At 35.9% G+C, this 144,179-nt stretch overlaps 2 protein-coding genes and 1 pseudogene across 2 annotated transcripts; 2 read left to right on the plus strand and 1 right to left on the minus strand.

Annotated features, from left to right (window-relative positions):
* Positions 1-13,058: 13,058 nt before the first annotated feature.
* Positions 13,059-14,722, plus strand: LOC137921771 (uncharacterized). The gene has a single exon (XM_068764631.1). It carries the CDS (start codon positions 13,059-13,061, stop codon positions 14,580-14,582), a length of 1,524 nt encoding a protein of 507 aa, XP_068620732.1. The 3' UTR covers positions 14,583-14,722.
* A 39,867-nt stretch (positions 14,723-54,589) lies between these two features.
* Positions 54,590-99,575, plus strand: LOC137919919 (polyhomeotic-proximal chromatin protein-like). Its single transcript, XM_068763144.1, has 30 exons — positions 54,590-54,672; positions 76,145-76,318; positions 78,035-78,704; positions 78,795-79,016; positions 79,893-80,033; positions 80,363-80,497; positions 80,862-80,987; positions 83,178-83,287; positions 83,800-83,947; positions 84,024-84,114; positions 85,393-85,553; positions 86,109-86,261; positions 88,991-89,192; positions 89,529-89,692; positions 90,371-90,480; positions 90,974-91,097; positions 91,217-91,337; positions 91,553-91,662; positions 91,737-91,841; positions 91,951-92,040; positions 92,858-92,908; positions 94,124-94,294; positions 95,264-95,450; positions 95,562-95,713; positions 95,863-96,040; positions 97,914-98,005; positions 98,212-98,296; positions 98,578-98,750; positions 98,919-99,138; positions 99,227-99,575. Exons 1-29 carry the CDS (start codon positions 54,590-54,592, stop codon positions 99,135-99,137), a joined length of 4,548 nt encoding a protein of 1,515 aa, XP_068619245.1. The 3' UTR covers position 99,138; positions 99,227-99,575.
* Positions 99,576-124,121: 24,546 nt separating this feature from the next.
* LOC137921564 (serine/threonine-protein kinase VRK1-like) lies at positions 124,122-128,672 on the minus strand (annotated as a pseudogene).
* Positions 128,673-144,179: the final 15,507 nt, after the last annotated feature.

The following is a 144,179-nucleotide window of genomic DNA, read 5'->3' on the forward strand; positions in this document are numbered from 1 at the left end:
AAATAAAATTATTTTTTTTGAAATTATTCGATATATTCTTTGTAACAGAACTTATATATTATAAACTTATATATATTACACCCATTGCTCTAACGTAACATGCACTAAGCTGCAATATAATCATAAACTTAACAGGAAAAAAAACTCAACTCATAATTATTATTTTAAAGGTTATTAATGTAGACATACTAATGTGTAAATATGTTAATATTACGTTTATGCTAACAACATATGTACATATATATTAATAGACCACACAAGCATAATTAATCAAAAACACCCATTTCATAGGTTACAAAGTTTTAAAGTCAGTTGGTTTCAGATGTCAAATATGCATTCAAATAAACATAAGTGTTTTAGTTGTAAACAAATTGAAGTTATTAAGGAAATAATTGTAAATTAAAATGGTTAAAGATACCTGGCAGTGATGGCAGAGGATTTTTAGGTGATTAAAAAAATCAATAAATACAAAAAGGAGACAATACAATCACACACATTGGTTAAAATCATAAAACTACATGTGTTTATTTTATTATTGTCATATTCTTGTCTTAATATCTACTGCTGGACATAATCTTTCTAGTTGATATCCAATAAGTTGAAAAACAGCCCGCAACCAATATTATATCACCTTGTGTGTAGCATATCACACTGTGCTTAAAGGTCTATGAATTCCACACATTAAAAGTACTAGCAGGCATTTCTGCTGTGTGGCTTATCTACTGCTACTTGAACACAACTTTACAAATCTGATCGAGCTGGGCTAGATGTGAACCCATGGAGAAATCCTGTGCATAGCCTCTCTTAGACTCTTTAAGCGTGTATAAGCTTCCTAATAAGATATATCAGATGCAAAGCTTCATGGTTTCCCAAGCACACACTGCATAGTGCAAATAAGTAACTGTATGCTCTGATACTGAAAATGAGTTATTCTTTTCCAGTTTACTTTCATCTCTATAAAGAAAACATAGCCATTAAAATAGCAGTGTGAATGTAAGAGCCTAGTTTGAAGGATTTCATTCTATTAGGAGCAATGTTATGTTTTTTTTTTAAAAATTGGCAACAACTTTTGAGTTCATATGCATATATATATATGTTTCATTGATTCAAAAAAAACTAAGCAATGAAAATAACGAAAAACATGTAAATATTGACAGGGTTGTGTGAATAACATATCTGTTCATATATTTTTATAGGGTAATAAATATAAATAAAACACATCACACACATTTAAAAAATTAAGTTTTTAATTATATCTCAACAAGACATTAGCCTATTTGTTCATGTATTTTAATTTGTGTCAGTTTGTCAGGTTAAACACCTTTCACTATACATTGTTCATTTTAGTATCCAATACATAAGAGCAAATTAAGCATTGGAGCCTTTAACATGCCATGTATAATTAAATATGACACAACATGCATTTTATATACTCATAAGATAAACATTGAAGGATTGACCCAGTGATCAAGTTTCCAAACCAACAATTGCCATGCATCACCATCCATCACCATCTTTTATAACAGCATTGTGTGTTTATCTTTATCATAATCATTATGCCCTTTAACCACAACTTTAAAGTCATAATTTGGTGTGCACTTGAATAATTAATTTATTGTCCTGGTTTACACTCCCTCAAGTATCATTTGCTGATTCCTGGAGTTCACAGAATGGCCTTCTTGTTGTTGTGTTGATCTCTTCATGTTGATTAAAGTATTTCTTCAAAATGCCCATAAAGAATATCAGTAAAAATTTTGTGCAGTATATCTCAGAGGGGTCAATTGAGATGGTAATGATTTGTCCTTGTGTTTATACAATTAAAAGTCAATATTACTCACATAAAAAAAACTTTTTTATTAATGATTAGCAAACACAATACAAAGAATCACCATGAAATAAATTAATCAAAAGAACAATAGTTGAAATTTATCTGTTAATGTAATATTCTCAAATATAAAAATTAAAAACATATATTTTGTATCTGTACACACTGTTTACTGTTTATTTTTCATCTAGGGTAAACTGGAAGAGATTCTTGGTAAAAATGGGAATTTCACTAAGGATGAAGGTTTTAAAGAAAACTCTCTAGAGACGATAATACTCGCAATCATCGTCCGTTTGCTCAATACGAATGAAAGCATGCGAGCTGCATCATTGCTGCAATCGTATCGAAATGGCGCACATTTCAAATACTTGAAAAGTTTCTTTTTATACTCCGAAACTTTCTTATTGTTGATATATTTGCTCGACGATTTCGCATTACCTCCTCAACCACTTCTCACGCTGCTTTTGTCATTGAAAAGCCCGAAGTCGTTTCATATTAGCGGGACGTTCTACAGGTGTTGGTTTCTTAAACTGCTAGAGGTAACATTCGCGATGTAGTGAATGTAACCATCAATTAGATGTTTATGAGTTTCAAGAGAAAGATTTGATCTTCTTTGTCGCAGCATAATTAACAATAATATCGACACAATAATAATAAGACACGTAGAAAGTTGTAACACTAGCGCAAAATAAACAACTAAATTACAACTTTTTGTGTTATGTTCAAAACAAACTGTAGCCAACATTACGCGAGCTGTCAGCTGCGTTTCGTTATACCTAGGGCTTACAATACCGAGTTAAAATGTGAATACCGGTATTTGATATTCGAAATTTGAAATATCGGGATACCGATTAAAAAATATTAGTTACATTTTTACTTACTCCAGGTTTTATATTGACTTGTTAACAAATGATATATGAAATTCAATAAATATTCTCTATTAAAAACATAAACAATCAATCGTTTAATCGCGGAATCGTGTAGTCGCCTAAAAAGCTCTTTTTAATTCGACACTTGCCGGCACTATTGTCTTTAAGTAATCACACATTTTGTAAATACGTTCCTTTTTTTTCCTGTTTATATTTAATTTGTTTTTGTGTTACATACCTTATGTATCAGTATAAACGAGATCTATTCATTGGGCAGTAGACGTAAAACATAAACAATCGGTTTGTATTTCCGGCTCCGCCGCTTCTCAATGGTACCATACTCGGATCAACGGCTCGATATGTGTAATAAATGTATCTGATATACTTTTTAATACAATCAAATTTTTTGTATATCTTCAAAAAAAATTCTTCTGATTAATTACTATTATTTTAAATTAGATTTATATTGTGTGTATATTCAATTTTTTACATAAATACCGGTTTTTAATAACGGACAGAAGAATTCCGGGATTCCAGAATTCCGGTATAGTGAGCTCTGGTGATACCGTTTACAACAATTAAACAGTTAGTGATATTTTGGCTGAAGTTATAATTACAGTAATATTGTTTAATCCATGAATATCCTACTTGGATATTTTTTATTCTATTTCGAATGTCGAAAAATTCAAAAACACAAAAATTATTAAAATTATTCTAGCTGTTCTCCAAATTTATTTGGTGCAGCCCAATTTTTTTTAATTTTAATATAGATTCTAAGTTTGATTTAATAATAAACATTAAAAAAAAACAGTCAAAGGCTGGTGTTTTTTTTTTGTAAATAACCTTTATATTAGTTCATATAACGTGAGTACATTCTATTGTAGAGTTTATTATTTGTTTGATTAATTCACAACCCGACTGTTGCACGGAACGGAATGTTCCAATATCCGGCGAATTGTAAAGCACTTTTAACGACTTCATGAAATTGAATTGTTTTCATCCAAAACTTTATCCTACGTAGTATAAAATTTTATTAGGGAAGCATATTTAACATCTGAGTACACCGTTATGAACTTGAGTCCATTAGCTGCGGTAAAGTTATCTAGGTTTCTTAAACATCTGATAATCTGTATAAGTATCATTCACCTTACTAAGATAAATTTCTGTTATTCAAGCCTCACGCTTAGTTTTTTTATTATTTATTTCATATTACTATCCGTTTTTTATTGCTTAAAGAGATGTAGGTTCATATAATAATAAGTAGAAAAGAACTGGAATTAAATTGAACTCTTCCATAATTGCATCCGCGTTTACGCAGTCTTATCTGAGAAAAGCACACAATGAACAAAGTCGAAATTTTTTTATCAATTTCATACATGTATTGCAGTTATTAGAACAATTTATAACCAAGCTATATTATCTTTTATAATATCCTTTACACTGTAATGGAATTTAAAAGAATTTGTTATTTTTTTTAAATTTGGATTTTTTTTCAATTGAGATATTTATATAAATTTTATTATGTAAGATAATATGTACGTGCATCGGATTTCTGACCCCTACTGTCACTATATGACCACGCGTTTTAATTTTACTTCAATTCATTCCATGACCAGTCAAATATAGTCTTTAAAAAGTCGTAGTTTGCATTGGAACTGTCTCTAGTAGTAGTATTTTCCCTTTTGTAGGAAAAACATTACTTGTTGCAACCGATCGCTTCGCGAACTTATATGTCGCCTTCCTTCAACTTCCTATAAGTAAAGAGTCAGTACGTAGATAGAAATCTCTTATCTATATTTAGAAGATAGATGAGACTATTCTTTTATAATCTGTATGCCTTGTCGTTGTCAAATCTTCTTTATTAATGTCGATTCTACCGCGCGGTGCCTCTTTTATACGTTTACTGACAACTAGCGCCAGCTGTCGACGCCCGAGGAAACTACAGAGTTTCTAAACGGGTCTTCGTGTGAAAAGTCTGAAATAATAAAATGAAACAAAGAAGTTGTTTGTTTTATACTGCTCTCTGTTGCTATTGACCCTAAAAAAAATCACGTTTCACGGTCTGACCGAGATAGATCAGGTTTAACAACCATAGATCTGACCCAGAAAGATTGCCGTCATCACTTTTTGCAATGGCATCACATTATTGTGGCATCATTGCAGAGGCTTCACTGTCACACGCGTAGGGTAACTTTAAACCAGTGATTCTCAAAGTGGTCTATATCTACCCCTAGGGTTCTATGACAACCTGCAAGGGGTCTACGTCAGCGAAAAAAATTTTAGGGGTCCATAAAATGAAAATGGGGGTCCACGATAGTGGATCACATACACTGATAGTACCTATTTACTTACATCATACTATCTTATAGTATCAAAACATTTACATTATTTATAAAAGTACCTATGAAGAAAAAAAATTATTAAACATGTTTATTAAATTGTGTAAGTTGTAGGATGTTGGTATGTTGGTGGTTGGCTTTGTGGTCGCAATACATTTTGAACATACACTAAACTTCACTACAGTTAGAAATTTACAGGAAATCAATATCAGGTAAATAGGGGGTCTACCCAACACGGAAAAACATGGCAAGGGATCTACGACACAAAAAAGTTTTGGGGAACTCTGTTTTAAAGGAAATATTGCTCTTGAACGATTTTATCACATTAAGGGTTTTATAAATTGTACATCACATGACTATTAACAAACGATCTTGTACTTGCTTTTATTTTAACTAACACGAGAGATTCATGGTCTAAGTTTGTACATGAAACTCTAGAAACTATAAGCAACGTATTTCAAGTAACCGATGTGTCTTTGGCCATGTCCAGATATACAATAGTAGAAGCTATGAAGAAGAAAACCGATAGATCAGAGCTGTTTGACTTAAGTGCTCCTACAGTCTATCCATTCTTTTTCAATCAAACGAATAGGGCTAGGAAATTATGACAATCTTGGGCGTGGGTCATCTTTGTCATGTGCAACATTACGCTTCTTTTGGGCTTAGAAAGTAATGGTATAATGTCTTTCAAAGGTTAATGAGGCAACTTTAACAGTTAAGGCAACGTTCTAATGTGAATTGTAATTTTAAAAGAATAGCAGTGTTGTTAACTTTTAAATGCGAACCGATTACGAAGTGTTAAAGTCACCACAGATCCACACGTAGATTCCTTTGCACTGCTTATCCGTTGACTGGTCATGGTCATCTTCACGATCACGTTGACAGCACGAGGAAATGTCAACAAACAAGTTAAGCCTGATGTAATATTAGATCACAAAAATCTTCAGTCAGATTGCATTAAAATATGATGGAAATCTTTCCACATTGTGCATCTTTTAATCTTGCGTTGTTTCGAAAAAGAAATGATGTCTCAGTTGTGATTAAAATTTTGTTACACAAATAATAATTTGTTCAACGTAAATTTAATTTAAATATATATATATCCAGACGTTTTCTTAATTAGCTCTAAGAGCTTTTATCTGTTATTTACACAGAACAACAACAACAATACTAATTGATATTTTTAAATAAGCAAAGAGCACAGGCAAGGGGAAACGAGATACTTAATCATTAATTAAAGACTTATTTTTACTCTCTAATTATCTCGTATAATTATCAAGTCCGTAGAATCAATCATAATAAAACATCGAGAGATCTTTAATGCCTTGTTACATCGACATAGACTCTGTAAACAGATGCGCGCATCAAATTAAAATGCCTCTTTCTAACATTAGGGGGTTCGTAAAGTAAAGTAAGTTGTAATGTCGTTATCTTAAGTTAAATTCACACGTTTTTCATTTAACAAATTTTTATTGATGATCAACAATATATTCACATTCATTATCAACAACCTTTTGCCGTTTAGTATACAAATCAATGCCGGAGCGGTAACAAACCAATTGGTTTTTCTGAAAAATTTGTCTACAGAAACGACATTACTTTCCGATTCCCATAATATTTATTAATTAATAGAAACATTAGCAAATATAAAATTGAAATGTAAGAGAATAATTAATTATTTTACCGTTTGTTAAGCCACATTGCACGCAGAAAGACGCTCGTTGAGGCATTCATATATTGGAATGAAGACTGCGAAACAGCTAACGTAACGTAAGACATACACGTCGACAGTTCTTCGAATATTTTTTTGATCTTGTAGTCTATAGAAATCTTAGAGGATGGCCTATGTCAAACTTTTTTCAACACAGATACAGAACATAGAACTGGCCACTTGAAAAATATTGATTTTCACGATTGATACCACACGAATGCCCTTGATATTTATTTAAATACATTTGATGGTTTTTTTTTTACATAAGAACTCGTACGAAGTATAAGGAATGATATTAAAAAGGAGAAGAAATGATATTTGTATTTTGTGTGCGACTAAGAGAAATAATGTGTCCATTTAAGTGTAAAGGGGTGAATCAATAGTTTGTGGAATAATAAAATCGTATTACTATATATTAAAATTTATTATTGTTCAGTAATTATTAGCCTATTGTATTCCAATTAATTCAGCCTATCGATAACCATATTATGTGCATAATTAATGCAAAGTGCAAATTATATAAGATTGCATCCCAAGAATCGAACACGCGAACCCGGGATCGCCAATCTCAGCCCTGTACCGTTGGGCAACCACTGATCTTGTAATTAATGTAATTTATTTTAATACGCGATAATCCGAATGGCAAAAAGTTTTTTTTTCCTTTCATATTATAATTTAGACAGGATGTACTATATAGGAGTATGACTTTCTTAAGATTTGACTTTTATAACCAATCACCTGTATATTCATTGATTTTGTGTCAGTGTTCTTCAGTTTTAAATTTCGAATATTAAAAAATAAATTAATGTAACATATTTTAGAATAATCATTTTGTATTGCGATTGGAAATAAGTGTAAAAACTTTTAAAGTATTTTGTTGACAATAGAGCTATACATTCGCCATTTTATATCTTTTACATCTGTAATGAATCACTCTGTAAAAAATTACTAGCAGTGCCCCGCAACTGTGTCTCGTGGAAATAAATTAAAAAAAAATATTTTTTTCCGTTCTTATTTTAAATATTTGATCCGGAAATGAATTCCACAAATTACAAAAATTCTTACGTCAACCATAACTCGAAACGTCATCATTCGTTCTCTGTTTTCGTTTCAATTCTAATCAGCATTAACTGTTACGACGATATATGAAATTAATTGGAATAACTGTGGCGCCATCTGTCGATAATTGGTCATACCAAGTTAGAAACATTTGTGAGCTCACGCACAACTTTGCTAAAGATCGTCACATGATCAAATACATATTTTATGACTACAAAGGACATACAGACATTCATTTATATTTACATGAAAGTTACAGGAAGTAGAGTGCAAGTAAGATGTTTCATTTAAAAAAAGTTTATTGCGAGAGATTTTACAAAAGTAACTTGTGGTTCAACAAAGTTACTTTTATGAACAACGGATAGCAATGTTCGAATTATTTACGTTAGTTCTTACACATTCTTATAACTGGTAGATTGAAACTGAAGTATTGCTTCCCTGTAAGATAGCAGCCATAACAAACTTGAGCCTTTATTAACTTCAGTGACCTTCATTATTTAAATTTTATGAGCACACGAAGAATCCTTACTTTCAAATTCGAAATCTACATACAAAATTGAATTTTCTTCTTGTGTTTATCATGAAATTATTTTAAAATAGCCATGTCCGCGTCTTTACCTACTTGCATTTAAGAAAAAAAATAGTTTTTTCCGCTTAAGAATATAAAGAAAAAGTTAGTCCTTATAGTATCAGGTACCTGCCAGTTTAAGTCCTGTCAAAATCGGTTCAGCCATTACAGAAATTAGCTGGAACAAACGGACACATACTGTATATATATTCCTATATATGTTGTAAATAGCGGTTTTTCTTTTAATATCAGAAACAGGCACATTCTTATTTTTCTTATCATTATTATTATTATTTAACTTTGTATGAAATTCGAACTGCCACTCCCGTTGTTACATTTTTTTTCATTTTCACACGTAACTGTTTTGTATTGCATTAAAACAGACCAAAGAGATATGATATCATGCTAGCTACGAAACAGACAGAAATTTAAAATAGCATTTCAAAATTTGTATTTGAAAATTTTTGTTTTTATGTGAAATTATTCTAACGCGTTCTAATTTAAATCGGCGTTCGAATTCGAATTCGAACGCGCAAGAATAACCGTGAACGCACCTTAATATGTTTATGTCTGTTTACTTTGAAATTTATGATGATTTTTAAAGTTCATAATCAATTTCAGCTTACGTTTACACATTATACATATTGTTATTTTTTTTATAAATTATTTTAATTTTATATCATCTTTTACTAGGAATATTAAATTTTAATAATTTGTAAATAACACGATATACGGGTTCATATAAACTGTATATAGAAATATTTTACGACATGTTTTTCTATATCATGAAACTAATGTATTATACGGGTAATTGATATAACGCTTAATAAATTAATTTGATTATAGAATCAAAGAAATATAAATGAAGGCTATGCGAAATTATTTTTATGTGAATTTAAGTTTTTAATTAAGTGACATGTGCATCTTGCGATTTGAAATTAACCGATATGCTGTGCGTAACTATAGTAATATTGTTGTTATTATAGAAATGTTTTATTTAAAATGTCTATTCTATGTGCTTGCGTGTTACGTCTTTTTATTACTGATTTTTATTATTAATTATTAATAATAGGAAAATCACTCATGTTTGAAATGTTGTTACGGATCGACAAGCCTGTTAAAGACGCGGGGAGATGCTAGATGTAGGCAGCTTTTGACCGCTCTTATTGGAAATCTATGTCCAGCAGGTCTAAGTCCAGCTGTGGACATGCTACAACTAAAATATTTTTCTAAGAGATCAGTTTTTAAAAAGGCATAAGCACAATTTGCAAATTGATGGATGTCATCATTTCCGATAGCTTAGAAATGTTTTTTATGCCCTACTCTATTGAAGACATTTCGTTTTCTAATTATTTTAGACACGAGGCTATTATTATATATATACCTTTATTTTACGTTTTTATATTCATGCTGTCTCTCTCATCCTTCACAACATTTCTTAAAGATTTTTATTATTTACTATTGAAATTATTATTATTATTATTATTCATATTTTTATTTATTTTTAATGCCATAATAATATTAACAAGGCAGTAGCAACCGTAAAAATTAAGGTTCTACCCTCTTGGACCCTTGTGATATTTCATTTCACAGAGCTTTCTCGAGCGCCCCTCAATCCTGTAAAAAAGTTGCATATGGTACTAGCTTAGTCTCCTGAGGGAGTCATCGAGCATAAACAGTGATAAATGTGTCAATAAATTTATATTTTGGGATATTTCGAAGGACAGCCGTTTACTAATCTCCGATGGGATGGAACTCACAAAATTTTATTTCAGAAAGTGGTAACACTACGAATAATTTATTTCCTATTCTTAAGTTGCCATCTTGTATCGCTGGCGATCAATAAAGCGACTTATATCTTAGATACCGCGACCGTGGATAGACAACAGGTGTTTACTGAACCATTGACGTTTTACAAGGTAAGCGTTCAAAGACGATTCGTATTTCATTTTCAATGGATGTTGTTCTATATGACATAACAGTTTGAGTGAGGAGAAATAGGCGTTATAGGTAGGAGATCATTGATGTGGACGAGAAAATTTGTTTACACCCGTCTGTCATTTGCACGCTACGATTTTTTTTCGTATACTTCCCTTTCTATACGACTTGGAATATTATTGGAGTTATATCTATTTTATATAATACATAAATTAATATTTCCAATATAAGCATATTGATTGTTTTAAAATAATCCTTGAACCATTTCGATGTCTCTGCAAAACTGAAAGTATGATTATGATATGACTTCCATTGGCATACGCGTCCACTATTCGTATCCAATAGGACCGGTTAAATACACGTAGCATTCACCCGAAGACCTCAAGGTCGTCTGTCCAACCCTGCGGTTTCCGGTCTCTGGTCTCCTCTACCACCAGGCTCCAGGCGATTGTCCTGGGTGCTATGTATTGAGTCACATAGCACCTTACTCAGTTCAACTTGCTCAATTCTTACACGATCTTATAAAGAAATTTCTAGCATAGCCCTCTCACCAGTCCACGAGGATGACCATGATTGAAGATCAAACCAGAAACTTGTGAGTCACAGCCGTCACTTTAGCTGCAAAGTATAGGCCTTTCCTAAAGATATCTAATGCGGCATTTACCATAATCGACAAATTGAGAACGCTGCTGCCCATCGTATGGAAACTTCTTTATGACCTGTGGCAATCCTAAATAATAAAGGCACAAAGTGTGAATCGAAGCCACAACCTACTATCGCAAGTTTTAGTCCACTACCATTGTGCTACCACTCGGTATAGTATCACAAAACAATAGAATGTTTTAGTTTTATAACGAAACATTTACAAGGGTTGATATTATAATGTAAACATCAAAAATTGTTAAATTTTATTTGAAATCAGCGACTGTTGAGTGGCTGTGGAATGTCCTTCTTAACGGACCAGCAAAAGCCCGAGCTGGTGGTAGCTTTCTACTTATAACCTTAAATAATTGAAGAAGTGTACACGCGTAAATGTCTACTTGAATAAATAAAATTTTAATACATGTTTCTTACATTTACATGTAGTCTTTCTGGATTATTTCTTTTAATTTTTTTTCTCGTTATTCAATCCAATATCGAAGTTCCTCAACAAAGTTCGTCCACACGTGCACAAAAATGAACATTGCCGAAAATTCAAAAAATTGAACAAAAAGGAATATTAAAAACACACAGAATGATAGTTATAAGTGTACAAGCATGAAACGAGTGAATTTATATTATTTGTCATCTTAGAACTTTTAAACCTATTTTTAATAACTGTGTGTAAATATTTCAAAACATTTTTAAATATTTATTATTTTGATATATCTACAACTTGCCAGTACATAGTCTACAGAGACAGATTGTAAACAATAATTAATTTTAATTTTGCGTATTTAACAAAATCGATTTGTATTGTTATATTATTATTTATTATTACTGAAATCATTGATTGTCGGGTACGGTGTGCTATACCTTTTAACCAATAACCAACCATCCTGTGTACTAGATTCTACTTTTCTTCGAATTTAAGACAAAAATTTTCCCCTCATTTACATACATGATTTCATAAGAAACCTATATGAAGAGTTCCATATTTAAATAAACTATTATATAGCATATTTAGTAAAAAATTCGCTTATTACTTCACCCGATAAAAACATTTTTGTTAAGAAAGTTATTAAAAATATATTAAAAAAAGCAACGATTAATAGCTTTCTAGCTAGTTTCTATTTTTAAAAGATTTTCTAACGAACTTCTAGCTTTTACTGCTAATTTACGGTTTTTACTATAATCAGTAAAATAATTTCAAGAGCTACTTGTCTATGTTTTTTTGTTATGACATAAATGAATTTTCTTCATAATTAAAACGCGACTACTTAGTAAGGTATTTAATTTACTTAATTCAATATAGCTTATTTACGATTCCTAGAAAAAAAAATTAGAATATGCTTTTAAAGATAAAATTTATCAGGTGCATTTGATGCTTATATTATAAGACAGCTAAAGGACAAATAAAAAGTCAAAGGTTAAAGATGTAGGCGTTGGGTAAGCGCTAGTTGCGTTTTGTTATTGCTAAATTAACGTTATAGCTTTTTTTAGCTAAGCAGATATTTAATAGCTCTTTTCATTAAAAAATAATAAACACATGGCATAACATTTTCATTTAATCTTATTAATTAAGAAGCCTGCAACTTGTTTTAATGTTAAATATATTTTATTGGACTATTATCATCATCAGACGTGAGCTGAAAATGAGTTTATGAACTGTTAAAACTTTATACAAATGTTGATTATATTTCTCTAAAGTTTAAGTCATAAAATTTACACTATGTTTTCCTCTCCATGTCAGATCGATTTACTGTTACTTAGTCCTGACTGTTTTAAACCGGATAACTGAATAGCTAAAATATTTTATATTTAAAATATTATTATTTATTATGAATAAGGCTACGAAATTTAGTCGATAATGTAATCGCAACTATATTTCAGTAAACTTATATTTACGTATGCACGTAACGCGCTATTAATTATGACTTGGCCGTTATTTATTCGTTATTTATTCGTTATTCAGGCTGCGATGCGATAGCTTTACAGCGGCCGGCGCTAAAGCTTTTTAAAATAGTTATTTTATGTATTGATCCAGTAGTGGTACGGATTCCTGGAACCGGGGTTGCGTCGCAGCGGGTGGTAGGAGGGCATAAATGATATGCGACGACGCGACAACCGGCAGATCACTACCATCAGCCGAGCGCAGCGTCCCGGCGCACCGCTCTCGTTGCTGACACTGCTCATGCGCAGTTGTTATTTCCAAAGTGCTAGTGCTGTTGACCGCTCAGTGGGGACAACTTCGAAGATGTGCAGCGACTGTGTACACCGTACCAAATTAAACTTACTCATCAACAACGTATTCCAATACACGAAGAGGGAAGCGGAGGATGCCCACAATTATGATTTAAAGACAGTGTGGGAGAAGACTGCCGCCATCACCGCGATGAAGGTTTCCCGGGTGAAAAAGGCCATCCGGGAGACGAACGCAGTCAAAAGAAAGTACCGCTCCTTGTACAAGAAAAAAGCAGTGAACATCATCAATGACCTTAATAATTACAAGAAAGGTATATTAAAACGAATGGTGCACACCTATCACGTGACCGAAAATGAATTACCTACGATACATAAACTGCTAGTCAAGATCCAGAAGCAGATTTTCTTTAAAGGAAACTCCGACAACCTCCGACGGCTGCTGAACGAATTGGGCTTCCGTTGGGTGATCACGGACAGCGACAAGCAACAATATTGTCTAATGGAGAAGAGGAGCCTTCGCTTGAAACGCACCGAGTACCTCGAGAACATCAGCCTGTTCCGGGCGGAGAAGAGGACTGTCGTGTTCACAGCCGAGTTGTTCATTGCCTCCGATAGTTCGATGTTGTCGTCCAATAGCCCGCATAACACAAAGGCAAGTCAGATCTACATGCTGCTGGCCGGCTCCGTGGAAGGCTACGTCGACAACAGCTTAGTTTCTATAGACACCGACGCCGGCGGCGACTTCGACGAGGACACTCGGCTCGATTTCTATCAACGATGGATAAAAGAGCACGTGATACCAAACCTGCCAGAGAACTCGCTGGTGGTCATCCACAACGACATGTTTTACGAGACGATGCCCGATACGCCCAGGCCGTGCGCCACGAAGCTGGAGCTAGAGCACTGGCTACTCAAGAACAACGTGCCATTTAGCCCCGCGATGTCCAAGCCGCAGCTAAGCAAACTCTGCAAGGACCAGCTGAACCACGCCATCGTCCAGCAGATGTTTAAGGACGCCAACGTCCCCGTGCTGCTACTGCCCCCGCACCATCCCGACCTCAACCCAATGGACGAGGTTTGGGCGCTGGTAACGAACCACGTCGCCATGCAAAACGTTAGCTTCGAAAGGAACGTGGTTATTGAGATGTTCCGGTGCAAGCTCGAGGAGCTGCAGAACTCCTGCGAGTTATTCGAAATTTTTGAGAATACTCAGCAGATCGAGCAGGAGTACTTGAAAAGTGACTGGTACATCGATGAGCTGACGGATCGCATAGTGCTGCACGATCTGGAGTCTGCGGACAGTGAAACCGACACCGAGGGCTTTAGCTTTATCTTCTCCGACTCTGAGGATGAAGATGAAGGGCCCGAGGTTGCTGCCGCCGCCGCCGTGGCCGCTGTGGGCCCGCGAGCTGGCCCCTCCCACATGTAAATTACGAGTCTTCATAAGTTTTAAATTCTGAATGTCGTCAATTTTTTTTACGTTTCGATTCTAGTCAATAGCCAGTTAACATAGATACTAAGCTCTATTCTAGTCTATCTAGCATTTCAATTCACAGGGTCAACATTTCGAATTACAGGGTCAAAATTGAATCTATCCAAATGTACGAGCTTGTATTTTTATTCTGTCAATGTTTCTATATATTCCATCTTAAGAACGAATGTTTATTAAATGTTATCGATGTATATCAAAGCTAATGTAAAAAATGCGAAAAAAATAGAAATTATTAAAAAAACTATAAAAAATTATAAATTTAAGAAAACGAAAAACTTATTGTTATCTGTATGTTTAAAAAATATAAAAAATCACTCTCATAACTGCCTTTAAGTTAACTCTACACAATTAAATAGAATACTACTAATAACTCTTACATCAAAAAACACACACAATCACAATGCAACATAATAAATACATAAATATTTACACTTTAACACTTGCTACTAAAGTGTTTACAATTTTCAAAACAAAGTCAGTTTAAATCCAACATCTGACTTTGTTCTTTACCCATATCCTACCTCAAGCTTTAGACCATTGGGCTGCTCTTTATTTGTTGCAACTCTTACACCATTACCAACAAAATCTTGACAAAAAAAATTTGATTTCGTTTCCACCGTCCTCTACTCTTTATTTCGTGACCATTTATTATCCTATATTAAAATAATTTTCATTGCATATTTCCTATTCACAAAAAGTAATTACTGCAATCTAACATTATAGACCTTCCGCACAACACAATTGAATTCAAAATCGGCTGAACAGGCAATTGCTACACGTTTGCTACGTTGTAGACAGTTGTCAACGTTTGTGTAATAAACTTTGTTTGTCGTCATTTCAGCTGTACAGTACCCGGCGATAAATATTGCACATCGACCTTTGGAAAGAGACAATCGGCTAATTTCTGCTTCGTAGAGTGTTATCTCTGTCGCACGAAATACGATTGACAAAACGTCATATAGGTAGTGTGGGACAAAGATAGTAGTCGAATCTGAAATTAGCCGATTGTCTCTTTCCAAAGGTCGATTTGCAATATTTATCGCGGGCTATTGTACGTTTATTTCTGTACATGATAAGTGATAAAAAAATAAAGTAAAATTTTCATTCATAGCTCCCGGGCATTAGGAAGAAGGTAATTTTTTTCTTAGGTTGGTAGACTGTATATAACACTTTCGAAACGCTTAGCTACGAAACTAATGTGAAGGATGTTTTCTACCCAAAACGCATCCAATCCCAATCGGGGTAAAATCGCCAATTTTAAAAAAATGCGGTAAAAAGTCGACTTCGATTTCTATCTATTCAGTAACTTATAAAAACAACGCGGAGTTAGTTAGTTTGGGCTTAGTAGATAAACACCAAATCGTAGAAGGTCTTAAAGACTTTATCGGAACTATTCCGACTGTTTCGAAGTCAAAAAGCGTCAGCAAAAATGCATTTTGGAAGATTAAATAATGAATTTACACTTAACATATAAACAAATTCACCTTCATTTTTGAGCACAGTAATCATTTTTGCAATAAGACATCCAATGCCGGACGTAGGTTCAAGTCTAGATATCGCTCAAAGATACCTTGTAGTACCTCTGAACGATACTGCAATAACTTTAAAAGTTTACCGCTGCAATCTGAATGATTTTTGTAACTAGCTCAATAAGAATACTCTTGGAGGTGATCACACATGAGAACTAGTGAATTTATTGCGCACTCTTAGCAAATTGGCGCCTATTTCACGTATTTAAAGGTGAAGAATGCCGTTGGTACTATCGACTTTCCTGTCATTTTGCGCACGACGTATGCAAGTGGCCATTGTGAAAGGTTTAATATGAATAATAACACGGTGTAGATGAAATGAATGTTATAATCTATCTCACAATTAAAGCGATTATTATTATGACAGTCCACAAAAACGTATAAAATTATTTATAAAACAATGATATACACTATGTTAATAAAAGTAATAAAAATAATGTGTGTACTTCTAGCTTTCGTCTTCAAAAATTAAATCTATTTCACTTCTGCCACTGAAAAAATTAAAACCAATATTATGATAACATTATTGAAAAAAGTATATTATTCTATCCAACAATACTACACTAATTAGTGTGTGGAATTAAAAAAATGTTCTTTTATAAAATTATATTTGTAAAGAGCAACTGTTGAATTTTGCCGGCTTTTCTCAGCAGAACTGCCTTCCGAGCCGGTGTTAGCTTCCTGTTGGGACAACAGTGCCGACATTTTATTGTTGATTGACGATTCTAAAGTGTTTGTAAACAGCCTATTCAATAAAGAATATTTTGATTTTGAATAATAATGTTTCCAATCATAATTAAAATCCAGGTACTTCGTAAAGTCGAATCAGTTAGACATGGACCTCCGCCATTGATTGCCCATTGGAAGAGCAACCTTACCTGAAGAATTCTGTATCTATGTACAAAAATATCTTTTGCTTGAGTTTTTGGTTTGAAATATTGATTAGCTTATCCGTTATGGCATGTTTATATAACCCACCTGCTACATAATATCACTTTAAATTAAAATTAATCAATTTGAAATTGTACCATCATGATTATAATAATGATATTTTTCATTATATAAACATCATATTTCTCAGGATATTCAAAGGGATAAGCGTTGTGTCTCCAGACATTGATAATCAGTGGCAAAAATGAAGTTAAATATAATTTGAACATATAAAAATGGATGGATGGATGTAAATAACAAAACAACAACAGTAAATGGATATAAATAACAAAATTTCGCTTTATTCTTATAACATTTTTTAAAAGCTAATTTATTACACTAACAATTATGACTTTTGCAATAACATAACGCACACAAAAAAGTACAGATTATTAATTTAAAATATATACATAAAACGTTTACGCGATTAGTGGGTGGGGGTAAGTTACCGACCGAGAACGTATCCTGACGTTTGAATTTAAATCAGTGTTCGAATTCAATTTTGATTTGGAACGCGCAAGAATATTATATCATAAAATATGTTATGGGCATAGTGGCAAGCAATACGAAGCATGAATGCTACATACGTATTTAAATATCTAACAATTTTTTTTGCAAACACTACCCAGTATTTCATTATCTATCATAATCAACTTACAATCTGTCACGACGGACTTAAAGGCTTATATAGCAAAGATAACCGACCATTTCATGGACGTCAATTTGACAGCTGTCAACGTCAAAAAACGTACGTTTGTATGGGACAAGAGAAGTGTTGTTTTTCAAATAATTCAATTATTCTCTCCATAAAAATCAATCTCGTGGCTCTACGAAAATATACAATTTCAGCGAAACATTATATTTTTACTGATAACGATAAAATATATTTATTTATCGCTGTATCTTTAACATTCTTATTGATCGTCAACTCTTTTTTTAATCTGTTGTGGAGGTGTAACAGAAAGAAACTCTGCATACACAGATATAATAAAATTTTATATCACTGGCACAATGAGACGTAGTGTAATACGGTCCCTCTGTTATTAAGGTGCAGTATTGCATATCAAGATAGGGTTGTCGGTTGAAAAATAAACATACTGCGCGAGCTTCGAAATTCAAATTCAAAATATTTTTATCCGAGAAGCCATTTACACACATTTTTGAATGGTCAAATATTTTAACACTACACGAGTAAGTTACCACTGATTCCCATTCGAAACTCAAAAGATATTCTTTTTAAATATAATTTGATATTGTTTAACAAGCCAGGCTCCACACATTGCGATCAACGAAAAAGTCCTTAAATGCTATAACAAAATTAATTTAATAATATTGTTTTATAATACTTACATACTTTTGTGTATATCTCTATATCTTTTTGACTATATGTATATAAAAATAAAAAAGTAGACCTGGGAATATCTCATGGAACTTATTTATATATATGTACAACCATAAAGGTTTTGTAAACTTTTTTATGACGAAATTTAAAAGTTTTTATTTATTGTATATATCATGTTTGTGTCACTATTTTTTTAATAATATTTTAAATTTTGGCGCATAAATAGTGCGTTGTTAACCCTTGTTGGTTATTACTTTTAAAGCAAATTATTTATTATTGGATGATGGTTAGTCCTGTAACATGGGAAAAATAAAATAAAATATTTAATGAAAACACAATATTTTCTTTTAATAATGTTGGCGCAAATTTACATTGTTTAATTAGAAGTAATTAATCAGATACATACGGATTGATATGAATATGAAGCGACAATTAGGATATCTATTTTTATTTAATTTATTTACTTAGGTATATAAAATCTTTAGCTTTTACTTTACAAATATAATTTTAAATTAATCATAAATAAAACATTTAGTCTAAACACATGTTCTATAAAGAATATTGACATAATAATCGTAATTAGATCTGTCACCCTGAGGTCTGGGTGTATGTTGTCCAAATTCCATTAGGGACTCAACGTCCGTCTCAAGTTTCCTAACCACATCAGCCGCTCGTGCTCTGCACTTGACAACGAGATCGACACCAGCTGTAAATATAATAACTTTGTTAATCTATTATAATAATTAATACAAGGATCACCTTTATCTTTGATATGCCTGTGAACCTACTCCAAGATTAAAAACAATGCCAATGTGTTATAGGAATCTTCCTAGGGCTCTTTCGTCCGGTGTGTATAAACAAATATATTTCTGTGGGATTCCCCTTTTCAATTCGCCGCTGACGATGACGTAATGTTGCTCCTGTAACATGTTTATAAAACAAATTATATATATAAGTTAAATAATGACTACGTACATAGATATATAATGATATTTAGATGTTTAATATACATACCATACCCGGCGATAAATATTACACAAGTCTCGTCATTATCAACGTTTCAACCGTAAGACGTCCACAGGTGGACATATGCTTCCCACATAGTTTTCCAATAGGTCCGGTAGAAAGCGGCAATATCTTCTGACGACCTTATGCAAGTCGTCTATCCCCCTTTTCTTAAATGTGACCTTTAAACTAAAACCATTTTATTGTACGCTCACAGATACGTGAACTGTAGCATTGACAAATATACTTTCAAAATATGTTGCACAGCACATTGCGATACTGTAGAAATAAAAATATCATGAATAATATACAGAAGTAAATAGTAATATTGTGATCTAAAAGTAATGTGAAATACATTTAAAAATCTCGGGCATTAGGAAGACAGGTAATATTTTTCTAGGTTGGTAGAACTGTCGATAACATTTGCCAAGCGTCTGTCTGTCAAAAGTTGGAATATCATTTGGCTCAGCCAAAATCATTTTGAAGGATTTTTTATGTTCCAAACGCGTTATGTGTCCATTGGTGCGAGAATCACTTACTTTTGTAAAAAAAAAACGACAAAAAAATCGACTAATAACGTTCTGCAAACACCGTATTCGCTTGATTTGGCTCCGTGCGACTTATAGCTATTCAGCAAATTCAAAAAACCAATGCGGTGACGCCATATTGACATTACTATATAAACCGAATTGAAGTTCTTGAAGGCTGTATCGGAAAAGGATCTTCGGACTGATTCAAGTACCGGAAAATAACTTGGCACAACTGCGTTTTATCGAACGATGATTACTTTGCAGGTGATGAAATATATTTGAAAGAATAAGTAAATATTTTTCGTTTTATATACAAATTCACTCGATTATACTGCCAAGTCCGTCGATTACGGTAAAATATTACAACTAATCATATAAAACATACAATGTGATGTAAATTTATTTGGTATTAGCATAAAGGGTACCTAAATTGATTTCGGCGCCTGTAAAATTTCTTTTAGATAATTTACATTTCGAAGTAATTTTAAGGTTATGTTTTTTATATATGCGACTAAATGTAAATATATATATTATGTCTTTGGTGTAACTGGATGTACTGTTAAAAAATGCCAATATGACGTCAATAAACCATATTAATTTTGAAATTATTGTTTTTTATTATTACATCGTATTCTGTAACTTGATTTTCTTGTCACATCGTTACCATTATTAAGTATAATGTAGTATATATATATATATATATATATATATATATATATATATATATATATATATATATATATAAATAATAGATTTTTTACGACTAGCAGAGGCATTTAGAACCTCTTTATTTTTATTTCTTTTTTATTCTTTTCATATTGACAGTTTGATTCACGAGGCAGTTTTGCTCGTTCGTTTGTTCTGTCAGTCTATTGTTACGTATTATTTTACTGTTACCTAGTTTTGTAAAATTACAATTGAGTTACCGCCATCATTTCAATTTATTTAATTTTACATTCCACACGCTCGCACATGGTATTAAAAATAATATATTTATTGCACACAGAGTAATATAGGTTATTGTGAATACACACATTTAAACTTTTTTAGTTGTTCCGAACGGAATGGTATTCGTTTATATTATGTTTTGTTTTTATTTACGTGTACAAGCGAACCTTATCCCAGCAAGGAACTGCGTTCGCCTCGGCTGACTTATCAGGTTTGTTCGTCAACTTTTCCATCATTTTTTTTTTCACTTTCGTTGCTGCGGTCAGTTTAGTCAACGTAGAATTAAAATAGAAAAGTAATATCTTCGAGATATTTATACCCTGTAATGGAATGTTTTACATGTTTTTGTTCAATGAACCTATTAAATATCAATATCAAATGTACTACATCTCTTATATTACAATTGCTTTCTGATCTTTCTTATCATTCAAATCATCTGCCGTGCATCACCTTCCTTACCACATCTTTATTCTAGACCACAGTCTGCTGCATTTTCACAGCAAAATTTTGAATCAATTATTTCTATTTTTTTTAAACCATTATATGTACCTGTTTCTTTAGATTTTGTATGTTATACTAGTTTTTTGGAAAATCCCTAGGTATATATGGTGATATTTGTCGTCGCGCTTGAGGAAGACGATGCTGCCTTCTTGGATCCTCTTCCCCATCTCGACCTTGGAATCGAAGCTGATGTATACTCTTGTCAAAGAGGCCGTGGCCATGCGCCGGTCGGTTCTGGTGTCCGCGCTGCGCTCGCTATGCGTCGCCATGCAGATAGCTCAGTGTTTGGCAAAATGGGAGAACATTCATTTATTTAGTTTTGTTTGGCAGTATAATGAGATATGTCTATCTTGCCTTGCGATGCAAACGTTTCATTGAATCCTTCCGGGTGACATGTCGATAGAAGTTGAGGATACGCATCTGCACAGTCGACGATAACCTCTCACTAATGAGCTCTTTAAGGATCGAAACGTTGGCTCGGTGCGTCGTCCACGGGATTTTGAGTGTGTGTCTTTAGCACCACTTTCACAGTGCGTCGATTTTCTGACGGTCCAGTCCAAAGTTTCGAAGTGCACTTCAAGTTGACTTCCTTTTACGAGAGTTTGAGCGACATATTTTTAATATATATATTTATTTTATTTATTATTTATTTATGAATGTATGTCTGTATGTCCTTTATAGAATCGTAAACTATACATTTGATCATTAGCAAAGTTGTTGCGCATGAGCACATGGTTCCTTACTTGGTATTACCAAATTTTGACTGATGGCGCTACTGTCATTCCAAAGAATTTCGTACATTACCGTGACAGTTCATGCTGATTCGAATTGAAACTAAAACAGCGAACGACTGATGCGCGAATTTATGTAAATTGTAAAATTTGTGTCCGGCACACATAATTAAAATTACAACGAATGAAAAACAAAATGAACTAAATATTTTTTGTTTGAATATAATTTTTTCGCGGACGAAGTCGCGGGGCGCTGCTAGTAAAGAATAAAGCTTTGGTTATTGAATTATGATAAAGCTAAAGGATTAGACTCATTCTCTACCCAGTCATAATGTTAAAAGTATTGCAATCTACTTTTACTCCTCTCTCTCACTCCGTTCCCCTTCCTCACCTTTGTCGTCGCTCCGTCACACATACGAACACGCACACACTACTATACACAGAATCACTCTTTGACAAATGATATGATTGTTTTTTTTTTTTTATAAATTTGTTTCATATAAATAAATTATAAACTTAATTGTAAGCACCCTGATCTCTGCGATGCGAGCCCCTGGTGCAAAGATCGCATGAATGATACATTTTTAAAATATAAATTATTTCTATCAAAATGGATTATATATTCGACAATTACTTTATGAAGATATATAAATATATTTTCATATATATTTAGTTACGGTCGTTGGATGTCGCTGGATGAGGGCATCGTCATCATGAGGACCTTCGGTGGAGGCCTGGGCCTCGCAGTGCGCGTCCACCGGCTGAAGAGAAAAAGTTTTATGAATAATTTGAATTTAGAACGTTCATTCTTACTATATTACCATTACGTTACTTATTATTTCTGAAACTTCGTTTTTGAATTGTGCGAATCGTATATTTAATGACGGCCAATAACCTAAACATTCACCCGTAGACTTTTATACCCTTCACCAATAATTCTGTATATATATAATGAGTTTTATATTTATCAATGGAGTACATATGTTATACACGTGTGTATGTATGTCTATGTATGTTTATTTTCATTTGTTTGTAAATATTTATTTTTTGTACAAGTAAACTACCCTTTATTAGTACTTTTACCTTTTCCATACTATGGTTGTCTGTAAGAGATTGCCTTGTGTGATAAGACCGCCCATTGTACTCTTTTGTATATTATTGTAAAACTTATTAAATGTTTCTTAACGTGTACAATAAAGAATATTAAATAAATAAATGGACGATCACACTTTGTCTGAAAAATATATAATTGGCATAACAAAACAAAAACGTTTTGTAATATCTATACCGTATAAAGTTTTGTGTTGCAGTGTGTGAAAAAAAATATGTCGAATGTTCAAAAGCGCAGGTGCTTATCGCAGTGCAATATAATACGACGCACCGCGATGCTCTCTCAGTTAATTCTGCCGAGCAATGTTTGTGTGAGCCGTTACCTGTTGCAACGTGTCAAATGTACTGATGTAGCAATTGTTACTTACTACATATCTATCTACTACTCTACATATCTAAATGTATTTTTACATGCTAATTAGATGTTTTAGCTTTTTAAAATTCGGATGTGTTTGCTCATTTGTGGGCAAAAATGTTTAAAGTTCACCTTTACCCAATTAGCCTATATAATATTCTTTTTTCTATCGCAATGTAACTAATGGTTAATTATTTCCGGTAGAACAGTTCATATGGACAGATAAAAAACAATGATTAATTTTAATACGTAGTGATTTGAATTTTTGCTAAAAACATTGATTTAGGGATAGGGTGTCGACCGTAGTAGACTTTTCTATAGGGGATATACAATAATCGTCGAGGTAGGCACGCAGCTGCTTTCCATCTTCTAGAAACTTAGTTGTGACCAGCGGAAATTCTATATAACTAATACATAAAGTATGAATTACATAGAACTATATTCTGAGAACTGAACTCGCGACCTGCGATTGCATGAGACAGTCTTCTACCACTGAGCTACCACTGCTCATAACCACATGTATATGGGCATATGTACTCTAATCAAAAAGTAAGCTAAAATTGTCATTTAAAACTCCCGGTCATTGGGAAGTCAGGTGATTTTTTTCTTACGTTAGTAGGACTGTCTATAACATTTGCCGAGCGTCTGTTTGTGAAAAGGTTCAATTATCTCCAAGCTACATGTGTTTTAATCATATGTTTCATTTTTGTAAAACGCGTCAAGTATCTATTGGTACTAAAATCGCTCAATTTTTTAGAAAGAAAGCGTCAAAAACTCAACTTATATCGTTTCGTGCGACTTCTGATTGTTTAGCATATGCAAAAGTTCAATGCGGCGAAGTTATTTTGACACGTATCGATAAGGAAATAAAAACCGAATAAGTCTTGAAAACTATTCCGACTGTTTCTAAGAACCGAAAATGATTTGACTAAAGAATAAATAAATAATTTACATTTTACAATAGAACTCATCTTACTTTTGATCATATTTTTAAAATATCGATTATCTTTTGTCATAGTGGTAATCCTATATAATTAATAAACAATCGTGTGAACAATATAGGTTGGTTCGGGAATAGAACCCGTGTTAGGCCTCTGCCGCGGGGCTGCAACTAGACATGGCGCTGCTGACTAATTGACATCAAACGAATTACACATTCACCCCTCAAAAGCTTTTACATCTATAAACAATCAACTTGTATAGCATGCATGCATGCATGCGTGTATTGATTGAATTGCATACCCTAAGTGATTTGGTCCTAGGCGTGCAGCGGGGGATGGAACGCCGAAGGGGCTGTCCGGTGCAAACCATGTATCGATTATTTGTTAACATCGTAGAGCTGCACTGCGTTTACGAATGTGTGGAGACTCATTGCCAAGTTTATTCTTCCCAGGCAACCTTCGAGTCAAGACAATGACACGATGTACATTTAAACTTATGTATGTACACACACATGTTCTATACAGAGTATATAACTTATCTGAAACGCCAGTGGACAGGGTACAGGGGATGGTCGTTGGCGTCATTAGGTATACCGATGTACCGAAGACATATCGTCGTTTGAAGTCGTTGAATGCAAGTGATCTTTCCTGGAGGCTTTACCCTGCAGTTGGCGACCATCACTCGTAAACAAGAACCTCTCTCGATACCCAAATGTACGAAAGGTTAAGTCATTGATATAAAGTATAATAAACTATATTTATACATAAGAATAACCCGTCAAGAAACTTAATAGTTGCTCTCATATTTACTACATTAAAATCAGCGTTATACTAATCCAAGACATATTTATACATAATTCTTGAATGTAACATTTAAGTCAAGTTGCATTGTGCTATAAGAGAACATAGTTAAACGTTATTGTTTAACTTATTAAGAGTCGATTTGGTGACCCCGCGAGTCTAAGCTAGAGCTCTGGTTTAAGCAGCGGTTCCTCACAACCTGAACTAACTCTATCATCGGCTGATGTCGAGTTGTTTCTGTCGCACAGGACGTCGGATGCTTACACCATCTTCCAGACGGCTCACCCACAAAGACAAGTCCAAGAAATACTTCCTATCTCCCCCCTGCTTAGCTTGCGTATTTATCTATAACGAGATTAGTACACTTAAATTATTTACGAACACATTTTAAACGTATTAATTAAATTAATTTTGTTGCTGAATCTTATAATATTTATCATTTGATTCAAAATGAATACAAATCGTAAAAATAAATAAAAATTTGTCAATCCGGTCTCGTGTTAAAGATGGTGTAAATAACAACTATGTTTTATATATACAAAGATTCATTATCATTGCAGCCTTAAAATGTCCACCGCAGGACATCTGGTCTGCCCTCGGAGACATTCAATGCGTCCGGTTCGAACCGGCAGTCATCTTCTGTCTTCCGATGAAGATAAAATAAAAAAATATACAGAGATAATATTTACATAAAAGAGAAAACAATAATTATAAAAGGATTTTTGTGTGATAGAGACCGTATTGACATAATCGTGGACAAATGAAATAAATGATAGCCTTTCGCCTAAGTTCCCGTGGAAGAACTAACTTGAGTTTTGAACGTTCAAGCTACTTAAAAAAAATTACCAACTCCACTGACTTTGTTGCTAGTTCTCCTCAATAGATGGCGTGTTACTCAACTTATTTAAACTTAATTTTAAAATGACATTGCATATGATTTTAAATGATCTTATAAATTAAAGATATGTTTACTTTGAATTTGATAAGTAACAAATAGTGCACAAAGGTTACTGAAGCATACGTGAGTTGTACTGAGGTATTTTGTGCACGTACGAATGTAACTGCAACCACGACTCTAAGATATTTTGATCGATAGTTGTGTTTCCATAACTAATATCAAGGAGACAGGTGATATTTGTCTTTTACATAAATAAGTTCATTGGTTATTGACTGAAAACCTTGAAAAGGTTGCATATTGAGCTTATTTTTCAGCAGAAAGCTTGTCTGTTTCTTATTACCCCGTGCAAAGTGTTAGGGCCTTGGACCTGTTTCATATGCTAGTGACCTAGTTATATACAACTGAAATTTATTAACATGGAACGTTGCATTACACATACGATATTGTAGTCTTGTATCTTTTTATTGTTAGATTAAAGAATGTAATAGAAAGTTCCAGAATATTTTTTTATTGCTTTATCGTGTAATGCAGGAGAAAGTTCTAGAGTCCTGTGATGCATAAATATCTTCCTTAGCAGATAACGTTGCGTTACGTGCGAGCCCGTAACGGGTGTGGTGAACTGGATGCGAGAGGGAGAAGGGTGCATCGCGGCGGCAGGTGCCCACCCATCCGATCGATCCTGCGACCCGGCTGTCCTCGGGAAGGGTGGCAGGCCACCCTCCGGCATCCAGGTGGAGATGCCGTCTCAAAACTGTGTTTTATTTCTTCATATGTTTATTTCTTTATTATCCTTTTTAAATATACTAAATGATTAGTAAGAAAGAAATTAGGTGAAAATTGTTGCCGCAATTTTTTCGATTTTCAATTCGGTGCTTTCTTGAGTTTCCTTAGTGATCTCATGTTTATTTATAAATGAAACGGATTCTGTTTTAATATAATGGTGATGACGTATGCCTAAGTGAAGCTATAGTCGAATGAATATATAGTATAATTGAAAGAGTGAAGCTTGTTTTCTTCTAGCTTACCAAGCTCTTTTAACTTTATCGTTTAAGCAACAAGACGTCCGCTCCCGGACATGAGGCTACTTAACAAACTTCAGATAACTCTCCCACAAGACCAGTGACTTCCGGCGACAGTCGCGAGGCAGTCTGCCCACCTTGTGGGCGCCCACTGTGCGCACGCGAGCTATCCCCGGCAACTTCAACTTGCTAGTTGGCTGAGCTTTGTCGGATGTTCCTGTTCGTCAATGGACCTCCTCATTTCTGATTTAGTTCCATATTACCAAGTCAAGTAATACACAACGTTACGTTATTAATTTCACAGATAATAAATCTGTTTATTACTTCTATATATAGATAACTCACCAAAGAAATCCCGTCGATTATTTGCAATGTTCTGTAGGTAGAGTATTCTAGACTAACATCAAGCAAATTCTAAATATTCATAAGACGATCAATGTGTAAGTAAATGAAATAAAACAAAAAATAATTAAAGAAATGTGTTTATAAACTGTGATCATTTTAAAGGCCCACTAAAAATAAACTGTTATATATAATAAGGAAATAAATAAGGCAAATTAATGTAAAAAGCTAAAAGAATACAATAAAATTGATGCGGTATAAGAAAGGAAAGATAAGAAAAGGAATATAAGATATTATGAAAGGAAAACAGAGGAATGCAAAGACGATATGAAGAAGTATGATATATATATATATATATATATATATATATATATATATATATATATATATTACATTTAAAACATTGTTTCAACGTATCTAAATTATTAGATTAATGCATGAGTTATACAAGGTTATAGCTGTGTATTTTTATAAGCTACCTGGATTTAACTTTTACCTAGATTTAGCCAGAACTAGGTCACGGACAGGCGCTCCGCGAATGTTCCCCGGAGAACCTTCCCACTTGTCACAAGATCCGGGGAACATTCGCGTTCCCCGGATCTTGTGACAAGAACTCTTAGGAGAGCTAGTTCTGCAATGATGAGGTTATAAGTGATAAGTACATTTAATTTTTATATTGAGGATAATGGAGGGGATAATGTTGTTTCTCTACATATCTCTCTGCATTGTTAATTGTTGATACGGTGTCCTCTGTTGCTGGAAAGCCGTGTTCACATTGATAAGTTGAAGTAAGTTCACCTATCCCCCGGATACACGGATTTCATTAAAAATTTTAAGCAATTGTTAATAACCGATTTTATTACCATCTCTCATAATGTAAATATTTCTGCTTTAAACATCGAATCGGCACAAATAGCTTCGAGTGATGAAAGTGAATTCAAACCTTCGATTCCGAAAAAAAGAATGAGTAATTTCTGACAGTGATAAAGGATAATAAAACACGTTTGGTTTTATTTTTTGTTCTTCTGTTTAATGTATTGTAATTAAATAAAAAAACAGTGTAACTAATTAAAAATATTGAAAAAAATCATAACTGTTGAATAGCAAAATTATTCATTTTCTGCAAGCATTTCGATTTATACGGTTTTGACGTGAAAATTTTTAATTTTGCATTACACGTTTTTCTCAGGAACGTATCTGCCGTGTAAATCGAGGGATAGGTGTATATGTCAGGAACGCATCTTTAGTCAAGTTTAATAATTACCTGCGGGTACTTTTTATATTTTTTAATTTTTAACTGTTGGTAAACAAACTTAGTCCAAAAAGGGCGAGGTCACGTTGGTGAGCAATGATATCAAATTACCAACGCAGAGGGGAGCGCCGGCCCGGCATCGAACCCGCGACGATCGATCGTGAGTAGGAGCACCAATAACACGGTGCCATTAGAACGAACAACTGTAATGGCGATTGTTCTGTATAGGTTACTTCTTAAAATAGATATTATGTTTTGACTTAAGGACTAGAAAAATGGGAGTACAATACACTTGTAGTAGTTGTTTTAAGTTGGCAACTTGTCGACCCTCTCTGATCACCTAACGGGTGAAGAATATTACTAAAGTCGTTTAGATGTCGTCGGGCACCGACATGTTACAGGTGTATAAGCTTTTGACATGTGAGTGTATGGTTATGTTTGTCAAAAAAAGTTTGAAATTTTTACGCTTAATTTAAATCATCTACACAATGTGATCACTCTGAAATATGTTGCATAAATATATTTTTTATTTCACGTACGTTAACAGGCCAAAAACTTCTGCCAATATAAATTTACAAGGCATAGATAGTAAACAATATTTAATCTTAATAATCAAAATAAACTCTATTGCCATTATATTATTAATTGTGGAAGTAACCATTGATTTTTCAGACAGACAGACCTTGTAAGATTTTACACATAACAAATCACCCTGTATGTCCAAATGATAACCTGAGACCACTTCAAAGCACAAAATGACTCTAGACAGTGTTTTAATGGGGTACAAAGTTCAACACCCTATATCTTAATTTAGCGGTTAAAATATTCTAACCTCTTCGGTGTGACGTCATAAATTAACTGACCTCGTTCATATGTTGCCAAAAAGACCGTTTCGATGACATTAAAAATAGTTGTGGGTCTATTGCGATGCGATTGTGCCAGGCGGGGTCTCTGTTCCAGAAGTAACCCTGCCTATATATATGCCCTGTGCTATAAGCTATGTGGCCTGTCCAATGATATTTAAACTTGACCAGACCGACAAGCCCATCGTAGGACCTCAGAGATATATTGGATATCTATGGACGATCAGCAGGCGATATCAACAGCGGAAGTGGTGTCGATGATAATGTTCCTGATGAATCACATTTCATATTGGTTCAAGAAAGAGGCTTTAATAATAATGAGGCAGGCGTGCTACTTACTGTACGCCACGTGCTGCTGTTCCTCAGCTCGCTAAACCGATTAAGTGGGGGGTTAGGTGATAGCGCCTTTCAGTCAGCTGCCTCCCCCGTCTGCGTGGCCCCCCCCCCCCGCCCCTCGCGCCTCACCGCCGCCTCGCGTCAGACGCGGCCCGGCTCACGTGCCTGAACCCGTTACCTCCGATCACTTCGCCGTTACAGCGTGCGATCAAATATGAGATACTGACACACGCGCGGGTGAATCGCACTCGCGATCTGGTGAATAAACAAATTATGCTTCATAAATAATTAAAGAAGCAGCGCCAGCCTAGCGGCAAGGACTGTGACTGTGGTTCGGTTCCCGGGACACTGCTTTAGAAATAATTCCCACTTTGTGCACTAATAATATACGATTGGCTCTGCCTACAATCAACATTCCAGAGGACGGGCAGCGGCGTCCTTTGCGTACCACAATACAGTAATACCCCGCTTTACGCGACCCCGTTATACGCGGTTTCACTATAACGCGAATTGAAAATTTCGCGCTCAAATGCGTAAAGCGGGGTATTACTGTACCACACTACTATCGCCAGCTCGCTGGCCAAGCGTGATGATTATACTAAATCTCCTTCATAGATGTCTTTGGGGGAGAGTTATATATATATGTATATATATATATATATGTATATATATATATATGTATATATATATATATATAAAGAATAATTGGTAAAGATTTAAATCAGTAAATATATAACTCATTTGCTGTCAATTAATTTATGGTATTACATGTATGTACGAGTAAAGGAACGGAAAGGCTTTAATAACTTGAATGTTAGTGGATATATTTCACTTATTAAGTAGAGATCAGCTAAGAACTACTTGTATGTTTTCGGGGCATTCTCTCCAGAGTAAAGTCGTCTGTCGTTTACCCCGAAACAGAGAAATACCCTGCACGAAACTCACACCAAGCCGAAACAAGTTCCTATTAGACAAGCCTGTGGTACAAGAGCAGGTCTAAGGACCCAGAAAGGTCAGGGGCTAAAATGCGAGGAGGTCATAGTTGTTCGTAGAACAGCAGATACCCTCGCGCTGTATAACAGTGTTCATCGTGCGGCAGTAGCAATATCACGTCACACACGTGCGTGTATCACACGGACGAGACTCAAGATGCGATCGCAAGGTTCATCGATGTGAATATGGCAACCGCCGCACAGACACTGGCGCCAGACCAGACCTGAGAATGCCAAAGTGGAGTAGGGATGAGGAAATGGTGAATGAACCGCTTTTTTCAAAACTACATTGTCGTATATACAGGGAGTCGATAAAAACAACACACCAATGATTTAAAAAGAAAAATAATCATAATAATTGGTTGACTTTAACTTAGTTTTAAATAGTTTACTATTTAAGTTAATAAATATATTAAAAGACTTGGTAAAAACTTGTAACATAGAAAATTAAAATAAAAAAAAATGTACACACAAAGACACGGACGCTTATGTCAGTGGAATATTGATCTTAATTATAATAACAAAAAGACTGATTTTATGAAATTCCATTCACAAAATGGACTGAGAGAAGTTCGTCGGAATGGAGACCGCTATTTTTTCTGAATGCGTCATGATAAACTGATACATTAATCTGTCTGTCCTTAATATGGAACATAATTTGTTCATTTTGACAGCTAAACGTTTAGTGAAAGTCCCCCTTTAAGTCAATTAAATAATGAAAATAATACGCAATGGCCCGTGCAGAGGCTGCAATCTAGCTTTGCGGTCTGCCTCCTCGTGCCGCAATATGTATATGATAGTAAGGAAACAGGTAGATTTACTAACAAAAATCTTACTAACTAAATACGTACTTGAAAGCGATATTTCTAATTCAGAATGTCTTCCTTCCTAAGAACATATCGCAAGTCGGTGACGTGAAATCCCTATTTTTAAACTCTAATCTTCGTGGCTTGTTTTTTTCATACTCACTGTAAATGCCCAGAAATGCTTCTACTTTTTAGTGTCCATTTGAAAAGTGTGAATTTCTTAATTTAAAAAAATAATTAAAATATTAATTACTACAAAGCCATTACTTACTGAATACATTAGCATCGAACATACAGTGATGTTATTGTTCGCTTATGTAATAATAATATATATGGTAATTGTCCATGGGTAAAGCTTTGTAGGGGTACATCTCTCTCTTCTTTTTCTTCTTCCTTTCAGCAGATGGAAGTACACTTTAAGCTATAGCCCTGTCCCAAAGATCGCCGCGATGTCCGGTCTCCAGCTGTCCGCGTACTGCCACTCCCAACGTCGCCGGTCCACTTGAGAACCTTTCAATTCCTACAGCGATCAGTTGTACCAGCGGTATGCCCCGACCACGGCTACTTCAAGCGAGCAGTTCTTCAAGCCACAGAGGTTTTGGTTCATTTGCCGGACCTCATTGCTTCCGATTTAAACTCGCAGCGAAGCTCCGGGCATAGCCCTCTCCGTTGCTTCCCAGGCAACCGCGAGCCTCCCTACGTGGCCCCGCGAGTACCCAAGTCTCGGCTCCGTATGTCATCACCGGCCACACCCACTGGTCATAGACCTCCGTCTTCAGACGTTGTAATGATTGACATACAGACAATTTTTCAGCTGAAATATTTAAAGCATTTACATATATTATCGATTACTCTGTATCGCCGATTTTTATGAAATATGTTACATCAATTTATTTTGTTTGTAGGAATGAGATAGGATAATATTCCGGCAACCAAGCTGCGGGGTCGGGTAACAGAAAACGCTTTTACTTCATATATTAACATTACGTTATTTATTATTTCTGAAACCGTAGATTTTTTTATAGTGTGTATCATGCATTATTGAAATCAAATTAGCTATGCATGGGCGCATAGCTGTGTGGCGTTATTCCGTCGATACAGATAAGGTCGCGATGGCCTGGGCCTCACAGTGAACGTCCATCGGCTCGGGTGATGACGATCCTCCCTTTACCCTTAAATGTATAATGATGCAAATCTGCAACATACCACTTAAACGGTATAAGTAGCAGTAAATGCATAGTGTTGTATAGCTGCAACATAAGGTTTAAGTTTGTAAAAATATTTTCCTCTGCATTGTAGTGTACCTATCTGCAAGATATATATTTTTAAAAGTATAAATAAAAGTCTTGTATTTAAGGGTTAAGGCTTTTGCCCGTACAAGCAATCACCCTGCGTGACATGTGCGCTCTCGCGTGCGAGCCTTGTTGAGTAATCAGAAAGCAACGACGTAAATAATAACAAATGTAAACATAATTTCCCAATAAAAATATTTTTCAACGATCGATTGCCCCATGTCAAACAGGTGACCGTTTACGAATTTAATCCCTTTAATGTAAACATTTCCGTGGTTACTTGTATAAATTTCGCAAGAGTTTACACAAGCAGTACCCGTGACTCCGTGTTTACAGTTTTACACAGGCTTCGCTGCCATGTGAAATTTGTTTACAACTTGTATTGTTCCTAAAATATCGTCTACTAACGCAAAAGGTTTGCGAAACCCTTGTTAAAGTAAACAAAAATTTTAGTTCAAAACATGCGTGCAAAAGCTTTAAAGGTGGTGAATGCATTAGTCAGCAAAAAGCTTTATATTTTACATCAATTACCATCAATGAAGTGACAATCAAAATGTTACATTCATTTATTTTCTCTATTTGAATGCAACAGGACAATACCTCACTGTAAAGTATGAAGAGGTAGGTTGGGAACGTTGATTGATTTTAACATTTCTTCGTCATTTGAGCCGCTCGACAGCCGCTGCAAGGCATATGCCTCTCCGACGGTCGCCACTATGACCGGACGTCCAGAGACTTGACCACTTTGATTATGCCGTTGGACCACCAGGCGAGGGACGTAACCACGCCGTGTCTAACGGCTCGTGTCTTGTAATATTAAGTAAACATTATTTGAAAAAAAATATTCTTACTCAATTATCATTATTTTGTTCTTTCTAAAATCATGTGGGTACATACATTTCACTCGCCCCTTTAAAACTCTTACACCTGTAACCAATCACCCTGTATACTTATCATCAGCGACGTCGACGACGGCACAAGATTTTTATGCACTCGAGATTGCAGATAGATCTATTCATAAAGGGTTAACTTTCACTATAAATAAAAATGGACCAATATTTAGCCACTTCCGTACATGCAGTGGTAGTCGTGCAATAAAGTGCACCGCCCGCTAGTCCGCTGATAAATGCGCGTGCGGCAAACAATGCAAAACAACTACCACCGTTAAATCACTCAACACGTGTTTCACCCTTCCACGGGGCATCCTCAGGAGTAATGTTACACCGATTAGTGCCAAACACAGAGTCTCTGTGTATTTATCAGCGGGCTGGCGGGCAGTGAACTTTATTGCACGACTGCTATTGCATTGGCGGAAGTGGCTATGTATCTGTCCCTTTTTTTTACTTAAAATGGACTTCCGCAAAATAACGCCTGAATCCATTAGATCTTCACTAAAAACACACAACTAAATATTCAAGCTCGCGTGGGATATCTAGTTATCAATATTACATCGCAGAAAATTTGACAGTTTGCAATCCGAAACTATATTTAGAAGTTTGCCAGACGAAACTCGACTTTAAGTACTTGCGACAGTATTGTATATACGAAGCCTTTTGCCTGCGAAGCTTAAATGTAAAATACTAAATGTTTTTCATAGAATTTTGGTATATTCAAAACATGTAAATAAATACATAGAATAGTGTTATTTGTATTTATTATATTACATATGTATTCTCTGAATAGTAATTGATGACGTCACTGAGAAGTGATTCTTTAAGACGCCTGTTAATTAATTATGATGGGTGTTTGAATTTCAGGAGTTTTCTTTTATTCACATAGTACGTTGTTTCGAATATAAAATTATTAGAAATCACAAAGAATCCTGCATAGAGCCGCAAATGGCTTTGAGCCGCATGTTGGCCACCCCTGTCACGTACCATCGGTATCATGTTGCTTCAAGAATTGCTCGAGGCAACCTTTGGGAAAGAGCTATGCTTCGCAGTGATCATCTATCGGTTGGCCTGATGATTCCGAATGTGTTCACCTCAGGGCTTCCTTAGAGTCATTGCTTTCTTTCTGTTTCCATAAATAAAACATCTTGCAATTAGTTACCTAAAAAAGTAAGGTTTACAAAGGCTTCGTGTACTGTAAATTTTCAGTTGAATTTGTCTCTGACATCTAAAGATTTTCTGTTCGGGACCGTGTTAAGCTGCAAACCAGGACTAATTTCTAGCTGCCTTATAAACTGTGCCCGCGGTTAGTTAGAAAGTTGTGTTCACATTGACTTGTTAAAATAAGGCTTTTCAAATTATGTACAGGTACTTATACTGTAATAAATATGATTGAAGGCTTTCCAAATTATGTATAGGTACCTATACTGTAATTTTTGAGCGAGTTGATTGGCTGAAAAGATGTCAATAATGGGCGGAACGCCGCGTGTTTTTTGTTAATTAAAAGTAAATAATTTGAGTGCAATAGTAACTGGAGGAGCGCTGATAGAGCGCAGCGTGAAGGCGATTATAAGAATTGTCAAGGTGGGCGTTTCGAGTGGCGATAGGGTAATGCTGCAGTCGGTAACTCGACGCCTCGTTGCAGCGGCGCACCGGCGCGCGCGCATTGATCACGTGTGCAACTTGCGCTCGCGCTGTCATTTGAGCGGCTCCACTGGTCTATATCGCACTGTTTTGCGCGACTAGAACAGATAACATACATTTTAATTTAATTTCATATCCATTCATAAGATATATACATAACTTGAAAACATACAACCGATCGCAGAGTCCGAGGTTAGTAATTGTTTTTAATAAACTTTATGACATTTTTCTGAATAATTTACATAATTATTTTATATCATACGTTATAACGCATTGACTGACATTGAATTAATTAAATTTTTTATATTAATATGTAAAGCATATTACTTATTTTAAGATGCGCGTGTCAAGTACAGAAATTTTATATTATCAAACAAAGAATCTTTGTCAAACACGGTTCACTCGCACGCCTTTACGTCGGAATGTTAAACGTGTAATATGAACGAGTGACAACCCAAGGAAGTTTCTCCCCCGTGGAGGCTCTGGTAATGTCTGAAGCGATGTAAGAGCTCGGCAGCAGATACAATTTAGGCAGCAGTGATTGTCCGGTCAAAAATAAATTGGTTCCACATCTAAAAATTCCACTTACATATATATTTCCAACTGTATATATACTCATCACGATGTCTCTGGAACCATAGGATTCGAAGACATAAAATGTGGTAGAAATAATTTCATTTACCAAGTAGAGATCCGCTAAGAACGAATTCAAAATGTTCCAGCCTCTAAGAGGGATTAAGGAGGTAACTAGGCAAATGGACAACAAAATTTTGTATCCCTCTAGATTTTACACACCAGGTATCGAAGGCGGGTGTTAGTTAGAATATGTATTGGCATATACATATAAGATATTTGTACCAGAGAACACTATCTTCCACCACCTTAGTAAGACAAATAGAAGGAATATACTGCGCGTTTGCCCATTTTTTTCTCCTCTATTTTGTCTATGATCTCCTTAATAAATTCTAGCTCATTCCATTATAATGAGTTTGATACAAAACAAAATAGACACGTTGAAATGAAGTTTAAATAGAAAATTCTGCTGATGAACATGAAACCTCCGATGTATTATATCGCAAAGCTTCGCTGTATTGTTAACACGATGACGGCTGGTTATTGGATATGTTTTCGAACCGTTGAATTTTCCAGACCGCCTCGATCTGTTTGTACTTTGTACTATTGCATACGGAATAATTGATAATGTGCCTGAACATTGTAACTTTTAACAGAACTCTTTTTGATCGTCAACTTATTTTTTAATTTTTAACCTATTTCATTATTGATTCTACTTTACCTATGCAAGGTGTTACAGTTGTGGAGAAGAAGCAGAAAGAAACTCCACAACAGCACATCTTTTAAAAGTTTAACACAGATTTATACATTTATATAATAATCAGGCGACATCATTGCCTAGGAATCTTGTAATTTAAATATTCATTTATTAAATAATATATCTTTTATATACGTTTTGAATTTTGTAAATGCATTCAGTTTCTTACAAATGAATTAGATAAAAAAAATCTTTTAATTTAATTATACCGCCTGTTCAGACGACAAATGTAATATGTAGTTTCCAAAATAATCAAGATTTACATGTATGTATGCATTAAACATTGAAATAATTCGGAGGCAAACACAGGAGTCATTCCTAGCGTGTGATATATCAATACATTCAAGTGCAGTGAACATCGATACAAAAGATTCTCTGACAATTTTTGTTTACATTAAATTATTTTTACCTTTGTATGCGAATGTTTATGTTATTATAAATACTTATCTGAAATTAAAAATGGCGGCGCATTCTTTTTCGTTTATTATCAAATGTTTTTCCGCACAGCTCTTTTGATTATAGAATGATTTACCGCTGGCCATCAGACATGCTAACTCACTACCTATTTTCAAGAAAATATTTCAGAAATATTTACTACAACACGATCATATATCCTGTAATTCATTTTTTATTTTTCTATTACTTTATTCTTTCTGAGTCAAGTTTGATCTATGTCAGTTTGGTGTTTTTATTTATTATTATAGTTATAAATATGTAGTATATATGTTATTTACATATGTATGAGTGTTTGTATATATGTATGTTTCGTCTATATGTACACGTTTACTATCCGGCATTTATCCATTTACTGTTTCCATACTTTGGTTGAAATTGTCTCGTGTGATAAGACCGCCCATTGTACTTTATTCGTTACTACTATGCAACTATGTATTAATTTTCTAGCGTGTACAATAAAGAGTATTAACTGACTCATGTATATCATAAATTTACATTAGAGTTTTTAAAAATTGTCAAATCGAATCGGCGATGGACAGGTGATATGGCACGTAGATAATATGACATCTGGTTCACCGGACGGATCAGCCATCCGAATGGCGACGAATAATCATTTTTGTGTTAACTAACGCAAGTAATCTCTATATACAGAATGATCATATATTTAAAAAGCTTCGAAGGTGTATATATAGCTCATCATCATTCGCTGTCAATAAATCAACGGTACGCTCTGTACAAAATTCATCGGTTTGACAATTAATAATGTAATGGTAATGTAGTAAGAAAAAATGTTGTTAAATTTCGAATTATTACGAAAAAAAAAATTTAAGTTTTTATGAAAAAAGAACAATATATTCACCCATTTAAAGCCTTTACATTTATCTTTACATCTAAACGATCTATTTATTTAAAAACAAACCTGTTCCATTTTTAAAATCACAATGAAAAAATTGTCACGTTTTGATGCAGTATGTCGTTGACTCTGCGCGTTTGCTTTCCTTTTAGAAGTAATAATTGTATTCGAGTGATAATAACAAGAGATTTATTCACCGCGAAGTCATCCCGGAAAACTACAGGTGTCCCTGTTCCAGACCACCCCGCCTCGTGACCTCGTGTGTGACTAATTGTGACGGAAATTGTGCTCACATCCGAAATTATACCTTTGAACGCACGGCTCCTACGCATTACAAAGATATCCAAATTTCAACTCTAACACAATAAAATAGAGTCTAAATTTCAATGCACTATGCATTTTGATCTTAAACGAGAATTCTTTATTTTGCTACTTAAGCTACATGACAGTTGGTGTTGCGTATTACAGTTTCGATTACGAGTTTGACATGAACATTTTTGTGATTCGAAATTTAAACTCGACTGTACTGTATGGATTCCAAATTCAATTCAAAAAGTTTTTTTTGATTCCAACATATTTTACGTCTATATATAAATTCTTTTTTATTACAAATTCACCTGTAACTTATCACTCTACAGGTTGATTGTAAATAGGTATATAGGTTATTCGCTCACAGATGAGTAATGCCTTTTTACCTTTTATACCTATTTTCCATCATACTGTATAAAATGATCACTCTGAAATGTGTTACAATAATTTATTGATATTTACTGGAATGAGACAGTCGGATAACTTCTAGCTGTACAAAGTTTGCTGGGACAGATAGTAAATAATAATTAAATTTAGAATATACTCGTAATAATTCGAACGTTGAAAACGCTTTTTCTTACTTTGTTATATTTTCGTAACCTTTTATTTTGGGATAAAATGTACCGTACTTTAAGAGTTAATAGCGTTTGCACGTATTTCCAAAAACGCTGTATAAATAGGTGATACGTTCCACAGTTTTATTTGGCGATATTAACTTATTTAAATACAATCTCGTTCACAGGCATGTTCTTTTATTATTAAATTATAGTTATTCTTCGTTAGTTCTTATGCCGAATTTAAAATTTTAGATTCGATTCCTTCGGAACATTCTGGCCACACTTCGATCATTATCCAGAACATTTAAAAGATAATTTTGATTTCAGATGACATTTATGTTAAATTTTCAACTGTTACCTCCTGACAAACACTGATTCTTTTTCAACCAGGCTTGGGTCCGACTAAGATGGAGCCAGTTAAAGAAATTCCTTAAAAAAAACAATACATAACTACATGATGTTACAAATTAGATATATGTGTTGCGAGGTTAAAAAATACGAATTTAAAATTTATTTTAATTTCTATCATTTGCATATAATTCAAATATAATTCTTTTTACGAGGAAAGTATTCACGGTGTTGCAATTTCATTTTTATTTCTTTTACAGTGGGTGCGGTAACCGTTTCCCGACGTGGTCCACGGCTGAATGGTGTGGTTAAGGTAAATTAACTTATTATATTTGAATAATTAACCTAACTGCTTTGAGGCGCACGCAACATTGACATTTCAATTGACCAACTTTCCTCAAAACTCAGTGAAGTTGTAGACTCCAACGTGAAAACAGTATTTACCGATGGAAAAAAAATATCTTTTCACGCGGTACAGAGGTTCCGGCCAGACTATGATAATGTTACCTGGAGCTCATCGAAATTACTATTAAACACGCTTTCATATGTATAAATAGATACACACATACATATATATGTATGTATTTATATACATATATATGTATGTTATTCACGATTCTTTTTCATTTTTATGGCTCCTGTTTTGGGGACCGCTCGTTCTTCACCCATATTTTACTCTTTACCTACTTGTCTATCTGGTTTAATATACTTATTTTTTGATACAATAATTATTTTCTCATTTCTAATTTTACCTAATACAATTCTCATCTTTAATTACGGTCGCTTTTACGACCAATTTTAAAAATTAAATGACCGGGCCCTTTACTGGATACGTGTGCCGGTTTTTTTATGGCCCCTGCTATCGGGTCCAGTGGCGTAGCGTATGGTATTTGGGGCCTGGGGCAGATTGGGGCTTGGTGCCCCCTATCCCCCCCCCCCCCTCTTAAGAATCTAAATAATTTCAAAAGTCAGAACAGAATGTAGTTAATATATATTTTTTTTGGGTCAAAATAATAAAAATTTAAAAACGAACATTCCTCGCTTTTTGGCCTGCAAAGTCATTAATCACATTTTCAAAATCAATAGCGTCGACTAGTTCATGTTCTATTGACATTATTGCAAGATTATTTAATCTATTATGTGACATTGTTGATCTTAAGTAATTTTTAATTAATTTAAGTTTTAAGAAACTTCTATCGCATGTGGCTACACTTACTCCGAGAGTTAAAAAAATCCTTAGCAGTATTACAATATTAGGCACAAAATCTGACAGCTGATGTTTATGTATGAAATTCAAGAGTTCTAGTGGTCCTTCGGTTTTCAAAGTATCTTTACAAGGTGAAGCTTCCACGAAATTCTGAAGTCTCTTTCTTTCAATTAAAAATTCTGCTTTGTCTATGTCATCAGGTGCATTACAAAGATCAATATCAAATTGATTATTTAATAACTGAGAGGGCGAAAGAAATCCGAATTTGCCAGCTACTTCGTGCAACTGTTCGAATCTTGTTAATATTTCTTGTTTTATCTTTTCCACACATGTACTTATTTCACGCCTTAATTTGTTCTTGTAAATTATATTTTCATTACTAACTTCTCTTCCATGAAATTTTCTTATTTCTAGAAATTCGTCTGGGTTGTTCCGTTGAAATTTCTAATTCAGAACATACATTTTCAGCAAAAGTCAAACAATAATCAGTTATATTTTCTATTGAATCTGTGAGGAAACAATTTAAAGCTTTCAATTTCATAGCACACTCCCTAACACTTAACCCTTTCTTTTGCATATACGATTGTGCGTCATTAATTTCCCTTAAAATTGGTTCCCAAAATCCAAGATAAACCAAAAAAGTGATAGATTGAAGAGAAACCAATAAACCCCCTGCAGTAACCCTTGTATTGGTACTTTCATTTCTACCTGTCAAAATTTCGAGTGATTCTAATATCTTCATAAAGTTTTTACCAATCTAACAGCATCTCCTCTTGCGCTCCAGCGGGTTTCGATTAAACGTTTTAAGCTAGCGCCTGTAGTATTGGTTAATATATCCCACCGATGAGTAGAAGTAGAAAAGAATGCGTGCAAACGATGCAAAGTGCCAAAGAAAGTCACTGAGTTTACTTCTGCATTAGCAGCATGTATGTATATATCATGTATATGTTTGGCATTTTTTTTTAAACTAACCTTTAGTAAGTTTTCTTTTCTCTCCATTTTTTAAAGTAATTTCTTCAAAACTATGATCCATATATTGTATCATTGAAGAACCCGTCTCAATTAAATACATTCTAATGCTATCTATAAATATTGTTGGCCACATGCCGATGTCTATTAGCGTCAATACATCAGAAATTTATACTCCACCATTACCACAACTAGTTTTATCTTTTTTAATTTCAACTTGTTCAATATCAATCTTCCTATTTCATAGGTATTTTTTTTTATTTTGTTTACTTCATTTTTATTTTCAGATTCCTCAATATCATCTAGATTTAAATCTACAGCAGGAGATAGAAAATATAAAATATCCCCTTCTTGTTTTTTAGCAGCATCTTCTTTTGCCTTTTTTTTAGACCATTTTTCAGGTCCATTTATTTGACGGCGTTTCATTTTAGGGGTTATATCTTGTAGGTACTAAAACTTTAAATCAACGTTATTCAACAAATTTTAATTATTACTGTTACAGGTACAGGAAGCTTAGAATCTAATAATATGTCACTTATCAAATTCCCTTAATAAAGTTTGACGTTTGAAAGTAATGTTTCAGATTTTCTTTAAAGTTATTTGGAAAATTAAAATAAATATTTACCTTTTTAATATTCCAATAATCCTTACTTCGGTAATAAATACATTACGACAAACTATTCCAAGTTATCATAGACGTTAATAAGTTTGTACAAGAGCTTAACGTCTTTTTAGTATTCTTGTGTTAGATTTGCAGCTGTCACACATAGAAATGTCTTGTAGAAGTCGTAGTTACATTCGATCATATATCTTTTCATATCAAATATAAAATTATTTTTAGTTCAATTATGGTTCAAAGTTTTAACTTTTTGAAAAAAATGATGTAATTGAAAACCATCAAAATATTAACCTTTTCACATTTTGGTACAATTTTTATTTTTTGCCCATAAAATAGTAAAAAATCCAAAGCTCAATTTTGTTTTTTTCTTTAAAATATTAAAGAAATCAAAATTAATTTTTTTGTTAAAGGGACATGATCCTCACCCTTTTTGTATAAAACAAAAATGTGTTTCCAGAATTTTTTGAAAAAACTAGTAACGCCTATATTTCGTCTTCAAAAAGGTCCGGGTGTAAGCATATACAATAAAGTTCCACAACATATGTTAGACATTATTTTTCTTAGTTTTAAATCTGAAATTAATCATATATTATTTCATTATTCAAGAGTTTAATTGATATAAATGTGGAACATATTCAAATGAAAAATAATTAATTTTCATTTAAAAAACCAACTGTTATGTTTCTGACCGGCACATCCCAACAGATCTCCGTTCCGAAACGATGATAGCATGCTATGTTAAAATAATCGACGATTCAAAAGCGCATGCAAATTCTACTGGAATTAAAATAATTTGAAATTAGAACATTTTTTTTAATCTGCAATAAGTAGAGCTCTGAAGGATATGTGACTCTAGATCAATGTACCAGAGTTCAATTTTGACAGTTGTTTTTTATAAATTTAAAAAAAATCAAGTCGTGAAATTCAAACGTATTAACTTAGCGTGTTTAAGCGTCCAAGCAGAAAGTATAAATCTCATGTCCAAGAAGTCAGCACAGGTCTTCGGACTTTCCTGAATCATGCCAAGTCCAGAAAGTAGAAGATCTGTATTCGACGACATTAGCTGCCTCGGGGCTAAGCTTCGCTCCCATTCGGCCGTTAGTAAAGCTGACTGAACCCATGTAAAGTCAATAGAGTAGGAACTTCTGTCGCTCGTCGCAGACTCCGCTATTAAAACCCGACGGATCGCTGGTTCGTTCTGCCGAGTGGAGGCATTTATTTGCGAGAATCTTTGAAGAAAATTCGCGTCTAGCACGGCGCGTTAAAATCAGCCTTCAGTGCCTGCGATGCTACTATGGTTGACATCGGCTTCAATCAAATAAAGGTGCTGAAATCGCTCCGTGAGTTCCGTAAGAGCTCGAAGAACTGCTCGTAGTGGCAGAGGGGCAAACCGCTCGTCACACCGACGGCCGTTGGGGCCGAGCAAGTAGAAGCGGCATGGGCAGGTCCGGCACCAGGCGGAGCGACGCTGGATGCGGGCGACGCAGGACCAGTCGTCGTGGAGATCTTGAAGAGAAGGCTGGTGCCTTGTGATGGGCGTCCATCGGCTGAACAACAGAAGGAGAAGAAGAGTGGTGTTGACGTAATACCGGCGACAGTGCGGACAACTTGTCGGCCTTTACTTTCACACGGAGATTATTCCAAATACTGAGGAGTTTGCAAACGTTGAACCAGTTCCTAAAGAACACTCGTGGCGACCCCAGTAGCCATGATAGAGCATGTGCTAAATAACAAGTTCCTCTGACAATTTCAGATAAAACACACTATAAAAATCTTTCTATTGTTTTTTTTGTACTAGAAAAAGAGAGTCGCTTTAGTTCAATTGATAAATACATTTTTTATGAATGAACTCAACAATCCGAGGGTAGATAGGTGTAATCGTGTGACAGTCACACGATGTCCACCCGTTCGTTTCGGTTGGTTTCCGATTGCTATATCTCTTGATAACGTCACATCCGCCATTATTTATGGTTACCAATCACATCAGGCGTCTGGGCCGCGGGTTCGATTCTCGGGATACAATCCTCTCACATTGATCGCCGCTGCCCACAAAAAAGTTTCCAGAGGATGGGCGGCAGCGTCCTCTGCGTACCATAATACCACACTGCGATCAGTAATCCGTCTGCCGAGCGTGGTGATCATGGTATATCCCTCCATATATATCTTTGGGGGAGGACCTATGCCTTGCAATGGGCGTCTATCTGTCAATCGTTTGTTGTATAAATCACAATAAATAAAATGTTTTAAATACATCAATGTTCATAAAATGTATTTTCAAAGAGTATTACACAGACGGAATTTCCAAGAAATATACTGTCATCACTGTATTCATTATGCAGGTTGATTGTTTTTAGGTATAAATAGGGCTTACAATACCGGGATTCTAGAATCCCGAATACCGGAATCCCAGGCGATTTTTTCCAGGATTCAAAACCGGTATTTATTACATTAGTTGATGAAAATTAAATTTATGCACAATATAAATCCCATTTAAAATAATATTAATTAATTACAAGATTTTTTTTTATAAATGTATATCAGACACATTTATTATTATACACCATCGTGAAGCGGCGGTGTCGGCAATACAAAGCGATTGTTTATGTTTCACGTCTGCTGCCCAATGAATAGATCTCGTTTATACAAATACCTAGAGTATGTAACAAGAAAATTATTAAATTGTTTAGATTAGATTGTTTCATTTTGCAAATCAGCTGTAGTGCTAACAAGTAAAAACTTGATGATTGATTGTTTATGTTTTTCAAGAGCATACTTTAATAAACAAAACGTCATTAATTTCATAAATACTTTCAATTTAATTATATTTTTTGCTTCTTTAATTATATAATACCATATGAGACTATTATATGTAAAACGTAACATAGAATTTAATATTGGATTTCATATATAACTTGTTAACAAGTCAATATAGCAACTGAGGTAAGTAAAAATATAACTAGTATTTTTTTATTAATAATACCGGTTTTAATACCGATATTTCAAATATCAAATACCGGTATTCAGATTTTAGTCCGGTTATTGTAAGCCCTAGGTATAAAAGCTTTAAAGAGATACACCCTGTCATATTCAATAAGAAATATTTTTTTCAAAATTCGCATTACTGCGTATCGAAATGAATTATTATTTATTATCTGTCTCCGCGAACTATGCAATACCAGAAGTAATTGACAGATAGCATTCATATTAAAAAATAATGTGACATATTTCAAAATGATCTATTTATAGCGCGATTGGAAATAGGTGTAAATCGTTTAAATCTTTAACACCTGTGACTGAACATCCTGTATAAATAATAATTAGTAAAATTATTTAAATTTAACAATATTTCAAATACATATATGACACATGAATGTAATTAAAAAGAATATTATTTTCATTGTTAAACTCAGCATTGGTTCCAAATAATTAATTGCCAAATGCGTTGATTATTAGGTTTAGGTTTAGATTGCAGCTTATCGATTATTTAATAATAAACAAACGGGCAAGGACAACTGTGTAGTGAGCGAGTAGTGTATAGAGTCGGTGCGGTCCAACGCACCGCAACAAACGGAGCGCCGATGTCCGACGACCTGCGTCGCGCCCAAAAACTGGTTCATAATTAAAACGCTCTTTATAGTTATTCTTTTGAAAAACAGCTGTGAGGGTTCAATGACCGATGGACTCACACCCACGAGGATGTGCGTGCGAGACGGAAGCAATAACAACCGAAGGTGCGAGAGAGACAGACGCCGGACAATGAAATAAGGATGAAACGGAAAAAAATCTCTTCGGTGTGGAATAATAATCATTTGTATCACGGGCCCGTCATACTTTAATTATTATCTTTAGTGTAAAAACAAAAACTTTTCCATAATAATAATAATAATTGAAAAAGAAATTAAATTAGTAGATATCGCTTTTACGATTGGCAACACTGTTGATCAAAAAGGCGCGAATCTATCAGAGCAGTAAACAAAACACTGCGACAGCGTTGTTCTTTCGTCAGGACCATTTTATAATGCGATACCACGGCTATAAATCCGATTTGAAATATTATGCTATTTCATCCTTTATGTTGTGTAATATACGTCATATATAATATATAACTTGTTGTATATATAGTATGTTTACGTAAGTAAAAGTAATAAAAAAAATAATGCTTATTGGTAATAAATAATAATTTATTGACACTTAAATATATAACTATTATAAATATAAAGGAAATTCCTGAAGCAAAACTAAATTAATCCGCCAAAAATTTAATACGCGAATTAAAGAGAAATAGATCAATAAGGCACATTACTGTATTAAAAATTGTTTAAATCGAAAACGTGCTCTAAATTAGAATAAAGCTGATTTAACGTGACAAATATGTAACATTTGTAGCAGTAGAAAATGCCAGAATGTTCTAAAATCAAACTTCCGTAAACGACAGTAGTTTGTAATATTTATGTCTCTAATTTTGAAACGTGCTTGCTTAGCAAAACAAAAAATATGTATTGGTTCCATTATTTCAATAAATTTAAATTTATAGATATTTTCTCTTTATTGTGCATTAACAACAAAAAATTAGAAATTTGTAATGGACTAAAAAAATATAAATACAATGGGCGGTTTTATCGCAAAACGCGATATCATCGAGAAAATCATTGGATGGACTTGAGAAATAATGAAAAAAATAGCGGACAATCAACAAACGCTGAAAATTGATGTACATATCTATTAAATATACTTAAAATACATATTAAATGCTCTTTACGTGAATAATTTAAGCAAATGCAATTTTTATCTAGTATTTTCTGTATTTAACAAATAATATAAAAATGTGGGTTAGGAAAAAAACTCAATAATATAAATAAAAAATAACTTTTACAATTTAAATTATCTTAACTAATATTTGGATAACTTTTAAAAGTATTGTTGGCTTAATTGTAGTAGTTACTCCATTTACCACTAGATGGCGTTAATTCACATTACATGTCTTGCAGCGTCTTTTATGTTAAAATATATTTGCAGTCCTGCTCTCACGCTTTGTTTTGTTATATATTTGTTTCGCCTCTTCAAGCTTTAAGCTTTTTGTTTAAAAATTATTTATGAAATGTTTAATGAGCTCTTAGCTAAAGTTCTGTAGACTAAGCCGAACACTAATTATTTTAGACACTCACAGATTATATTAGATTATAAATTTTAAATGGCAGTTAGTTTAAAGCAAGCAGTTTATTGTTGTTTAAAAAATTTTCTGGTATTTTCTTTAAAAAATAAAAGTAAATAAAGAATAAAAATAAGAAAATTTTATAAAATCATTATTAAAATACTTTTTCTATTTTAATAATGATGTTATATGATTTACACATTCAGTAATCCAAATTCGAATTTTAAAAAAATCTTTGTTCACATAACATAGGTTACATTTCTTGTTGATGCCTAGATGAGACTACCACGTCTTCGGATGATCGATGTCTCGGATCTGTGGGGAACAGACAGATGGCCAAACCTCGTCTTGTTCAGCTGCTATTACCTGGTTAACATTACTACCGCTCAGGAAGGCTTTAGCGCTAAGATATGTTGCGGAAGAAACTCCTGCATCGCTATCTATTACGATCGGTGGTTGGCGACCTCTGTTATATAAGGACCAACTTCGATTCTGTCGAAGCTGGTTGGTTTTCTAACAGTTTTAATGACGTCTAAATCACACAGTGAGATTTATACGAAATATTACAGATTAATAATTATTTTCGTGATCTTGTGTCATTGATATTTCAATTTGAAATAATATATCTACATTGTAGATTCATAGTTTGCTGACGCTAAAACATAGGATTATTGGAATCTATAGTTTTCAAAATTTGAACTTCATTTCGTATATCAAATATAAAGACATTTAAACATGAACATGCCTTTATTCTAGTATTTATTTGTAACAAATAAATGTTATTAAATTATTGGTTAAGATTTAAACTAAGGTAGAACATGATACGCTTCAAGCAATGGATATAGGAAGGCGTATCGAAATAGGTTCTAATGAAAAAATTGGATAAAATTATTTAAAAAGAATTGTAATAATCGTAATGCGAACATTTTAACAGTTATTACAAATTAAAATTAATTATATGCCATTTAATTTTAAATGTCATTGCGTAAATGGCGGCCATTTAGTAAATTCAAATTCTAAATATCTTTACTGAAGTAGGTTGAAAATTATTAATTATTTTATGATTATTAGTGGTAAGTTACCATCGGCTCAAATGCAGATTTGCCGAATAGAGCCGACTAAAAACTCGACGGTTGCTCTTTTTAAATGTAATTTTATTATGTATACATTATAATATTAACCATGTAAAGGAGTAAACAAATAATCTCTACAAATAAATACCATTGCATTGTCTGTTTGTAATATTAAAATAAGAGTATTTTACTACGTGCATATAAATATATATTCGGCATTTATACGAAAACAATATTTTATTAAATATTTTGACTGTCTGTATGTTTCGGTTGATCTCTGAAATGTTTGGACCGATTCGGACGGGACTTGCACACTGTCAGTTAGCCGATGCAATTAAGACAAACTTAGGCTATTTTAAATTAAAAATAAATGAACTTGATTTTTTTTTAATTCCACGCGGACAAAGTCGCGGGCACAGCTAACCTTAAAAATATTAGACCATAGACAGTAAGGAGATCATCCCGAATGAAAATTGTAATTTCTCATCATCTTCAATCCAACCGAACCTTAATTCCACCGAGTTTTCTATAATTTTCGCAGAGTAAAATTAGATACGAGCATATATGGGACTTATGTAATGTAAACATAGAGATCTGAATCGCTTGAAACTTCGACCTGCAATATTTTCCCTCGCATTCTCGATTCCCGCGTCATTTCGAATGTCTTAGACGAATAAATCTATAGACAACTAATTTAAAAGCAATATTTTTAAAACCTCCTTTGTTTTAACAGACAAAAAAAGATTAAAAAATATTTGTTTTAGCGAAAATTATTTTTATTACAATAACGTGGGGAATTTTTTAATATCGCTCCTTTTTATTACGGTTCTGTTATAATATTTATTAACATATAATAACAAGTAATGTTATAATTAAATAATGTCCTGAATGATGAATACCTGTGCACATACATGTACACTTTTTTGCAACGCAATTAAAAAGTATTTCTGTTTATGCGGTGAATAGAGATTGCATAAGACACAGTTGGAATTTTTTGTCATTTGAAAATACTGCCTCGCACTTTAGAGTTAGGTTTTCTTTAGTTGCCGTGTATCCGGCGATTTTTTTTTTTGAAGACTTTTACACTTAACCCTTATATGTCGGTAGCCCGATATACAAGATTCATGATAATGAATGTCTACAATAGGCAAACATATTTAATTTTGTACTGTTATGTGAAACTAATGTAAACATATTGTGTATAGCTGTTATCGTACGTAAAAGATACATGTAAACTTTATGTGCAAACTTAAATGCAACCACTTGATTGTGATAAAATCACATGGCTGTTACGAACGTTTTAAATGAAATAAAATAAAAATTACAAACTAATAATTTCTAGTTGTGACGTGGGCCGCTAAACAAAACAATAAGTCACGTTTGTAAACAAAAGGAAACAGTTCTATTTTCGTATTTATTTCCCAAGTGAAGTCGTTTAAGGGTTTGAACGGTTTGGAAATCGAATGTCGGTCCGCGTTCAGTTCGCCGCGGTCGACCGACGGCGAAAGGTGGAAATCGTTCCAAATTATAATTTGATAAAAAGTTTACAATTAGCATCATGCCGGCGTATATTCTAGAATGCGGCGTGAACAGAACCAGAGCCAACAGGAGCCTTTTCGTTATCTCGTTTTACGGGTAAGTGGCGTATGTTGTATAAAGACGCGAAAACATTTTTTTACGCGGAATACCAACTTGACGCACCAGCGGGCAGGGTAAAGGGCTCGTGCAACCCATGGTCGTTAGAATCGAAAGGTTCTCGAACGGCGACCACGAGTCAGCAGACTGGGTAGCCGCCGCCACCTGGACCAACCCCAAAGGTAGCGCAGGACCGGTCATGGTGGCGATATTTGGGGGAAGCCTACCTCCACAGTGAGCGTCTGCCGCCTGACGTGACGAGGAACCAATGAAATTGATATGAATGCAATGCAATGTAATTTTATTGACTTTTTATTTCATTACAAATCACTAACACATAAAAAATAAATAAATTCATTATACACACATACAGTGCGATTGATTATGCGTGTACAAGTTTAAAGAAGACAAACACAACATGACTCCATTTGCTGTCAGTTAAAGTATCAAAGAATATAATTCAGAAACAATAAATAACGTAATTATAATACACCAAGATAAAGCTGATAAAAATGCACATTACACAATAATTATGTGTACTGTTAAAAAATAAGCTCGGTATTTGAGATCCTCAATTTTTGCATAATTTCAACAGAGTCGCGTTTTAAATAACAATAGTTTGTTTGGGTGCAAGTTTCAGCTTGCACTTTGCACACAGCGGTGGAATGATTGCGATGCGCTACTTGCTTTTTATAATAAAAAAATAGCTAATCCCGCAAACGTTGTTTTACAAACAAAAATTAAAGTTTTTAATTAACAAATAAAAAATAAGGGTTGATCGTACAGGAGTGAAAATTTAGGTTTGTATGTATTTTTGTATACTGTATCATAAAAAAATATAAACGAAAAATTTTGTCCAAAAAATTAAAAAAATTAGGGGTGGACCACCCTTGTCACTTAGGGGTATGTAAAATAGATAGTAGCCGGTTTTCAGACCTACTGAATACGCATATAAAATTTTCAAGCCGTTTCGGAGGAGTACGGTAATTAACATTGTGACAAAGAAATTTTATATATTAGACAACAGTCAATACAACAACTTTACTAATGCATATCGAGATATATGACCTAACTATAGATTAATAATATTATTTTTCGATAATTCTCGATAAATGTAGTGATATTTATTTATAATGTTAAATTATACTTGGTTAAATAATATAATTATTTTAAATGCATTTTTTAATAAGTCAACATAGTTATAAACTAAAAATAAATAAAAGTTATGATTATTTTCGTATAATATCTAACGCTATCAGTCCGTGCAGATTTAATATTATTAGTTCCAAAAAAATGAATGTAACATTTTATCTTATACAAGTAGATAGTCAAGTTGCATTGTGCTATGAGAGAACATAGTTAAAAGTTTATGTTTAACTTATTAAGGAGTCGATTGCGTGAGCCCGCGAGTCTAAGCTAGTGCTCTGGTGAGCAGCGGTTCCTCGCAACCTGAACTAACTCTATCATCGTCTGATGTCGAGTTGTTTCTGTCGCACAGGACGTCCAATGTTTACACCATCCTCCAGACGGCTCACTCACACAGACAAGTCCAAGACATACTTCTTATCTACCCTGTTTAGCTTTAGTATTAATCTGGCAACAAGCCGCCTGCGGTAGATAAGACTAAATTGGTATAAATGTTTAAAGCCTATATAAATGTTGAAACAGGTATAAAAATTGACCAATCGTAATAATGGTAGTAATATACTAGCGGTAGAGTAGATATCCCAATGGACCTGCGATCTTAGACCGCGGCTTCGATTTTCGAGATACAATCTTATATAATTCGTTATATACGATTCCAACCGCTCACTAACACGCTCACAGACGAAGACGTTAAAAACTATAATCCGGTACAATAGTTGTATGCAGCGGTCCGAGGTAAAACTCCCGCGCAAGGCCTCGAAAAAAGAAGGTTTGAAACGTACGAATGGAAAATTAAATAAATTTTGAAATAATTCTACCCTGGTTTTCTGTTTTTCACTATTTGCCGAATGGCACGTAACAATTATTAAAACAGAATTGGATGTTCTATTTTCAAAAAATTGAAATCAACAATGTTGTAAGGATATAGAAATAACTATATTTAAAATTGGAATTTTATTTCCAATTTGAGCTTATTATAACGTTCGCTTCGAAGAGGCAGCGGAGCGGTAATTGGCATCTTCGCGTTATCGTCTGGAGTTCATAGGAATATAAATTCGATATCCGTTTATTCGTATAAATCTGATTTGATGCGTAAATATTTTTCCTTTTTCAAAAATACAAACTCAAATCAATTACATCGGTTTTTGTTTACGATTCACTTGAATAATTGCACTCAAACGGAGAACAAGCGCACAGAAAATTGGAAAGAGACCTCTCGAATATGCATACAATGAATATCTTTCGCAAAACAAAACATAATTATATGGGACCGCATAAAAAAGTACATTCACAGTAACATGGAATTTTACGAAATAATTAGGAATTGCTAAAATCATACAACAATTAATAATCCTAACTGAGGTAAAATGGTTCAAAATCACTGTGTCGCCTGAAGATACTGCCTCGCACACGTTCAGAGTTGACTTTTTTTTCAATTATCATGAAATAATCGGACAAAAAAAAAACGACAATCTTTGTAAGTTGCCATTCTCAACTTCACTTATTTTAAAATTCGAACATCGAAGGCGTTTACTTTTCAATTTCGAACTCGTAGTTAGGGTAGTGCAACGTTACGCAATAAGCCGGTCGACGTGGACCGGTCATAAGCGCTACGCTATCTGAAGGTGTGTGTGGCACCGTTCGGGAAAATACGAAACGTGTCGTCCAATATCCCGCAGTGCTTACAAAAGAAAGTCTACGACATACGGCGTTAAACCAAGGTATAGCTCGATGTCGCTCAACAAACCAGAGGGGTATTCTCGGGACTTCCCTGAGATTGGCCCAGCGAATTGATATATTGAATTGGCAATGAACAGACCACGTATAACAGATGCTGGACTCTTAAGGTTATGGAATACAGACCACGGACCAGCAAGCGGAGGACGTATACTCACAAGGTAGAAGACTATGTTAAGGTCGTTGAAAGACATTGGGCACGGGCCGCTTCCATCCGGATCTATTGTAAATCTAGAGACAAAGGCTTATGATTTGTTGTGTGTGAAATGATAATCATTTTATATGGAACCTCCATGGATTTAAATGCGAGAGTTCCTGAAAAGTTCGAATTCCATTTTGATCAATAATTCCATGTTGTTTTTTTTTTTTTTTTTTCACCGGTCTCTCACTGCTACCCAAATGGCATTTACAGATTCCGTGAGTTTATAAAAGCACGAAGGCTCGCGGTGGAACAACTGTTCAAGCGGGTCATACTACTATTTTACCGAGTTGTAGTACGTGGAGTTATTTGATCGTTTCGATGAACGCTCCATAGAGTACCTACGATCATGAGCCTTACACATACAGGGGACCTCGACAATGACAATGACTTAGCATTCCGCACACGAGGCCTCTTCAGAGCGCCGAACACTGGCTTGGCCGGTTACTATTGCCTGGCTAATATCAATACTGCCATTTCGGAAAGCGTTACTACTGGGAGAAGTAGCGGAAGAAACACCACCAACGCTTCCATGATCGGTGGTCGGCGTCCCCTGTTCCCTCTAATCTTGTTGTAACAAGACTAAACGTCTCCTGCGGCCCGCCTTCATCAAATCTGTGGTATCTGTGAAATCAATACCTTACTGACAGTAAGGTATTGATGACATTTCGTAACAAAAACAAAATTTACTACTTTCTTATATGCAGAAAGCAACATGATACTTACTTAATGTACTTATTGTTTAACTAATGCGTTTGAACAATATGGCGCCTCCCCAGCTTGAACTAAACAATGTCGACGCAGACATCTATTGTCTATTATATTAACTTGATGTCAGGCCAATGGACGTCCGCTCTGTTTTGAGGCAAAACTTATTCAACCCCAACAGTGGGAAAGGTGATGGACGTTCTGTTGTTAAAGTCATATTAATTGCATCGTTGTCTTAAATTAAGTATATTATATACAATCTCTTTCGTGTATATATTCATTTAATATTATTCATTTTTTATGTATACAGGGTTTCGGTTGCCGTATTTAAACCCTTATCAATAATTTTAGAACATATAAATAAATTAATGATAAAATAGTAAAGAAATAGCTTTTATAATTATTTTTAGCAACATTAAAATTAATTATTGTTTAGTACGTGTTCTTATAAGGATGCGAGACGTAGAAGGTCACCAAAGATATCTCGCGTCGGCTCCAAGTCTTCGTTAACAACTGTCTTTGACGTATTCTCGGTGTATACTAGTCTGAGAAAATCTCTAACGTAAATCTCTGGAAACGCTGCGTCGAGATGCCGGTCGATCAACAAAACAAACGCCGCAAGTGGAACTGGATAGGCCACATGCTCCGAAAGGACCCTGATCACATACCCAGGCAAGCCCTAGAATGGAATCTTCAGGGAAAGAGAAGACGTGGCTGCCCAAAGCAAACCTGGTGGCGAACGATCATTGCAGAAGTGAAGACAGTTGCTGCCCCATCTTGGGGACGAAGCAATAAATGATGATAAATGATATGTTCCTACAGACTTTATACTACTAGAAGTAAATGGCCTATTGCATTGCTATAAAAAATAAGGTAACTTGTTTCAAAGAGATCACTAGGCGCGTGATTGGAAATAGGTGATGATGATTATCAAAAAAACCCGTTGGCATCAGGCGTCTTCCGGTGACCCTGACAAGGTCACCTAAGACGTTCGTAATCTTCACTCCAAAAGCTTAAGGTCCCGGCAGCCATCTGTTCTGCACAGTTTTGTTCTATGGTTACATTAATATACCGCTAACGAACGCATCAAAAACAAATTCTTTAAAACTCAGCCATTCAGAATAAACCACTACGTGTAAGGACTTAAGGTCCATTTTAGTTTAATAGCATATGTTGTGCTTTGTTCAATGAATCTACGGCGACGTAATCGTTGAAACAAATTTCAAATCTAAAATGGACCTTCCAGTTTTGAAAATAGGATCTAAAATTAATTATTACTTTTTAATTGAAATCACCTTTGTTACGGACAGTATAAATAATATTTAATTTTAATATGCGTGTAAAAACGTAAACCGATAATAAAATTTATAAAAATCGGTAGATCTAATTGAAAGAATGAAAATGGCGCGACATAATATATTATTAATCTGTGCATTATGCGCTTGTCAGCTTGACCGATCACAGCACCTACGCCCAGTTGATTGCAACCCTGTCATTTGTCGGCCATATTTACAGTTAAGTTTTAATATTGCCGATTATTTTTAGACCATTTACGATAAATACTCCATATTTTTAACTCTGAATTTCAATTGACACACATTGTCACATCTCTTAACATTGCCTCTATTTACTGGTACAATATCCTACCATGTTGAAGTAAAAATAAAGTACGTCGCTGAGTCAAAAATGTTATGCTTGGTGCTTACCAAGCATAATAATTTATATATTTTTAAAGGAATCCTATATTTCACTTATTTTCAAGTAATAATAAGTGAAATATAAGATTTCTTTAACATATTCTGGTCTGTCTGCACTCTAGCCAGGCTCCAGCTTATATGTCGCCTGCTCACTACTACTGCAACCTCTCTTCGCTAGACAATGTACATTCGTCTACGAATCTCCTTCCTCCTATTCAATCTCCTAGAGATATATAGCATAACTTCTCCATAACACGTTGAGTGACTGTCAGTTTACCAATGAAGCCCAGTGCTCAACTCCGTATGTCATCACTCATATTTATTTATTTAGACATTTACTTATGTACTTTACAACTCACAATTCAGGAACGTGACCCTTTTAAGAAAGTTTATTGGAATCTGTGCCGGTCTTCCACAGCGCGCATTACTTCGGCTGTTGCAGTATCGACATTTCGACGTTCTAAAGACATTAAATTTTGACGTAATAACATTTTAACATGCACCGTTCATAATTGAATATCATCGGAACTTAGGTTAAGTAAAGTCGGTTTACCCACGTCGGCAGGTAAATTCATTATCCCAGTTTGTTGGAACCTGCAGCGAAGACGAAGTACTGCAGATAAACGGTTTAATATTCCTCTCCAAGAGGTAAAGCATAAAGGCGAACAAGGCGGCGCTGCATAAAGGAACATGGCGGATTTAATTTAGAAAATTTCAAAGCCGCGTCTCTCCGCGCTTTGCGAAGATTTGAAGCTTAATGGAAACAGAAAAGACGGGATTAAAGAATCATATTAGTTTCACGTTCCGAACTCGCGACGGGGGGTTCCGAGGACGTATGGTTTTTTAACAAACTACACTTAATCTCCTAATAATGTTTGTGAACAGTGTAACTGGTAATTGTACCTACACATTACATGACGGACATTTTGCCGACAGACGACGTCAAAGTGACGTATTGACGACGTTTAAGACTTAGTCTTGTTAAAAATTTAAACAATAAATTAGCGAAAATTTCTCGACCTTCGACAACGCAACGATATTTGAAAATGGCCACTATACCTTTGAAGGTGTTATTTTTTTATTTTTTTGTAAGTTATTTAATCTTTGATCTGAAATCAATTTTAAATTATTGTTATAATTGCTGGATAACAATGGCTGCATATACTTTATTCAGGGACAATCCTTTTAGAAATTATATATATTTTTAAAATCAATATTGAAATTAATAATAATTAGTAAAAAACTAACCTAAAATACCCTAACCATATTTTCTTTAATACAGGCTAAGATCCGCTGTCTTAATATTTACCTAACATTTACCGTCAAAAAAAAGAAAAAAGAAACGGTCAACCGAATGAAATCTAACTTCAACACGTCGAGGACTCGAGAAAAATTTGTTATAAAAACCGTGCACTTGTTTTTGAATCAGTTTCAATTAGATATTAATCGATACATTTGCATACGTCATAAGCCATTCAACATTTGGTTATATATTGTGATTATTTAATTTTATATATTTGGCATATATTTTTGCATTTCATAAAATATTCTCACCCAGGCAAATTATACGAAAAGACATTTAAGATAAATCGTCGTTACGATGCTGACCCATGCCACGTCATAAATTATAGACTATTGACAAAATTGGACTACAGATAACAAATATTTGCAAGCTTTATTACTTATCGAATTGTACTGATTGAATGCATTTAACAATTTACATTTAATTAGTTAGTTTAGTTTCATACTATTTGAATGTAGATTCTAGATTAGAGTAAATTTATGGCGAAAAAACCACGTACAAAATTTTAGAGTCAGTTTTTATTTGTTATTTAAATTATTGAATAGTAAATTTAAATGGGCGTACACGTGTAGAATGCCCTGGCGTTACGACAACAGCCATCGCATACTCGTTATACTATTTAAACCTATTTATCACAGAATTGGGCGGGGATAAACAAAAAATGCGCCGCTGTCCGCTGTCGGCCATCTTGTTAAAAGTAATATGTTTATATTGCGCCTTATCTCCCATTCAGATTTATCATTTAGATTATTAATGCATTGATTAAATTTACTTCATTCATAACATATATAAGTATGTACAACTGTCATACAGTTAATGCTCTATAGTATTTACATTAAATAATAATAATTTTAATAAAAATAATTTTTGTGTTGATTTTTAATTACTCTTAAATAGTAATTTCTCGATTTATTTATTGCCATTTAATTTTGCATTATCTTTCGAATGAAATTATTGATTATGCATATCAATAATTAAAGAATTTATTCGTGAATAATAAAATTGCAATAATTTACAATAAAAGTAATATAATTCTTGTTATTTTTTTCACAAAGTTACATTAAAAAACCATTCACAGCAAGCGGACGTCGTTATCAATGAAGATGGCTGGATCGTCTACTATTGATTGATACTGATAAATATAGTAGATAATAAAAAGTGTGTATATACATATAAGTAAAGTCACACATTTATTCTCATTGTCACTCATTCAATTTTATAATTTAACTTACAATAATTATTCCCGTCTTCGTAACAAAACTTACAATTATGAAAATGTGTCACGCAAGGGTCGAACGCTCTAAAAAACGTACGTTCGTAAAATGAACGACTTTTAGGCACCAAATGTTTTTAAATATTATATTACCTGTGCGGTCATGCAATAATATTTAAAAAAAATAATCGTAAGAGTTTTGAATATAAAAATTTCATAAAAGAACATAAGTTTTTTGTAAGGCAAGTACGTTTCAACATATTATATTATTAATTTAAGAACATTGAAGGGCCTATCGATTTTTACATGAATTTATAATTCTAATCGTAAAAAAAGAAAAGGAATATTACAAAATTTTTAATGTTGGCTTAGCTTAAAAATAATAAATGCATTATATTATCTTTTGTATTTCCATGCGTTACATGCAATGGAACTAGACGCGACCACAAATTGTTTAGGTACTGTACAGGTGGGAGGGTTTAACCACCTTCCCTCATAGTGTGTGTGAGGGAGATGGGGAGGCGAAAATATCGATATTGAATCGTTACATCGCGGCCTAATAGTGTATTAAAGTATTTTACCCCTTTGAACATGTACAACAAGCTACAACCTATCAAACGGCACCTCTTTTTATTTATATAATTTTCTTCTTTAGATCATTCGTAGAGATAACGTTATAAAAAAGAATGACAGCAAATCCCAGTTTGATAGAATGTAGATCAAATAAACGCAACTTTAAATGCATCGTTTTACTTAAAATGTAGCTTTTTTAGCTAGGAACGTGCCTCCCCCATTGATTTCCAAAAGGAGAGTTTGTCAGCTAAATAGTTTACGTAATATTTCGACTTGCCAAAATCAAATACCGGATACTATATCAAGTTTTTTGGTTTGGTTGAAAGCAGTTTACGTCTTCCGACAACCTTAACAAGGTCGATTGTTTACACATTCACCCCCTTTAAAGCTCTTACACCTACAAACAATCACCCTATATAAGCAATATATAAGCAAACGGTTTTAATTTCTCGTTATTAACAATATAATTTGCATACACCAAAAACCTCCAGACATAAAAACGGCTTTCTAAATAATAAAAAAAACACCTACATAATATTTTAAATTAATTTTAAACATGATGTGATAATTTGAATAATATATTAATATTATAACTTTTATAATTAATATGGAGATTATAATAATATAATAGGTATCACGCATTAGCCGCGGCTGTACGATTAATAGATCTTTGCCTTTCTTATTAGGTAATTAAAAACAAACACGACAGAATGAATATAAAGTAAGAAAAACAAAGAAGAAATCAAATCGGAGATAGATTCTATTTATGGTTCGAGGACAATGTATTGATAGTCCAATAGTTACACAATCGCAAATGAGCCTTATTGTGATAGCCTTAAAGTTTAAATTCATTATTCGTCCTCGTTTAAAAATACTCATCAAAATGAAACTAGAAAGCCTTGTTTAATAGGTCATAAGATTTAAATATTTTAGAGGACAATATAAGTATTACCACATCGTCGAGAGTCTTTAAATCTGCTAAAATATAAATGTTAAAAAAATATTTGTCCTGTTGACTTTTTTAAAAAAAAACTAAGAGAGAATAAAAATCATTGTTTTTTTTTCTTTTCAACTTTGACAGGACAAAAACTTGAAAATACTGTCAGGAAAAGACAATACGCACTGACAAGTCTGTTGGGGTAGCCAGTAGTAAAATATAAATTGGTCATAACGTTTCCACTTACACGCACGCGCCTTTAGAATAAACATGGCGTAGGGCCGGATGTTCGTCGTGCAGACTAACTAAAATCTAATTATTACAAATTTATTGATCTTTAGCATCGCGGGTTGCTTTTGAATTAAATTCATAATTTTCGTTTTAGTTTGATAATTAAAAGAAGATAATTTGTCTATCTATGGACACACGTTATAAGAAAAGTTTCATATTTAATCTTATCATATTTTGTATAGTATATACTAAACAATTTAGATTGTTGCTACTGAAATCAAGTGCCACAAGTATAGAATTTAATTTGTTTACAAAATGTGTTCCGTTAATGGGACAAATATTTTCGGAATTTTTTTGTGCAATACTACTTTTTTGAGAAAATTTTTTTCCAAAAATGATTTGAATTTTTCTGAGATTTCAATAAGGAATCTCATTCAAACTAACTGATTTAAAAATATTAATAAATCATGACATTCCAACAATGACAATGTCACCGGTCCACCTGCCCACCCAAATTACAACTACCAGCTCGTGGTTGCCACTCGAAAAAGATGTTAGTAATTTAAAAATCCGTTATAATATTTTCTTCACAAAAGTTTTAAAAGTTATATTTTTCTGCAGAACTCACTGAATTCTGCATGTTAGTTCAATTCCTGTACAGGCTCTCTAAAATTAGTTTCGTAATGGAAAATTCTACAACTAAAAAAATCATCTGCCATCAAATAGGCGAAATGCTGAACCTAGTTACCATTGCATGCAAAGAGTTTCGAATATAAAATTTAAAATTATTCACCTATCCGTCGTGAATTCGTGTCGGCACAGTGATGCAATTCAAATGGACAGCCGTTTTGAATTGTCAATAGTTCCACCTCTCATTACCCGTCTGCCCGCTTATAAGCCGTATTCCAGAATATTTATTTTACTTTTCAAGATATACGTGCACCAAGTCTACGTTTCTAGGGATAATACTAAATCGAGGAAACTTTAAGCCAGTGCGCCTCTCAACCGTGCTTTCTGTATAGGTAAGTACTCCCAACGTCGATTTTGTTTATTTATTTGAATTTTTACAAAAAAAAAATGTATAAGATACAGTACAGGATCCAAGGGCGGCTCTAGCTCGTGTAGCGACCGTGTGCAATGAAACCGTGGCGCCCCCTACGCCTTGATTCCTCCCTGCCGCGGCTATAACCATTAACTTTGCCGTCGTAACAAGAAAGTTTTTTTTTTATATTCCAACAAGTTATTTTATAAGTAGGTTTAGCTTACAGTATGGTATTAGTTACGGCATTTTTTCTTATGACGGCAGAATAACACTATGTGTATGTTATATGCCTGTAGCACATCTCTGTTGCGAAACTAAGCGAGCATGATGGTCCAAGACGATGCTCTTAGCTATCTCTGGGTGCGCCGCGGCGTCATCTGAGACGGCGGCGCGCGTGTTCATTGCACACCCTGCACTATAGGTTAAGCCGCTCCTGGCAGAATCGAGTATAAAGAAGCAGTAGACAGAAGGCGGCAGACGTCCGCCGTTAAAGCCCAGGCGTGGCAGGTTGTTCTGGGTGAAAGCGCACGCGGGGATGGAGGGGAACGAGAGGGCGGACCAGCTGGCCAAGGAAGCGGCCCTGAAGAGTAAAAGACGACCAGAGTACGAGAGATGCCCTGTTTCATTCGTCAAGCGGCAACTGAGACTGGAGTCGCTCGACGAATGGAACAGGAGGTATGTGGAAGGAACGACGGCTTCGGTAACGAGGATGTTTTTCCCGGACGCCGTCTCAGCCTACCGCGTGCTCCGCAGCATCGAGGTGGACGCGGTCTCGGCCCAGCTCTTCACGGGGCACGGGGGGTTCTCTGAGTACCTTCATAGGTTCAAGCTCAAGGAGGACCCCTCGTGCTTCTGTGAACCGGGCGTGGACCAGACCGTGATCCACCTTGTGGCCCGGTGTCCCGCATTCGGGGGACTCCGGTTCGGCTTCGAGTGCCGGTCTGGGGTTCAAATCAGGGAGGAGTCAATAGCCTCCCTGATAGGCGGAGAATACCAGCAAGATTTCATAACCCTCTGCAAAGAAATAGTTAAAAGAACAATAGAAATAAATAAAAGACAAACATAAGTAAGTAACAAAGCGACAATAAAATGGGAAAAAATTAAGAAATAAGACTGTGATAAATAAAAAATAATTATAAAATAAGAAATCCAAATGTAAATAAAAAGATAAAAATGTAATTATTAATAAGAAAAGAGGGAAGAATGAAAGCTGAATAGGGCGAATGAGAAAGAAAGATGAATTGTGGAATGAAAGATAGAAAATAGAATGAAAGAAATGACATTATAAGGAAAGAAAGAAGAGAAAGAAAATAATAAGAAATGTGAAAAATTATATTGATACAAAAGACCCTGTCCCAAACTAGATAGGGGTACGAATAAAAAAAAAAAAAATAAAAAAAAAAAAAAAAATAAAAAAAAAGATCGTCATAATGGCTGGTTTATGACCGCTAGCTGCATCCAAAAAATTCTTAAAACCTTGATCATGTCGTCGATCTTCTTAATTCGACGACAGTTTTAGTTTAGTATCAGTTTTCTTTGAGAATAAAGCCGGCTGATCTCGGAGGTAATAACAACACGAAGTCCTAGGTAGAAGTGTGTATAATCATCAAGCATATCCCATATTTATAAAGATTTAAAACTATCAAAACAATGTTCAACAAAAAAAATGGTCCGCTAATCAGGCGTCGAGAAGTAATCCAGAGCGCTCTCTTTCACCCGATGTGTATAAAAAAAGATATTTCTGTGGATTTCCCCTTTTCTTTGCGCCGCTGACGATGACGTAATGTAACTGTTACAGTGTTCTCGAATTCTTCTCTCCTTTGAATACGGTTGCAGATAATAAAGCAATATTTCAGAACAATTCGTACAAAACAGCTAAATATGACGACAAATTATAAACGGTAAGCCTAAAGAACAACATTTGTAAAAATACAGAACCAGTTAAAATTGTTGCTTTCTTACGTTATCAACATGCTCGCGAAAATTTAACACTGATTAAAACATCGAAGTCATTAATTTTTTAAAGATAAAATTAAGAACTATAACTCGCACCATCTTGATAAAGAACCGCAAATTCCACGATGACACATCTGTGGTAACAGAACATAACCAAACACATCGAATGCACTTGAAAAATTTGTATACACAGCGTCACAGCTACCTCTTTGACGCCTCTTTTTTTCCTTTATAGCTTCAAAAGCGTCGTTAGTGTAATTTAAAAGTTAAAAGCAATAGTGGCTGATGACAATTGAAAAACGATTTCATAAGAAAGTAAATAAATCGATTTTACCCAGTCACGATAATGTTCAGGTAGGTCTATAGTTCATCATGTCACTTGAGTCCCCTTTTTTTATATAGATATTTCTCGAATTGGAAGCCTGACAAGTCTTATGCCTATGCTTAGCTTAAAATTTAAAAAAAAAAACTGCTATAGAAAAGGTTGGAGGCGGCTTTCTTAACACCGCGCTTGTTAGTTCGCAGTATCGGCTCCAGAATTTATGGCTCCAGCGGCAACCTGTTCTACGCTCCATTTGGTCAACCCTTCGTCATTTCATAGTAACTATTGAAACAAATGTATATTACGACTTGTGTGTGATGATGATCAACTTTGTGACATTTTGATTTGTTTATACATAATTGAAACACAATTTTTTTCGCATTTGATTACATAAAAAGTTTTTATATGAAAAAAGACTGTTTTTGAACAGGATGTAGCAGATCTAGTCACACTTATCATACGCTAGAATTTCAAATATTAAAAAATATTTTGGTAGTTTTTCGATTGTTATGGTCACTTTTCAATAACTCGAAATATCCTTTCGGAGAACTGCGTGCTTGTACATAAAAGCGCTAATTATTAGATAAGGGGACCCTTTGTGCAGCATTAATACAATGAAATTGACGTATCATTTGTTGTCATTTACAACATAACCTATAAAGTTTTGCGATCAATTCTTGAACTTCTCGAAAGTAAAACTGTGGTGAAGTTTTTTCGGCAAATTCTTCCGATATGTGGTACAAATATTTTGCAAATTATTGTTAAGAGGGAAATCGGTGTGGATGATAGGTTATCGAATAATATAGTTGTCATCGCGACGCATTTTCATTTTTACTCATAAATCTAGTTCATTTTTAATTTATTAACTAGACATTTAGATTAGACACTTTTCTAATAACTAGATTTGTGTAAATAGTTTATATTTCAGTCACTCATCATATTATTAGTTCATTGTATTGTTTCCGAATTACTCAACTTTTTTGTAGTTGAATGTACTTACTATTAGCGAAGTTGAGAGCCACAGGAGAGATGTTAATGCAGGGCAATTAAAATTAAGAATCAGAAAAATAAAAAAAAGACAATCCTTAAATATTTTAATGGTATATTCAATATGGATCCAGCATCTCTGTCCACTGTTGGATATAGGCCTTACATAGATTTCCAATATTACCAATGAGACCATTAGGAAAAGACTTGCATCTAGAATGTTTGGGCAACCTAACCAAAGTCTTCTGTCCACCTTTTTTTATTGTCCCTTCTGTGTCCCTTATTGTTTTTGGGGCCTCTCGATCAACACCTATCATACTCCATACCCCACCCGGGCAGGGTTTCTATTTACATAAAAAAAATTCACATAATTTTAATTAATTTCTATATTTGTCTTTTATCCTTCATAGTGTCTTAATTCCTTCCTCTAATTTAATTTATAACATCATTCCTTTCCAAACTTTCAACACATCATCTCACATCCTTTGCCTTCCCTCCATAGTTCCCCAATTTTTAATTTATTGTTAATACCCTTTTTTAATGATTTATTTCAGTCCACCTTATAGAAGTTGTATAGTTCTTTGCATAAAAGTTTCCAGCATGTGTAAAGCGAAAGCATATTGCTCCTTTATAGTTCAGAAATTCAAAAATAGCATCTCAGTTCTCTCAAGTGGCAGATCTGGTAAGAAAAGGACCAATATTTAGCCACTTCCACACAGTTATGTGATTCACATTGTTTGCCGCATACACATTTATCAGTGGGCCGGTGGGCGGTGTACTTTGTTGCATGACTACCACTGCATGTGCAGAAGTGGCTAAATATTGGTCCTTTTCTTACTTAGGATGGACTTCTGCAAAGTAACGCCTGATCCATTAAATATTTTGCAGATCTGGATTTAATTGGGGTCCACCATGGTCTTACACTGGCCAATCATTTTTTCTTCACCAAATAATTTTTAAGCAGGTTGTTGTTGAGTGTGTGTTCTGTAAAAAGATATTTATGATTTTTTAACAAAGCAATGCTAAGGAATTATTAGTTTTCTGGCTATTAAGGATGTTAACAAAGTATCTAAACAATCATATTACTTGGCTATCAAATTTCTTATAGAATACTCAATTCAGTGTTACCAAGTATTCAAAATGTTTTGATTTAATATAACTAACCCAACCCTAATTGCAGATGATTTATTAAAATTAAACTAAAATTATTTACACTAATAAGTGTTAATTTTGTGTCAAAAGTGTTCAGTCAGACATATTATATTCAAGCAATACATATAACCAGAATTATTTACAATATTTACAAAATGAATTATTTTTTAATCAATTTATTGAATAAAATATATTATTTTATTGACTATTTTAATTGTTTGGAATCATATACAAATATGCCAGAAATCAATGACAGATAAATTATATATTTGCAGTTGTTTATAATTTGTAACATTCATTCAAAGTAAATGTAAACAATACAATTTGATACATATTTACCTCACTATGTCTATTATACAACTATTATATATGTTAATAATTAAACAATTTGCTTTTTATCTAATTTATCATATTTCCAATTAAAATTATTTATTAGGAATTTGGGGACAATATTTTTTAAAATATGAATAAGAATCATTATGCTTTAGGCTGGGTTATCTAATTTTGTAGCAAGAAGTTTGCATTACAGTTTCACTACTAAATATTAAAAAATGTCTTACCAAAAGTTAGCATTTAATAACCTTACCTTTTAACTTTTAACATCCATATTCTGTAAATAGCTTAGTTACCTGCATGCAACATTAAAACTGCATGGTCTCACATACACTGACTTAATCCTAGTAAACAATTGTGCAGTTTGTTCAATTGATTTATTCATCAGGCAATTCAATGACAAAATATTTTTTACTCTTTCTTATTGTTACAATAATATATCTATTTGTAATAGTTTCTTTTATTGTCAATTTTTTCTTTTGGATTTTATTATATATATATATAATGACAGAAAATAAACAAACACACCCACTTTAAATACATTTTATTAATGTATGTATGAAATAAAACAGTTGTTCATAACGTAATGCAACAATTAGTAATCTCTTCTTCATACTAGCGAAACAATTATTTCTCGAAATAATAAACTCAGTGGAAACCGCGGTAAGGACGAGGTCGGATGCACAGTTCCTTAAATATACACTAAACTTTGTGTTATTTAACATTTTGAATGTTTACATTAGAGAATGAAATCTTAATATTAACAAATCAATTTGAGGATTTAATTTATGCCAAATAATAACAAGTGTAACGTGTTCGCGGTGTTACAAACACTACACTAATATTAAATACTTACGTTACTCCATATACAGATGTTGTATTTTACATTAAATACACCCAAAACTAAATAAGATTTTAACAATTTACAACCTTTGAATCAATCTGTCTCTTACGGTAGCAACATGTAAATCTGAATGTTTAACATGCTGGCCACTACACCCACAATAATGAGCTTGACCCCTATAGATGCATTTTTTTTTACTCAAACCTTGCGAAAAATAGCATTTATTCACAAACTACATTTAGAAGTTAAAATGGATTAATTACAAAAATTGTAATTTGACTATGAAACATTTCAAAATCACCTGTTAGATCCAGTGTAGCCATAAAGAATTTCCTTTACCCAAATATATTAACACAGTTACTCACAAACCTAACGTTGGATTCAGTAAACATTTTCTTATAAATTATGAATACATTCGTACAGTGCATACAATTTTTTTAAGTAGTAATAACCCTCCGTTCACCCTTTGAAGTCCCGACAAGTTACCTTATAGAGGTTAAAAATGTAAAGCAGTAATTTGCAATTCGCTATTACACCTGCCTGCTTCCAGCCTGACTTAGGACAACGGAATATAAAAATTTTATATATGAATATAAGACAATGTACAATAAATTTTTATCTATAAAACCTGCACTTAAATTATTAATCGCAATGCCAACTCGTATTTCTAAACTTTTGTGATGCGTAACAGTAACAATGTAAACAAATGAAAAACATATAAGGCCTGCGACTTGCTATTGTCAATATTACTTAACCCACTTTCATATACCGCAGAGGAAACCAAGGGAGGAATCCTGAATAACCTGGGATTTAGAAAATTTATGAAATACATATGTATGTGTTTGTCTTAGCAGTGAAAGTGCTTACAGAGACTAGAACTCAACCCGTTAGTCATAAATTTGAACCACTGGCCCGTGCCACTATTTGGTACATACGTACATCATAGATTACTGTGTAATAATTGCGTGAAAGGTTGCTATGCATCAGCATTTTAACTTGTCACTTATTTATGTTATCCATTACTTTATTTAATTGAAAGAAATGATATTATAATCTAGATTGTAGACAACTAATTCAAAATTTATCAAGTCTTCTTGACAAGTAACGATTAATGATTAAAAACAACAGCTACTATTAAAAGAAGTTTTTTTTCTCGAGCCAGACTAAAAATTAAATTATTAGTGGTAAATATAGGTTGTGACAAAAATGAAATGTTGAAAATAATTGAAAAAAAAATAGCTTTCGAATGAAGATTTATTGTATAAAAAATAAAATAAAGCCTTTTTAGTTTAGTTAAGGTCAAACGAAGGTTAGCAAGTTGAAACAGCGAATAAGATAATAAAAACAACGTTTTTTTCCCCCAAGAGTAAATTAAAGCTATCCCTAGCTGTCAAATATTCTATTTTGTCAATTAATTTATGGCACCCTATTAAAAATCAATGGTGTCAGAAATAATAAATAAAACAATGATAACGGAGTAAAAAAAACGTTTTCATTATTTGAATTACTAAATATTAGAATTAATTATTGTTTATTATCTGTATCAGATTTTGTACTGTCAAAAGATATTCAGCTGTCGCATTTCAATAGAAAAAAAATGTAACTTATTTCAGACTGATAATCTTGTACATGGTAACTTGATATAGGTATAAAAAACTTTTAGGTTTTTTGCTGACAAATGAGCTATACATTAACCCCTTTAAAGCTTTCAATCTAGAACCAATTAACCTGTATATTGTCTGTGGTCGTGTAATTCTCCTTTCTTTTTCGTCGATTTTAATACTCCTTTCTAATATAGCATATCGCTCGTGCAACCCATGGTTATTTAAGCGGGAAGGTGAGTTCTTAAGTTGGAGTCGCTGAAGATGGGCAACACTAGACCAAGCATCATGGCGATATTAGGGAAAGACCCATGCAGTAGCCATCTTCCTTCACACAAATACCGCGGTTTGCGACCATTTTGAGTTCAGTTTTAATTAAGTCGTGTGTCATAATTTAGTGTGTTGTGCTTTTTTAAAAAGACAATAAAAAAATTACTTTAAATTTTTACATGATATATATAATTACAAAAAAGGTAAATATTTTAAACTTTTTTAATTTTTACTTTGTTCAATTTTTTTTTAAAAAGTAGTATTTTCGTAACCCTGAAATCTATCTTCGATCTTTACATGGTTGGCTTTAGAAATTCTTAATTTACTTTGCGTCGTCTTTTTTGGTAAGTAACCACGGCGCAGTGCGATATAGGAAAGTGTTGAGATATTGGTGTATTTTGGGTTTCAGTTAATCCTACAAGTATACAGGCTTGTGTCGCGTTCGTAGTCAATTGTTTGATTTTCGAAATGTCGAATACTGTGGACAGAAAACCACAGCTCACGAACGATGATGAAATTCATATCTCCTTTGTTTTGTCGAATATCTTCTTGAATAAGCCGGTGGTATGTGACGGTTATGAGGCTAAGAAGATATGTGACGTCACCTATTCCTTCCCCGTTATGTACTATGTCCCAACAGTACAAAGTTCAATATACTAATTAATTGTAAAATCTAAATCTTTCACTTCGTTTTGAAAGCTTCAAGGCCAGGAGTACTCCTAAACGTACATTTGAACAACCTAAACGTACCTTTAGGTTGTTCAAATTGACCCGCTGATGCTCTCTTTAACCGTGAAGGATTTTTAAGTGATATTAGACCTTGGAATTGCTCTGACTTTATTAGGGATTTAGTAATAGTTACCATAAAAATAAACCAAGTTTGTTGTGGGCGCAGATCGCTATCAGGTTGAAAGTCACATTGGTTTAAATGACGCCTTATAGAGGGAAATTGAGCTCTTCTGTTATTCTATTAATAATAACTTTACATAAAAAGTGGTCACTTTATGATCCGGCTCTAATATACAATAGAAGATAATACATTATATATCGTGTTATTTGTATCGCAGGCTCATTAAAGCGTGTGGAAATGTTGTTGCAAGGGATCGTTACATGGAGTAACATTACGTAACGATCTATAAATTAACTTAGGCGAACATTCCTCTGAATTATAAGACGATTGACGTTTACAGTAATTACTTATCATGATTTGACGCGCTTAAGTATTCCATCTGCGTCTGTGCAAGTAGAGGTATTGTTTATGTGGATGTTAAAGCTGTTGTTAGCCCAGGGGCTTTTACAGCTTCATTGGTACGAAAGGGTCCGTGAACTAGCAAAATATTTTACTGGGCAATCGTACTCTAGCCGCAAGATGACGTTCGCACGAAGGTGGCAGGTCGTGTGCGGTGAATGGTTCTGTCGTGTCGAACGCAGTGTGCGATGCGCCGTAGGCGCAGTGGCTCTGTCTGCGCAAGCGAATGAACAGCTCGGCGTTCTCCAGCGGAAATAGTAGTGGTGTGTGTAGCGACCCGAATCGATTTTTTCTTGAGTTTCATTACCTTAAAAAATTTTAGGGTCAGCCCTCTGCACTTTGTCACCTCGATAGGAGTGAAATTTAAGACATAAATAAAAATATAACTTTCAAAGCGTAAATAATTATTATTTACACTTTATAGTACAACAAAACTATATAAAAAGTACGAAAAGAAAATGTACAAAAATGACAAAAAACAAAAAAAAAGAAACCATTTGCATACAGGTTCAAAATTCGGTCTTATCGCTCAAGGCGACTTCTATCAGACAATCTTAGGATGGAGATGAGAGACATGAAGGAAAGGGCAGGTAAGGGTGTAAATAATAAAAAAATACACATCGATACAAAGTAATATTTGTCAAGTGTTATCGGATTTGTTGTGTGATATCTGGTCATTTTATATATTTTTTTTAAATTATATCATATTCATACTTTCTTAAATTTGAATGTTATTTATTTACCGATAAACAATTTTATATAAAATTAAAATATTATTTGTCGCTCATATAAAATTTTGAGTAATATAAAATAAAAACAAAGATGGCGTCCAGGCGCGAGAAAGTTCTAGAACAACTGACAGTGACGTGACGCTTGGGCGAGTTACCCTTTTCCAGAATCGAGCTGCCCCTCGACCGAGCCTTTTTTATTCCCTAATTCGTGCCCTTTACGATTGTCTGGCTGCGTTATTGAGTTTAGACAGAGGCCGTTAAAAATTTCTTCAATCGATTGACGTGTAACTTCCATACAATTTTTGCTTTTGTTATTTTGTAAAGGAAAATGTTGCTCTTTTAGATATCTTACGTTGTTATAATTCCATCAAAGTTTTTTTACAATTAAATATACCCGTACGCTAGATACCGACGCCATAGTAGACTAGCATCAGGAGCCGGGGCACCGCGAGAAACTCGACAGCTAAAAGTGGTTTTTGGTAAAGTTCCCGCCCTTTGCGTCCTGCCTCTTCACACCCGCAATTTTTTTTTTTTGCAAATGTTACTTGGGCAGCTGTCTAAGCCAAATAAAAAAATCTCTTATACGTAATTACACATTTTTAATCATGTACTAATTGGAATTAAATGAGAGACATCTGATTATTGATTTTTATACAAAAAATGACAATCAATACAATAATTTTACTAATGTATGCTTTTTTATTTTTTTTATTTAATGCTTTATAACGATAAATTAAAACATTTATTTGAGTTTAAGCACAATCGGACCTAATTAACCTGTACGCGGAACAATAATTATTTTCACAAGGAACACACAGCTTGAAAATAAAGCTAACTTCTTGTGGTTATACTTCGTGTTACTGCTATTTTAACTTTTCAACATACGTACCTATAAACAAGTTTCCACCGAGCGAGCAGAGAAAATATTTTTTATGCATTTTACTGCTAGTTTATAATCATACGGGAAGCAAGAGTGAGCTAGTAAGCGTCATTATTATTTCAAAGAAATGAATGTTTTAATAAGCTACAGAGCGAGATAAAGGTAACGTGATGTATTCCTTTCTCCATATATTTTTTTCTCTAGTTTTTGTCGTGTACCGCCTCTCAGGAATCGTCATAATGTATTTAAGTAAATGAACTATCGTCCTCTCCATTTTACAGCTTAGTGAAATATAAACAAAAAACCTGGGTTATTTCTTGGGATTCCAACTTTCGACAATAACAAATGTTTTACGGACGTTCCAGGTAGAAGAGAGTACTCATAAAAAAACTTAGCCGCTCATTTGCTCAAGTTAATGTCTTCAACCTTTGTAATTATTCTTTATAAATGTAATCTTAAAGTTTCTAGACTTTCAAATGTAATATAGACTTATAAAATTTGTACGGAAATGTAATAAATAAAATCTATTCACAGATTTATTATTTTCGTATTTTTCTTGCAGTAATTAACCGCTGTTAATTTTATATACATTAATAAATTATGAATATAATTATCGTACATTGTATTATTAAATCAATGTATGATGATAATAATAGGGACTTGTGTAATAGACGACATTCCTTCTGCACGCAGATGAATGCAACGATTTTTTTCAAAATATCCTAGATGTCGCTAAAAAGTGTGACGAAAACATCTGTACGACCTGTTACGAGACGAGTCAATAACAGATGGCGCTTTCGCAGTATAACATTTTTTTAAAGTGGAACCCTATTAATTAATTAATAAAGAAAGACGTATTTAATTTTTGTCACAAAGCAAATGAATTGGCTTTTTATTTGTCAACAAAATGACCATACATATTGTTACAATTTTTAAAAATCTGCGTTAATTTTAGCTCGTTATATGAAAAGTTGTAGTGTTTACTCATTTTCGCGCCAATCGATGGCTAATGTTTTTGCGATATTAAATATAGTGTGATTAAAAGAACTAATTTTTTGTGATAGTATGACGCACGGACCCTCCTGATCCGTGAACTCATGTTCAATGTAGCTGTAAAAGCCTTAGGGCTAACAGCATCAACATCTTTATGAAACAATACAATTGTATAGCACAAAGCAGTAAATGTATTTTTTGAAACTCCCTATCTGCCTTGAATTAAAGGAAACCTAAATGACAGAAAAAATATTTGGTTTTTGTTAAAGAATTCGAACAAAAAAGGCATTGGAACAGTAAAGGTAAAATTAAAAAACAATTGTCCGGAAGCGAAATATTTTATTTTAAAATCTTTTATTTGCTACAGCGGAAATAATTATAGTACCTAGCACTATGACGCGTATTTTCATAGATTAGAAAGCCGCAGCATATAAGAGACGCTTTTATTGACAACTTGGTAAATGGTGAAATAAATATTTACAAATCAGAATTTTTTTTATTTGAGACTAGTTTTAATAAGCATAATGACCACGTTTATGTTTCAATCTCTTGACAAGCTTCCCAAGAAGGCATCGTAATACAATGTGGTGGATTTTATTTGGCTTCAGTAATGTTTAGTAAGGAGTTATCCAAGTTGTGACCGAGCCATATTTTTGTGAGAAGGATATCAAAACATCTGCACATTTAAATCAAGATATGGCCAGGACTGCAAGTCTACAATAAACAATCACATTTAAATTTGTATTATGTTATATGAAACTAATGTTAACATACATTGTTTTGCACATGATGTTCCTGTTTAAAATAAATAACTACTTATTTAAGAATAATATAATTAACTCTCAAATCAGCACTATATTCCATAACCATGTAGTACTTTCAGCAGGACTCTTTACCAGATATCTTGTCTCATCCAAGCGTAATTGTAAAGCACACACTTTGGCCACAGAGCTGAAAACTGGATGTAATTTCTTCTCAATCTTTTCTGTTGGATTATGATTTCTAGTCAGTTTTAGAGAGTTTGTCATTCTCTAATTTGTCCCCGAAACCATCCATAACATTGGTATTTATTAACTTTCCAATAAAGATAGTGTGGCCATGTAAATGTTACGACCAGTACTTTTGAAGGATTGTATTAAACCTAATGGAGATCATTTTGGATGAGCTTTATATATTTCTAATGTTAGTAAATAAATGTTTAAACTAAAATACATTACAGTAGTTTTCCTTGGAACGTCTATGGCTTGACTAAGTGTATTGATTTGTAAGAACATTTAAATACACAACAACAATGTTTCACATCTAAAAAACAACAAATTTCTTTGAAATAGAGTCTTATGAATTTCTTGTACAGTAGGGAATATCTGTGACAGTTGTCAATTAATGTTTAACAAATTAAAAAAAAAAATGTAAGAAATTATTTACTGACCTATACATAGTGATTAGTTGTGTAAAAGCTTTAAATGTATGAATGTCTAGATCATTAACTGTCAATGTAATGTAGACCCTATCCAAAAATCAATGGTTTCAGAAATAATATTATGATAATATAGTAAGAAAAGGCATTTTTGAAATTTAAATTTCTTTAAATTATAATTAATTATTGTTTACTGTCTGCAGAATTTAACGTTATTGTCCTTGGTATTACAGTAGAGAAAATAATGTAACATATTCTAGAATGGAAATTTTATACATGCTTATTGGAATTAGGTGTAAAAGCTTCAAAGATTTTTGCTGTTTTGTATACATTCACCTTTTTAAATGTTTTATATGTATAAATAATTACTTAATATATTTTATAGAGACTAATATATATTTGCATGATGTAGTCTTAATTTGTGTCAACTTCTAGTTTTATAAATCTAAGTAGGGTGAAGTTTTAAAGGTTAAAATGCACCCTTATGCTGATGGTGTTGGATAATATGGGTATGTATATAGAAGCCAATGAGATTGACTCTAAAACCGTTTAATTGTGCAGAGATGAAAATAAAAATTACCCCCTTCTACATTCTTTTTTAAGATTTATGAATATCATTAGGGGCACTTTTAATTAAATGTAAAACAGTATTTGTATATACTAATACATTTATTTATGAATCATTTTAAACTCTAGCTAGAACTTTTTTTTAATCTCTCTTGTAGAGTATGAATACTGTTTTAAATGTTTGCCACTGTTTCATAATGTACATATATATATATATACACACACACACATATACACATATACTGGCTTTTTCATAAAGTGCTAAACAAGGTCAGGTAATGGTTTGACGGTTTAATTATAATCTTTGTAGGGTGTAAAATGGCCGAGCTTACGACATATAAGCATGACCAGATAGTAGTCCTCACGGTTTTCTTTTCTTTGTGTTGCTGTAATGAAGCTATTTTTATTACCTGTTATGGTCGATGTTATGGACGATCGAGAAGCCTTTATTTTTTGCCGCGACCAATTGTTTGTTGATATAATAGTATGGAAACTAAGTCACTTGTTTTCATATCATTCCTGTCGTATGCAATCGCTGACAAATAGCCTGGAAGGTTACGAGCCTGGAACGAGCTGTACCCTTAACGGATCCTCGTTGCCTGCAAATGTAGTTTCTTCGAATGTTTTTGACCTTCATTCACTTAATTAGTCATCGAAATACCATTATTAAGGATACGAAACCATTTACGATGTTTTACATAGCGGAAGTTCTATAAACTTTACAAAAGACTAAAACTTATTTGCGCACGTAATATCATTGAAGCTCAACATGGACTTAGTGTCAAAGCTTTTACTAAGCGTTTCGTCTCCGCTGCCGTATAGATAATGTTTTTATTTTTATGAACGTATCTATTAATGCAATAGTCTTTTGCAATAGTTTTACAATTAAAGGCGTTAACCCTTTTTAGGTATTAATGTAAATCTTTAAGGAATGCCGGTACAATAGAGTTACGCAAGTTTAAAGAAAATTTGTCGATACTGCAAGAACGCTGTCATTCTCGGAGAAAGAAAAAAGAGTATATTTAAAATTAAGGTTATTAAAATAGGATCTGTTGATTTATTGATAGATAAATATACAAATAACACAATAAATTAAAAGCCTTAAAATCACTGGAAATATCAATTAAAAAATGAACACGATAACATTGATATGTCGCATTCAAGCTCTATTTAAAAAATCGGTTATTATGTTAACCAACCCTAAGCTCGATAGTGAAGGGCTTTATGAATAAAAAACCTATAATGACCGTAAAACGCACGTGCTACTTGTAATTTGGCCATAGTTTTAAAGTATTACTGTAAAATTTTATAAGATTTCAAATTTGATTTAAATATAAACATAGTTACGATGTTGTAGTGTAGCATATATTATGGTTTTAATTAAGAAGTTATAAGAAATGAGCGAATGAAGATTATTTTAAGGCGCAGAGAATTATGGGGAAGGTAATATAATTTCAATATGGGATTACATTAGGCATGTATATATATACACATATATATACACTTTATTATATGTATATATATACACAAATATATATATGCCTATGCTTTTATTAGGTATGTATTTAGTAAAAAGTTTCCATAATATTAGAAATGGTTACGGTAACAACGAGGCGAAAGGCAGGTAATTTATGATCTTACACAAGACGAAAAAAGTTGTGGCATACGATGGTGGGACCGGCTAATATTTTGGAAACTGTCTGTTACCGTAATGTAAGAGAGAGATGGAGAGAAAGTAATAATAATAATGCAGAAACACTAATTTCGTCCCTCGCGCCCTTTGGCGTCGGTTCTTGGCAACCGGTTGCGTTTGTGGAACGGTCGTAAAACGAACCGGCCAATGAAGTTGGCTGGTCGCACGCGGGCGTACCATTGGCGCATGTCGGGGAGCCCTGCGCGGGCGGAGCGCCCCTCGGGCTCCACGACGCGAGTGCGATCGCGCGCACACTGTACAGTCGTGTTCCGCCACTCGAAAAGAAGGTTATCGTTACAATGAGACTGGCAACGGACAGTCGATAAAGTGTGTTTGTATGCCGTTTTCGTCGATAATAAGTGTTGTGTTTACTTTCACCTGTGCGAATGTCTCGTTCTTTACCTTTTTTGTTTGTTTTTTCTTTTAATAATTGCCGCATGGGTCGGCGCTTACGTTTCAGTTAACCCTTTATTTTGAAACGATGGAACGTTGTTCTTATGGTTTTTACACCAAAAGGTATTTTAAGTTATTTTTTTACTTTACGGTTGCGAATTGGTGCGGCTGAGTGCGTCGCGTGTGGCTATAGAAGGTGGGCAGAGCTCTGTCATTCTCGTCGTTGCAATTGATCGCGACTATGTATTTGCGCCTACATTGGCAAATCAAGTTTTGGTTCCACTGTTGTTAGAATTAAAAGATACCAAACTTTGTCATATTTTGAATTTGTATTATTTTTCTCTCTCTATCTCTCTCTCTCTCTGCGAATCTTTTACACACCTTGTACCTTGTACAATTGATAGTTCGAATGGAACGTACCTAGGGGCTTTGTTGCCAGTTTAATAAGGGGAGTTCGTTAGTATTATTATTGCAACGCTTCGGGGAAAAGCTGACAATGTGAGGCCCTCGGAGCCGAGGGTCGACAGGCGTGGGGAGGGAGGGCGCCGACTGTCTGCACACATGCAGAACCGGTTTGCTCTCCAACTCCCCTAGTGCGGTTTAATATTCTCTTTCTATGCCACACGTGTTCGCATAACGCCCTCTTGCTCGCACGTTTTCATTATTTTTTTGCTTCCCCCTTCTGAAATAATGCCAGACAGGCCGTTTTTATTTAGGTATCTGTTCCTAAATAGGAGTATAACCTTATATTAGTAGAGGAAATGGTAAGTATTAATAGAGACAAAGAGTCAGGCATGGGATAATGTAACTAACGTTTTTTTTACATGTTCAATAATAACTATAGCAACCCTAACCACGTGATGCATGTTTGTTTATACGCACTTTTCATATTAAATAATCCTTTAACACTCGTTATACATGGGGATACATAAATACACCTGCACGTAATGATAAAATACCTTATGACGTATGTTGAACCTAAAATTTTGGGATCTGATTTAACCATCGAAAAATAATAATTTAAATATGTTAATAATTTACATGAGAAATCATTGATTATAAGCTGGTTAATTAAGTTGCATGCTTAAATTAAAAAAAAAACTCGCATTTAATCCTACAAATTTAGTAGAGCACTGTTTGTATTAAAGTGAAACGAAATTCAAAAATTTCGTTCTCTAAATCCCGAGGGAAACAATTGATTTGTTTTATTATAATAGTAATTCAAGTAAAACGAGATGTACATTTACCATTTCCATAACGTCTCTGAAGTCCGCGTCTATAAGTCTGTGACGACGCTGCTTGTCATTGTTTCCACGTCTTGTGCTGAAGCCAGCAATAATGGAGGAAATTAAGATTGATTTGATTTTGTATCCCAAAGTTATTTCTTCCAGACTCCTACAGTTTACGTTTTATTTTTTTTTACTAAATGGCTTTATATTCATCCTGCTACACGGTGTAACGATTATTTTAAATACGTACGCACAAAAATTGACTCCAGTAATTCATTCTTTTTACGCGTTCATCGAAAACATGGCGTGGTGGGTTTCTGAAAAAAGCCAGATCGTAATTTGGTTTGAAAATATTTTCTTTTTTATCAGTAATACTTGTTTAATTATTTTTTATTAATATATGGTCTTTCATCTTTCACAGGTCGGAAATCCTTGACAACATAAAGAAGAAAGAACAGGAAAAAGATCAGCCACAAAGCTCTAACTTTCAACAGCAGCAATTATCTAAGAGTGGAGAGAAACAATTGCACAATCCAGATGTACAGAACGCGAGCGCGTCGGTAACCCAGCATGTTCCCGCTCAGATCCTTTCTCCTCCACGTGCTTCGGGCTCCGGTGTCCAACAAAAAGATGATTCCAAAGATAAAACAATAAAGGTTGCAAATTCTACAACAATCACCTTGATTGAAAACGGTAATCTTAACAGTGAGAAAGAGAAAGACAACAATTTCCCAAAAAACTACTTCACATTAGAACCTAAAAACGACAAGAAGGATGATTGCAACAAAAATAGTATTACAATAACAAGAACCCTTCCTAAGCAATTGCAGGGTACTGGGCCGGCAGAGAAGGGAAAAGGGCAATCAAAGGCTACAAAGCGGCCTTTACAGTGCCTGGAGACACTTGCTGAGAAGGCTGGTATAACATTTGAAGACAAATACGAGGCGGCTAACACACTCTTAGCATTAGACAAACAAAACAATGCCTACAGGAGACAGGACATAAAACAGTCAAAAGCTGACACAGACAATCATTCACAGGCCGATGAATATAGGTACCGAAACCAAAAGGAGGAAGATGACAAGTTGCAGGTACAATGCACACCAGAGACCCGAATTCTATTAAATGAGATTTGTAAATGATTCCATTCATAAATAAAATGAATATTATTTGTTTTGTAGATTCAGCAACAAATAATACAACATCAGCAGCAGCAGCAGCAACAACAACAACAGCAACAGCAGCAACAACAACAACAACAACAGCAGCAGCAGCAGCAGTTGCAACAGTTGCAGCAGCAGCAACAATTGCAACAGTTACAACAGCAACAGCTACAGCAACTGCAACTACAGAGGCACCACGCCATTCAACAACACATTAAGAATCAACAGGATCAAGAACTAGTAATTATCACTGCACATATTACATACAACATTACATCTTTACATAAAAGCAATTCATACAGCAACATATATGTGTATACATGAATGTTTATTGTCACCGCTGTTCATCATCTACATATGTAAATTAAGATTTGTGGACACAACACAACATAGAATACCACATGTTGGTCATTGGCTGATGATAGCATGACACCCCTGTGGTTTCCCTGGAGAATCAAGGTTCATCATTTCATATAGGTGTATTATTTTTAACATCCCCAATAAATGTATAAAGTATTTTTGCTGTAAATCCATACCATGCTCTATATGTATCCTGTGAAAAATAAAATGCATCTTAACCAATGGTATTATTCATAGTACTTTAGGTATCCCATGACATAAGTTAATGTGTACCACTTGGAGAGTAATATCAGTGTCGCTTTTACAGTGCATAAGTGTTTTTTAAGACCCCTGCTATTGGGGGTCTCTAGTTCTCTCCTATCTTGTTTAGGGACAGGGAACTTACAATTCAACTCACATCACATCAGTCAGTGTATGCAGTGAGGTGTAAGTTAATACATAATTAATGTTATTTGAAACTTACACATATTATTTGGTAGACACTGCATGGATAGGCCCTACACTAGTGTGGTGGTGAGTGGATCAACAATGGTCAAGATGGAAAGTCCTTGAATATGAGAAGCGTTAGACCTGTCATTATAGAGATATTTGAAAGAGGCCTATGACCCACAGCGGACTCCCAACTGGTTGACAGGATAATGATGATTTGGACATTTATAATTAATGTCATATATTATGTCTCAAATAATGAAATACTACAATTGTTTCCTATTAAATGAAAGGGCTTAGAAAGTTTTTTCTTTCATCTAAATTAAGATGCAGAAACATATCCAACAACAACAGCAGCAGCAACAACAACAACAGCAGCAACAACAGCAGCAGCAGCAACAACAGTCTAAAACAGATCTGCAACAAGTCTCTCAACAACAAGATATAGCACCACAAAAGTTCTTGCAGGTAATGGTTTTGTAAGATTAGCCTTACCGTTATAAGGATATTTAAAAACATCTCAAGTCCAGAATCTCGTCTGCATCTACAGAATGCATCGTCATGATTTCAGTCCTAAGACATCTGCTGTACACAAGCCTCCTCCAGAGATGTTCATTACAATTTGTTTGAATCAACCTGCATCCAGTGTATTGAGCGGTTAGTTTAGATGCAAATTCAATGGACTGTAAGAAACGACTTTTGCGTATTGTCACGCAAGGTATATTAATAAGTCATTGAATAGTGTAAAAAGTTTTATTTAAGACGACAACTGATGTTATAAACGATGTACTGTGTAGCCTGTGCACACTCAACAATTCAACGTACCTGGCATCGGAGAAATCAACCTCAGCTTCCTGCCGACACCGCAAACCAATTTGCTGTTTGACAAAAACCAGAAGACTGGAATGAGCACAGATATAAAGTCTCAACAGGTTAGTGTGTTCTCCGTCATGTATTACCTATGTTTGCAGGAATAAACATTTTATCTAGCTGTACAAATTGTTTATCTTATTATATTAATAACCTTAGTTTAATGATTTCTGTATTATTTTTATTGTAAAGGAGTGATTGCACAAAAGGTAAGGAAAATGTGCTTAATTTTGTTCCTCTTCCTTGAAAAGTGCATCCTAACAAAATTTTAACAATAACAGTATGATACACATACAAAAGTGAAATTGAGAAATTTGCAGAAATATCTGAAATAATCAATCAACACAACTTCTTTTTATTAATTATTACAGGATTAATAATGTATTTTTGGAACATTTGGCCTAAGATGTTAAATGTCTATTGCAGATAGTCGACGGTCAACCGCAAGTGGTACAGCAACAAATCAGCATGGCGCAACATGAGCCCACACAGCAGCACCATCAGACAGTCACCGTTGTGTCATCCATGCCCAGCAGTATGGCACAGCATCAGGTATTTAAACTGTATATATATATATTGTTTATTATTCTAAGATATATGTTCCTGTTTATATGTTCACTACATATTTAATATAATAACATATACAATTTAATATTTCTTTTGTTTACCCTTATTTGGTTCATTAATTAAAACTGAGAAGGAACTAAAAGACTTGAATTGTCGACCTCTAAAGAGTATTGTTGGCTGTACTGCCCTGTAGTATGGATCATTCCCAAAGAAACACTCAGAGGCTTTAAGTCAAGCCTCTAGAATTTTGTTCAATATTTTCGAACCGATAGCTTAGTTGCTTCATCTCCAGTAAAAATTATTGTAATAAAAAAAATCGACTTTAAAATTATCATTTAAATGCAGTTCTCAGTCGACAATTATTTTAACATTGTAAATAGTATGATACCACCGGCTCAGAAAGCTGATCTGCTGCGATAAGCCGGCCAGAAACTCTACAATTGCTATTTTAAAAATGAAATGTTTGTTATATACATTAAAATACGTAAGTTTTATAAAACCTAATAAACATTAATCTAGTGCATTGCAATGGATTATATAAAGTTAAATGACTATAAACGAAACAAAACCCTCTTTGGAAAAGTCGACGAGAGCTGCCGCCATGTTTTTGTCTTTTATGTTTAATTACTGATTGACACTCCCAGCGCGTCAGATCTGTCGCAAAAAAGAAGGGTATAATTTCGGCGCCAAATTTAAAATGTTATGTTTGAAAATCGAAACGAAAAAAATAAATTTTAATTCATTTTAAAATTTGATATTTTTCGTGCCAGCGACAATGTTTAAAGATCGAATATTTTATTAGTTAGTGTATTCGCGGCGTGAGGGAATACTTGTTTTTGTGTTATATGCGATAGGTTTCATCGGCATTTTGTTTTTTTCGATATTTTATTGTGACATTTCGTGGGCGTGTCCCGTTCGCTAGATTTTTTTCAGCGAATGAAATTGTCGTGTACTAATTGTTGGAGTTTGGAAGTTTACTAGAAAGAAGCAAAAAGTTTGCAAAATGGATGGTTAAAATACCTATATTTTTACGCATTAGGAAGTCAAAAAAACGGCGCGCAGAGGTAGCTTTTGTTGATTCCTACTTATTTCACATTTGTGTTCCAAGTGGAACTTTGCTTTTTTATAAAATACTTTTTAAACATGTTTTCAAACATTTTTCTAGGTACTCTTGCGGGCGATCTTTTTAAAAGTTTTCATGTACGCGGTCCCTGTCCGATGCATTGAAACAGGTTCGAGTGCATATACGTGCACGTGCAGTATACTCAACTCAAACCCAACCGAACAGTTACGGTCGAGCGTTGCATTCTTTTTTCATTAAAAGGTTTCCTTGAAAAAATCGAGGCGCATATTGTTCAGCTGTAATTCACAAATATTTGTCTATTTCTTAGTACTTGCCAACGTAAAAGCACCCCGGTCAAGAGACACAATAATATCGAACAATGTCCAAAAACTTAAAACTTTGAACAATTATTTGTGTCTTCAATTATCAGCTTTACATGCATTTAAAAATCAAAATCATTTGCAGTAGAACGAACCTTATTCTAACTATGCTTAGAGTCCATTTCCAGCCCTCTCATTAAACTAAGCTCCTTGTGGAAAAATTCCTTTGTATTTATGCCGGCGCGAATTCAATAGAAATGATTATTATATAAGCCGCCGATATGTTCCAATAATTTCTCGGCGCACATCGCACATCGTTAGTGTGAAGCTCTGTACGCTTGAGAGAGCTTTGCGATGTTAAAGAAATGCTTGGAAATTTTTCTTTCCATGAAAACATCATGTAATAAATGTCCTTTTTTTTATTTGTTATTGATTTTATACGTCCAACTTGTTCATTATCTCGAGAAAAGCCCACGCCGATGGGGGGGAGACGTTATGCTGCTGACACTCTGAAGGTTGATCAGTTGCGACGCATCTTTGTCGTAGAACGGTCGGCTCTGCGACCTAACGGGAGTCTATCAATTGATCAAACATTTGAATATCGAATTTGGTGATCGTTCCTTTCGTATCACTGAATAATTGTTTAAAACATGGCAACGCTAAAACCTCGGACGGTGAAGAAAAAAAAACTTACAATTCTTGTTTATGAACTTGAGGTGCATATTATTTCTTCACATTCTTCATACGAAACTCATACTCAAATAAAGGCCTATAAAGTTACGAATGTTTCAGGTACAACAGCAACCCACGAGCGGCATTCAGCAGCAAGCTGGAGCAGGGATCTCTACCATGCCGCCTCTACAAAGTCTGCCGCAGAACACCCAACATCCTCAGCAGCTTAGGTAAATATGACACAGGGGAGAAATTGTTCAATAAAACACAACAATAGTTCTTGTATGTAAGGCAAGACTAGGTGATGAGAACAAATCACCTGAGACTTGCAACAAAGACTTTGAGCCAATATGTGGTTCAATCTTCACAATCATTTCAGCTGTAAGACATTCATTGCTTGATGTACGCCACTGACTGATTTCTAACTGGACTGGTTGGAAGCTGCTTGCCAGCATCTTTCAAGGATCTTACTAAAGTTGCCCCGATGCTTCCACGATGACCTAAAAGTCCCAGCGGCCAACTGTTGTACGCGCCATGCAGCTCGCTCACTGCCACTTCGGCTTAGTGAAGTCTAAAAAGAGTTCAACACGGATACTCATTACAAATATCAAACAGTTGTAATAATTTAATGGAAGCCGTTCAGGTAGATTTATTTAAATATGAGACTGATCCATAATGAAACTAATGAAAAATTTTATACACAAATTGCATTTGTTTTAGTTTTTAAAATCCTCATTTCCAGTGCTGAATGGGGCCACAGCCGTGTCCAGGTGATCCAGCAACCGCTGCAGAACAGTACCTACCTGCAGCAGCTTTACAACACTCAGGGTCCATTGATAATGCCGGGTAACATTGCTCTGCATCCCGGCATCAACTCTCAACAAATACAAGTTAGTATTTATACACACCCTAAAATATTATATATAACATAAATCACAAAATGGTTATCGCGTTATTTTTTAACAGGTTATAGCAGCTGGCAAGCCGTTCCAGAGTAACCAGCTGGGACCTCATATGCTGACTACGCAGGGGAAACCTGTCCTGCAAGGCCAAACTGGTGAGTTTTTACATCCTCACTGTTTATCTAGATCTACAAATTTTATTACATAAAAAAAAACACAATGCACATAAAATTATCTAATTTTGAAAGAAATTTTTAATAGTATATGTAAAATAATATTATTATAGAATTCTTTAATTTTATTAAAAAAAAGTATATATATATATATATTGTTTGTATTATTATAATATAGATGCAATAACATTATGACGAAAATTAAAAGTAAAAAATAAATAATTAGTTGTTAATGTTTGATTCAGTTTCAAAATAATTGGAACAGTCTGTGTGTTTGAGCCGATTCTATGTGAAGCGCCCCACCCGCTGCGCCGAGGTGGACTTGACTAATGAGTTAAATGATGGATATGAACTTCTGCACTATTCAGTTTTGTAGCAAATTTTGCAGGTCTAACCGCATTTCAGGACACAGGTTTCTAACAAAATTCGTTGTGAATGTTTCGAGTCTCGTGATTGGTTCAATATGTGAATGCCTGTGCCTACAGTTTTATAAGGGACGAATTGTTTTTCAATTTAATTGGCCGCCTTTAAGTTAAAGTGTTAAATTTCTCTTTTTATTTGATCGCTTCTTCAATACAATTGTTTGGAGTTTCACGCTAGCCGCTCACCGCGCGAGAGCTTCCTCTCACATATGAATACCGCTTTTTAATTTTGCTTTCACGCATTCCCGTGCCTCTCTGGACACTTATTTTTTATTTTTGGATACAAAAATAGAGTAGAGATGGTTTCCGCGTGTACAACCAGTGTTGCCGGTTTATTATGGCTATGCAATGTTGCCATTTAAAAAATGACGTTTCTTGTTTTAGATGGAAATAAAAACAAGATCAAATCAACTAAGTTGATATTTAACTGAATAGTATAGCGCAGTAGATATTTAAAGCATGTATATGTTTATAATTTTTCTGGGTATTAAATAATGTAATTAACAAATTGGCTTTATTTCAAAGTTAGACCCACGTGATTTTATTTCATTTTCAAATGTACTGGAGGTCACATTTTTTTAATTTTTTTAACATCTCATTCTAAATGTGTATTACATTTGCATACATATTCAGTTATTTATTTTGTTAATATTTTGAATATAGAAACCATGACTTTAGAAATGTTAAGATTCAAACTTCTGAGCAAATTTGTTGTATCGAAGTTAGTTGTTCAGACATTTAAAATTAAATAAATATTAAAAAGATTTAGCACCGTGGGTCTAGTTTTGTTTGGGATTAGAGTGTCTACACAGTATTAATGACAAGTTGTTTCGTGCAGCCCCATTTCCTGGATACACCACCATCCCGACTACACAGAACCAAACATTTGTGTTCAGTCCACTTGGAGTGATAAACTCACAAGCGAGTATCATTCCAACTCACTCGCAGCCAACCGTCTCCGGGATTGGCCAGCAACAGAAACCCAATGAAATACACAAGGTAATTTAAAACAAAATGAATGTCAAATAAATTACGAATCTGTCAATTGTACTTGTCTATAGGGCGTACAATCTCATTGGTTAGCAAAAATTAACACCAATTTCCAATCATCCCTGTATAAAGTGATCACCCTGAAATATTTCATATTCATTATTCATTAAATTTAGAATTCTTCTTACCGATGCTACTGTCCAGAAAATTGAATGTATAAATATGCTTATGATTTAAAGGGTATTTGTTTCTTTTGTTATATAGGGACATGGACTCCGCAATGTCCATAACTATTAAAAAACTTTTTTTTACATACTATTGTTGAACTAAATTCAGTATTCATAAAGTAAAAGCCATCTTAATTATCTGAAGCATATTGCATATACATGCTTCAGATTAAATTATTGGTTTGTATTAATTGGTTTGTTTGCTCAATACAGAATCTATTAAATCTATGTACACGCACTTTATTGATAGACAGTTTGTGCACATTTTGTGTCGTCTTATTTAAATCTATTTATATTGCGATCCGAATGCGTTAATGACACGGTCATCGCTCCGCAGGTGATTAGCGGCGCTAAGGTGTCTGGAGGCAAGGCGGGATCAGCTGGGGCAGCGGCTCAGACTGTTCCAGTTCAGGCGCAGTGCGTCCAGGTCTCGCAGCCGGTGCTCGGGACGCAGCAGCCTGCACAGGCACAAATAATAAGCCCACTACAGGTAACACTTGTCACGTCGCTTATCATTGCCATAAACATTATGCAGATGAACTGAAGATAAAAAAAAATACAAACTTTGATGTAAGCAACCTTTGTGGCCATTATAGTGGACTTCATACATAAGTGGTCAATTTAAATTGTCACATGTCTTTTTTACATACTCTAATTAACCATTTTGGCTCTAAATTCACTAAAATTTAAAGTATTATTAAGTTAATAAATACTAACAATTCTTTAATGGATTTTTTTGTATGTTCACATATTTTATAAAGTTCCAGAAAATATCTTATAGCTTCTTTTTTCACTTTTAAATATATTAAATTCATATAATATTGTATTCAAGTGATCAAAATGTGTGATGTAATAACATATTGTAATGTAAAGGCTCTCCCATGGAGTTCAGAGTTCCGAGCATGCAACGCATGTAAATGCCTACTTGAGTAAAGATGTTTTGAATAGGGTGCGGGGTTAATATTGAAGATCAATAAATACTTGTGTGCCATTTGAGAAAGTTAAAATCGAAATTGACCCGATAGCGGACAGCGCTGCACCGGTCACTGGAGGGAAGACAATGCCTTGCACTGGAAGTGTCTATCAGCCGTAGGAGAAGCTGAAAGTGCATGCGACTAGTTTCTAATATAATTAGTTGAACAGAATAATACATAATTACACCATAACGGAAATTTCTGTTAATTTTACGAGTAACAACTTAGTAAATACATCAATTCAGTCTTCTTTATTCTCTCATGTACAATCCAAGTGAATTTAAAGTTTTTATTTATTATTGTATTATGTTTGTATATATGTATGTATGTTTGTATGTACACCTAACTACCAGATACTTGTCTATTTCCATACTATGATTGTTTGCAAGAAATTGCCCCATTTGATAAAGACTGCCAATGTACATAATTTCTAACATGTACAATAAAGAGTTATTAAGTAAATCAATAGTGCTCGACTGCTACATGGGGAAGTATTATTACTAATGAATGGCCAGTATTATTTTGATAAATAATTAAGTGTATTTATGTACACATATAGTCCACCAATGACATATACAATGCCCAGCACGCGGCGGATATGCGTCCGTAGAGCCCAAATGGTTAATTATATAATACGAAACCTAGCTAGCAGTCTTATTTAAAATATTGAATCATTAAATTTCCTCAAAACTCTCATAAATTCAAAATATCCCAGTACAACTGCACATGTTTATGGAACTAATTGGTATATCTTGTTGTCTTTAGAGATGTTTGTTATGTTCAGCCCAAGTTATAATAAGCAGTTCCGCTTGTGAATTGAGACCCCTATTCACCCAGTCTAATTAACAAATTATTTGAAAACGGAATGCTTTCGCGAAACCCAAGTTCGCAAAAAAACTTTGTCACTTTTAGTTAGTAAATAACATGAGTTTGCTTTTTATTATTTTTGTAAATATGTCGCAACTGCGCATCGTCAATATTTAAAAAGAAAACTTCAATTAAGGCATTACAGCACAATACAACGGCAGTACGAGCGTCATGTCACAGCGCGGTGACGAAACATTGAAATTTTGTTTGACTGCACTTGCGAACACCTGTGCATATATTTGCGAAGTTATTTATTTATTTATTTGAATGCAATTGCGAATATCATTATTTTGTTGCATGTTATGTGGAACGTGATTGAGTTTTAAATTGGAAGCCGGTGTTTTTCATTAGTTGATCTGAAAAGCGAGTGCGCGAGTAGTATAAATAAGTACAAAACATGAGTCAATAATGACTGGAAAAGACAACTCGCACGGGGCATGATGTCCCTATCACTTGTCCATTTTATTTGTTGTTACCTGTTTTTATCTTACAATTAACTTTTGAAGTTCTCATCTTATTGTTTTCTAATTTTTTTTTTACTTTTATACTTCGCGCATTGTACAAGTCGCGTTGAATTTCCTGCGTTTGACAGTTTTGTTTGTTTAACATGTAATTATTTTTGAACTTGAGTCAGACGATTCGCCTTAAAATTCTCGGGATGGATATTTTTTTTTTAACTTCCAGGTACAGTTTTGAACTTCGTTTGACGCTATTTATAAAGTGACCTCTCTGAAATATGTCGTATCATTTTTTTTTAATTTGGAAACGTCGGATCAATAATTTTTACTAGCCCTTACATTACATAGTGTAATAAATATTTCGTTCATTATGTTGTATGAAGCGCTATATATGAATAAATGAATAACAAAATGGACAAATCAAATTACAATTACAAGTAAACAAGATAGTTGCTATTCTTTTTTATCTTATTGAGGCCTTCTAAAGTTTACACAATGTAACTATCTGACAGCTAAAGTATCCAATGACATTTTTCGATTCGACCCCCCACAACACTGCGTGTTTCTAAGGCTCCGAATCGGTTTCCTTTATTATCATATAGTCCTGATGGGCTATCAGAGATTTTATTATCCTCTGGTGAACTGGTCCTATGTTTTCTTTTAATATTTTTTTTACATTTCTATTCAGTGAAGTGATGGTCGCTGCTTTTGACCCATTGACATTTAAAAGCTGCAAGCCTTATTTATTAGTATACCTGCAATTTATTTGTATCATTTTCATTTATGTATTCATTCCTTATTATGATAAAGTAAATTAGTGGAATGGTTTCTGCTTTGTTTCGCTCCGGTGGTAGGGCGCGGTCCTAGACGGGTGCGTTTGGCTTCTTATGATTTAACTTTAGTGTTCGGTGATTCCTCAGACTGGCGGTCAGACTATGCAGTTCGCTCCGTGGCAGATATCCGGCGCGCTGCCGCAAGTGTGGACCGGTGGCCTGCAAGCGGGCACACTTCCCGCTGGCGGCTTGCTCGCACCGAACCCGATATTCATAAGGGGCACACAGCCCGACGCGCCGCCGTCCATGTTCATTCAGCATTCACCACAGAACAACGTCCAGCACAACAGTTAGTATCTCATTCTGGTGAAACTTTAGTGTCTAGTGAATATTATACTTTTTTTATCTGGATTTACCTACTACCAAAGTGGCATTTGGAGATTCTACGTTCTTAAATGCTAATTGGGCACCAGTGTAATCCAGGTAAAAAACAGTAGTTTTATTTTGTATGATATATATACATATGTACAAAATCTGTTCAATGCTGTGCTTTGCATATTAATATATCTTTTCACTCTTATTGCGAATGTACCATGTAAGCCTAGCAATTGAAACTAGCTCATGCGCTATACATAACATAACATATATATGTTGTATTGAAATTGTAAATTGTTAATTGGTTTAGATGTGAGTGCGGCCAACGCAACGACCGCGACGTCCAAGCCCCGAGCTTCGTCTGAAGGGATAACGAAGACGTCGCGTCCACTTTCGAACATACTGCCCTCGGGCGGGATAAGACCGGCCTCTTCAGTTTCTACCCAGACCAACACCAATCAGTCACAAAATCATGTAAGTGTAAACTTGCCTTTACACTTGTCTCATACGTCTAAAATCTGACATGTTATCAATTTAGATCGGAATACCTGTGACAGATCAAGTAAAGTAGCTTAAGTCACTTGTGCTGTCGAACATGTTATAAGAATGAAAATCCATGTGGAACAATGACATAAAAATAAAGATAAAAGGTAAAGGTTTTTCAATGTTGGAATTTTTATCAGATCCTTTATCGATGATCAATTATTTTATATAATTTTTTTATATTTGGCTCTACTCTGATTTGCAAGGTGTCATTGTGGAGATGAACAGGAAACTCACCTTAAAAAATAATAGAGACTTATGTATATATATGTATACTCTGTCAAATATAGCCTAAATATTCAAGCAAACTCATGGCCAAGGATTCTTGTGATTTAAATATTCATTTAGTTAATAAATGAGGGCAAAGATGTAACACATCACAAGCTGACCTAGCTAAGGCTTTTTAGGAAACCCTCAAGCTTCTCCAACTTAAAGGAGGTCTTAGACAAAATGCCCTTCGCGCCCCGCCACTTCAAATCCGCAGAATCTGCAAATATCTCTTGGATAGCAGTGCTAGCAATATAAAAGATATTAAAAAAGGTTTTATTACTGTGGTATATTTATTTTGAAAATAATGAACAATGCTGTATTATATTTTTCGAATTCCAGGGCAAGCATCGTGGGAAGCAAGGTGTCAGGTCTCCAGCACCTGGATCCAAACAAGACGCTGCCAATCAGACCAATAAGATGCAGCATCAAATCCAACAACACAAACAACCGTCAGTATTATATATATATATTAATATTTCACACAATTGCAAAGCATATCCCCACAGATTCAACAGACATGCTTAAGATTAACAGCTTCCACTTGAACCAGGAATTATTCCAGTATGTGCTTTCTTCGGAACGAAAAGAATATCAACTGGAATTGTATAAGCAACTAAAAAAAAAGATATTCTGAGTTTGAACAGTGCGGGTTTGAAATCCTCATTTCTTTAAATTTGAGGATGCCATTATATGGGAGCTCAATCTGATTCTATTACAGTTCGTTGGTTCAGGCAAATACTGTTAAGTGTTTTATATTATGTAGAATGTTTTTTTTAATAAAATTATGGTTAAATGGGTGTTTAGCCAGCTGTCTGATACCTAACGGTGCCAAGTTGCTGGACAACATATTGATATTAAACAAAATTCTTGTCATTCTTTTCGAGGGCGGCGCTATTCTAGGCACTTGCTATTATTTTAAATAAATACTTATTAATTTTGCAGACTTCTGGTTATGAACTCTAGCGGTCAGATGACACAAATCAACAGTGTCCAAGACAAACAGCCCATCAGCAAGAACCTCCAACAACAAGCGCTATTACAGCAGCAGGCCATGCAGGTTACCATTGTAATACCATTTCTTTTATTTATTTGTAATGATATAAGTTATCCTATATTTTTAGTTTGAAATATAAAATGTTTTTTTTTTCTCTTGTATTAATCATTTTTTAATATTTTAAATTCCAGCAACAACAACAGCAACAGCAGCAGCAACAACAACAGCAACAGCAGCAGCAGCAACAACAGCAGCTTCTTCAACAACAACAGCAACAAACCCAGCAGATGGTTCAGCACTATCAGCAACAAGGTATTATACTGTAATGTGATAAGATCGCTCATTGTCTTCTTTTGTTTATTATTATGAAACTACTAAAATGTATCCCAACATGTACAATAAAGAATATTAAATAAAAATAAATTAATAATGGTAAATTCTGGCTTATTAACTACTATAATATTCAATTTGGTTACAGTGAATGTATTTCTGTAAGAAGAATCATGGTATATTTCATTTTTTTTCAGGCTTGACCCTTGGAATGCAACAGGGTACTTTGCCTGTTGGCTCTGTTGCACAAACGCTACCCATGGCTGGACTTCCACAAACTATATCCATGGTACAGCAAATTCATCCGGTAAGTGTTTTTATAAATCGATCTTAAGTATGTGATATAAACAATCCCTATAATGTCATAATGAATTGTTTCAGCTCGGGGGTATGGCGCAAGCGGGAACACTTGTGGGACAACTCAATACGAATCAAACACCACAGAGCTCCATTGCCCAGGTACAGACATTACAACAGCAGCCACAGGTGATTCTCTATTTCTTCTAAAAAAAATTGATCTCCACCACATCTAAATATTTCAGTAGAATTATTTTTCATAAATATGAATCCAAACGCAATGTTTATGGTTTTATAGAGTCTAGTGGGGAATGGGCTAGTCCAGACGTCAGTGGGGATGGCGGTTCAACAGCAACCGACCCTCAACCACACCGCCCCGTTGCAAACGGTGAGTGCTCTCGTGCAGTCGCGCAGTCCTCCGCTCTGTGCCACATTAACAATGAACATGGCTTTTAATATCGCCGTCCCGTTTTATACCGTGTGAACCTAACACTTAGTTTAGCGTAATGGGAATGCCTGTAATATAAATTAATAGCGTCGCTGGATATGGAATTTTAATTTAATTTTCCATCCAAACTTTTACACATAATGCACTGTTTTTATATTATATTTATTAACAATATATTAATGCTTAATTACAGTGATATGTTTTATAAAAAAGGCCCATCGAATTTGCCATAAATACTTTATTTACACTGAAACTTCATGGTTGCCTGATCATTTAAAATTGAAAGCAATTACTTTGACTGAATAGTGTTCGTAGTTAAAAATGCAAATATATCTTTTTGACCTGATTTAATAATTAAACTTAAAAAAAATATGAGCAAACAGTTTGCTATTATGTGACCCTGGACACGCTTTCGCTTTATGGTTGTGTGGATTAATGCAAGTGTGAGGTGTCTTTTTTTTACTTATAACAACATAAAGAACAACCTATGGCTTGGCTCTTAACAAGTGACCTTTGTAGTTAGGTCTTTGGTATGGGAGCGGTTGAATTCATTATTCTCTTTTTGCTGTGAAACATGGATCTGTTTAATAATATAATAAGCTGGTCTGAATAGAAAGCAAGATGAAAGTCCACATTTGTGCAAAACTAAACTTCAATTTTACCAAAACACTAAAACGGTAATTTGAACACGATCCAATCAATTCTGTTATTGGTTAGTGTGTAGACATAAAACAATATTTTGGTCGTGCGTTGGCAGTCTGCAATCACGTTGGACGGGACGCCGCTGATCACCACGCCTCTCATGCAGGTCTATCCGGCAATTTTACAGCACGAGGTAGTCCCATCTTCGAACTTGGCATGATGAACCTCTATTGCTTTCTATGTATCGGAACACCAGCTTTCTGTATTCTGTGTCCATATATTAGTAAATGTTTCTATCAGATTGCGATTTCTCTAATGTAGAGAGAGACACAAAATTCTCCGGGGGCTGGATATATCTGTACAATAAGGAATCTAGCAGAATAGTTGAAAAACATAAAAATCAATATTCACTCATGTCGGCCGATAGACGCTTAGGCATAGCCCTGCCCAAAGATATATACAACGGCCAACAGCATCCGGCGACTTGTTGTGACCCCGATCACGTTGCCGGTCCGCCTAGCGGGCGGCTCGTGGTCGCCACTTGATTACATTACGGCCCAGACGTCCTCCGGCTGCGCCCCGCCCTCTGCCACTTCAGACGCGAGACATTCGAGCTGCATCCCCTCACATCCGTTACGGTCCCGCAGTAAAGCTCCGAGCGCAGCTGACCCATTGCTCTTTGAGCTACGTGGAGCCTCGTCTTAATCATTGCACTGTATCCAATATAAACATTCCAATGCCCAATGATTCTGTTCACAACATCTTCGATATAAATGGACAATGCTAACTCGTAAATGAATGCTAATTTGTTTTCAAGTTTTGTTAAGTATATAATTATATTACAAGTAGTGCCTTGTGGTAACATGAACTGTAATAATAAGTTGGCACATCGGTAGGAACTTAACCAATAACGCTTAAATAGTGTAGTGTAACAAAATGATATCTTTGTCTCTAATTATTCTGATCTGTATACCCCTTTCTTTTATTTTTATTTTTGTGAAACATGTTCTGATTGGTTATAGTTACTAGTAACGCCCCGTCACCGATCTATGGCTTGTTGTTGTTAATTGTTTGATTACGTTCCGAAACATCGGCCGCGGTCGCCCCGCCGTCGTGTTGATGTTGAATGTTCTAACGTTTGTGCTATGTCTGAGATGTGCATGATTACTCTAGTGAAATCCGCATGATTCAATCTCCCCGCATACTTGTTACTGAGATACCAAACGTGAATTGAAAGCCTTCCATGCATGCGATGCCAGATCGTTATCCTGTTCTGATAGAATCAATGTTTACTAAACAGTGGTCCTGCTGAGCCGCGTCGAACTGAATACGAACAAGAAACCTTAACGTAGATAGAACTGCTTAGTTGTCTTATCTATAGGTGTCGGCGAACACTCTCGCTTCGCCGCAACTAACGCTGCAGGCCACGCAGGGCACCGTGGGCCTCATCGCTGCTCCGGTGCAAGGCTCCGTGTTGCCGTTGCAGCCTCAAGCAACTATTGTGGCCCACGTCAAGAATGAGGAGGATAAAGGTCCTCAGTTGACCGCACAGGTTAGTGTTGCTTTTTATTTCTCTGTCGTACAATAAAGCTGTTTCAATTGTGCTCTAAACAATATGCTATTTTTTATTCCCTGGACAGAATTATTATGATGCTATACCAACCATGCCATATAAGCAAGTGTAAGAGACACATTACAATGGACATAAACAATTGTAAACAAATAAGAGGTGAACACATGCGGCTTCTTATATTTCTTAAAAAAAAAAAAATTGTGTATGTAAGCTTATATCAAGCAGGTGCTTGTTGAAGTATAATAAATACCAACGCGTCAGGGACCGTTATGTGTTGCGTCACCTGAATTGTCACACCACGTGACACTTGCTGCGACTCTTCATGGAAACATTACGTCACAAAACTTTACCTCCACCCCTGAAAATTCACAATCATTCCATTTTTTTTTAATCTGTCCAGCGCACTCTGCCTGCCGTGTACGACGCACCGGGTCTAGAGTAGGAGCGTCACCTATTGTCTCGTTCCGTTTAATGACTACAAAGTTAAATAATTTAATTATAATATAAATCATTAAGCCTTGTTTTACCAAAATCTACATACTTTACATTTCAAATATTAAATTGTTGTTTTGTTGTTGACAAATTAAACAGAAACATTAATTATCTGAACTTGTAAACAAATAAATCATTTCTCTATTGTTCAGATGTCCAAGAGTTAAATACTCGGATGCATCTAATTGGTTTTATGTGACATATTCTCACCTCCAACTCTCGTCTTACTTGTTAGACTAAGCGCTAATTACTTAATAAATAAATGTTTGACTAAATTTATGATTGTTGAATTACAATTACTTTGCTCTTGCGGATGTGAATGTGCTCATAGGTGGCGATGATCACTGAACACCGCGTGAGCCGCTCCCCGCTGCCCGAGTGGAACTCGATGTAAACGTAAAATATGAGAAATGTCTTGTCAACAACTGTCCACTGATAGCTGTTCCTTGTCCGCAGGTGCCGTTGGCTCAGCAACTTTCGCAGCCCGTAGTCCAATCTGAAAGCACCGATGCAGCAGTTTCAGTCACGTCAGTTTTAACTACCACCAGCACCACTACCGTCACAGTGGTGTCGTCGACTTCTACCACTACCACCACCACCGCCGCCAATGACGCCGCCATATCCACTAGCACAAATTCAATTGGTTAGATGAATGAAAAGATGTTTAAAGCATTATTTCTGAGATGATTGCACTGTGATGAAGGACGGTGTAACAAGAAATGTGACTAACCGATTTATTTTATATTTTACACAGGCTCGGTCGCGCCGGCCGAAGCCAAGTCCAGTCCGCGCAAGTCGGACTCGCCGTGCGCCACCGAGGCGAGCTCGACTTGCGCCACCTCCGCAGCGAGCCCCGCCGCGTCAGCGCCCAGCGGCGCCCACCAGACCACCGCCGCGACTGCTCAGGTGATAACACTTCATCATCACATAACATCACATAGCAGCCTATCTTTGTTACGATATGTTTTGGGTATAAATTCATTACGGTCCGCGCTACAAATTACTTAAAAAAAACTGGTTAAATAATTATAAAGTAATGTCAACCTTAAAGCAAGGCTTTTGTCCCGCGACAGGTGGTCACAACTGTGGCGTCTTCTTCGTCTGTGCCCACTCCCAGCACCACTGTGCCCACGCCGATGACGGTCGTGCCCACGCCTGTGTCGTCGGCGGGCCCGGCGCCGCTGTTCAAGAGCTCGCAGCCCGCGCGCCACATCAGCCAGCCGACCGCACACGGTAAACGAACACGCCACCTACATTAGATACATGTACATGTGTATAATGATTTTAAAATTAGATAATAGATACCTGTTGTTGTATTTCTGTAGGTTAGGTGAGCAGTTGAATTAATACGTTGGGAAAGAAGTTTGTTCGCAATTTACATGAAAATTCGTGAATAAATTTTCAATACTTGTTAGCACTTAACTATGGCAAAAGGTGGCATTTTGTTCCAATTTGTTGTTCCCACGTTCTTGTGGCACGCGATCCACAATATCTTCAATAACAGTTGGGTTTCATTAAGTTAGCGAAACTGAATGAAATGAATGACTTTATCCTTATCAAGTTTTTAAAAATAGCGTCACGTTTCACACGTAGCCGAGCGCATCTTTGATGTTAAAACAACCGGCCCTAAAACGCTCGAACCAATTTGTGATACTGACGCAGCATCAACTCCTAAAAGTCACAATTAATTTTTCGCGGCTAGCGCTACTTTTTTTTCCTTTTTTTAAGTAAAATCTAAACCATGCTCATCCACTCCTGATGTAAAGAAGAGCAAATGCAAAGTATTTGGAAACAAAATTCTAAATCAATTAGTATGCACATTATATTACCCTTGGAGACTTTTTCTCTGACCTGATTTCGCAGTACTGTTTGCTGCGATTAAATTTGACAATTGAAGAGATTTACCATTGGGTGTATTGGGTAAAGGTTTTGTCTCTCTCAGTCTCTGCTCCCTGGTGTTGCAGGGGGTGGGTGGGATATGGATGCATGGGTTGTGGAGAGTGTTTGTTGAAGGCTGCATTTCCGGTGCACATTTCGTGATAAAACTGTTGTGGCGTCACGCGCGCGCTTGATTGTCACCGCCGCCGTCTTGCATAATGCCTCCACTGTCGCACGTGCACCTGCGGCCGACTGACGGCCTCACCGTGCACTGCTGCACGGGAGACTTTGTTCCACTGTGTGTTAATCAACGATTGCGATGTGATGTGATGCGATGTGATGTAGCGCAGGAGAGTTTGCTGTTTGTGTGTCTGTGTCGCGGACGTGTGCGCGACGGCTAATGCGAAAGCGTTGTTTCCCGTAGTCACCAAGTCCAAGGCGAAAAAACGGAAAGCTGAACGCTCGCGGTCTCGCACCAATGCGCTCCCTAAAGCGGTAACTTTTTCTATGCCAACGTTTTGTGCGTGGTCGAGCGACGCCGCGCCGCCCCACGACTCACTAGGTAAACGTAACGAGTCTAACAAATACTTCATATCAATGTGTCACGGCCCTGCATCACCAGCGCCACCACCGCCACCACCGCCCCCCACCGCTCCACCGCCCCCGCAGCCACACTCGCGCGCCTTCCTTCCCTCCTTCCGACCATACCACCACCACGCGGCTCTCCGCCATCCACACATGTGTCATGTCTGTGCGCGCGCAGCTATTTCAGTTTTGTTGATCGTTGGCGATGTTCTTATTATTTGACGCTTCTCATGTTGGCCTGTTTGTTTTCGTTTTGGTTCACGCATCACCCGCTGAGGGTCAATTCATGTAGTCATTATTTCACATTCGTTCAAACCTTTCAAATGTATTATTAGCTCATACGCTTTCATTGTAGTATTGATTTATTTAATGTATAAATATTGTCGACCCGAACCAGCCACTAGATAAAACTTGAAACAAATTCACATGTTCTTCTCAATTTAATCTCTAAAAAGATTTCATGATTTTAATAAGTAAAATCAAATTTTAGAAAATTATATTTATTTACAACGAAATATATACATGCGAAATAAAATTCTTGTGCTGTTAAAATGACATATAAGACCATCTAAGTTTGGCATTACCATATAATCAAAATAAATGTAACTACACTAGTAATTAACTAAGCGAATGTTGTTTTTAGATAAAGCGCTGCCGAAGGCTCTGGTCAAACCAAACATACTGACCCACGTCATTGAAGGGTACGTCATCCAGGAAGCCGGGGAGCCGTTCGCAGTGAGTTGATGGTTTTTTTTTACTCGTACGCGACATAATGTCGTCTGTGCGCGATAAACAAATACGGGTCGACCTAGCCTGGGCAACATGTCCCTTAGGTATAACTACCGATACACAAGTACAAGCGTAGTGCGCGCCCTCAGAAGAACTTTCGATGTAATCGTCGGTTGAGAAAAACCGTGTTTGTAAGTATTTGATGTCCGCAGGTGAATAGACCTCTGCGCGAGTGGGCCGCGTCTGACAAAGAGCACGACAAGGAGAACAAACTGCCCTCCCCGGACGAACCGCCGCGTGAGTTTACATTTATATACACCTACCTCTGCGATGTGCGCACGCGCTGCACTCGCAACGGCAGCCTCCTGTAGTTTAATACTGCCCCCCACTGTCAAAGGCAGGTTATAAAGTGTACGGCCAAAGAAATATAAAATTGTTCTTATTAGTAATAACTTTTTTTTAATCACATTATATATAAATTAACTCGTACCATTTTGTCACCGAACCTGTTGTGTCGATAAAAAAGACAGGAGACACTGCGTCAGATTCATAAGCTTTGTTGATTGTCCTCGGTGTAGGCAAGAAGCAGATGCTGGACAGCAGCGGCGCCGGCCTCTCGCGGATCAGCTCGAGCGTCATGGACACGTCGGAGCCGGCGCCGGGGCCGCCCGCGAAGCCGGAGACGAGCTCCGCCGAGTGCGCGCCGGACGAGGCCGCACAGCCCAAGATGCCCAACGCGAACAAATGGACGGTGAGACACTGTCGATACCTTACCTCTTTGTGCATTCCATGCGTGTGTGTGTGTAACAGTTCAATTATCCAGCAGGTCCTGCTCTCTTGTTCAAGTCTAAATTAGTTAAGCTGAAACATGTATCTTATGTATAATAATATTGACCCGGGGCACTGTATATGTATATAGGTGACGGAGGTGTGCGACTTCATACGGAACATACCGGGGTGCGCCGGGTACGCGGACGAGTTCCTCATGCAGGAGGTGGACGGAGAGGCGTTGCTGCTCATCAGACCCGAGCACTTGGTCATGGCGCTGTCCATGAAGCTCGGGCCGGCGCTCAAGATCGTCGCCTGCATCGACTCGCTGCGCCCGGAAAATGATCAGCCCTCCGCTGACCACGACTGAGGTAAGTTGCGGCCCCGTCCTCCGCCGGGACCTGCCTCTGCGGCAGACCGCTCTCCTCCGGTTTGCGAATACATGTTCGTTGGTTGCAGAATGGAGCGGCGGCGAGGCGGGCGCGGCGCGGCGCGGGTGAAGACCGTTCAGTGTTCAATTGTTGTACTTGTGTATAGATAGCTTAATGTTAATGCGCGGCCGGCGGCTTCGGATCGACGGTCAGTTGGCGAGGAGCACCGGCCGCGCCGAGGGTTGGTCACTTCACGTCGGACTCTCGTTATCTCATTCGGTACTTTAACGTTAGAATTTAATGGTCCTTCAAGCTTTACATAATAATTTATTTAAACTGTGTCCGCACACGTGACCTGAAACCAGGTTTCAGTTGTACGAGTGCTCAGTGAATCGTTGTTAATGACTTGTGACGTGGTGCGGGGTGCGTGCGGGGGGGGGGGGGGTCTCGCTCCCTCCGATAGTCGTACAATGGAACTGTCATTAGTCGTAAGCTCGTCAAGTGTTGTAGTTGTCTATGTTATGTAATTGCCAATATAAGAAATATCTGTAAGCGTGCGCGCGCGCAGTGAGCCGCTCTGAACTGCGGCACGGCGGTCCCTTGTGCGCCGGCGCGGTGAGCCGTTGGAAATAGACGCAGTCGCCCTTTGTGATCGCGCAACCAGCCGGCGGCAGCGACTGTGCGCCGAGAGACACACGCGACGCGCGCGCTCGGGACGCGGCCGAAGTGAACCTCTCAGAGCGGACAGCGTGCTGTTGAATATAGACAATGAACTGTTCCTGATGGCTACAGTTGGCCATTCTAGACACGACGACGGGGCGCGCCGTGTCACATGGCCAAAGTGAACCGTACATACTTCTGACACGATGTTATGTTATATATTGATCCGAAAATACGTAACAATGTATGTAAGTTGCCCCCGGGCACTATACGCACCTTTAGATTAGCGAGTAGCTTACTGTAGGAATAATATTTGTGCTATTCCCTGTGGACGGCTACAAAGTAAGTTAGGCATTAAGGACTTTTTGTATTAAAATACAACCTGTAAGCTTATATTTAATAGGAAACTGTACGAACTTAACTGTGGGGCTCTCATTTCTCCGACGTGTACAGAGAGAGGTGCGTGTCGGCCGTGCGAGTTATTAAATTGAAAAAAAATTACTTTGTCTTATGTTGGTTACTGTAGCAGTAAGACGCGGCACGTGCGTGCGGCGCCCCACACCCTCGTTTTTAGTAGTACCACTCCGCCCACTCATCTCAGCTCATCATTGTCTGTTTATTTAAGCTGTCTGTGTTTGCGTCACTTCACTTGTGCCGGATATGTTTTTTTATAATTATTGACACAATATGAAAATGAATCAGTTCTACTGTTAGTGTGTTAGGGGGTACAACGCCCAAGTTAAGTGGAATAAGCAGTCTCGCGGACCGACTGCTCAGGCGCAGCGGGCCGGCCGCGTGGGCAGCGCGTGCGCAGCGCGCACAGTCAATTAGTGCGTAGTTAATTAGGTTAGGGTGGCGCGCCAGGGGCGGGGCGGGGGCGAGGGTCGGGGTGCCGCTCTCGTCGGTACATGAAGTAAGTTAACTGTTAAGCGGGGCGCCCGCGTGTCCGCGCCGCCACTTCGTATGGGGGTTTTGCATTATAAAGTTTATTTTTTATGTTTTTTCTATAAGAGTTTACGTTTAAACGCAGGTGGCCGCTGACTCGCGGGCGCCCAACTTCTAGCACCTAAGTTCTAATGTGGTTAAGTGCGAGCTTGGGCGGAGGGGGCGAGGGGGGGGGGGGCGGTCAGTTCACACGTGTTGCGTTTTTTTACTCGTTGTCATGGAGGCCGCGGGGCGCGCGGTTGTTAGCGGGCGGTTTGTTTCGCTCGCGCGTCATCATCTAAATTGTCTACGGTGCTATATTATTTTTGTGGACACTTTCTGCTGAGATTTAGTCTGTCTTAATGAGTTTCTTTCGTATTTGCTTCGAAACGCAAACGCGACGCCCCGCGCGTGCGCGGTCGCGGCCTGCTCGCCGGCGACGCGGTGTACATAGATAACATAACGTGCGTTAAATACCAAAAACAGGTCAGTACAATATCATACTCTAAGCTCCAGGGTTAAACTATTGAAGCGGCCGGTGAATGTTTTGTATGTAGTTGAAGTCTGCCGGCGTACACTCACTAGTTAGAGTGAAGCTCTCGTTGGCGAAACAATCGCGGACAATTCGTTTTGTATATTGTATTGTATTCACTTTGCGCCGCTCCTGCGCCTGTTGTTCACGAACCTCGGCGCGTCCCGGCACGGAGGTGGAGCAGCCGGTCGGCGCCGGCCTCGCGGTCAAACATTTCCCATCGGCTCGTTCACTTTACAATTGAGGCAGCCGCGGACAGCTGCGGGCAGCTCGCGCAGGAGCGGCTCCCCGTCTCTCTCACACTAATGTTACAACTTCAACACTATTTCATTTCTTATTAATAAATTGAATGAGACTGACTGATTTAATTTTTTATTTTCCCTTCACTTCACTTCACACTCAACATACAGTGACCCCAATCAAAACGGTAAGTTAATTGTTATTACGATATTATCAGTTTATTTCAATTTTTTTTTCAATATTATTTCAATTTAGTCGTTTTATGTGCAGGTCGCTAAAACAATCGCAACAAGCGCCTGGCTGGTGGTTGCGACTGTGTTTGTGCTGCCGGAGTCATCGCTTTGGCTGCATCTGTCTTCAGAACCACCAATGCCAACTTTATGGTGTCGTCGCTGTTCACTACAAGCAACCATCACAGCCGCCGTCGCAGCCTCTAGCAATATCCACTGGCATGTGCCATCGGTGAGACGACTCATAGATAGCTTTTTAGACCATAAGCTCTCGCAAATAATCGGCGACCGCCTCCAAGTGTGACTAATCGATTTGATCCCTTGAAGTCAAGATTAGCCGCGCGTCGTGGCGCCTCAGACCGCAGCCCCTGCTGCTGCCCGGCCAGTGAAATGAATAAACTAATTGTTTAGGCGCGTCCAAAATCACACTTCTTATCTGTGTCTAGTGTTCATTTTTTATATTGAAATCACTGTGCGTGTGCATGAATTATGTATAGTTGCAATTTTAAAACAGCGCCTTTGTGTCGGCACAGGTGGTGTCGACTGCAGGCTCGACGGCGCCCAATCTCAGCGCCGCACTACCCTCGCAGTGAAAGAGTTGTTCACGGTCGCGATGGCGTTGCCTCTTCGTGGGACGTTCGCGCACACCCGCGACCGTTGTTAGTCTTCACCAACGAGGGGATCAGTGAGGCCGGATCCGCAGGGGAGGGGGGGAGTACTGTACTGAGAACTGCGACGCTTACCACCGTCATTGTGATGCCGGCGCCCACCAGCGACGTGCCCACAGTGACAATTGCCTGCCGGAGATGTTCGCGACCCCGATAGTTGTGATGATTGTGATGCCAACATCCGCGAAAGAGTCGTTCACACCTATGGACTATAACTAAGGCGTAGACACCTACTAAATTAATGCGCTTACAAGGCATCAAAAACGTGGTGCCCAACCCCAACGTCAGCGGTGCCCATAATTTTGACGAGACGCACCAATGACGGTGATGCTCTCGATCGAAGCGGACCCCTGCGATAGATCAGCAGACGTGCCCGCGCCGACAGTGTTGCCGGGACCCTCGGCGACGCCGCCTGCGACGACAGTGGTGTCCATTTGTCCGCGCTCAAGTTTCTGAAACTGACACGTGAGAGTTGCGCCCAAACTGAAAATGACGGTGCCCATACCCGACGGTAGTGGTGTCTATACGAATGACGACAGTGCCCTCGTCAACGGTTGCGCAGTGTGACGCTGTGACAGTATAACCTGTGCCCGCATCGCTCGTGTCAACATCGAGCGATGCTCATGCTGGGTAGCGCGGTAGTGCGTCTCTGTGCGAAGCTCTCTCGCTCTGCGCCCGCGCGCAGCCGCGTGTCTTGTTATTAGAAACCCACGGTCATCGAGGTTGGATTTACTCGCACCTCGCGCCGGCACCAACACCTCCTGCTTATCACCGGTGCTGCCCGCCCCGGGGAATCGTGCGGCCGGTTACTCTTTTAAAAGAAATATATTTTTTTTGTTGCTCAGTTTGCTGTTTCTTTTACCTTACCACAAACAGTTGGAACTGGTACAACTCACCTGCCAGAAACGTATCTGTCAGGGTTGATCAATACATAAGAAAACAATCCAACGACGTACAAAGTCGTGCGGGAAATCCTCCCTCCTCGTCTAACATTTATTATCTTATATGTAATCCAATGGGTCACATTTAGAATACATCCGAGATGTTTTCAACATATAGCCATAGGAAAAAAACATTGCACACCTCCGCGTCCTGACCTCGACACCAAGTCGCAAATCTCGGCGGCTGTTTGTGTACAGACGCTAACTGTACCCAAGATCCATCACCCACGACCAAAAACAAAGATCCGAGTTATATATCATAATAGTGCTGTTGGTTTTTAAACACTATGACGTCATATTTATTTACCACAGACAACCGTATTAATCAAATGTATCGGTACACTATTAAGTGCGAAACAAAATAATTAATTTGTTATTGTTTTGTTTTGCTTTTAATAGACTTTATTAAGTATTCTTAACCATTTGCGACTATGCATGCGTCCCGGCGCGAGCGCTGTTTAAGCTAATTGCACTAAAAAACTTGTAATTCTTTATTTAATTTTTACTCTGCTGTTACGTAGCCGCCCCGTTATTGAGCAAGCTTTATTCATCGCATGACAAAACTGTCCAACTATTCAGTATTTGCATACTTTTCACAGCAACGTATTAAAATAAATTAATCATTTCGCTGTTAATTATAAAACGCCATCTTTATTTAGGATACGGATACCGTTATTCAAAAGGAAAGTTTTATTTAATAGTTTGATGGCCTCATTGTACTAACAAATTTTGTTGACAATTAGTATCATACGTACAATTGTTAACGAATAAATCTGGTTTTATTGATTTTAATAAGCAACACTCGACATTGTTTTAAAGCAAACAATATCATTTTTGGTCCGTCGCGTTCTCTAGTTGCGCCTCCAACACGCGCCCGCGGGCGTCGCCGTGGTGACGCCTGATTATTACATCAAGTTAACGGTTTTGCAACATTTGAAAAAATCTCATTATTATAAGACACAAAGCTGTTTTCGTTCGATATTTAAATATGTTTAATTTTTGAAGCGATTTTAGGTTTATGATGATTTGAGTTCGCTGATAATACGATTAGAACATCGTCAAGTATGTTCAGCCAAATGCAATTTTAAATAAAAAGTTAATTGAATTAAAGTTCCCTGTTTTATTTGTCATACATTCCACACTTTACCTGATCTCCATCTCGCATTCTATCAATTTCATAGACATTCTATACATTGGCCAAGCTACGAATGACAGAAACCATATATACCTAGACGACCTAGGTATTCTATAGAGAACTTGGAATTTTAAGACTGCCGGTAACATGTAGAATAGTTCCTCTGTGATATAACTAAAGTTTGATGGTTAGTCATTTGTTGACAAATTTTCAGTGGTTTGTGTATGTTTATACAGGGTGCAACAGAAAGGTGTACTCATATTTCAGAAAAAGTAATTACTCGTAAAAGTAAACAACTTTTCTAAAGAAACAAAAGTGGAAATCCAATCAAAAGCTTTTGGTATCCCTTACAAAAGTGCTTATCAGTTGACTAATTTAGTATGGGATTTCTACAATTTTTACTTCGGATATCGACATATGTTCCTTAACCCTTAAATGCATAATAACGATGCAAATCTGCAACATAACACTTAAACGGTATAAGTAGCAGTAAATGCATAGTGATGCATAGCTGCAACATAAGGCTTTAAAAAAATTTAAATAAGTGTAAGAATATTATACATAAAAATATTTTCCTCTGCATTGTAGTGTACCTATTTGCAAGATATATATTTTTTAAAACTATAAATAAAAGTCGTGCATTTAAGGGTTTAAGAAAGTTGTTCAGTTTAAAGGATAGATACATCCCCTAAAGTATATTATGCTTTGCGCCTGACACCTCATGGTATGTTTTAGGTTGCGAGGAAGAGAAAAGCGCCTGCAGGTCGAAAGAAAACTAATTTATCACAAATATTTGATAATAAAGTTAATTTGCGAAAAATATTAACAGCTTAGCATACGTTATGCGGTGAAAAACATTGTAAGAAATATGTACAACAAATTGATTTTGTTTAAGGGGCGTTAATATACATGCGGAAGGTGACCACTTTTTAAAAAAAAATATTCTATCTTACCATGTATCATGTAGCTATTGGACGAGAGGACAGGGAGCCTGCAGGAAGGTCCTGGTTCAAAATGTGCTGATAATGAATAGAAGCTGATACATATTGCAAGCTTGTTTCATTTCACGATGCATAGCAAACACATTCTGAACAGGTAACCAACTAGCTTGGCTACTACTTGGTTACAATTGTATATTATCTTTACGGCACCTGAGCTACGTGGCGATGGTTACCGATGGATTATAATCGGGAAGCTGAGCGCTCACCTGACCGCGCGCACTGATGCGGTCCTCGAACCGCCGGCATCAAATACACGCGCGAATATTTATCCAAGGTCTATAGTCTATAGCTGTCTCTGTCTACAGTTTTACAAAACTTACAGTACGCCGTACGTTTCCTTACCTTACCTTAACATACCAAAAATATTAAACGTTCATAATAAACAAAATAATTGTTGGTTGAATTAATTGTTTTTAAAGAGCATACCTATTCATTCGCGCAGTTCCATTATTCCATACTTTTATAACTCACTAGCTTACAGCCCGCTGCATCGCCCGCGCTGAACCTTATAAATTACAGTATTTCTGTACTATATTTCTTTGTTTAAAAATAATTCCTTGTTGTATCTATTTTGAATAAATAAATATTGGATTTTTTTTATATAATGGATGTTATTATACCTTATTATTATTATATTATATATACCTTGCTTTTAAATCATTCTATTTATTAAAAAAACCGCATCAATATCCGTTGCGCAGTCTTAAAGATCTAAGCGTACATAGGAACAGACGGCGGAAAGCGACTTTGATTTTTATACTATGTGGTGATAGTGATGAGATTTAAAAAATTTTTTGATAAAGTTTATTTGATTTGATTTAAAAAATAAACAATTCAACCTATACTATTTATATAACACGAACGTAACCTATTTATATCACAAATAACAATAAATACTGGCGTAAAAAAACAAACAATCCTCTATTACGTTAGTATAGTTACTCTGGAATGTTACTGTGCGTGTCTAAAGCGTTCATTTGATTTGCTCTAAAAGCTTGCGGTTGGGGGTGTGATAAGGAGGCTGTACTCATGGTTATGTTATATATACTATACTCATGTTACTCATAAGCGTTGTTGGTTAGGAATTGCTATTGCGGCAACAAGTGCAGGTGCTGCCAAGCAGATGGGGGCATTAAGCATAAAAAATATAAGAGAAAAACTATCCCTTAAAGATAAAGTAACAAAATTGGATACAAAATAAGAAACTAGAAAAAATATGGGACAAATAACCTGATTATAAAAAAAATGTAGATAGGAAGAGAAAATTTGTTGACCTCATAAAATAAATTTAACAGATAGAAAAACTGGACCTGTCGCAGACGCTTTGCTTACTTAACTTTGACTTGCAATTGAAAAGCAGAAGGATAGTCAGCGCGGAAAGAGAAAGAGAGGTAAGACTGTAGCCCGCAACTCGCACGCGAACAAAGTCGACAAAGCGATCGAACAGAACAAACGTTAGCCAAGGACTTGCTGCCCAGAATGCGACGGCGCAGATAAAAACTGAAACCGAGCACATTGTCACTCTCGCGCGGAGCAACGATGTCGCTTGGAGTCGAGAAACTGAACAACACACGGGAAGACGACAACTGGACCGGCCGCAGAGGCCGGGTACGTAGTTTTCTTAACCGAAAATACGATATAGCAGAACGTATCCAATTATTAAATTTTTTTACTCTTTGCGTCCGTTGCTTATTCTGTGCAATAGTTTGTGACGTACGACTGCGTGCTCAAGTGAAGTGGTAAGACAATTGTTGCGAGTGCTCGCTTATGTTTACAACTGCACGTTCGAGACGCGTTCGTTCAAATGAATAAGCGAACAGCTCGGGGCATTCCCTGTTGCGCGCGGCGCGCTCTGGAACGTTCCGCGGCGGATCTTCAAGGATTCACTTCCATAGTCGAGTTGAGAGCAATGGAACTTTGCAAATCATACATACACGAGGTGTATTGCCTATAAAGTAAGTCAGTATTTATTTTCGCATGTTATTCATTTTCAATTAATTGGACCTTTCATAGGTGTCGAAGTGGCAGGTGTCGATTGCGCGGGCTCGGAGTGTCGGCGCCGGGGGCACCATGAGACCTCTCTCAGTGTACCAAGGTCTCGGCTCGGGCCGCTGCTTGTTGCTATTTCACCAGAGCGGTCATTATTATTTATTATTATTTCATTCAAACTTGCCCAAATAAAGGTTTTAAATATATTTATAATAAATTACTTTGTAGTATTGTTTGTAACTTTTAAAATACTAGTTGTTTTAGAGAATTGACTTGCAATGATTTATTTATTTATTTGTACTCAGTGGCCGTTGACAAGTGAGCGCTGGCGCTGAATATTAAGTTGCATTTATCTTCGTACCCGCACACAAGTGTTGCCGGAGCACAGCACGTCACATAATGTGGTGCGACTGCGCCGGCGCATGCTCGCTCAGTCGCACGCCAAATAAGTAATACCAGTTCGATGACTTAACTTCGACAAAATATTATGAATTTTGAATCTCTGTGTTTTCGATTGCCGCGTACAATATTATTTCGATGTGAATAGTCACCAGCGAATAAATAATTGGTGCATGAATTTAGAATCTAAAAGTGAAAAAAAAATTTTTTTGCGATTTGATTTGGAACTGATTTTATCTCCCTTTGTTACTGGCAGTTAATTTTTGTTAGCAAATTATTTATAAATATAACTATTACAAAAGGATCGCATAAATAATAAATAAACATATAACTGCGGCCATTTAATATGGTGTCCGTTTACTAAATAGATCGTTACTCCATCAATATAGACTGGTATACTCGTCGGCGTCAGGCATTGTCGTTGTTGTTGTTGTTGTTGTTGTTGTGCAAGGTCCGGCCGGCTTGCTGCCGCGTGCTACAGCGGTGCCGTGTGACGTTGTGTGACGTCGCTTGTTGCCTGTGCGCCCAAAGTGTGCTTTGGAGCAACTCGACCTCTTGACTTGCCTTTTAACGTAACTTCATTTGTCTTATATAATAGTGGTCAAATTATGATTGAAATCTTATAGAATTAAATAAATGAAATAAAACATAACACATAGCCGTTCATACTATAAGGAAAAATCAAAAATGATGTTGCATTAATCGAAGAGAGAAAATAATGAGTTGGAGATATTAACTGTTAAGTTGTAACGACTAACCGAGGCAGGAAATGTCTGTCTGCGTGCACACTGTTCATGCACTGACTCGGCCGAAGATCGGAGTTTGATGATTGCAAAACAATGGCGCGGTGATGAAGTTGGCTGACTCACGGCTCCGTCGACGAGTGATGAGCGAACGAGCTGACGGTGATGAATATTTGTTCACCTAATATACACTTAAGTCGTTAAATTAAATAGGATCAACCGTAACATTTGCAGGAAATAAGGTTACAAGTAATATGAAGACGATGAATCACTAGTTATAATTAAATAAATAAATTAAATGCACAAAACTCTCTGTACAAATAATTATCACAATAAAAGTGTTTTGCGCTGCAAGATATACTCTGCTCGACATAGGCCTCCTCCGTGGATTCGTATTAATGCATACAGACATGTACCCGGGCCTCGCAATGAAGTGACAAGCTCACTATATGACATGAACAATTTTTGTCAATGTCGCTGCCCTTATATATATTTTTGGGATAACATATCCCTCACCAGTCTAACTGGTAAAGATATACAAAATCTTTTCACAGCACCAAATAACAGACAGTGTCGGACCGGTGGGGCATTAGGCATCATAGAGTTCATCGAAGCTTTTGATATTCATTTATTATCTCTAACATAGCATTGAACCATGGAAGTAGTAGAAATCCATGACAAGGTATTTTATTTAAATAATAAAGCAGATTGGCAGTTCCTTCACCGGATCAAATTCTATTCGTGCAGGCTTGCTCGTTTCGTTGAATAAACAGTTGAAGTTTTAAGAAGGGGAAGACACAGCGAGCTTGCCTGTTGTCTTATCAGTCGAATTAGCGTCTGCACAATTGTGGTGATTCAACAATTGTTGCAACTATTTATACAGGCCCCTCGTCCCCGAGTGTGTTGTTGATTGTGTGAGGAGACATTGATATCAATAGTTTAGAACAAGCATCCATTAGAGTTATAGTTTTAAATAAATCGCTTCTTAGTGTGCGAGCAACGACAGAGCTACATAGAGTATAATAAGGAAGGGCATTACATGACCTATACTCGTATGTCGAGCGGTACACACAGCCGTTGGAGCCAAGTGTAAAGACTTTAAATTTTTTTTTCTGATAAATGAGCTAAGCATTCAGCACTTTATATCTTTTACAGTGTTCACTCTGTTATATAATTTGTACATTTTTTTTCTATTGGAATGTAGCAGACCAATAACTCCTGTCAGTACAGTCGCGGAGACAGGCAGTAAACAATAAATTATATACGTAGTTACCTGAACTTTGAACACACTTTTGATTACTACATTGTAATTACAATATTTATCATTTATGTCGGCATTGACTTTGGGATGTAACGTACACTTGTCCACACGTTAGTTGACAGCGAATGAGTTATACGCTCACCCCGTAACATGGTTACACCTGTAACCAACAACCCTATCTATGTGAAGCACTGGTTATATCATAAGATGCCATCTGTACCGCACAGGCTGTAAAGTGCCTTGTTTACTTACTGAATTAGCTAAAATATCAAAGCCCGAAGCCCCGGCATTGTTCTAAATAGTTCGTTGCGCTACTTAGTTACAGAAACAGGAGGCGTCTGCGTTGTATATGTGTATAGATAGATATACAACATTATTGTTGTGCTCCGATATATGTAACAGCTGTGACTGCGCAACGCCGGCGGTGCACTTGCCGGTAGCTTTAAGCTTTCGTCTCGCAGGTCAGTTGGTGACAACGTGAATGCGTACACTTGACTCTGAACAAGCAAGTTGCAACCGCGCTCCAACTGATGTCACAAAGTTTCATTTGTGAAGATGTGCAGCGTGCAGTTTTATAATTAATATTTGTGGCTCAGAGAGACAACGCAATAGTTCGCGGTGCAGCGTCTGCAACTCGACATCGAGCCGCGCAGGTCGCGCGGCGCGGGCGCAGGAACAATGCTTACGTGTTGCTCCACGAACCTACCCCGCCTCTCAATGTACGCTCGATCTTTCAGATTAATTTAATTAATTGTGTACCACCGCTCGTCCGCGCGTCTGGTTTACAGTTTTCGTTAATTTGAAACATCCTTGTGTAGGAAAGGTACACTTGTTATTCTGTTCATATCCTGTGACGTTCAGTATAGTTAACCTTTACGACGGGCCTCATGGGGAAGCGCGAGGTCAGCCAGAGAGCAATCGAGAGGGCCATGCTCGGAGTTTCGCCGCGACGTCGAATCAGAAACGAAGAGTCCGCAGAAGAACCAAGGTCACCGACGCAGCCCAAACAATTGCCTGTCTGAAGTGGCAGCGCGCGCGGCGCGGGGGAGCCCCTGTTCACTGACTAAAATATGTGTGCGCAGGTGTTGTACCAAAAGAATTGAAGTGTTTCCTCAAGAAAACTTTGCTGAAGTACAAGAATGCTCTGAATGCTCATCCAGCGCTCTTGTCGTGTGCGACCCAGAGCTCGGCGCCGCAATCAGCAAAGCTTTGCAGATGCGACGGCCGCGCGCCGGCGCCGCGCCGCCCGGCGTCAACGGTGTACTTCCTCACACTAAGTCATCGCGGCAACAAACTGCATTTCCACGTTTTCATGTTCTAAGAATGTCTTGTATACATTAGTGTATCGAGCCCTAGAAGAAAATTGTCAACAAGTAAAAAACATTGAATTGTTTAGAAGTGGGAAAATTAAACTGCAACACACACATTTCCTCGGGCAAAGAACACGACGTAAGAACTCATCTATTTCAGGTGAATTTGAACTGGTGACATTTAACTAAGCTTTTTCATATTCATTTCATTTCAAGTAAAGGAGCGCGTGACGTGCTGTTAACAAACAAACAAAGGGCGCGCGCCGTGCGCTGTGTTTGTGTCGACGCAACTTGTACAGTGTCGCAATTGTGATCGCTTATAGAAGCATAACTTTTTGAACAGATCTTTAGCTCGGACAGGGCGGAGTATCGACACGCGATTGCTTTGAAACAAAACACGTAGGAACGTCCGCTGCCATTGCTCACGCGTCGCTCTGATCCGCGGAGTCGGTTATCGATCGGCGCGCGCGCCGCGTGCCGCGTGACCATTTCGCTCACTGCGTTTCTCGTAGATCACTTCAGGCTGACCACGTTTTGTGTGAGCTCTTACTCACGCCACAGCCTCCAAAGGCTGCCGGATTGTGAATTTTAAAACATTATTTCGACTGTCCCTGGACAGGGACTGTAGCAGGGTCAATCGTCATGTCCGATGTCGTCAACATTTCAACATTCACATCCAGCCTATCTAGTCTTAGCTTCGTGTGCAAGTGTGGAACCCTGCCGAATGTCCCGTGGCCGCCCCTCGGGAGAATAAACTCTGGCCACTGGTTGTATCCCTTTCATCACAGAAGTGTACCTCACGGGGCTACTCCGTAACACAAGCCCCGTAACCAAACCCGACCAAACCGTCGCCGATAATGGGGAGTGACTAAATCTATCGCCGGGAGAGCGGGCTTCTTCCCGTAAGCCTGCAGTCCTAGAACTTCATTACACTGTCCTTTCCAAGCTTTGCTGCGTTGGAATTTCAAGAAAAACGTGCAAAGTTTGTGCGCTCAGATATCAGTCAACATTGGCACGCGCTGACGGCGGGGCCGGTGGCGGACGCGCCGGCCGCTGCTCCCGCGCCAAGCTCAACCACGTCAAGCACGAGGTGAATAAATTGATCAAACACACCAAAAGTGCGCTCGACCGGCTGGACAGCGAGATAAACACTTTATCCACGAGGATCATGTAATTACCACATTTTTAAAATATTTCTATGAGAAAATTCTATTTGTGAGAAATCCAGTTGCATTTTCCGTTCAGGCCATTTGCAGTTCTCATTGGAAAATAAACGATTCTTAAACAAATGAATTGTAGGCTCGAATATAGATAACTTCACATCACATATGCGCATACATAATGCTTATTCAAATTTATAACTTTTACTGTTAATTATAGCGTTGCATTATTGAAAAAGTGTAAAGCAGTGATTCCCAAAGTGATCTATACCGACCCCTAGGGGTCTATGACAACCTGTAAGGGGTCTACGTCAGCGAAAAAAAATTTGGGGGTCCATGAAATAAAAATAAAGGTCCGCGATAGTGGATCTCAATACATACACTAATAGTACCTATTTACTTACATTACACTATCTAATAATATTAAAACATTTACATTATTTATAAAAGTACCTATGAGGTAAAAAAAATATTATATATGTTTATAAAATTGTGTAAGTTGATGTTGGTATTCGCTTCGTGGTCGCAATACATTTTGAACCTGAGTTAACCTTGTAGTAAGTAGAACCTTGTTAAAAACCTGAGAGTCTCGTCATACCTAGTGGAAAGGGGGTTCAGCGCTGTTACTAATCTCCTAACGAAAAAAAGAAACAGACTGGACATCATTAGCCGAGGAGATTTGAGATTAACCCTTACAAAATTGACGCCAAATGTTGATAATTTATTATTAAAGTATCAGGTTCATCCTTCTCACAAAATATTGACTTATTACTTATGTTATTTTATTTATAGTTTATTTTATGTTTATTTAATGTTACGTATATTTTATATAACAGATACAAAATTTTATTTTGTGTAGTTTTAATTTAATTTCAATTAATAAATGTATATATTAACATATGTATTTACTTTAAGTTTTTAACACTAAACTTTACTACAGTTAGAAATTTACAGGAAATCAATATCAGGTAAGTAGGGGGTCTACTCAACGCGGAAAAACATGGCATGGGGTCTACGACACAAAAAAGTTTGGGGAACTCTGGTGTAAAGCATGTCTTTAACGACTTTTCTGATTTTTATAGTGTGGGTTGTATACACTTCATGCGGTCTAAATGGATGATTTTCAAAAATTGTTGTGGCATGGAACATGTTAAATGGATAGCTGCTTATCATTCGAACAGGAGATAGAAAGATTACAAAGTCTAGGCTCAAAGAAATCAACATGGCAAAAGATATCAAATAACGTATAATTGTGATACATTGGAGGTAGTAAATTTATCAAGAGCTTTGCAAAATGTGTCATGTTGGTTGGTTTGTGCGGAAACATTCACAAGTGCAAAGGGTTAATATGTAGTAATATGAATTTTAAAAACCTTTTTTACTTATTCATTATGTTATTACTTCTGAAACTATATATTTTTGTATAGGATGTGCTTGTTTGGTTTCGGTTCATGTTATTAGGCCGGGGGCTTTGACAGCGTCATCAGATCTGAGTTCGCGGAGTGGAAGGGTCGGACTTGAGTATAAAACAGAAGCTGGACAGGCACGCTCCAGTTGCTTGAAGTCATTCGCACAAATGAAACCCCTACCAATGTGCGTCGTGGTGAGTGGTGAGTGGTGAGTGGTGAGTAGTGTCTTGTTCTTGTTCTATTGTGAACGATGCGGTGGCCCGTGCGGAGCGCCGCAGTCGAAGCGGACGCCGGTGCTGTGTGGTTAGCGCTTGAGGTGTGAGTGTCTGCAGCAGCTGTGCTATGGTGGTGGTGCATGTTCGGTGGGAACTCTGTGCTGAGGTGTAGGGGGAATAGTGAGAGAACTCGCTGTAAAGGATAGGGTGAACCAAACATCAACTGACAGCGCGAACATCGTTTTAAAGCTTTTACACCTAGAAACAATCACCTGACGAATATAATATTATGTTGCTTCTTGATACATTACACTTCGAGGTGTCTCTTCGAGATCACCGGCAACACCAAGGGTCCGTTGGTCTTTCCCAAGGAGTTAGGTTGGCTTGGTTAAGGCCGACTGTAACATAAAATAAGCACAGTGCCGCTTGGTTGCCGAAACCAGTCTGTTGATACAAGACAAAGACAAGAGGACTATATCGTCAGATCTACATAAAATAAGATTTTGAACACTCTTAAGGTTTTAAAAATAATACACAAATATGTAATAAATATTTATTTAACTAACTTACAAAATATATGTTAAATGATAATCTTGACTAACATACAAGCATTTTCATTGTTTTGGGGAAGATATAAAAGTTTTGAATGGGTTTAATATATAGCTCAGGGGTAGCCAAGTTCTTTGATAGTCTGAGCCATTGTTCGAAATTTGAAATATTTCGCGAGCCGTATTAGATTACGCATTTAAAACATGAAACAACCTTTTTTTTACAAAAATTATATTTACAGTACCGAAGAAAGAGACAATCTGCCAATTTCGATTTAGTAGAGCGTTATCGCTGTCGCACGAAGTATAAACAGTGCCGTATCTGTTAGGAGTTGTACAACAAGTATCATTTGCTTCTTTTGATAATTTTTTTTAATTCTTTGTTTAAGATACGACAATTTTTCTATAAGTGAGCTTTTAGGTTGTGGTAAAATAAAATAAAAAGACATGTTCACATTAAGTTTACTTACTTAATTATTTTCGAAAATTACAACTATACGTAATTAACACCATTATACCTGTTGTTAAAATAGGACATTGTAATAAAATAAAAATAATAATAATTCTAATTCTCAGCTACTTCCATTTCACTATCTGTGCCTTTAACAATAGGTGCAAGTACTTTTTTAGCTCCTAATAGATACCATTTGTTTATATTTCCAATAGACAACTTTTTAAAAGAAGCCTCTAAACAACAAACCTTTTCTACAGATTTTTTTATTACCTCGTAAATTATGTTGTAGTGTATTGAAAAAATTTTCAGGTGAAGGCTACCTGGACTTGAAGGTGCGGCGTGCCGCCAGTGGCCTGGCCCTTCGATGCTCTGACTCCGTCAGTGGAAATACAACATATAACAAACATGAGCTCGCACACCATATAGTATGAATCTTACTTTTTTCGTTTATTGAAGTAGCACTGACTATTATATACAGGATGATCAACTATAAGTGTGAAAGCTTTAAAAATGTGAATATATGAAAACATTAAAATTTTATTCTTTAGAAAGAGAACCCCGAGTTCTTGGATTTGGTGTTTCCCCGTGAAGTGCCGGCGGTGTGTTGTCTTTTTGGCACCTTCGCACCCACGCCTCCGGAACAGAGGCCTAGGGCTCCAAGTCGTCGAATTGAGCGCCAGCAGATCGCAGCCCTTTCAGCTTTAATAACACCATTTTAGCCATAGGATGTCCACGTATTTGTACCAGGTCTGGATGGCAGTAGACCGCATGCAGCGTCTTTTATAACTTTCAAGTTTTCCTATCATCCTTATGGGCGTATGCGACATGCTCACATGCAAAGACTCTCGGGGAAAGACATCAAGGATAGTTATTATAGTACTGTGTACTGTGTTTATGCTAGACAATGCTATGTAACCCTAAGTACAGTGTTTGATTTAACTAAACTATATACTATACAGGATGTTGAAAGAGATATAAAAAGCTATCAATAATAAACAATGATACAAAATGTATGTGTTTTTAGAACGTGTATTGCAAACTTTGAAAGTCCTATGGTGATGTTTAAATTGCCTTCAGGTTGGAGGAGACAGGAGTTGTTCGGGAGATGGTGAAGATGGAAGATGTGTCGAAAAAGTTCGCAGTCTTACTTCCATGTGGTGCTGCACCCCGGAAGTTTGAGTCGCACCATTGAGAATATTCACTATGTGTCGTTCCTCGTCCGCGACGCCATGGTCGCAATTGATATTGGTGAGTTCATTAGCAATTTGTAAATTTAAATTTAGAATACACCAATACCTCGCTTTGCGTCGTTTCGTTTTGCGTTTTTTTCGAAGTTGCGTCGCTGCTTAATTAGTACTAATTTTCACTGTGCGTCGTTAGAATTTCGAGGTTGCGTTGTTTTGGGTTCGAGTCTTAAATTTATTTTTTGCAATTTTCTTTTTTTTCTAAAAGATGGCAACTCTTTTGTTTCTAATTGCCATCAAAATGTCGCCATGCCATCAAAATTCGGGGATTGCCTTTCTAACTAAAGACAACACAATTTTAATACAGTTTTATTTTCACTTTGTTTTGCTAATTTTAAGAGTTCAGTTTCAATTACGTAGTGTGTTGTAATGTAGTGTGTTGTGCTTTTTTTTTAAAGAGATTAATAATTTATATAAATTTTTACGTGTTATTGATATTAAAAAATATGTTTGATTATTATATTATAATTTTAATAAGTTAATTTCATTTTCATTATTAAAAAAAATATAAGGATTAAAAATATTATTTATATCATAGTTAGAAAAAAATTGAGTCAATTTAAATCATATGTTCATCAATCAATCAATCAATTTTAATCACATGTATATTATTGAAATAAAGAAAATAATAATAGAAAATAAAATAAATAGTTTTTAAATAAATATTAATATTAAATATTTCATTAGAGACAATTCTAGAAACATAAATAAATAAAACTTAAAGTCCTCTTAAAATACTAAAAATAAAATATAAGAAATTCAATAAGTATTTATTAATATCCCGGATAAAATACAAGTTCGCTGTTCGTAGCGAACGGGGGTGTCTGGTGACTGCGGGGAGTCACTCAGGGAGCGGGTGGGACGGTCCTTGGCATCTGCCTTGTACTCGTCCGGGTATTTATTGGCCATCTTACGGCTGAAAGTGATGACCGGATCTTCGCCGAAGGGAGGGCCCGTATAATGACGCCAGGATTACGCCATTGTTGGGTTGAGTAGTGAGGATGGGGTCGGACTACTCGACATCTCCCTGCCATATGGCAGGGGGGAGGGAAGTACACTGCGAGCACGGAACGATGGAGAGCGCGGGATCGCGGTAGTCTAGATGAAGTGACCTCTGAGGTCACTCTGGGCACCCCCGTGCCGGACAGCGGTGTCCGGCGAGAGGTAAACCTGCGTTACTGAGAGTCACAACGCGTCAGCAAATCTAACTAAGCTCGGCGAAGACTGAACCCTAAACCGTTGTGCTGGTGAAATGAGATAAACGGATGCTATTGAGAAATTAAAAATAATTTATTGATCACACAACCACTATACAAAGGTAGGCGCGTCGGAGCGAGAGTTTATTACGGCGTGCTTGCGTGTGCGCTCATGTGGGGCCGAACCCAGAGTGCGGTGAGACGCGCGCGCCGAGCGACCGGGGATCCGGGCTGCTGGCTTACGTCAATGCGCTAGGGCGCGCATGTTGCCGCCGCGGACAGGACAGTCCGATGTAGTGGGACTGTCCGCCATATCACTCCCCCCTAGAGGCCATGTCTATGGACGATAGTATTCCGGCAATTTAACATGGCGTCCAGATCGTGTTACACGGGGACCCTCCTCAGCAACTTTCGGCAAAAACGTATGTGGGTTGTTCGGATGCAGTACGTAGGCCGGTTTGATGCGATCTGTTGAAACCGTAACCGTGCGCCCGAACATTGCCTCTGACGAACACCTCAAGCGTACACACCGGGACCGTTCTGCAAGTTTACCTTACAAATGTGCTTCGACGTGCTCGTGGCTTGCAACGCCCTCGCGGCCGCCCACCGCGGAAACTTACGTGACTACCTTATAATACAGACATAGATGCTTATGTTTCAATTAGCCGTAGCCACTGGTGAGCCAGCCACGTGTATGGGTTGTACCGTCCGGTTGTACCGTCCGGTTGTACCGTCCGGTTGTACCGTCCGGTTGTACCGTTTGCGATGAGAGAGGCTGTTGCGTTGGCCAGACAAGAACGCGGAATATCTAAAACGCAATGGTTTGAGTTGAACAAGTGTTTTAGATTTACTTACATTGGTAGCTTTTATTGGCGCTATATATTGTTTTGGTTTGTTTTCTTCATATTTTTAATCACAGTATACATTAGTTTCTTAACATGGTTTCTTTCACCGAAATTAAAATGTTAGTAACATCTTCACATAATTTTAAGTAGACTTCTTTGTCATTGTAATATTTTATCTATATACCTAGTCTAGCCATAAGTTCTGCTACAAAGAAAATATCCGATAATTTTTAAAAAAATAATTATAATTTAAAGTTGTGAATGTGATTGATGTAGAGTGAAAAAGAAATGTTAACGTACTAAACTATTTATTCAAAGTGTCCATCCTTAGCGTATATATATCGCACGCTTTTAAACGGTCGGGTCATGCGTCGATGGAAATTCGAAATTCAAATTAATATATTTTTTTAATATATGTATACAGCCAGTAACAGAATTTATATATATATAAAAGCATATCGTACTACAGATACTAAAATTAATACTAATTTATAACAAAGAGTTAAATAAATAGATTTAGATAGGTATCTAGCTGTGAAATGTCGATCATATCGACTGCAATACCGTGTCAATAATTTTCTGTAGTTCAAAAGGTTTTGTAACTTGTGACGTGATAAAGAATACGGTACTTCTGTAGGACGCGTGAAGTAAACAAACATCGATGTACCCTTAAAGCGTGTTTATTTAAATTACATTAGTACATAGTACATTGTTTACTTATTATTTACTCTGCGAGATCAAATAAAGAGATTCGTAAAAGTAAGAAACATGACTTACGGTTAAAATGACGACGATCAAACTGTTGGGGAACTTTTTAAATTGTACCTCGTCTCATTGTTTCAGATGGACCTAATGCTGTTAAAAGAAATCTGTCCGGCGGCCGCTACAGATATCGAAGATTTTCAATTTTATTAAACCTTATATCTATCAGGCAGAGCGCATCAAATAAAATTTTAAAAATATTTTGTTAAAACACGTACACCTCAAATTGACGAAATTGCAGCACGAGCCAAAGTCTGTTCTTTTCGAAGATATTAAATATTTTATTATTAATGAACTATCGTGATTTTTTTAATATTATTTGTAGACGCTACGATACATTTTGTTTTTAGTTTTCATTAGATCTATGAAATTTAGAACAAAAACCATTGATCGCGGATCAACTTCATAAGTTCAGAGAGATTCAGTTGATCCTAATCCACCTAATGCTGACGACGGACAATTGACAGCATTCCGTATGTTCCACCAGACTGGAAATATTTCGGATACAACTGTTTTGTTACGTTGTTTAAAGTCAGTGGCGTACCAGGGGGGGGGGGGGATGCAGTCCGCACCGGGCGGCACTTACCTTGGGGCGGCAATTTTTATGTTTACTTATAGTTGTAAAAAGCAACTTATTCATTTCATATTTATTTTCTTTCTTGAATAATAAATGATTATTATGATTATTAGAAGAAGAAAATAGTAAAACGAGATCAGATGCTGGAATATTATTCAATTCTATGCAATCATTTTCTTTTCTATGTTACCTTCATTTATGGGAACCCGTCCTTTTAGAAATTAAGGACGCTCAAAAACACCTGCAAGTAAAAGGGTTAAATGTCCATCAATGCCATATAAAACTAAATTCTTTGCAAACACATTTCATGGAACAAAGAGATACGCTAGTACAAAACCCTGTTATAGCAGCCAAAATAATTTGTGAAGAGTTGGAGATATCGACTGAGCGTCGAGTTAGAAGGAGAAAAATATGAGTGGGGATAATTTGTGAGACGTGGGGCTATCCTTAGAAGAAGAAGTACGAAGAGAAATGTTTTCATCTATGGACAGATTTATAAAGGAAATAAAAGAACGCTTCGATCAGTTGCATGGCCTTGTAAGATAATATTCGTGTATAATACCGTGTAACCTACTAAATGAAGAAATTGAATGTCAAATAAATGACTTGATTTACATTGATAAAGAACAATTCCATTAAAAGAAAAAGGATCCAGGTTTTTATGGCTGTACCTACACTAAAAAAAGAGGCAAAACATCAGAAAAACGGGGAGAAGGGCCCTCTTGATCTGTTAAAATTTATTCAGCAGTATAGGTTGGAAAATTCTGTTCCCAACATTGTAATTTTGTTAAGAATTTTTTAACAATTTCAATCAGTGTCGTTGCGAAAGATTCTCAAAATTGAAGTTGATAAAAAATTATCTTCGTTCTACAATGAGTCAATTAAGACTACAAAATCTTGCAATATTGTCAATAGAACAAGAAATTACAAATAATATAAATTTTGAGAGCATTATACACGATTTTTATAGTATGAAGGCTAGAAGAGTAGATATTATATAAATATGTTTACGAGTGCATACAAATATGTCTAAAAAAATTTACTCTGTGTATTAATTAATATTGATTAAATAACTTAATAATTTATTTAGGTGTTAATTATTTATTTGTATATTAATTTATAAAAACCACAATTTGATTGACTTATAATAGAAGGGGCGGCAAACTGTAGATCGCCCCGGGCGGCAAAAGTTCTAGGTACGCCACTGTTTAAAGTACCGGTACAATAAATTAATCAGTAAGGTTTGAAACCAAAAAATAAATCTTTAACGTGTACGTTTTAGTTTTTAGTAAAAAATCGTTACAACTCATTACAATGAATATGTAAAAATCAATGTTACGTTAAGTTTTGCTTGTTGAACATCTCGTGGTATGTCGTTTACTTTAATATATTCAAAACATGCCTGCATAGTTATTAGAGTTAAATTTTAACTTTGTATAATTGTTTTCCATCACATCAGCTGCTAGACGGCCGCCGCGAGCCGCGGGCCTTTTCAAATATCGTCACGACCTCGCGCTGCCCGCGTCCAATTCCCAGCCAGTCCCCGCGAGCTCAATGCACAGAGACTTGTGGTCATTATATTCAAGTGTTTGCATCTCAAATCAATTAAAACTTCTTATTTATAATATATTGATTGTTTTTGTTTTAATGTAAGCTTTATCATTGATATAATTCGAAACACATACTGCATCAAAGAAATAATTTTAAATCAAATAACAAACCTCTTAAAGATGATTAAACATAGAATCATTGTTGTATATTTATATATTTAAACCCCTTTCACTTATGAGTGACAATATTAATATTAAATAAAATGCAATATTAACTACGTATGCATTAGGTGAATGTCCTGCGTTGTTTTAATACAATTTGAAGTGTTCAAATTTGGTTGCGGCCGCTAGCAAGTCTCGTCGGCAGTGTACGGACCGTCTGAAATGTTGTACATAAACATACAATTAAAGTGACAACAAAGCTGTGCCTATTGCCGACAGCGGCTGGACAACCAACCAGTTCACAGACCAGAAGGTCATTAGAACAAATTCAATGCTGCTTAAATATCTTTAGGTGCCGGTACTGCTTTACTGCTTCTGTTTAAATCGTGGGCCCACTTAAGTTATGTAACCTCAACTTAACTTTATGATGCTTAAAGTAATGAAGATGTCGCTTGAATTTTGATTCTCTCATTGTTCTAATCCAGTAAAAGATTCGTGTATTCACCAAGAGATATATTTAAGTGTGCCCAGATTATAGGGTTTTTTTTTTTTTTTAAAAATGAAACGATCACATGCAATTTGGTTATATGTTTATGCTCGAAATTGAGTATTACAAATTTAATATCTTTTCGTTCTAGATATATACACGAATTGATATGAGATTTTCTCAATTTGGCTATTAAATGTGGGCTAAATTTATTGAGGGAGGTTTCGTGTTTTGGTAACGATTTAATAATTTCAGATGGATCAAGTGACAAATCTCGATAATCAAACTTAACGGCTGAAATATTTATAACGGGAGACCATAGAAATGCCAGCGCAATGATCATAGATCACGACTGCTTCGCCACATGATCGATCGTTGTGGTCGGAACACCGGAGTCGCATCTTGCCGGCGCGAGCGCTTCCCTCGTCGCTGGAGGGATCACAACGGCTAAACTTGTAGCCGGTTCTCCGATGGCTGAAAGAATCACTGGACATACATCAACAATTTTGTATATTTTTTTTAATATCTATCAAAGCTTACAGTCAGTTTATTATTGATACTTACGATATCATATTTAGTCTGAAAAGTTTACTTATTATTAAAATGAAAAAAAAAACTTTTTTTTAAAAAATGGCAATACACATACAGATTATGTATTACGTAATCATCAGTTGAAAGTGTCGACATTATACGAGGGTAGGGGAAATAACTTACTTGTTTGGAGATACTCTAAAATCGAGCTACCCCCTATAGCGCGGTCTTTTCATAATGGATTTTCTGTCCATCATATAACAAGTCTACCCTTGCGACGCGGGTATCCCCCTCATTATATTTCTGCATGTTCAAATTTATTACTGTTTTTTAAATTCGCGTTCGCCGTTTTGAAAATTATTATTTGAATTATAACCTTTCAAAGCTTCTTAGTAAAAGATAATATATCTTTTATTTTCTTTTGGCAGTTTCGCACCAGAACATGTCGGACTCATCGGGAATTGTACAACAATGGCACAGAACATTGTACATTATTAAATTACTTATTAACAAAAAATAATGTTTATTTTAAATAGGAAATAACAGAAATTCAAATCGACAAATATAGGCAAATGTAATTAATTCAATTGTTAAAACCCGTTGCAGTCTTCAGAGTTGATCCTAATGACAGACACTCAGTAATTTGATTCTTCTTATTGTCAGCTGATACATGCCTACCGCGAGTTTTGGTCCTCCTCCGGAGATGGGCACCATGACCAGCGTTCCTGCTGATCCGCCTGGGTAGGGGGCGCACTTGAACCGCGTCCACTGGCTCATGGTGGCCTTCGCTAGCACGAGCGCTGTGCACCGCCCACGGCCGCTTGCGACGAGTAACTCTTCGAGCTCCGTTGTTAACCTTGTCTCTTCTGGATATCTTCGTAGCTTCGTAGCTTCGACGTAGCTCTTTGGGAGACCCTGAACCTTCTTAAAAGGCAGGATAGCAACTACATCTCGGATCATCACAGACAATAAAGGTCAAAGATCTTCGTGTTCAGACTTCCTGAACGCTGACTGCAGCAATCCTTCAATCTATATAAATATATATATAAATGATCTAATAGGAATCTGATTAGTGTTGGATGATAATTTGAAAAATCAACTCTTTAACTAAAACCTAGACCTTATGAAATAGATATCATTATAAACATTATTCTAATTGTATATTTATAACTATGCTATAAAAAGAAATATATTGAAATACACACATTTTCATTACACAAACATGCTTACTACACCAGAACGTGGTATTTAAGTACAGAGATAGAGTTCCACAGGGAACTCATTGAAATTATTGATAGAAATGCGGCAACGGAGTTTCTCGAATTTAAATATTCTAGTCCAGTGATGACAAACCATACAGGAGCTCATTTTAATAACACCTTCAAAGATAATTCATTTCGTAATTTAAATATGTAATTCTGAAATATACACCAATCGTAATATTCAAAACATTTAAATATATTGTATTTGTTTCCAACTAACTTCTTTGAGACAAGAGTTGATTTTTGGTCCAATTTTTTTGTATTAAGGAATTAAAAAGACAATATATCTATATATGATGGCTTTTACCCTTGTGATGTGTGACAAATAATTTCAGTTTTTGATTCAACATCACCAACCAAACAAGTTTCCTCCGGCATTAATAAACCAAAATTGACTCCGTACTTCATAAGAGCTTAAAACAATTCTGTAAAAAAGTTACACTGGGATAACCAATTTATTACACCATGTCTGCCCACTAGTGGACCATGATATAAATTCACCTCACTCGTATACAATAAATACAACGCAACTAGTCACAAGGCACACGTCACTTTGGTGGCGACCTGCTATTTGTGATGGTAGGCGCATCTTTCCCTGACCTCCCTTTCTTGACCATTAACTTTCCTCTTTTGAAATCAGCTGCTTCTTTCTTCTTTCTCCTTTTCTTCTGCGAATGAGTCTTCGAAAATATCAACGCCTGTGTCAGCCGATTGGTGGCTTTTGGCAGCCCTGAATGGCTCGATGCTGATGATGTCAGAGACGGTGCTGTTGAATGACACCTGCCGAGTTTCCCCGCTTTGGTTTCTCGTTGCTTGTCTGCTGTTGCACGTTGCCATATTATTGTGATTCTTCTTAGCAGGCGGTGTGGCTTGTGGTTTTAATTTCGTTTTCTTCACTTTTACAACTACGGAAGGCTCCGGTGATTCTCTCTCATTTTCACTTCCACCGGCTCCTCATTTTCACAATCAGTTATATCTTCATCTGATTTAACGATTCTCTTTGACAGTTCCACTCTCCGAATAACTTTCTTTTCCTTTGCCTTATAACATCTTTTTCAACTTCTCCATCAACTTCATCATCAATTGTGTTATTCTTATCTCTCAGTTTCTTTGTTGATTCCTTGAATTCCAATTTACCGGTTTTAGTTGTACACTCACCTTTTAGGCAGCTTTCAAACAGTTGCCTACATTTTACAAAATCTTCTTGCTTTTTTGGCTTTAATGAATTGATATATTCAAAAAACTTTATTAATGCATCTGAAAATAAAAAAACTGTGTTATTAAGATAAATTTTTATAACAATTTGCAAAGATTCAATGCTTGAAATTAAAATACAAGAGAGTAAGAAAGGTTTAGAGGGTGTGTGGTATCATAGCTGGCACTGAGGGATATTTCTTAGTGATTTCACTTCGCACGTCCTTCGTGAAGGCCTCTTTGGAAGCCTGCACTGTTTCGGGCTGCTTCAGAGACCTCTCCCAAGGCAGCTCACCCACCAGCCACTGCAGCATGTTGTGAGCGAGAATCTCCAAGTCCCCTCGCATTGTCGGCACCGAGTACATCACTTTATTATTAACGTCACATATAAATACGTGAAAAGCTCGCATCCAGCGTTTATCCCGGGTCGTTGGTCCACCTAGGGGCGGGTCTACCCCCACCGCATCTACCAGTTGGTCGACAACACTGGAACATTATTTCGGCCCGGACGACTGTCGAATGCTACATGGCCAACCAACTAATAACTTAGAGCTATGTCAATAGCTATGGTTCTTCTGCATATCTTCTCATTTGATCTCACAGCGAAGCACCAAGCATAGTTATCTCAGTTGATCTATGGGTGACATAAGCTATAATGTTTCAGATCCATGTCATCACAAACAACACACCCCGGTCAAAGACCTTCTTCGTCAGACATTGTGGTATCGCGGACAAGATTTTTCAGAGTTTTCGGGACAATATTATTACTTTATTTGTTGTAAGCAGTGGCAATCCTATATAATTAACGCACAATGTGTATGAATTATATAAGATTGTATCCCGGGAATTGAACCCATGACCTGCTAATGCCTAAGTCTCAGACCTCTACCGCTAGACTACCCCCACTGCGGATAGATGCTACCATACATTAATTGACAGCAAATATATATATATATATATATATATATATATATGTATAAACACCTTTCAAGCTTTTACATTTATAAACCAATCACCCTGTATAAACAACACTCAATTATACATTATGATGTCTAATGTCTTCTGCGATTGGAATCTACTACTACTAAATTGAGAAGTAAATTATGGTAATTAGTATTTTGTATTACAAAATTCTACAATCTCGCCTCCAACATGTGCATCTCGACTGATGTATTCTATAGTGCCATTGCGGGCACATTCCGGTTCCGGCTTAAACTCCTTGTCATTCACTCTTGTAGCGAGACCAAAGTCAACGAGGCATGCCTGGTTTTCTGCGCCCTTTTTTAGACCCATTAGAATATTGGCACCTTTTATATCTGCATGAACGTAGCCTTTACCGTGTATATATTCTAAAACATCAAGCTGAAATAATGTGTAAAAAAATCAAATTGAATAAAATCATTTACTTTAATCATATTAGTGTTAAACAATATTTATTTTATATATTACAGTCGTTTCCAGTTTACAATTTATATAATATATACCATAATCTGTATAACAATATTTGTCGAAAAAGAAAGTTGTTTAATATTTATCATCAGTACTACTCGCTGTATGGCAGTCGAGACAATCTAACAGGTTGTAGAGATAAAACTCACCGACACTATCCTTTTCATTGTTAAAAGCTATAGTTTAGAAAAGAGCACCAATTATCTGAACAAATAATGTGAAACACTTGCCGTTTGTTACTTGACAGTATAGCCTGACCAAATCGAACAGGAAGATCAAAAGTCAATTGATGAATGACCAGTCGGTAAAGTGTTAATTTATATTTTAACGATATAATTGCAATACAATTAAGATGATTACTGGATGTTTTAGAATGGTAATGAAATTTCCTAAGGATGTTATAATAAATAATATAACAATGATTAGGTTGAAGTACTTTTGACAAGTTAAATTATAATTGGAAAACCAATGTTAAATTTTAACATCAAATAAATGTTGTATTGTACAAAATTCCCCAGTTACCAATCAATAACAATTTAATTTAATATTATTTATTGTACACGCTAGAAAATATATACAAATAGTTGCATAAAAGTAAAGAAATAGTATAGTGAGTGTGGTCTTATCACACAAGGCAATTTCTTACAGACAAACCAAGTGTGGAAACAGTAGAGGGATAAATAATGGGTAGTTAACGTGCAACCACAGTATAGTACAGTATAATACATGTTTATAAATACAATAATAGATAAAACATCAAACTGATTTGGATCGCACTTGCCTTAGAAAGAATAAAGAAACAGAGAAAGAAAAATCAATTGCAGGATAAATAATCAATGGTCTAGTAAAAATTTCTTAACCGTTTTTTTAAAAATATGTAGCGATGACTTCTTTAAAACTAGTAAACAATAATTCAACTTCATTGAAGTGACACCTTACCAGTTGCAGGCCAATTTGGAAAACCGAATTCGCAGGAAACAAACGCCCAGACTCGTTGAACAAACTCCAGAGATCCTTGCCGTATGTTTCCAACACCAGATATCTGTACTTTTGACCGTTGAACTCATGTGAACCGTTGCCATAAAATGATGGCGTGCCGAACGTTGATAATTATTTTTTCTGCATGAAATCGGCAACTGGAAGTATTGAAAGTGATATGAGGGTATAAACTAAAATCATACACAAATGTACAGATATGCTTACTAATGTAAGATAGACTTTTACTTACATCTTCTTTTTTGGCATTTCTTGTGTAAAAATTTTTTTTTACAAATAGCGGACCATTCATTAATTCATTCATGAGGTTCCTATAATAACAAATAATTTTAATGCTTTATATGTTATGATTATTATGAACAAATATGTGCTTTTTATGATGCACAGGAAGACATAATATATAGTGCATTGAATGAGTTTTAAATTTGAACAACCATGTTAGATGAGTGGTTCCTATTAAGTCTAATGTGTAGGTCTAGTTGTCTTATTAAATAAATATTTACACTATATATACAACACTACATATACAATACTGCAGCCCCACGCTTATTTATTTTAATTATATTCCTCTAACTAATTAATAACCAAGATAAAATTGTCTTACTACATTTAAATATAACAATTGCAATTTAAGGACATGTTTTAACATTGATCCACTTTTCATGATTTAGGTATTGACCGCGCCTCGAAACACGCGTTGCCTAGCAACGAGCTCTTACCCACGTGTCCGTCGATCGCATCGCGGCGGCGGCGGCAATGAAACGGATAAATGACAGATGGCTGTTGAGAGTCTCCGCGCTCATTATAAGTGCTAGCGGAGGTGCGGTCAGCATTAACAAGAAGCTACAGTACTACGACCACTCCTACAAAGACTTCAGTCGTAAAGGCTTCTAGGTTAAGTTTAACTAAGAATATTCTAGAAATCTTCCAAATAGATTATTTACCATCTGAAGACACCATGACCAAGTAATATAAAGCATTTGTTCACTAACTGATCATTTGAAAAATTATTAAAGATTCGCCCCACAATATTATGTGACCGTTTTCAAACAAATTCTTTTGATGCTTAAAAATTTTTCTAGCAAACTGGATTCTAGACTCAAAAACATAATTGTAAAAAAACAGGACTTTCTGGAATATCGAACAAAAGCAGATACAGGGGACAGTTATATCCTACAGAAATATTTGCTATACGATAAGAATTATATTATATATTGTATACGGCGTTACACTTACGATTTTTATGACAAAAGGATAATCTGAAGCCTTTTTAGGAGAACCTTCGTGACCGCACGCGGAGTAAATTTCACCAAACCGCCAACGCCGATCGAAGAACCTATTCTCTATTTCTTGTTCGCTATCGTGTCGGTGATGATTTCTCCAGCAGGTATAGGCGGTGCCATTTTATAGCCATTCGCCTTTTTCCTTGGCGCGCCCGCCTTTGCAGCTTTACCAGACATTTTTAAACTACTTAGTTTTTTAAATATTTATAACAAATTTAATGTTTCCGGATCAGTTTTATTTATAATTCAATCACGACTATAAACTTGAAGACTAAGTTCTTAAATTAAATCCAAAAATATTTATCGTTTTGTTGACACAACTTATAAAACCGTCGACAATGACGGCCATTACGTAAATTTAAAACACTATTGTGGCAAACGCTAAGTTTACATTTTTCAATTTCATTTCAATTTTCTTTATGAAATATAAATTTAAACTGATAAAATTTACAATAATAGTTATATATAAATTTTCTAAATTACAAAATCAATAAGATTCGCTCGTAAAGGAATCCTGAATCTATTTTATATCTTATCAACATATTGTAGCGATAAATCTATTTAAATCCTTTCCGTGATTTTCAATTGCTACTGAAGATGTACAGGTGTGGAAGGGAAATTAAGATGAAGATTATAAGCATAATTGATCGTTTAATGTTTTACAGCTTATATATACTTTAAAAAATCTAAATTTGAGCTGACCATCGCAGTCTGTGTAAGAATGAGATCGATCGAAGTGCATATGTATGATTTCTCTGGCACACACTATAATTAACAGATCTCAGGTGGCGGAGGAAGTATGTCCAAACCGCGGTCGCAGACATTATTTTTGAAATAATTTGACACGTACGTTTACGACGCCCGTCATTATTTCTTGTTTTTGGTTTGTGGGCGTCTCTATTTGTTATTGTAATTTATGTGCAATTTGTGTATTGTATAGTCTACTCGTGGCTACAATTGTTGTTTCGGTGTAGTATTCTTTTAGTAACTGTCTAATAAGCAAACTACTAAAATATTCCACTATGTATGTATGTACTTTATTTTTGATGCACTTATTTTATAACATCAGTTGTTAAAGTATGGTATGGTTTTATATAATATATGTGAAAAAATATCTTTTTGAAATATAAGCCGTTATATATGTTTAACCTTCGTTTAATATTCCAGCAAAAAAATGTAACATTTTTTTGCTGGAATATTGACTTCGTGAATGAGAGAATGCGTCCTGATTCACCACAAACTCATGCGATGATGTAATGTAATTTTGGCTGATTTGTATTTCATTTCACTATAAGGTTTACGGCAAATAGTAATCAAACTAAAATACTATAAAAATAACTAAGGATATATATATACACGGCTGCGAATGGTGGCGTAAAGACCTAGCGATGAACTATAGCTTTGTGCTTTGGAAAAGTGATGCCATCGTTGTGACAGTAAAGGAGTATTGCACGGTCTGTGTTGGACTGGTACTGAGGCATAGCTAGACTTATGTTTGACTAATTAGGCTACAGCAGACCTGTTGCTCGACTTGTGTTTAACTAATCTTGGGATTGCGTTCAGTAAATGTTGGGCTTGTGTCGGATAGTGCTGAGATTGTGTTCGGATTGTTGGACTTGTGTCGGATAGTGCTGAGATTGTGTTCGGATTGTTGGACTTGTGTCGGATAGTGCTGAGATTGTGTTCGGATTGTTGGGCTTGTGTTCAAATAGTGTATGGTATGTGTTCTTCTAGTTTTGGCCGTGTATTCGCCTAATTTTTGGCCATGTGTTCGAGTAGTTTTGGGCTTTTTTCAATTGCCAATATTGTGAAATTATAATCAATAAAACAACGTCTCAAATCCAAAGCTTTTATTTTTATTTACAATATGATCGTAACATGAAAGTAAACAAAATGTAGCGTACCAAAAAAATTACATTTAGAAATTGAATAAACGCATGTCCGATTATGGGACCGTCCGCAGATACAAAAGCTAAATACACGAGTCGCGGGTGGTCGCGGATGGTCGCGGGTGGTCACCCGTCGTCAGTCGCCGTTCGCCAGCCACCCTAGCGGCGCCAATGGTACGCATCCCCGGCGTTCCCATCGCGCCCTGCGGCCCCTGCGCACCCGGTGCTCTACCGCACCCGGTGCAATCATAACGCACGACGTGGCCCGTCGTTGACTAAATCTCGAAACATTAGCACCATTTGTAAAAAAAATATAACTCTTTCTCGAACAACAGAACTGCTCGGGGCCCGGCGCGGCGGGAGCGCTGCGGGGACGCTCTCACGCTGTATACAACTCGGGAACTGCTCTAGACGTCACACATGCCTCACAGTTACTAACACACCATGGTTAAAAAAAACCACTATTTACGCCGTCACAGGAGCGTATTCGTTTTACAATCAAATAATAACTAATTCTTCAAAACGGACTAGTGGTTATCGAAACACCCTTGTCATGTCGGGCACCCGGAGTTAGATAAAACCGCGTTCACACTGGCGTCCGATGTCTTTCCACCAGGATCATCTTGTGAACATAACTTTACATGTGTATAGTGTAAACAGACTAATTTAGACCATGGAAGGATTCAAATCCAAAAATGTGTAAAACAAAAGTTGAATGATTCCAAATAACAGCGGGATTGGCATGTGCCTAAAGCTAAAACTCAATGCAATTAAAGACATAATTTGGCACTTGTGAATGATAAAATGGAGGGTAGTTGAAAAATTTCATTACCGGTTTCAGTATAATATTCGACTCTGCACATCGTATTGATTTTAGAGCAGAGTCCGCATATGCGAAGAGAAGTAGGAAACTTCTTACAAATCTTATAAGAGCGGTCGCTTGTAGTTGTAAAAAAAACATTTTTGAAAGCGATCATAAAAAATGATAGTATGGACTCTTAGGTCTTTACTTGTTGTAGCAGCCATCGTTGCTTCAAGTTTATAATTTTAGAAGGGTATTGATTCTGATTGTAGATATTATTAAATTGAGCTGTACAAAAGAGAACATAGAAATGCATTATTGAATGTTCTATATCCAACGATGCTTACTGAAAGCATTACAAAAGTGAAACAATGACATGCTTGTCCTGAAACACAAATATGATTCTACCCACATCAACTGTTAACCATATGTGAGCGTACGTAGTTATTGCGACATTTGTTTCGATTCATTAAATAATTTGAACGCTTTGTGACCTTAATTGTACCTTTGTGCTCTCAAATGCAAAATGTTTCATATGGCAGAGAGTGCTGGTGTCGGGTGCGCGCGGGAATGATCCCCCGCCGTTACCTAGCACTAGCTCGGCGCTTCTTGCAGCCCATGTGCAATAAACGTAAGTGTAAGTAATACTACAATATACTCGTGTAACGCAATGTACAACAACTGCATACACTACTAACTGCGAGGTGACGCCGGGTGACGACACAACTGACTAAACTATACAAGAACGAGGGTGGACTGCGTCCGCAGCTCGTACCGTTTGGGATAATGTAAGGGTTCATTAAACAACGCGACAATTACTTGTAGACGACTTATTTGACACGGGTGCCTGGAGGATGATAAAATAAATGAATTATTTTACGATGATGTTACCGCAAACGCTGTACCGCGCCTCGGGTATATGCGCGGTGGGACGGAGGGAGTGCCTGCCGGCTCTTGTCTCAATTATCACCCACCTCGCTGCACTTTCCTAAGTCGCGGTCGAACAGTTTATATTTAATGGAATCAGGCGTTACCTCGCGGAAGTCCAGTTTATGTCACCACCCTACTGATTACACTGAGCTTGAATTTAACTTCCGAAAAGAAATAGACTAAACCGCGGAACTTCGAGAACATTAGCTTGGTTTGTAGCATTTCGGGTTTTTTCTACCTAAATCTTCGTCTTATAGAAGGCATATATTGCACAAAACACAAAAACAAACTCAGTAGGTAACAGAAAATCCAAGATAAACTACACTTCTACACTGCCAAATGAGCATTGACAATTTTATATGACTTGGAATCAAACCCTTAAGCGGTACCCACAATGTTTTATGTACGTAAAATAGGGATATTAATTAAAACAAAACAAAAGTGATATTATCGCAAAGCTTAAATTAATACATAAGAAATATTATCGCGAAGCCAACCAAATTGAAAATCAGTACTAATGATCTTGTGTACATTTTGTGACTATTCAATTTGGTCGGGTCCGCGACATCACTTTTGTTGAGTTTCAGAACGCGGCATTAAATCCTCCATTGAATTCAAACTTTGTGAAGCTATAATAAAGTGCAAATTGGAAATTCGATAGGAACACACCTACATTGCTTAGACAACAGTGAACTTTAATTGACTCGATAGGAACACACCTACATTGCTTAGACAACAGTGAACTTTAATTGACTCGATAGGAACACATTATTTCATAACAATAAAGCTCAAATTGACTCTACCTTATAGTTATAAAACGTTTGTAGGGAAAAAATAAAAAGGCTGTTTTTAAGGTTTCTGCGGCAATTTTTCGAATTTTTCTCGCTGTGAAACCATCCTTGAACTTCAACGAACATTTAAAAAAAAAGAATTGGCCAAATTGGTCCAGGCGCTGTTGAGTTATGCGCTTACCAACGCATTTTGCGATTCATTTTTATATTATAGATAATTGAATGATATTTCACACCAGTCTTCCAGATATTTTTTCTGTATGTGTTATAATTGATTTATTAAGAATCTCTATCTTAAAGCAGCAAGCCATGAATGTGTATGAAAAAACCGTTGTAATAAGATTTGTTGTTCAAAATGTGTTTTGTCAGTTTGATGTTCAACATAATTTAAAAAAAATCTTAAACTATTTTTTTTAGAGATTTAATAATTAGCTTTAATTCTCCATATACTAATAAATAAATGTTGTTTGTGCTATTTTGATACTTCTAAACATATACAAGTATAATGTTTTACGTAGGTTTTTCAAAAGTTTTAAATTTGTTAGACATATCCCTGAAAGTTTCATTTTATGCAAAATTTTATGAAAATATATATTTAAGAAACATTCCTATAGAATTCAGAGGTAAGATGAAGTGCTTGAAATTTTATTATACATCTTTTAATAAATATGGGAAATCATCATGTTGTGCTAAATATTATTTATATAAAGATTTAAATTAACCTTATCTCACAAAACAATTGAACAATGAGTTCCAACACAAACTGCAGCAGTTGCTTCAGTGGTACATATAGTATAATTGTAATGAAACAGAGATTAGCATGAGAACCAGTGCTCAATATAAGAAAGATCTCGATTAGTGGCTTGAACAGCTGTCAGAAATCAGTATATTTTATGGACATTAGACATTTAAGTTGTTTAAAAAAATATATTTTCATTTTTAATGAATTTCAAAATTGCTCCTATAATTTGGCCTTGCATGCCATTGAAGATGCATGCATGGAGGTATAGAGAAAGAGGTTTGCTATTTGATTCCATTCATTTTATGTAACTAACATTTAGTACCGACACCGACAACATTGGCCTCTCGCATTCCAGAAGAAAAATAAAACGATGATCACCTTATGCGGTTAAAAACATCTCTTTAAAACTTTTACACCAATCAAAATATATATATATATATAAAACATAAATCTTTAGTTTATAAAATACCTGAATTCAATAACAAATTTCACAAGAAAAATGAAGTCTATATCATAGAAACCAAAACCTCATCACAAAACCAATAACTGTAGGTTGATAAGTACTGGCTGGGACAACTTATTGGGCAAAACAACTTTTTAGATCATTCAAACTTCCTCAGCCTATTGGCCAAATGGGCTGTGGATAATTAAATCTCCATTATACAATAAGGAACGCCAGTTTGAATTAATAAATTTTGACAAAGTTCACTAAATATGAAATATGGTAAAAACAAAAACACTCATCATTAAGAACGATCCACAATCAAATTAGTTCATTTCGTGCAAATGTATTTTTAAATGATACTCAAATCTAATCTTTCCAGAAACTGTGACTATTTTCGCAAAAAAAACCCTGACATTTGAAAAGATAGAAATACCACTTTCAAAGACTGCTAATCATATGAAGGATTCTATTTATACAAAGGCTCTAAAATGCAATTTTCGCTGAATAGGTACATGCACAAGTCGGATATTTGTAGTCTGACCATAATAATGGGTACCTATATCCAATTTTCTAGTGAATCTTGATAGATGTGCTTATTTAATACCAGCTGTGCACCGGCCGCTTCGCGAACATAATTAATGTCTCTCACACCTCTTTGCGGGAGGGATTCCGTAAAATCTCTCAACTCTACATAGCGAAGGGAATATTTCTAAATGTTAAATTCACAGCCCGTCGTAGAAGAGGCTTCAAGAAGCGTTGGAAACGTGACATTTAATTTGAAAAATCTTGTGAACGTTAATGAATGGCAAATGAGCTCTGCGATTTTCTTACGAACATAGATCCGTCTACGGAGCGAAGTCTTGTCTTTAAGAGGCAAATTGCTAATACGACTGCTGCGTGTTAATATAAATTGAAGCAGCTTTTAAAAACTGCCAAGCGAGAGAAAATTACAAAATTCGTCAAACCATTGTTTAAGCCTTATATATTTGTGTTTTTATTTTGTCACCTAGGAACGTATTCCCTATAATTCCATATACATTACCATTCCGTATTCATGGTTTCTATATTGGCGGTGTATTTATGGAACATGTATCCCGCGAATAAAGAGCTTTAGTTATGTATAGATTTACAATTTCTATTTTACATTTTTGAAATTAAAACATATTATTGTAAAAATTATTTTTTTATAAAGGAGGATGCAAATAGAAAGATATTTATTACTTATAAATGCCCTTTTTTGTAGTTAAAACATGATTAATTTAAAAAATCAGTTACGTTTAGTTTGTTCACTAAGTAACAAACGTGCTGTTATTGTCATACACTTGGGGACTTTTTGTGAATCATTTATATTGGTGTAGTCGGTACTTCCCCGACAGTCTTGCGTCATCTTGTTAAACTGGGATAACAACAGAAAACTGAGAATTTTGCCGAATATTTGGGAAATCATACAAAAAAATCTATCGGGTATTTAATATGTTCTCGACAAATTATCAACCAATGTTTTTGACAAACGCACGAAAAAATTGTAAAAATAATATTTAATAATTAAAAACAAAACTTTTATAGAGCGAATAGCAACAAGGTATAGAATTCTTTACGTTTCCAACTATAACTAGCTCGATTCTTCAAGTCAAGAGTGGATAGATTCTTTATAAGCAAGCGCGTAATATCGCAGACCTGGTCGTCATCACTTAGCATCAGGCGATATAGATATCTCAGCGTATAATTGACAAAAACACTTAGCACGTACAGTATATTTTAATTGATATAAAATTGTGTTGTATATTATGTGATCGGTGAGAACCTAAGTGCTATTGTGCTGTATACAAGAAGCTTGGCTTCTATTGAGACATCTTTTTTTGTGTATAGTTTTGTATAAAGTACTTATAAGTAGTTACGTGGTAATCGCTGGTGCGTGAAAGATTTATTTTCTGTTATTAATATGTTATCTAAGTGTAGTACTTTTGACCAACTTACATTGTTAAACACGGGTACCACTCAAAAAAGTAATAAGTATCGGTCTTGATTTAAATTTTTATACGTACAATTTTTTTCATGATTCAGAATTTTAGGAAATAAGTATATACTGTGGCAACACTTGAAACATATTTGTAAGACATTTGTGAAAACATATCCACATTCATAAGGTTCAATTTTAAATATTAACCACTATTAATTTTGTATTTCACAAGATTGTATTTACGCCTCTTGAGTGTTATTAACCTTTTTTTTTTGTAAATAAATATCTTCGAGAAATATTTAGTTGTGCTAAATTCTGTTATGATCCAGGAAAATTGTGTTTAATATTTATAGTGCCTTTATTATTTTGACGAAATGTCCGCAAGTGATCCTGACACCGGGGAATCGTCCAATCTAAAGCCACCTTTTTCTCAATCAGATTCGCCATATAGTTCACCGTCTCAACAAGTTCCGCAGTTGGCTAACTTCTTAACTGTGCTATCGTGTGCTGATACTTCATCTATTAACGATGGCGGTAAGTTTATTATTGTTTAACAGAAATTCTGCAGTATAAACTTCATTTCGTCTTGAAATCATTTTTCATCATAAAAATCATATGCTACGCATTTACAAGTTTTTGGAAGTTATATATCAGAATTTAGAAAATAATGCGAAAGTCGTATATCTTGAAGTATAATGAATACTGCGTATTCATTATATATTTTTATCTAGCTTGTCACCTCTTAAGCATAAGGTGAAAAGTTGTTTTTCCAACTATTCTCATTCGTAATATAACTATAAATTCGCATCAGAGATACTACATAAACCTACAGTGTTTGGTATCTTTTAACTTTAAATCACTTGTTTAATTCTCTAGTTGTGTCCCATTAAGTATATATACACAAACTGCTGTGCACTTCGTTTCCCTTCAACCTGCAAATTTCAAAGTTATGTATGTAAGAATATTTTTTACAATTTTTATTACAGCACAAAATGGACAAATAAAAAAATCGCCACTTGTCAACATGATTTTGTGTTCCAAATTTAAATTTTTTAAGATGTTTTAGGTATAATTGTTTTGTTTTATTTCCTACACAATGGTTTTGATTGTCCGGAACTGATGAACTAAACCCAAGAGATGATCATCATCATTTTGTCAGCTGGTTGATGCCCATGCAAAGATTACCACAAATACACACAAGTCTTTCACTGTCTGCATCCAGAAACTTTTCTTACTATGTTGCAAGTCAATATTTAGCCACTTCCGCACATGCAGTGGTAGTCGTGCAACAAAGTGCACCGCCCGCCAACCCGCTGATAAATACGTATGCGGCAAACAATGTGAATCACACAACCGGCACCGCCAAATTACTCAACACGTGTTTCACCCCTACACGCGGCATCTTCATGAGTTATGTTACACCGATTAGTGCCAAACACAGAGCTCAGTCCATTGTTGTCCATTGTTTCGTATGAAGTTAGTGCTGTTAGCCTTGCGGCTTTTACAGCTTCATCTGTAATGTGTTCACGGAACAGAGGGGTCCGTGAATTATATAAATTTACAAGATTCGAGATTCTGAACTCGTATCAATACTCGGCGGGGAGATGAGGTAGTTACAAAGGTAGTGGCCGCGAGATAGAGGCAGCGGAGTCAACCCAGTTAGCCCTCGAGGACATAAACCCAGCGCGACCCAGTCGGCCGGCAGAACTTACGACTAGCGCGCATGTCTGGTCATTGTTGCTGAAGTGTACTGAGTGAGGAGTTAAGTGTTGACGGCAGAGTGGACAACTCGGCGATCTAAGGAGGGATACTGATCCTACCTCGGATCGCCCACGCTGTTCGCGGCGGCGGCGCCGGAAGGCCGACACCGTTTACGTAACGGACGGTGAGAAGTGTGGTGGGTGATCTTTGAGCATCGCACGCGTGTTTTCGTGTGGTGAGTGGTCGCCAGTGTAGTGGTTGTTGTAGATGGTGAGTTGACGCTTGCAGTGTGGTGAGTGTCTGAAGCGTGCGGTGTGTGGCGAGTGGATTGTGGGAACCCTGCGATAGGATGAGTAAGGACGTTTTTAGGACGCCTCACGAGGTTTCTGAAGGAAGAGCCGGGGTTGTAGCGAGTGGAGCTCGCTATGAGGGGATTAGGGTGGGAAGAGGCCTTCGCGAAGTATGCCTTGGAGCAAGCCTGGAAGAACTCTTGGAGGTCACTGTGGAGATCGATGTTACATTGGAACCACCTGGCACCGGTTGCGAGCCTGGTAAAGCGATTCTGCGAGCTCAGTCCGTCGCCGCTTGTTATTTATATGCCACCTCCTTCCCCACTACAACTCAAAGTCACGTGACCGATCTCGTGGGCTGTTTTTTACTATACCCTCTATTACGCACGAGTGATATTTGTGATTTAACGCAACAGGATCACGGGACAACAATAATGGAGAGGAGGAAACATTGACTTGCTCGTTAAATATAGTTCCAATACCCGCGTGTCTTATTATTTCTAACCGTTCCAACACGTCCATCCGCAATCCTTTGCTACAGGTATGCAGCACGTCATAGGAATGACCGTGCGGTAAACTATGTCCCGACTCTAATAAATGTAGAAATCTCTCTAGAAATGAGATCTTTTCGGGCGATCATTCCTATACGCGGAAATATGTTCCTTATAACGAATATTAAAATTTCTACCAGTTTGACCCACGTATACGCCATCACACCCACCACACTTCAACCTATAGATACCCGACTTCCTGCCAACCTCGGTTCTTTCTTAGCTGTTGTAAAACGCACGCCGAATAGTGTTGTGGATTCTGAACGCCACATAAAAGCCGTTTTTTCTTAATATTTCAGATAATTTTTCCGATATTGGTCCTAAATATAATAAACTAGATCTATGGTTATGGATACCGCGTTCAGGTGTCGCTGGGTACAAAAGACCCCTCACACGTTGGTTTACCTTCTTCTTAATTAGACCATCCACCGTTCGCCGCTCGTAGCGATTTGCAACCGCAATTGAATAAATGGTATTAAGTTCTTTGTTATAAGCTTTTACATTTAATGGGTATGTCATTAATCTATTTATGTATGAATTAAAGGCCGCAAGTTAGTTAAGTAATGTTGCCAAGGGTGACAGGAAGAGTCCCTTTGTCTATATTATTTTTATTATTTATATTTATTATTTATATGTTGCTAGTCTACTTGGTAGAGCAGATAATGTATACCTCACAGACAATGTTGACATATTTGAAGAAATTAGTTAAATTAATTAAAGAATCAATTACAATACTTAATTTGGTGTTAGATATTTAACTGTGTACAAAGCAAATCCTATCTCCAGTTTTTTTTTATCTTGAACAGTTTAGCCCAAGTATAGGTAACTAAAGAATTGATAATAATTTATTAAAATTGAAAAAGAATTTATTATTATGAAGTGTGGCACTGCATAGTGTTTACAATTTTTTTTTATATTGGCTCAAATTTACTAGTAGCAACACATAACACTGCTTCCAAACTTACATTCAATATTGTTCTATTTACATTGTATAATATACAATGTAAATAGAATAATATTTACATTGTATATTATATTAATGAACAAGAAAAGGGATATTGAATGATTAGCATGCAAAATATAGGATGTAATCAATGAAAAGATAGCAATGTTATAAAAACAGATAAATGAAAATTCACACAAGTAGTAATATTTTCTCTTTCCATTTTTGATATATTGTTCCGCAGAAATAATTGTATAATATGTAAAGTATGTATTCCTTGCTAGAAAATAATTATATGATAATTTAAGTTAGTGAATTATTCCGGGCAAGCGCGGATTAGATGCAGATTAGCACAGCATAATAATTCTGATGAACATCCACACATGTTGTTGGATCATGACCAAAACAGAGATGTCAGTGCAAAGGTTCCAGAGCATGGCAGCTATAAAGTTGGGTTGGTAAATTTTAAACTGATTACATGGATGCCTTTCAGGGCACAGACCTATTTGAAAGTGATATACCATGACCACAGTAAAGTTAATCAGAGATCCGCCGCTGAATGTAGCTGTACTCTGTAGATTTCCAACAAGAGTGGCTTGAAGTTGCCAGCATCCAGCTTCTTCCGATGAACCTAAGATTGTTTGTCCACTTTGTAAGTAGACATCAAAAGCTGCACCCGACGGTCCATTGTCACTTTTTCAAAATTTAAGGTCCCAGCGGACATCTGTTATGCGTGCTATGTGACCTGGCCTCTGCCACTTAAACTAGCTACTACGGGGATATTTAGGTTATTTGGTTATGGATCTTTTCATTTCTGATTCAATGTCATAGAGACATCCGGAACATAGCGTATTCCATGGCCCGGTGAGCGACCGTGAGATTGCCAATGAGACCTGAAGTGAGAAATCACTTATAACAAGTCGATTGTAAATTTTTTTCTTAAATCATTCAGGGATTTTAGATGGTGAAAATTGATTGGTCCATAGTTAAAATTCATGCTCAGTCTCTAGTAATCATAACTAGAGGTACGGAATTTTCGCCAAAAAAAAATCACCAATTTCGCATTTATATTTTTCAAAATTTGCAAATTTCGCATTTATACCTTAAAATTATAAAAATTTAAGTAAATAAAACATTTAGCAACAAAAATTTCTATTTAGTAATTTTATTTCCAAATTTAAAAGTAAAATTTTACAAAATTTTAAAGTACAAGTCGCGACATCAACAGTTTAAATTTTTTAAAAGATAGCTCTTTAAAAAAGGAAGATTCGACTTTTTAAACGTCGTTTTTGGTCTAAACGTCAAGATTTTATATGTAGAAGAAGCGTTGAGCGTGACGCTGTTTATTGAACTTTTAACACTATGTGTAATGCTGCGTTCAGCAAAAAAAAAAAAAAAACAAAACGTTGCATTTAACGTCAAAAATATGTCCTGCACATTGAGGTTTTTATTAATTTTAAAAACCCAAGATCAATTTAAGGAAGACTTTGGAAAAAAGAAGTATACCATACATTTCGCATTTATTCTCATTAAAAAGTAATTTTCGCATTTATTCGCATCTATTTCGTAAATACAAATATTCCGTGCCCCTAATCATAACATATTAATAGCTTAAAAATTGTTACTATCCCTAGTACTGTTATAGTTAAATTGTTGTGAAAATTAGGTGTTCATGCAATACATTAATTATATAACACGTTATATTCTTGATTAAATGGTGCCTATTGATGCGTGTCGTGGCGTATCGTGGCGTATCAAATCCTTATCCTCATAGAATAGTTTTTGTTGGCTTCACTTGTTACATATTAATATTATTTATATTTTGATTACGTTAGATTCCCAGGGATAGCTACAATGCACACGGCGAAGAAGGATGTCCCGCAACTATTGTTTGAAAAGCATGAAAGTAAAATGAAAAAATGCTTCGGACTGCGAGGGAGCGGTGAGACCAGTGTCAGTAGAATTGCTGAACGTTTAACAAATGTTGCAAATGTTTGAACATATCACAATTAACTGACTTTGGAGTGTAACAATTTTGACATTTATCATTTTAACAACTTTAGTCCGATATCAAAATCGGACTTGGTGTTTGATAAACAATCTTATTTGATAGCGCTTTAACACCTTTTCACTCATTATTTTTATTAGTTATAACTTATTTCTGTTTTAATACATTATTATTACTAATACAATTATGTATTACTGTAGAAATATGTTTAAGCATAATTTAAAGTGGTTGATAAATAACGCTAGATTAGGCAGGTCACTTGTATAATTTTTACAATTCAATTACGCGTATGATTTTGCATCAATAATAAAAGTTATAAAAATTATAGACTGGTTAACACAACATCCTGAGTTTAATAGTCCGGACACAAAAACGGATGTGACAGCTATTAAACATGCATTATTATAAGTTTGAATGATATAGTCCTGTACTTTATATTTTATTTGATTATCATGTTAATAGGGAGTAAAAGTTAAAAAACGTTATAACAATTTTAATCGGGCAAACCAAACCTAATTAAATGTACCATTAAATTACGATACAATTAAATCGTCCGTCTGATAGTGGAAGTTGTAACCTTTCAGTCCATCGATAACGCAGGTTTTTCCAATCCTAATTCTTAAAAAGTTGTCACGCTCGCCGCCATCACAATGACACGTAGATGTTGTCTTCTGTAATAGTCACCGTGTCGTCCGGTGGTCGCCCACCGCAAGGCGTCGGCCCCTCAGGTGACTTCCCAGGATCTTAACAACATCGCCGGTCCGCTGCAAGGTCCCTCAGACCTCAAACTCGTCTCCGCGATGCTAGTAATCTAAATGTCTTCTGATACACTACCTGAGGATTATTTCGTCTCGTGTCGCATGCTGTCTGTGACATGATCATGCACGTTTCTCATGTTATATTGTTAAACAGTACAGCCTTTTTAAAATATGGTGCCTAGTTTCAGTCGATGCGCATGCTGACCGTTGTTAAAGAAATATGCATGTTTTTTGTGTCTAATATTAAATGTGTTTTTTTTTTTAAAATAGTTCTTACCTTAAATTGGTTTTTAAGAAATTAAGTGTTACATTTGAATAAAAATAAACGTTGCTTGTTCACGAGACAAATTATAATACGTTATAATGTTTTATATCCGGACCATTGTACATATCATCTTCATTACAATTCAAATACGAATATATATTTACGGTTTTTTTTATAAATAAATTCTGAAAATAAAAGGCCAATAACATAGGTTGTTGATTTCAACAACCTATGTTATAATATATACTATTTAGTAGTATATAGCGGCCCGAGCCTAGGTTCGCCTGGGAGTCCTTGAGCTTCGTTTCCTTAAAAGAGCCTGTTCCTCCTGCCTCCACTGCCCGCGAATACACCTGCGGATCCTACAAATGCAATTTGGGCAGCTTTATTAAGTTCAAATATAATTAATTTATATAAACTGCAAAAATAAATAGATCGTAAATTGAAACTTGTACAATTTATTACAAATAAATAGGTAGAGTGTAATAGTGTAACAGCTGGAACATGAGGAATGGCGGCGTCTCTTTATCGCAACTTGTTTGAAATCACTCTATTGTTTTGATTAGTTGGCATTAGTTTGCATCGGTTGGCTTTAGGTTCGTGAGCGTTCGTGTAGCACACTAGGTCCGACACGTTTGAGCCTGTTAACAAAATAATATTTGAAAAGTGTTGCATTAGTTGAATAGTGCGTCTGCGGCGACTGCGGTTTGTTGTTAGTTACTTATTTATGCTCTTAGCTTCGATCGCGTTGCGACGACATTGCAACAAACATTGACCTGAACATTGTGCGCCTTAGGTTCAGTGCGCACGACATTTGGACTGACAAGGAGATTTGCCCACCGATATTCTCCGAGCCCATATACAACATGAGTGAGTATTTTGGGAGGAATTCTGCATTTTTTGTGGAAACGATGCGCACGCGAGTGAAATCATTATGGATCGTTGTGCTGGAAGAAGAATACCGACACTCGTTGTTATACAAAGGTTCCTCATCCCAAATCGCGGCAATGCTTGCGCCTGTGGACACGCCGCCACGCCTCCTGGTAACGTCAAAATGTCAACAAATCGACAGCAATTCAAACGCGTGTAGTTTGACTCTTTGTGCTCATGTAAGTACTTGTAGTTGTAAACGAGATTGGGCGCGGTTCTGTGATACAAACCAAAGGAAATTTTGACGCAAATTTAATTTGGAGAGTATAAACCCCTGTTTCCAATCGCCGCAGATAAAGTGATCACTCGGAACAATGTTATATGAATTTAATTTTTCTATCCTAATTATTAAGAAGTCTAATTTTGAAAATCCTTTTCCTATGTTAGCAATATGTCGTTTATTATATTTGAAGGCATTGATTTTTGTTTAGGCTGTACCCAACCTGCACATTCACCCGTTAAAAGGTTTTATAGCTGGTACATAATCAACCAAATGTTTATCATTTCATTACTTCCTTCGACAAAAGATTTATTTATGACTCAAAAGCTCCCCGAAAGATGTGTTGTATCAAAGAAATTGGTAGTTTAAAGATTGTTTCTCGATACGTGTTTAATAAAATTGACTTTGAAATGTTTTGAATGAAATTTAGTTTAATCAAATTGTCAACGTCATTTCAGA

Source organism: Battus philenor, unplaced genomic scaffold (genome assembly GCF_028537555.1).
Source record: "Battus philenor isolate CCGP_79_NKW_IND1 unplaced genomic scaffold, ilBatPhil1.0.hap1 SCAF_1, whole genome shotgun sequence".
Classification (NCBI taxonomy): Eukaryota; Metazoa; Arthropoda; class Insecta; order Lepidoptera; family Papilionidae; genus Battus; species Battus philenor.

Excerpts from the sequence above, each read along its gene's own strand:
- LOC137921771 (XM_068764631.1), top strand. The coding sequence starts at position 13,059 with ATGCGACGACGCGACAACCGGCAGATCACTACCATCAGCCGAGCGCAG.
- LOC137919919 (XM_068763144.1), top strand. The coding sequence starts at position 54,590 with ATGCCGGTCGATCAACAAAACAAACGCCGCAAGTGGAACTGGATAGGC. Across the intron at positions 86,262-88,990 it reads AAATAATAAGCCCACTACAG|ACTGGCGGTCAGACTATGCA; the intron begins GTAACACTTGTC and ends GTGATTCCTCAG. Across the intron at positions 91,842-91,950 it reads CATTACAACAGCAGCCACAG|AGTCTAGTGGGGAATGGGCT; the intron begins GTGATTCTCTAT and ends ATGGTTTTATAG.